General features: G+C 37.8%; 1 protein-coding gene and 3 long non-coding RNA genes across 5 annotated transcripts in view; all 4 read right to left on the bottom strand.

Annotated features, from left to right (window-relative positions):
• Positions 1-451, bottom strand: part of SALL1 (spalt like transcription factor 1) — a 17,726-nt gene extending 17,275 nt beyond the window's left edge. Inside the window, exon 1 of the mRNA XM_027646774.1 lies at positions 352-451. The gene's annotated coding sequence lies outside the window, so the exon portion shown is untranslated. The remainder of the gene's footprint in view (positions 1-351) is intronic.
• An 11,460-nt stretch (positions 452-11,911) lies between these two features.
• Positions 11,912-21,965, bottom strand: LOC113948838. The gene is made up of 5 exons (XR_003528250.1): positions 21,794-21,965; positions 20,363-20,481; positions 20,077-20,147; positions 18,528-18,666; positions 11,912-11,925 (listed from the first exon to the last, which is right to left on the bottom strand). It is a non-coding gene; the product is annotated as an uncharacterized LOC113948838 (long non-coding RNA).
• A 25,997-nt stretch (positions 21,966-47,962) lies between these two features.
• On the bottom strand, positions 47,963-108,293 carry LOC113948662. The gene is made up of 6 exons (XR_003528206.1): positions 108,115-108,293; positions 75,842-75,968; positions 49,584-49,718; positions 49,008-49,012; positions 48,835-48,900; positions 47,963-48,043 (listed from the first exon to the last, which is right to left on the bottom strand). It is a non-coding gene; the product is annotated as an uncharacterized LOC113948662 (long non-coding RNA).
• Positions 108,294-119,924: 11,631 nt separating this feature from the next.
• On the bottom strand, positions 119,925-137,855 carry LOC113948883. Of its 2 annotated transcripts, none has more exons than XR_003528268.1 (4): positions 137,699-137,855; positions 136,296-136,387; positions 127,283-127,369; positions 119,925-120,138 (listed from the first exon to the last, which is right to left on the bottom strand). It is a non-coding gene; the product is annotated as an uncharacterized LOC113948883 (long non-coding RNA). The 2 variants fall into 2 exon arrangements; XR_003528267.1 differs by having other exon boundaries at positions 137,737-137,747.
• Between the last annotated feature and the right edge of the window lie 6,324 nt (positions 137,856-144,179).

The following is a 144,179-nucleotide window of genomic DNA, read 5'->3' as shown; positions in this document are numbered from 1 at the left end:
GTGGTACTTCACATGACATTATTTTTCACTGAATATTTAAAGAGATGTTTCGGCAGAGATGGATACACTCAGCGCAGGCTGTCACCCTCCTTACCCTGAGACAGTGGGAAAGAAACCGAACCTGAACGTGCAGAAGTGCACACGTTACTCACTGCTAACCACACGTAGATGCACACAAAATACCCACGCGGATCTATTGCATATTTGTGTCTGTATTTCTAACTATATCAATCACTCCATTAGTTTCCTACGGTTTCTAAGCCAGACGCTCTCCCAAAATTATTCGCGTTTACAATTTCATTATACTTTTCCCGATTAAGGTTGAGACCAATTTCCCCAGATGCGCAGTACCTTTACTTCGTGGCTGGAAAAAGGCGGCCGTGGACCGGTAATTAAAGAGCAACAACAAGAAGAAAAAGAGCAGTTTAAAGAAAAAGAAATTAATTTGGAGAAATTAAGTTTTACAACTTTTTTTTTCGTTTCTCTTCTCCTCGCTAATGCTAAAGCGGCGCCTAGTATTTCATCCAGGACCGGTTGATTATTTATTGTTTGTTTTCCTCTCCTTCGCTGGGGGCCGGGAGGGGTGGGGAAAGGGTGGGGGCAGAGCAGCAGTGCCAGGACTAGAAAAAAATCGGTCTTTATTGTTGTTGATAGCAATACATCAATTAAACGTCATTGTCTCTAACAGAAGTTGTGAGAGTTCACAAGCGTAAATACTCTGATCTCGGGTTTTCCCTCTCGAAGCTCCAAATGACAGTGACATATTTTTCCCTCCCCGCCACACCTTGGAGATTTTTTCCCCCCTCGGATTATTCTTTTTAATGGAGGTGGGAGGCTTTCTAATGTGCTTCAATGCAAATCAGCCTGGCTGCAAGACACCCGTGGTGGGGATCGATCTCCAGTTCATTGAGATGAGCACTGAAGGGAGATGGTAAACAGGGGATAATTTGCAGTTCATTCTGCTGAGAGACGATTCCAATGAGATGCATCACACTAGACTGGATTATTGTTATTAAGGTTTGCGATCAGACACAACACCCGTAACACGGTGGGGTTAAAAGCTGCGCGATCCCCTCATACAGTTACAATACATCTTTAATAACGGTCTGGGGTGCGGGGGGGAAATCCAACTGATTAAATATTTTGTGCACATGCCCCCCGACCCCTCCCGCCCGAGCCGCTCGGGGCTGGCGGCAGCTCCGCGGCGGAGGCAGCCGAGGGTCGGGGCAGCCCAACCTGCGGCTCCGCGCCGGCCCCGCTGCCCCGCACGGCGGTACCGGCTGCGGGAAAGAGCCTCCCCGGTAACCGGGCCACTCGCACGGTCACCCTGCGAAAATACGCGCCTTCCAATTAGCAGGGCGCTTGGTCTTTATATTTTTTTCCTTCCTTCTCTTCCTCCTCGTTTTCTATGTTCTCTTTTTGCCTTTATTTTAGCTGAAAAAGCTACAGTGCACTGGAGTTGCAAACAGCGCTGCAGCTGACCTCGCAAGTTTGCCGTTTGTCAGCTAACACAGGTTACATATATTTTAGAAATGTGTGTAATTAGGGGCTTCCAGATGCTGCAGTCAGCTGGGAACTTGGCTTTATGCTCCGATGTATAATAAACTTTTGAGACAGTCCTGGGGCGCAGCTACCCCGGGGCAGCAAGCACCAGCTCTCCGGAATTGTTTTATTATCAATAGCCTGGATCATGCTATTCACTATGGGCATTTCAAGTCCTGTGACTGTGTGGGTTTAGGTATAACTACTTTTGTGGACATGCTGTCAGCTTCCCCCTTCCTTGCTCTCTCTTCTGCCTTTTTTTTTCTTCTTTTTTTTTTTCTTTTTTAATTCATTTCCTAATGGTAATTCTCCAGGGGGAAGGGAAAAAAAAAAGGGGAGGGGGCACCAGAATTGAATCCTTCTCCATTATTACTGACAACTAATAATTGATCATTGCTCACAAACACAAGCTTTTAGCCGCATAATTGAATCGTAAGCAATACGGGTTGAGCCAAAGGAAAAAGGGAAAAAAAAAAACAGGGAAAGAACCTCTCCCTCTCTCTCCCCTAAATCCCAGAGAATCTCAATGATGGGGACTCCTCCGCCCCCGAGATAAAAATGACTAATGCCATAACCAGTCAAGGTGGGATTATTTAATTCAATTCTTTCTTTACACATTTGCTGCCTTTTGTTTGACCTGATGGCCGGCAAATTTTTACACCTAGCTGTCCCTTTTGAGTTTATTGATGAAGGTGCTTCTGAAATGATTATCAAGAGATTTACAGCCATCACTACCCACCTACGGGAAAAGTAGTAAAATCAATCCCTCAATCAATCAGACCCCTCTGTGCATATCTTTTTAATCTGCTCTTTTAGCTGTTTTATTACAACACGAGCATTAAATATGTTTGTTTCAAATTTAACACGAATGCCTCCGAAGGACTCTGTCAATTTAGACATAAATCATGAAGTAAACAAGCTAGATGGAAAATTCTCTTACTCGAGTTAAAATCCAAGGAATAAAAAAATATCCCACATCAGTGTATAGGCAACTATTCTGTATCTGCAGCTCACAAGGCAGGAAAACAACATACAGAAAGATAAATATGTAGCACTGCAAAAGATTTCTGTGCACTTTTACATGACTAGAGAGTGCAAGTAGTTACAAATATTCTCACCCCCTGAAGCCTATCATTATTTCCTCTATTTGACATCTTTTTATATTAGAATGTATTATTTCCCATGTTAAAAAATAAGAATTTTTTTTAATTAAATACCATACACTTGAGAAAGTGTCTTGATTCTTGATTTCAACATTATTATTGCTCCCAAGGTATCACTCTATCCTTTATGTACCTTTTTTTTTTTAGGTTAAAAAATAAATTAGAGAGTATTTCAGATAGGCTGCTTAGGTCAGAAAACTTTCCCACTAATTTGTTACTCAGTGGTCATCAGGTATGGTCAGAATGAGTCTATTAGTTCTATAGAGAACCAAGAATTTTATTTGGTGCCACAGGGGAAGTTTTCTCTGCAAGCCACATGCCTCTGCATCCCAGTTTAATTTTTTTTTTTAATATCCTAGTGTATCACAGCCATATAAAGCCACCATGTGGCTCCACCAGAGAACCAGAAGTTTAGAAATGAAGTGACAGAGATTTCTCCAGCCCTAGATTAAAAAAAAACAAAAACAAAAACAAAAACCAAAACCTAAAAACTATTCTGGGCTGCAAAGACATCTTCCAAAGACATATTGTGATGTCTCTCATCACATAAATACCTCAGGATAGGACAAGGGAAAAAAAAAAGAAAGAGACACTGAAATATGTACATGTCAAAAGAAGAGTCATGAAAAAAATACATCTGATATCAGATGATGAGCTATAACTAGCTATATCAGTCAAGATTTCCTCTTGACATCTTACTTTAAGAAAAGTGCCTTTATGCAGTAGGAAAACTTCACTCAATTGCTGTGCATCCGGGTACCTATTTATGAGAGTCTTAGTGTTGTTTTTTAATAAAATACATAACTATGATTTCTTTGTCAAAGAACTGTTTAAAATAGTATAAAATATGGAGGTGGGAGCCATTAAAAAGCAAATGAAGGAATAGGACCGAGGGAGGTATTTTCCAGGATATTTGAGGAAAAATATGTGTTCTTAAAAAAGGTGTTCCCTCAGGATTTGCTTACCTTTGAATCAAAATTGCACAGGAGTTCTATAGTCTGTCAAAATACAAATAGAAGGCCAAAATTTCACATGACAATTTTCTCTGTAATAGAACCTACAGATGATTTTTTACAAGGTAGTCATCTAACAAAGTAAGAACTGTTGTTGGCACAAAAAGAATTTTGCTGTCAAATCAGATTTACAGAGTGTGCATTTTTATTTACATTTTAAGGTTTCATTTTAATCTGGAGAATACATAGCGATTAAAGAATAAACATGCTTCAAGCCTCAGGGGAAATGTTGCCTGCACAGTCCCAAATTTCTTGCCTAATGAAATGAACCTGACAAGCCCTCTCCTTTTCATGACATATTTTTGATTCGAATACAGTGGAAGTATTTGTAAGTACGTGCATTTTGTTTGCATAATATTGAGGTGCCCTGATTAATTCATGGTGTTTACAACGTGAAAATTGTCATGCTCTCTGCATCAACACACGGAGCTGGCCTGGCAGCCGCTACTTGCAATAAAGTAAATGCCTCATGAATAATGTTCTGCTTTCCATGCCTGAGCTAAGCAGAGTCCTCCCCACGCACCTTCTGCCCCCAGTTTGAGCCAGCCTGTTAAGAGAACTGGTCTGCAATGGCACTATGCAGCACGTACCTCTCTGAGTGCAAATATTGTTCCCTCACAGACTTGCACATGCACTGTCTGGTCCTGTGGGGAGCCCGTTTCCTCGTGGAGCAATCTGATCCCCCAGCCACACTTTTGCAGTTTTATTTTCTTCCCATTAGTGATCATATAATGTTCAGATGGCAACAATAGCCATTACCTACCTCAAAAGGTAACTCCAGGATTTTCTGATTTCTTAGAATAATTCCACAGTAGAAAAGAGAGGAAAGAGTTGAGCGCTGAGCTGCCAGCCAGCTCTACTGAACTATCAGCAGATACTACATCAGTGACCCAGAAAGAGCCTTGAAAACTGCTGCTTCATAAACTCAAGATCACACAGCTGCCACCTAGAAAATGAGCCTCACAGTTTCCTTTCCTCACGTAAGAGAAGCTCAAGTAACAGGATTCAAAGAACAATCCCCGAAAAGAGACTTAAAAGACCCTTCCTCGGAAATCCAGAAACCAGATTTGGGGTTAGAAAAATTGTTTCCATCCTTCACATGCTTTATATAGTAAACCTGGACTTTCATCTTGGCTTTACAAACTATCTCTTGAATCTCACCCTGAGTTACGTATTCTGTGTTTCGGTCCTTCTTCATGGAACTTCAAATTCCCTCTCACATAGAGCGTCCAGGGCTGCAGAACACATCTATTTGCATGTTGTAAGCAGCTTTCTGCAGACTAACTGGCTCTCCCCATGACTGTACACAATCATTAAGCTCATCTGAGCTTGTTCCTGGCCACTGACACCCTAGAGGTACTGCCTGAATAAGAATTTAAAGCTTGAGTAAGTTTTAGATAATACTAAAGGCATTTGGTGCAAAAATCCTATGTGCAAAGACAACGGTAGGCCCAGTTTGCAATGGTTCAGCAATTCAACCACCAGTAAGTCACATACATCCTGCAACAGGCAAAGCACATCAGGGAGAATCCTATTTGAGTGTAAGACAACATGCTACGTTTAGGAATAACTTCCATCAAAGTTTGTAAAACTCAAGGATACAGCATATATTCATTTCTGAAAACATGAGAAGCTACTTTTCTTGTCCTCAGAAGTTTGCAGTGTGAGTGCCCAATCCTAAACATGATTGGTGACATTCATCCTTGTGCAGGAAGCAGAGCATTGACAGCACACCACAAGCAGTGCTTCAGACTAGAACTGCACCTCAGCAAATCTGGAGGAGGGGATAACCGTGATGATGGAACATGTTTCTGACCACAGTTCATCACTGCCCCATACCTGGAAGTCACTGTCCCACCAGTGAGCTGAGGTAACTGCTACGGGGGGCTCTGCCAGTCTGTACTGCACCAGCATGAGGAGAAACGTTTGCACAACATCCTTGACAGCAAGGGATGGAAATCTCTTGCATGGGGCAACAAAGCGTGATGCAGTAACTTCTTAAACTGTTCCAGCTGTTTGCAAATAAAATATGCATCTAAGCCCCCAGTCTATACAAACTGATTTCTGAGAGGAGCTGTATTTGTGTGAGTGTGCCAGATCAGGCCCATTACTAACTTCAGGAGTGTAAACAACTGTTATATAAAGGAAAGATTTAGAGAAGGCATCAGTGACAATGACTGGCATGTAAATCCCATACCTCTTAGTAACAACTCTGTTTTTAACATGTTTAGTTGACAGTTCCATACCTTTGCACTCCCATACATTGTAAGGCTGGAAGTCACTTGTTCTGTCTCTTGAGTTTAGTCAACCTGGCTTCTTCTGCTGTTGAAGCAGCTTTCATTTTCATGCTGCACAAAAGCAGTGCTATAATACACAAGAATAATAGTTAAATGAAAACATAGAGCCAAATGCATTAGCAATGTACTGAATTAAGTGGAATTAAAGAAAGGATAAATATGGTTCATTCCTTTCTCCAGCTTCAGTACTGTCCTCTCCAACCCTGTACGTATAACATCACAACACAATAACATTGTGCTCACTCTGTTCAAGCAGGATCATTCACTTTCTCTTTATTTCACTCCTAGAATTTTCAAAAATCAGTTTCAGGCAGTGCTGCTCTCAAAGGGCTGCCAGACCTGCTGCCTCTTTGCCCCACTGCTGGCAGATGGCTCGAAAGTGGAACAAGCCCTGCCCGTGTGCAGCGATGGGTCACGCTCAGCAGAAGCAATTAGGTAAACTCAGTGCAAAGGTGAAAGAGAGGTGGCCGTGAGCCTAATGGGGGAGCCAGATTGGTACCCCTGCATTTGGGGCCAGCACTGGCACCAGCAGCCCCGTGGAGCACGCAGCTGCCCGGGGCTGCAGAATGTTCAGTAACACGTTCCTGTGCTATAGACTGTGCCCTGGGAGGGGCCTGCGTTTAATGTTTTGCCTAGAGCAACAAAATCCCATAACGGGTGCTGGTTGCCACATTCAGGGAAGCCTGCAGGGATTGCTTGCTGGTGACTGGGAAGCACTCACTGCTTCTCGAAGTAAAACAACTATGACACTTTCGGAGTACAGCTCCTTAAACCACCTGTTCAAATCTGCTAATCGTGGGTAATCTCGGCTCTTCAACGAGATTACTCAAAGACAATCAAAATACTAAATAATGAAAGACAAAACCAGTTACTGGTAATTTGCATCCCTTTTTTTCTGTGATATCACACTATCTTTTTTTGTAGCAATTGTAACCTATAGCACACTATGCACGGTTCTCAGAAATTAACTGTAGAATATGCTTTGATTTCTTATTATTCTGTTTCCTTCTTGTCATTCTCGTAAAATCAATTCAAGTGATAACTAGAATGTCTAGAAACAGCCAGAATTTAATCTGGAGGAATTACACACAAGTATATCAGTCCTGGAAGTGTATCTGCTCAAAGGAGCTATGGATCACTACAGAGAATACAAAGTTCTGTGCTTGAAGCTTTGGCATATATCTGCAAGATTATTCTAATTTCAGTGTAGAAGTCTGACACTGTGGAATACTGCTTGGAAATGTGCATATTATAAAACTAAAAAAAAAAAAAGAAACCTACAAAATTTGAACTTAATTGAAAATACTTTCATTTTATGGCAGACCATACTGTAGATGGTTACATTGCATTCAATAAATATTAGCCACAAACCCTACTCTAACTCCAGATTTTGCTAGGCCCTAAATTTTCGGAAAATCCAGGTGTCATCCCAAATTCTGTACCCTTTTAACTACCAATCTCAGAACCATTTAGGTAGGGAAGTCTTCAGTGGTGCAGCAACACAAGGCCAAAACTGCCTTGGAGGCACTTGGTCTCAGTGTGCCACAGGTCCCATTTTCCCATGGATCCCATAGTTTCAGGATATCCAGGAGGTTTGTATGTAAAGCTTGTAAAACCTTAGAAGAATACAAAGGATATTTTATAAAGCTTCCCTTAAAGGATTTTTTTCAAACCACGTGGATGTTACTGGATAGGGATTTAGTCTATCCAAATAAAACCAGTTGCACTTTTCAATACAAAAGCATAAATTTATCAAGGGGCTCAGCTGCAATGTGTTCGAGGTTCCTTGACATTGAAAGGTTGGATCAGATGATCTTTTGAACAGCCTGGGCTATTCTATCATTCCATAACAGGGCAACATGATTTTACATGGAGTTCCATTATTTGCATTCTTGATGCTTTATTATATCTTTCAAAATAAAATAAAATAATTTGGACTTTATTGTTGAAAGAATGAAATTGCTTGACTGACATATGATAGTGAAACAATTACATTAGAAGCTCTGGCTCTTTTATTTCTCCTTCACTCAGAAAAGAGCAAAAAAACACCTAAATTTGTTCTGAACAAAATTGCAATACTGCAGGCTAAAACTTTCTTTCTCAATCTAAAAACTTTCCTTCTCAATTTAAATTCATTTTAAATTGTTATGCTTTACAAACTTCCAAATGGGATTCTAATTGTTGACAGACATTTTACATTACATGTGTCTATCACTTTGATTTAATATGCATTTTCAATGAAATTTAAAAAAGGCCTCTAAGGTGGCAATTTAACAGCAAGACATGCTGTGAATTTTAGATATAAAAAAGGATTTTTTGTACATGTGAAAATGGCCCTCCAGAAAAAAAATAAAAAAAATCGGAGACTGTCTGTATGGCTGAATTATCAGAAGCTAAATATCTCCAAGAACATTACCTACTGTTTTAATCAATCACAGTCATCAGAGGCAAACCAGATTTTACATTTATGCAGCATTTCAGTGGTGCACTTCAAAAAGTGTTAACCACATAAGAAATAGAATGTATTTGGAAATCCTATGTCTGGTTTATTACATCCCATGACCTGATTTAATTTGCTTCTACAGAAAACTCACATTGAAATGTCTGTAAGTAATACGTACTTGTTGTCAACTTTGATAAGAGACATTTGAAAGGAATTCTCTGGAAAATAAGAGCAAAGCAACTTTTTCTGTGTCCCTAAAAGAGTGGAAACCAGACCTAGGAGAGCATACAAGCTGCAGCAGAGACCTCTTCTGTATCAAGTCTACTTTTGAAATCATCAGAACTGTAGTTAATGTATAAACCCTGAGCTACAGACATTGACAGCACAGTGGGAACAACTCTGCATCTTTAACTTGGAATTTGTAAAACAAAATATTAGCTGCTTTTAAATACTTGCATTTTCTTCATGACTTGAATACAAACATCTTGGCTTTGGCTTATTTTATATAAATAGCTTTAGATCATCTTGTTTTAGTGGTCCTACAGGGTGTCCCAAAACCTACACTTGATGGCAAGAATAAACATTCATTAAACTTCAAAGGCTGCCAAAAAGTCTAGTTATTTTGATTTAGGGGAATAATTTAAATTAATCCCTATGTTTGTGTAGAAAATATGCAATGTAATCCATTTCTCTGTGTCCAGCTTCAAGTCACACTGAAAAAAAAAAATATTGCTTTACTAATGTTTCCTGTTTTGAAAAACTGGAGAAAAAAAAATAAGATTTCATATATTTTTTAAGAATTCTGGCTTAGTGACATCGAGTAACAAATATTATAATACACAACTGTGTAGTTATACCTCCACATAACTGCTGTTAAACTAACACACACAATGGACTTCTGCAATGGGAGTAGTAAAACCAGATTTTATGTTTGTTTGTATATATATATATATATTTATATATATAAATAATCCTTTTTTAAGAAAAGAGTCAATTACTCTTTTTTTGAATGGCTTTCTGCCTTAGTACCCCAACTCAGCTGATGCTGCTGTGCTACAGAAAACTCACAGTCACCTTTCTAACACATCTTCCTTTTTTTGCTGAGCCCCTCTTCAAATTTAGGAGAAACTTTAGTAGAATGGTTTAAAATTATTTTTTACTTTAAAATGAATCCATTCTTCAACCAAAGAAGCATGTATAGCATACTGTGTCAGAGGCACACTGAGGAAAAAAATAAAAGGAGGGAGAAGCTCCGCTATTGTAAATCACTGTAATGCCACTGAGGCCAATTTAGACTCGCTGAGGTTGTGGCCTAATATTTGTGCTGAAATGTTGCAGCTATAGCTGTATCCCTGAGCTGTATAAATATTTGTTGAAAGCTGACTGTTAGGGTGCAAGGGGTGGATTGCTCATCAGCAAATAGTGAGGACCCTTGTCTCTTCACCTTTCTTAAGGAAACTTCCACTTTTGGGGGGGGGGGGGGTGGGAATTTTGCCTGAGTACATATATGATCCTTCTTACTCTGTGCCTGGATTATAGTGTGTGCAGTGAAATGGTAATTTTAATCTGGACTTTTGAACTTGCACCCGTCTGACTGTCCGGCGCTGATTCATGCCATGTACTGTATATGAATGACCAGCAATGTTTACAAAATGAATTAGCTTGACTCCAACTCTCCAGCCAGAAAGTAATCAAAGTGAAGAGCCAAGCTATTTCTGAAATTCCAGCTTCCCCAGCTAGAAACTGCATGCTCTGTCTTGCTAGTCAGAGTATTAATGTAAAATGTACATGTTCTGTACTGGAGGACAATTAATAACAGCAGTGATTCTGAGCAGTTGACAGACATTAACTATTCCACCCCCAAACTGCTCTTGTGTGGTGGGCAAATCTGGCTGCAGCATATGGTACAGACACAGAAAATATCTATCAGTAAGTGATTATTCTACAAGTTGCAGTGTGGTTCTTTTTGGTTCTTTCTTCTCCTCCTATATTAAATTCCAGTTAACGTTTTATTTCACTTCTTTCAAAGTCAATACATGTATTCACAGACATATATTCAGGAATCCTCTTATGCAAATATTTTTAGTAGGGCTATTCATAACTGGTATCCCTAAAGTCTTGGAAGTTCTGGTTTATTTTCTCATCAACCATCCTAATTTAAACATTCAGCAACAACAGAGCTACCTTCAAAATAGTCTCATCCTATAAAACCCATCAGCCTTTGCCAGATTTAACATAAAAAATTATTATGAAAGAAAACAATGTTATTTAAGCATTTTGTTTGGGATACTCTGAAACTCAAAACATATCACTGAAATTTCCCTCTGAAAATGAGCCTCCTAATCTGAAAAGCCCACTTCATATAAAGCTGGAGATGTCTCAGAGGCAAATTGTTTGCTCCTGTAGATGGTTAGAGCTCCACAGAGGGAGGATATGAAATAAGGCTCTGTTGATTTTACAGCAGAGCATCTGAACCACTTCCCCTGCCCTCATCAGTTAAAGCAAAATTAAAAGAAAAATAAACCTCAATTAGCATGTGAGCACTTAATTTGATGCAAATTGGCATCACTCCACTGGATATCTGACTTAAGCAGAGTTATAACAGGACTTACCACCAAGAAGATCTGGGCCAGGGTATTTTAATGGGTGGGTGGGTGAGAACCTGATTCTTCATCCTTATTCAGGCTGAAAACCACGAATGCACTACAGAGCTATAGATCAGTCGACAAATTGATCGTTTGCAGGGAGGGAGGCTAAAGTGCCTCAGTTATTCCAAAATTAGCAACTGCTAGTGTGGTGTATAGCTCAGGCCAAATGACAAGTGACCATGATGCTGCCCATCACCTCCCCATCTATATCATAGCTGCATCCAGCCCCTGCTGACTTTTATTTCCAGAATAAACTTGCAAATGCAGTAGAGGTAAAAATGAATAACATCTGAATAAAATAGCTTGGCAGGATATCCTTAACATTACCTAAAAATCAGAGGTTAATAAATAGTTAAATTTAGCTGTAGCTTCTCTTAAGTAGTTTGAACATAAGTCAATATTTTCGTCTTTTGTTGTCTCAGGGTTTCTACAGGAGCAGAGAGAATTTCATCAATGATGTTTCTACACTTTATAGCAGTATGCCTTTGTACTATTATCCATCTGTACCCTTATCTAACATGTTATCAGCTGTATGAAAATAACTATCAGTGCCGTCAGCCCACAGCAAGTATCAATAGGAAGAATGACAGTGGCTAGTTTGCACACTTGAAATGGTTTATTTGTTGCAATCCTGTGCACAAGATGTTTATCAGTAAGCACCAGACAGCCATGCAGAAGAAGGAGCCTTAATTCTGTCTGAGACAGCCTCTTATTGCTATTGATAGTTAGCATCAGTGTCCAGTCTGAGAAATGGAAGTGCTGCAGGCAACTTCAGTCAAGACACCCTATTGATCTACTGCTTCCTCTGCATCCCTGCAGCTAGAGAAGAAAAATAAAAAGGGGAGGAAAAGCTTGTTGTATAAGGGGCAATGCAGCAGTCTATGACTTGCCATCATTCAAAGGGGTGTGTATGTGCATGGATATTCCTGATATTCAGTACCTTAGACAACTGTAAATCACATGCACAGCCATGATAAATATAAATGTCAATGTGCTGGAAATGTCCTTTATATAAGAGGTGTCACTAGAACTACAGTTTTAGCATGAAACATTTTTGCCGCTTTTTATTTTTCATTGACTTATTGTGCCTCTGTTATATCCTGTCTAACACAATCAATCTAAAGCATAATATCTGAGAGTCCTATTCATAAATAATACATATTTGGGTCATTTTCATTTGTATTCTACAATGAAGATTTACAAGCCAGAAACAAAACAAGAAACAATGTGTGGAATGCTCTTATTCAGTGGATAAGAATATATTACTGTGATCAATTAATCTGCTTTTCTCTGCATTAGGTGGACATCTTTATGGTACATCCATAAGTGTTTATAACTTGGGAGAGACAGAATCAGCTCTAAGGCTCTAACATAAAATGCCTGTACTCAGAAAAGAGAAACTTTTCCAAAGTTTCTTGTTTGGTTGGAGGTTTTTTTGGTGGCTTGTTTTTTTTGTTTGTTTTTTTTTTTATATTGGAAATGTGTTAATTTTGGCCAATTCAACCACAGCAATAACCCATCTGTGAACACAGTATATTACTATGCCCTATATATTACCCCTCATGTTAAATGAAACAAAAAATTGACTGCAATAATTCTGGGGATTTCTATAGTGCCATTCATGCAAAGATAGTCACATTTTACTACAAACCACACAAATTCGTTCTACAGGAGGGAACACTGACACACAGAAATGTCCCAGCTCAGTTTTTTCAGGTGGAAGTTACTAGGCAAAATTAAGTAAAATAAAATCTGTGCACATAAATTACCGGAGCAACAAGAAAGGTGAAAGGAAGACTTCAGTTGGCATTAGTATAAGAAACTACATTTACTGGTGCAGACACCAGCAGGACTGGTATTCCCATGATGGGCCATGTCAGAGGGGCAGCAGTGATGGCCTAGATACTTATCACTTTTGCCTGCACAGAAGAAGCAAAAGTTAGGGCTTGGTGAGTTAAAATCAGCCAGAGCTACTTTAGGAAGGAAAATCAGAATATACAAGAACTTTGCAGGCAACATAAACTAGGGTGAATGGAGGGAGTGTGGACAAGGCTGGTCACTGTTTTCCTCAAGCCCCCAGAGATGAAGGCTGGGCGGTGCTCAGGGCTTTGGACTCTGGTCCTCAGAGTGGGGTTTTTGTATTAGCTTTTCAACTCTGGAAATTTGCTACAAGTGCATCTCAGATAAAAATTGAAATGAGTTTTGCAACTATGGCAAAAAAGCAATTTTACATTTCATAGGCCTTTTAAAACCCTTTTCAATAGAAAATAAAAATAACAGTAAGGGGGGAAAAAAGGCTACATTTCCATTCCCGATTTTATAGTTTGACGTTGCAGATGTTTCTGGGTCAGAGGTCAACATGTCTTTAGGTGTCAAAAGATGCAATAACCTGAGTCAAAAATGGCCCAGTCCCCAGAACTGCGACTGTGTGCCAGAATATCCCCACCTCAGAAGCTTACTGGCAGCAATGTGCTCCAGGTGTCTTACACTATGCAGACCTGGTAGTCATTTTAATATTTTCCATGCTCATGTAAATGGACTTGATGTGTGTTCATCAAATGTGGGAAAATCCCACAGAATTGTGTGCCATCTGTTTATAGGTAAAAGGTCTGCTTTGCTGACAATTTAGTGCAAAATCAGAACACAGAATGAAAGCAAGTACGTTTTTGTTCTGGTTTGGTTTTATAAATCTGAGGCTTAATGTCATATCAAAACCCTAACAAAGTTCAAAGGTTCATTCTGTTTGGAGAGCAGTATTGTCCTTCTCAGATGTATGGATATTACCTGAGCCCCGTGGAGCTCTTAAATCTGCACCACGTGGCTACAACTTGCAACCTAATGAAACCTTGAGCACACACAGGAGCCAGCAGGACATGGAGAGGGTGCAAGGGCCACAGCTTGGGCAGCTGGATGTCTGCACTGGTGCCCTGGACCAGAAGCTCCACGAAACACTAGCTGACAGCATTCCAACACTTATGGTTGGCCTCAAGTGAGGAACTCAAGCTGAAGCAAAAATGGAAAGGCTCATTTTGAAAAAGTATCACCTTATTTTATTTAGCACTCAATACTGCATTTGATTTTTTGTTAGAATTAAAGCCAGATTTAATTCAATTAATATGGTAGATCCCGATCAAAGTGTCTATCTTCATTATTTTGGTCTGTCTTAAACAAGACTGTTGGACAGAAGGCAGTTATGTCTGAGGTCCTGAAAGCAGCTCTGATATTAAAAGGAAGGCTATGATCACAGTGATTTTCAGTGTCAGTTGACAGACATTGACCAGTCATCAGAAGAGGAATTTGAGACCTTTCTTATCCTCCACTCCTTGTGGAACTTCCATTTCTACCCTTCCACAGAGAACTGATAACCAGACTTGGGAAATTTATACCTGAATATAAGTCAGATGTTGTTAGGAGATGATGTCAAAGACTGTTGCAAAAGAGTATCTTCATTACATCCACCATGGAGTGAGTCTTGGGTGAAAGAAGAGTTAATGCAGCTGGCAGAGGAGAAAAACATCAGAAGAAAATAAACTGATAAAGCTAATCAAATCCAGACAATCTAAAATCTCAAACTGGATTCAAGGTAAGCTAGAAGGATGCTACAGCATCAAAAGCTGTTAAGCCATCCAGTACAACCGGAGGAGAAGACAGAACAAAATCTCTGGAGATATGCTCTGGATGCTTAGCAAGGTAGGTCAGTGTTATCTCCACTCTATTGCTTTTCATGGGCTTAACCCTGCCCCTTATGGCCCAATATATTTTAACCTTGCCACCAGCATTGTACTGAGGTGTAAAAGTTGAGAAAGAGAGTCTGAAAGTGCCTATGGTCAGCTAATTGGGAAAACAATCAGTTCCCCACAGTATAATCTACCCCATTTGCCAAAAGAGACAAGTTTTATATGTTCAATCAGAGAAGTGCAACTCCTCCAGTAATGTGGCCAAGACATTTACTTTGAAAATTGAGGAATCTTATTTTCAAGGTCAGTCTGAGGTTTCCTGGGTTCAGACTAAAACACTTTGTAGGGCCAAAGAAATATTTACTGGGTTCTAGGGAGCAGGGAGTAGATGTGTAATTTGAACATATTTCAAGTCAGCCTGGGAGGTCTTTTTGTTTTTATGTATTTGTGTCTCCTCAGACAACCTTTTGTTTTTTTTTTTTCCTGAGAATTTGGAAGTGAGGAAAATGATGACGTTTTTTACCAGTACATTTCAGTTGGGTCATATCCTGCATTGAACCAGAGAAGCTGCATTATTCGCACCCTTTCTAAGATGTATTTCCAGTACATCATATGAAATTATATAGTCACATTTTGTCCAAGGGTTGCCATTCCTTGTGTTAAACTAGAAGGAGTTTCTGCATAAAGCAATTTGCTTTATGTGACCTTTGACAGTGGGAGTATTGGGAGAATGACACCTTGTAGGGCTAATTCCAGGTGGAGCTTCTTACACTTTGTAAATTAAGCAGCAGCATTTTGCAAATGAGCTCCATGATGAGTAGGTGATCAGAAGATGTGCTACTGTGTAGTGGAGATTAACATCCGAGCATAGGAACTATCACCTAGCCCAGCAATGGCAGTAAAAGGTTAAAAGAAATACTCAATATTATCAATCATATTAAAAAAAAAAAAAAAGAGAGAACTCCTTACAGCTGCCAAAGGAGCTTGGGAGAATTAATGTGTTGGTGTCAAAAAGACTGAGAACGACTGAAATAGGACTACAGTGATTGCCAGAATCTTACTTGCCTGGAGAGATAACATTGGACATTCAGTTTAACTAGGCAGGTGCCAAGAATCCTCTTGTGGATGCTATGGAATGGCTTTCAAATATAAGAATGTACAATGCCCTCCATCATCTGGTACTTTCTCTGGTTTCAGAATTGCTCATTAAGCCAGGGAAACCTCCAGTGAGGTGTGATGACATGAAAACAGGCAGGAGCTAAAGAATCAATGTTTTAAGTAAAACAGCAATTATAAAAAGATCTACAACTCCTTCCATGCAATCAGGTAAATTACCAGGAATGGCATAAAACACCTAAATTGGAGAAAGAGTGGAGGAAGGGGGAGTGGAGGGGAAAGAAGGTCCCTTGGGCGATACCCGATAGGATGCTTAGTCTGTGTGGAGGGCAAAAGGTTAAGTGAAAATGAGATGAAGGAATGATCAGATATAGTCAGATCAGAGACAGTTAAATAAAGGAAAGTGCTAACCTAAGATAAATGCGAAGAAACATGCTTGTGTGAGTGTATTGGTGTAGCTGTTCTTCAGCAGTTCAGGAACAGGAGAGGAGGAATTCCCAGTTCCCAATCCATATCAGTCCTAGTTGAAGCACTTTCCAGTAAAAAACCAAAAGGGATAAGGATACAGGTTTAAGATTCCTCTCTGCTACTCCAATAGTGTAAAAGGATATTAAAGGACCTCTAATTACGTTTTGCAGGTCCCTTTTTACTGCTGGTGTGATATGAAACATCCTTAGTGATGAGAAGGAGAGTCAGGCCTGTGCCATCTGTGATTTTGGACAGTGAGAAAGATGCTGTTTTAAAGGATCAAAACAGAAATACTGAGAATTACTTGAAAGCTCCAAACTTTGTTGGTTGGTTAATGATTTCATGGGTCAAAGAGCTCTCATTAGTAGGAGTTTCCATAACAACAAACAACATTTGGTTAAAGAGATGCATAACATAGCAAACAAATTCTTGGAACACAGTCTATATAAAACTTCATCAAATATTTTGGTAAATCTCTATTCTTAGCCGACTCAACAAAAAGGGCCTGGGATAACAGATAGCACCAGGAAGCTCAAGAAGTGTCTGTACTGATCATGTCTGGAAATGACCACAAATATTTTGTTCAAAACCCTTTGATGTCTTACAGCCTTTAAATGTTTCTAAAAACAGCCTTAAATTCCTAAACGCCAGATGAAAATTCCAATTCTTAGCCACATCATTTGGAGCTCAGTAGTTTTAACGTTTCCTCAGGAGCTTAATTAACATATACAATTACACCTGGGAATTAGGAAATTGGGGCTTTAGCTCATCTGCTGGGTGCTAATACCTGGGGAATACCCAAACAGGATTTCACTAAAATAAATTTTAGTGCTCTCAACAATTTGAGTGCTACAACTCTTTGGGGTGAGTTGTCGTGTGCTCTCCACAAAGTGTTTGGTTAGTCCCAGAATTCACCAAATCTAGCTGAACTACTGTTGAGCAATACCTCTCAAGGTAGCTGCGCTTGCAAACTGCAGATTGAGATGCAGAGTGAAATGCAGATCGAGCTCTGGGTGGGAGCCCGAGACAAGAGGCCGTGAACTGCCAGCCTTGGGGATAACAAAGGGACAGAGATGGGTGACGCCAGCCAGGTGAATGGACACTGAGAGACACAGCAGGAGCCGGGAATTGCCGACCTTTTGGATAACAAAGGAGATGAAGACGGGTGATGCCAGTGAGGTGGATGGACACGGGGAGGTGGGGCAGGAGCCGAAGACTCGGGAGGAAGAGCGAGACTTGCGCACGGGGAGAGTATGAGGGTATAGAAGGTATAAAAGCCCAGGAATCCCTTGGTTGAGGGTCCTCCTCGGAGGCACCGGCTCGGACTGTTTCTGTGTTACTGCGCCGTGAATAAATGGTTTTATGGAACTAGACATCTGAAACTGCAATGGGAAACCTGGAGTCGAACCGGTAAGGAAACCTGGTCCGACTGTGTGAGTGGGGTGCGTGGGGAGCCAAGCGGGACCCGTGGAGTCACGGGAGCCGCCGCGGTGAAGGGGCTTCATCCCAGGAGTACAAGTGTCTGGCCTCGGGAGCGTGGCTGCCAGAGTCTCATGAATGGTCAGACTGGGTAGTTTCCTTAACACTTCTTAATCGTCGGGACTAACACAGATCTCACATATATTTGTCAACCCTAAGCTACAATGAAAGAAGTCTGAGTCCGTGAATGAGGAGGTCTCAAATGAAAGATGTGGTTGAAGCATTTTGACCCTATTCAATCAAGGTCAATTCTCCTCTGAATTGTACCTGTTTCTTTGTCTAACATTTTAGATACCTTCCAAGTGTCTATCGACAGAGTTTATAAGTGGCATTGCACAATGAAGAAGAAAGAAAGCTGCTCACAAAACTCCCCCTCTCCCCCATGTGTTAAAAAGCAGAGTTCCTGAGGAAAAGACAAAAGAGTGTTTGGGACCCAGTTGTATGTGCCTATGGGAAAGGAGTGGTGAAAAGAGGCCAACAGCTCCTGGAAACGGGGAGGGGAGAGCACAAATCAGCTTTATGAGCCAGCAAATGATGGATGGCTAAATGCCAGCTGAGAGCAACACATAGAACGGGGTTTGCATTGTTGTGATTATTAAAGGTTATTTTACTTTTAATTTTTTGTGGTAGGTGTTCTTACTCCTTCCTTACAGAAACCCTTGATTTTCACTTGTTACATACTTAGATGCACTTGTCATACCCAAAAGGTGATTTCAGTTCTCGGATGCCAGGAAACTTCTCTGCTGATCAAAACACAGCTGCACAGGCTCACTGGATCTATTCATGGGTGCCACAAGACTAGGGGTATGTCTGTCTATACCTGTGAAAATAGATATAATTAATATAACAGATATGATACAAATATGCAAATCCAGAAGCTAAAAATGACTAATAGTAAGAATGTTTTCGTTTGCCAAACCATATCAAAATATCCAAATCATTAAAGCAGTACTCAGTCCACACTCGGATTACTGCTACTGCAGTGACATCAGAACCCTCTTAGTGTACTTTATTTTACATTGAGCTTGTTTTTTAATGAAAGATCTTAAGGAACAAAATTTTTAAAAAATACTTTAATTAGCTTTTTCCAGACTCTAACCTCTCTCATCTCACCTTTAAAAACCTCTTTCCTTCATTTCCCACAAGTTGCTTGGACATACGATGTCAGGTCATAGGACTACATGAATTGCTATTCATTGGACACTGATTTTAGGATTGGAACAATAAAGGAGCAATTTCTATCTATTTTATATAAAATTCCTTCAGTGTAAGAAAGGGAACAGAATATTTTCTTATAGATAACATTTTTATTAATTTCAGGAATGTATATCAACCCATTTAGTAACAAATAACAGAGAGGCAATATCTTCAGTATGCTTTATTATATTAATAGATTTTGTATTACAATTTTACCTTCTTCACTTTGACATTTATTTCTCCTTTAATGAGTTAAAATGCCTAGCCAAGAGCTCTTGGTTTTAAGTACGTTCTTACATCAGCATATTAACTGTCACATTCAGGCTAATAGGTTTAACTTATCTGTTCGAGATCTCTGTCAGAAAAAGACCCAAACCCTCCCATTTTAAAAAATTGATGTAAATGGAAACTTCCACTTTAGTGGCCCTGGAAGACAATAATGCTGCTTCATCATCATCCAAACATTCAGTTTTACGGTTTTGCTGCCAAATATCCCAAATATCCGTGATAAGTGTCTCTTCTTGTAATAAAAGATACTGAACAAAAAGCAGTTTAACTGAGATTTTGAAGTCTTGATTTGCAACAGTCCATTCTGAACCCTTCATTTTATTTCCTTTTGTATTGTGCAGGCAAACAATTGTAGCTTTCGTCATGAGCTCAAGCAGTACATTTTAGCAGACTGAGCTTAAGCACATGCAGATGGGTGTAACATCAAATTTTTTTAAAGGATATTATAAAGCCAACTGCAAGCAAATTAATGTAAAAATAAAGGACCATTTTTTTCATAATATGGGTAATTGCGAGTAAAGTTTCAATGGACCTCAGAATCTCAGAAACTGGGATAAAACAACTGCAGGTTTTGAATACTTTTAAATTCTGACTCTTAAATCACATTAGTATGAATCACATTATCAATGCAAGGGAAATCATCAATGGAAATGTACAGTTGATATGATCTATTTTTAAGAACAGTTTTAGAATCAGTTTCCTCATTAATTATGACCATGTTAACAAAAGGAGAGAAAAAAATTACCTGATATTTTACCAAGAGTCCTCTCCTTTTCCTCCCTCTTAATCCAAACCAATTCAGCAGGACTTGGGGTTCTGAAAAAACAGAATTTTGATAGATTTTCTGTATGTACCCTTATTTTTTTCTACTAGAAGGGTACATACAGTGGTTATCTGTGGATTTACTCTCTGCTCAATGGTGACTCATTGGCTGTTTCTACCTCTCTCAGTGACACAGGTCCAGAGCTCAGAGCTCACGGGAGCCTTGCTGGGTCAAAGGTACCTTTCAGTGTCAAAGAAACTGAACTCACTCCTGAACACAGGGTCCACCGAAGTGTTTCTTTATTCAAGATGCCTTTCAGTGGTTATGGTATTTCTGACTTCTTTCTTGTGAAACTGGGAGATAGTGGTCATTTGCTTCCCTGTTTGCCTGTATGAGAAAGCAAGAGAAAAAAATAAAAATCTGTTTAAGAGCAAATGCCGCATGAGATAATTCCATCTGCCTGCCTGATTTGACATTTTCAACTCAATTTCTCCGTTTCTCTGATGAATGATCCAGCTCTTCCCAGTAATAGGCACTGCTTAAGTGCTGGACATATGCTACAATAATAACAATTACAAATAATTACTCTAATGGGGTGAACGAATAACACCAATTAGTTGGTGTGATGATGTTTCCATGACAAACTCCAGCTTTATGGAGTTGTTCATTTTTAAGTCTAAAAGCTTTCTGATATCCTTTGTCAGGCAACAGTGTGACTTGACCACCTCAATTAATAAATCTGTCTTGCTAGATGCATATAGTCATGGACTGTGCTCCTACTTCAGTGAAAATTTCAATCAACACTTAGTGCAGAACTAAGTTTAGGCTTAACTGTAAACACTTAGTCATAATGAAGCAGATTTCCTGATGAATACTTATTAAATAATTTCATTTCCTATATCCTGAGGAAATGTAAAAATAGAAGTGTTGGTGTGCACATGTACTTTGTTACATATTGTCAAATCGAACTGGTTCAGGACAACACTTCAGCCTGTTGTTAACCTCATTAACCTCAGACATCAAATACAATGGACTTGCAGACATGTCTGAACTTAAGCTCAAGTATCATTCAGAATAGAAATGTTTTACTGAACTGAGAGTTAAACCGAGGCATGCTCTTGTTCAACAGCAGAGGACAGAGCTTCTTGCTGAAGTAATATTTATGTCTGTGCAAGAGACTAAAATATTTGATGTCATAATGCTACTCTGGATTTGAATATCTGTGAACCTAAGTCAATGTTTTCGGATTTAACTGTTCCTCCCAGCATTTTCAATATTACAGTAATATTGAGCAACATAAATTAATTGGTATGATTTTTAAAAGCTTTACACGGGTTTAACATTTAAAACATATCACAACAACAACCCTAGTAATTTTCAAGGTCTGCTAAGACCAACAGTTTAATCAACCAGCAAGTCTTTTGTTTGTTTTTTGTTTGGTTTTTTTTGCATTTTGTATGTGATTTTCTTCCTTTCTGCAACTCATTTTGCCTGTAGAGAGAAAGGAATTCAAGAATCATGCAGCAGACCATTAGTAAACTTGTCAGGGCTGCTGACACAAAATCCACAGGTCCACTGAAATAACAGGTATCAAGGAGTTTATGATGAGTCACATATATCTGCCATATTCTGTCAGGAGGGGTGGATGCTCTTCATCCACTCTGGCATAAAGACACATCAATATAAAATCTGGGCTTACCTCTCAATTTACTGCCACTCTTTCCACTCTGCAGCTGACCTCTGATAACTCTTTGCTCACAGAGAGAGGAAGTCGGTGGCAATAATGATCCAGAAGTCTTCCAGATCTCATGGGCAGTGTTTCCACAGTCAAAGACTCTGAGAGAGAGAGAAAGAGATCAGTGTTTTGTTAAATTAGGGACTTAGAACAGCAAAATGACCAGGGAAGTCACAGCCAAAGGGATGGCAACTGTTTTTGTAAAAGTCCTAACTGGGTCACCAGACATAATTACCGAGTGACCAGAAGTTCTTTCCTGGATGTTAATTTACCAAGCTGTTTCTCCATACACACTTCTTATAGCCCATGAATTGTTTTCCCAAAGAGCACTCTGATGAGCCATCAGCACTTGGTCGGAGTTGGAGGCCTGGCTGTATAAAAGCACTCTCACAGTGCTGTACAGTCCTTCCTGCTACCTCACATCTCTGGAACACACAGTTCAGTGCAGCTGCTCAGGCTCACAACTGTCTCACTTGCTCAGAGAGCTTCTTCACTGATGTTTGAGCAACAGTGATATCACTGCCAGAGTATGTCACTAACATCTTGGAAGCAGAGGAGGAAAGGAGACAGACTTGAAATGCCAAGATGAAATAAAAACATGAATATTCTTCTTTTGACAAAAGACTACAGGAGTTTAGAAACGAAGAGTGTCTTATAGGCCCACTGATTTGGTACCTCAGTGAGTTACACCAGTATATGTGGTGTCTTGGAGTATTAAAAATAGGAATCAAACTCCTAGTTAAGTAGTGATAATTAGGTCAGAGAACAGAATCCTGTAGGTACATCAGCAAGTCAAAATTTTACCCATTTTGTACACACTACACAAAATACTGGACTTTTAAGTTGGGGGGGTGTTGTTTTATTTTCAGGTTCAAGTATTCAAATAATTGACAAGTTCCTAAACCTGCTTGTAAAAATCCCCAAGTCATGTGCTAGTCAGATAAAAATCTGTAAAAAGGGAAGGGGGAAGGGTGGGGAAGGAAAGGTTTGTTGATAAGTTTGCTATACTATTTAAATGTTTTAACCACGGCCTGGAGCTCAAATCAACATTCATGTGAAGTTCCTATTTATTAGAGTATATGAAAAGTATTCAGCAAAACTATATCTTGTTTTTGAAGGAGATGTGCCCCAGTAAATAAAGTGTAAGTCTAGATCCATTTCTTAGAAATATGAAAAATGAGTGATAAACACTGTCAGAAACTATGCTTTGTCCCATTTCAAGTTTCTTGAGAACATGCTCCTGTTCAAAATAAGCAATAAAATAGCACAGGGGAAAATGGACGAGGGGAGAAACCACAAAGGCATTCATCACGCTGAATCTAGGCCCACATCGACTTGTCTAAATCTATATAAAGAAAAAGGCCTGCAAGTGACTCTGAAAGTGATGGGAACCCATGCTTCAAACACATGTCTTGAAAGAATGTCGGAAACCTCGTTCCTCTTTTGGCTGCGGTTACAGATGCTTTCTCTGGACTGCGGGCTCACCAGTTTCACTTGTCTGGAGTACTCAAAAATACATTTTCCCCTGGAAGACAGTCTGCATATGCTTACAATAAAACATGAACCAAATCAAATAACTTCCACTTCAGGATAAATACTTTGAAGTAAGTCTGTTAGAGACGCTCATAGTAAATTGCTATTAATTAGTTTTTCCAATCTACTTAGGTTGTACTAATGAACACAATCACTCCTAACATATTTATAAGCAGGATAAATCCTGCCTCTCTCTATATGCCCGTGAAAGGCTCAAGGTAAAATGGATATATTCTGCTGCAGGAACACAGGGGAGCCACTTTGGAACAGGTGGGTGATCCTGCTGGTTTTCTGTGTCTCTGAACTCCACCTGTGCTCACCACTGGACAGCTGCTCTGGTGCTGGGGCTGCAGGGGAGCAAAGTCTGTAGCTTTCTGGTCACAAAATATGTTAAATTACATAACATGGAAAGTCTCAGCTCTGCAAAGCCAATGAAACCACATTTTCCTATAAATGTGACTTCCTCTTTTTGCACATTACCCACTTGTAATGGCTTGTTGGAAACTACACGATAGTATCTCCAGAGATGGGAACTTCTCTTCTTGTGCTTGTGAACATAACCCAACACCGAGAGGTCCCCTGATGGGACATTTCAGGGCGTTAACTGGAAGGGCAGCAGCCATACCAATACCCCTCAGCACCCTCTTGCTAAGTCAAAATACAGAAGTATGAATTAGAATTTTGTCTATACCACAATTAAAAAACCCCCAAAACTGTTACCTTCAGCAATTTGAAGTCGGTTACTGGAAAATCCCTAGATACAGCAGAGCAAAGCTCCTGGCAATTTGCTTCACCAAGCCCTGAATAGTGCTGAAATGCAACTCAATTATTTTTTGAAATTATTTCCCCTACTTTTGTGTAATTTTCTTAACAGCTTTGAATACCTAAAGAAGTACTGCAACAGACCACAAGACACAGATCTGAGAAACCCGCATGCATTGCATAAAACATATGATTCCACAACTCATTAAGTCTAATTTATGGCATATGTAATTAAGCACCTTTGAATTGAACCTAGGTCTCTAGAGATAATAACACTTACAACTTATATAGGGCTTTTCATCTTCGAAGTGCTTTACAAACGTTAACTAATTAACAACATAATAAGACATGAAAGGCCAAAGTACTTACTCATAGTGCTACATAACCTCTGTATAATTCAGATTTTGATGTTTTTCAATGGAAGAACCAATCTGGAACCACAGCAAGGATTTACTAGTGGTTCCCTTCACAATCAGAACTCATGACTTTGTACACATCCTATCTCTGAATTCCGAGTTCTTCCCTTCTCTGCTATTTAATGCTGAGTCAGAAGAAACAGCTCCAGAATGCAAAGAAAAGTATGGAAAAGGATAGTTCACAGCAGCTTATGAGGGTGTTTGAGTTTTCAGGGCTTTGGAGATTGTAAATATTTTAGAGAAGACTGCTGTTTGACAGGGCCTAATGCAGGAAGGAGCTCCTGGAGAATTCACTGCACAAGATTTCTGGTACCACCTGAGTCCATGTCCTTCCCAAGGTAAATCTAATAATAATAATGGCACGAAGTCTCTAGAGGTTGGCTAAGAGATCAGGGAGAAAACCTTCAGCTCAAACACATTTTCCTGTAAAACCTACAATGTTATTTTGCTTAATTCCTGCTCTTCTGAAAAGTCTGCAGTATTTGACCAGTGCGTTTGTTAGTTTTTGAGGTTTTTTTCTATTGCTTGGTCTAATTTACACACAGGTCTCTTGAGACAGTGTATCTTGAGACAGCCTTATTATCTGAATGAATGTTTTCTTGGTGATAGCAGTGTTGCAGATGTTATATCAGGTTACTTGAATCCCTACTGAAACTCACTAATGCAGAAAGATGACGGATAAAATAAAAGGGGAGCAATTAATACTGATAGTTTTAGTGACCAGTCCTTCAGACATCAGCCTGTGCCAGTGATCATTTTCAGGAGCTCAGAATGCTGGCCATTGTCTGTGCACATGCTGTGTTTAAGGATCACCTGTTCACTGGTGAGAAAGATAATGGCTTATCGTGGCAGGATCTCTTGTCTCTCTCCAGACAATGCCTGACTCTGTCCCCTTGGGGATTCTGCTGTGGACCAAAAATTGAGAATTTGAAGACTTGTGAAAAAACATAGCAAGCATGTTAGACAGAACTATGTATATGTACCTGCCTAACTGCACACACAAAAGATAATCTCAGAAACAAACACAAATGACTCAGCATTAGAGCACCATCCGAAATTACAGAAAATGAGACATACCATGAACCAGAAATCAACATGGCTGTGGAATGAGCAGGCTTCTGTGCTTCCCCACAAATACATGGTCCAGAACAAATCCTGAAAGGTAACAACCTCACAGTAATAATGCCTACAAGAGATCCTATGATAAGCATAGGGTCTAATCAAAGGCATTAAGATTTTTAAATGCAAATGTAGACTAGAACTGTCAAAATGTTTTATCCCTAAAATGTGAATGCTAACCTTCCCATGCTTATTATATAGTGGTACATTTTAAATTGCCTGGAGCAGAGTTGAATAAAGCAAGTCAAATGGATATTTGAAAGAACTGCTCTTCACAATAGTTGTGTGTCTTTCAAATGTTGATCAATTGATTACCAAAATCAAAGAATACATTTCCCAAATGAGCTTCTGCAAAGCACTCAATAGCAGAAAACAGCATAAAGTTCCACAGAACAGCAGTCTTCTCTAAAATATTTACAAATACAATTTTCTACTGCTTTCTTGGTTTATAGCTTAGGTCTCCACAGATGTAGAATGAAGAATAAAACACTTCTGATAAATCAATAATTTGGTTCAGTTTCAGCATGACAAATTCAGAAAAACAAAGACAGAAAACAATTTGAAATTATCCAAAGGTTTAACTTAAATCTCATGGCAAATCACAGTCCCTCTAATACAACTGCTCAAATGACTTTTAAATCTTTAATAAACAAAATTATGGCAAAATATATAAAATACTCTCTAATTGCAAACCACATGTGAACATTCTTATTTCATAAGGCTCTTGATTTTTGCTTTCCTTAGAAATAAGACAGATCTATTTGCACTTGTCTGTCCCTTTGGAATTTCCTTTCCTCTCAACATTGCCTGTAAGAGGAGCAGTGTATGGTCCTTAGAAGGGTATGTAAAGGTGAAATGCTCAGCCTGCTTTTGAGCTTTTCTCAGGCAGTTACTCTTTGCTCAGCAGAGGCTTCTGCTGAGGTAACCACAGAGAGCACTCAGGGGTATTTTCCAGCTTCTCCCCACACTGGGACAGATCTTATTGAGAATGACTAAATATTAGCCATAACTACTAGTGTTCTGTCCATCTGCCACCTCCAGTGAGTTGGTTTCTGCTGCTGCCATGATGCTGTACTTGCATTGTTTTCCTTCCCTCTGTCAGTCATCTTTGGAGAACAAGTGCCCCCCAAATACACACGGTTTTCATCTAGTGACTTTAACCTGAAAAAACAGGAAGAAAAAAGGAAAACTAACTTCCAATCTGAAACAAACCCATCACTTATTTGAGCTTCCTTACATTTCATCTTCCTTCTAAAGGGAGGTTTTCTTGTACCACCTTTTGCAGTTGCCTCATCTACTGTGCTGTCCTTACCATGATAAAACCTGAGCTGGGGTGCAGATTCTTTACTATGCCCCCTCTATAGAGCAAAATTCAGAGTTGTTCATGAGTAACTAGGCTCTCAGCACCCTTGTCTTTACTCCTCCATCTCTGTAAAAGGCATTTGTCCCGAAGAACATAATGGGACTTTGACCCTGTCATGACAGGACTGCTGTCCTAGTCTGGAAATTTATAAGGGAAAAATCTGAAAGATCAAACCCATTCATTTTTACTTAAATGAAAGTTTTGTTCAGTAACAACTTAAAATATCAGTTTAAAAGCCTTACCTCCAGAGTTTCTGACATCTGATCTTGAGGTTCTGACTCTGCTAGGATGCAGCTTATTCTTTCCCATGAGCTGCTTCTTCATGAAGGAGAAAAACTCCAACCGTCCACATCACATTACACTCTCAGTAATTCTAGGAGTAACAGATTACAGTGATCTGTAGGATTTTTCTCTTTTCCACACTAATACCTTTCTGGAGCAAGCCCCTGTGCTGAAATCCTCTTGGGTAAACAGAGTGCACTCCAGGACTTACTGTATCCTAAGCAAGTGAACAAATATTTAGCCTTATGACACTTAGGTGGTTGACTCTCTACCTGTACCTTTCTTTCAACTCTCATCTGGAAAAGGAGAGTGGCTGAAGGAATCTGTAAGGAAAATTACGGAGAAAAGGACATAATTGGTGCCTGTCCAATGTTGACAGAGAAGCCAGAAACATGGGAGATTGACAGTTTATAGGGAAGAGGTATTTCTCTCTCCTTAAATTTTTGCAGATCATTTCAACTGAGCTGCATTTCACTGTAAACAACACAGGATTTGGTCCCTATTGCTCTGTGCAGTAGGGTAAAGAGGACTTTCAGCAATCACACAGACAACACAGGAAACTTCCCACCATTCTCTATGGCCTCAGTGTGCCAAGGGAGATGTTCCAATTTCTGTCTCTAACTGGTATTTGCTATTTTCTCGGACACTTAGCAGGAACACTCACTCTTTCAGCAGTAGCTGGGTGGAAGAACAACATTTTATTCTACTCTGTCTTTGTTTGCCAGTTAATGAAAGATTTTGGGTGGTAAAGAACAGAAAATTTTTCTTCCAGTGCTGTTATTCCCATACTGCACACGGACCTTTGGATCCTCCACCTCTATGTGTCATCCTTTAGTATCTCAGTCAACTCCTAAGCTCAGGAGGAAACAGCAGCAATTCTGCCTCTGGATCTTGTTTTTATGTAGGTCTGCTAATCACATGAATGTCCTTAGTCTTACAACAGGTGATTTAATGGTGTCATTAATCCCATTTTAAATCTAAAGAACTGAGGTACACAGTAATTGCTCAGACAGGAGGCTGGGCACCAAGCTCGGATTTCCTGTTAAAGTTTTCGATGTTCATTAATTTTCTGATACCTCAGTTTTTTCTTTTTGCTCTATAAAGTTATTTGCAGAACAGGTACAGAAGGTATCAGAGCCAAAAACAAGTCAATGAAAGCAATTAAAGTATTTAAATAGATAATGGGTTTTTTTCTTCCATATGACTATCACACAATATGGCAAGATGAGGTTCTTCCCTGCCAGCAGAAAGCTGTAACTCTGCAGAGTTACTGAAGTGCAAATATTGATTGGACAAGATGGAACATGTTACTGAGGCAATTGGTCAGGCTAAAGCAGTGATGGCAGCACATGGGATATTATGGATGGTTGGAGTAGCTGAGGATATCTGTCTTTCTGTCTATCTACCTGTTTTCCAAGATGTCTATCATCATTGAACTTCGCTACCAAGGACCAAGGGCAGCACTTAATCATCAATAGATAAATCCTGTTTAAGCCATTTATTGGGGACTGGATCAGATTTTCCTTACTTGTACCTTAGCTGCTCTTTTTTTTTTTTCCCTCCACACTTGTGAGACAGTAGCATTTTCTCACAGCCTGTTGTTTTGGGACTTGTGTCAGTAGCAACAGCACAGCTCTGTGTGTCTGCCAGGGCTTATTCAACTCAGCTCCTTTCCAGAAAAACAAAACAGCCAACTGATGAGAGATATAAAATTTCAAACCCAGTGCCTTTTCATAGTATCTGATGTACAATTTGGAAGCAGCAGAAGTGTGACCAGTTTATGCACCTGCTCCTTTACCTGTAGCCAGAAGTGTGTGAATCACAGCGGGAGTTTCCCAAGTAATACCTGCTGTAAACCCACAGCTTCCGTGGCTGCATTTTCTCTATAGTTAGTATTCATCAAAGAGACTGCAACAGTGCAGAGCTGTGTGTTTGCTGGCATTTTTCTTGTTCAAAGCTTTTGAGAACACTTTACTGAAGCATATAATGCTCCCTTGAAATTGGCCTCTAAACCACATTTTGAGAAGATGAAACACAGGCACTTGGCTGGGTGTTTTTGCCCTGTGCCATGGCTTGCTCAAGGCAAAAAAGCACCCCCGTCTCCCTTCCAAATCTCTCAGCTCAAGTCTCATCAGTCTAACGATCACGAGGTTTCTTTCTAACGTAACAGTTTTTCTCTCTCTTTATTTTTTCTTCTTAATTTTTACATCACTAGTTACGAGGTCGGGTACATAGATTTCCCCCTTTCACTCTAAGATTTAGGCTCTTACATGATTTTAAACTCTTGGAGAATTCATTTGTCATTATGGTCTTGCATTAAAGACACACTTTCTGGGGTAACTTTGGGAGTAATCATTGTGCCCTCTTGTTTTTATCTGAAGTGTTCCAAAAGGAGAGTTAGTCTAAATTAGGCGATGGAGTTTTTGCCTTGACATTTGGGAGGTCAAATTTTGCCTGTGACTGTCAACCTCTCAGAAGAGGAGATGGCATTTGGAGTAATCCAAAACTCCTGCAGAGTTACATTACTGTGGCAGCCAGACTGGAGTAAATCTAGGCTGAAGATCTATTGGTTCAATTACTGCTTGGGGTCAGGACATGCCATAAATTATTAGATATGCAAATGGAAAACTAGGTCTGTTGATGAAAGGAAGATGGATGGATTTCTTAAATACTCATAATCAGTGCAAGGACCAACTATATAAACTGATATATAGTTATTTGCTTGTAAAAGATTTCTGTTCTTAAATTTTACCTGTGTGCAGGTAAAAATAAATTATTTTTTTTTTATGTGCATGCCGTAATTTAAAAATAAGCTTCAGAAATCATTTGCTTCTGCAATGTCTCTTAATTTTTAGAAACAGTTTCAGAAAGAAGTTCAGGAGACGCTTGCTAATTGTCATTCTGTTCTCATTTACCATAGGGCAAATCTGCAACACTGCTCTACATTCTGCGAAGACACGCTGACAATGTATTTGGAGGGAGAGCCATTTCCTCTGCCTATGGAGGCAGGGTGTGCAAAGAATGGCACCAAACTAGCTCAGGTTTGTGTATCTGCTGCAGAGGGAATGAGCTGGCACACAGTAACATCACCTTATCACCACGTGAATTCTGTGGTGTTTCAAGAGGGTTTTCTTTGATAGAAAAATAAAACTCAATTAAGATATTCCTCTATCACACTTGGTTTTGCTGTTTAATACATTATTTATAGTTTTATTTCTCAGTGGCATTAAAGTTGGAAGAACTTGACCCCTACTTTAGTCATGTAGAAAGTCTGCTACATTTATAAAAACCTGTTGAATTTCTCTTGTGGGTTATCTCTTTTGGGAAAGTTTTTACTACACGTAAGACAAAATGATTATGAGTGTGAGAATAACGTGAGCTGTTCAACGCCACCTGCTGCTGCAAGGGGAAATGTATTCCCAGAGGCACCTTGGCTGAGCAGGAACAGATACAAAACTACTGGAAAATTTGTTCTGCTTGACAGTAAGTTTGCAGGAATAGATCACGACACGTGAGGGAATACCTTTCCCAAAACTGATACTGACTTTTTCCAAGCAGTTTGTGAAAGCCCCGGGAGTTTCTAAAGAATATACAGCATCCCTCCCCAGTTGGCTACATCTAAACAATTTTCATTTCTGTCACTCCGGAGAGAAAGTTTTTCAAAACTACTACAGGCTTTCTCAAAGCTCCTATTCATTGCCGAAATATAAATCTCTTGGCCACTGCCCTTGCTGTCGTTATTTTACTAAGAGTTGACATGGTGGGTGATAATAACTAGACAGTAAATTGACAGTTATTCAAGTATTCTCCAAGTTGAGATTAGAAATTAGTTCATATCACACAATTTACGTAACAGAAAAGAATATTAGGAAATACATTTTAGCTAGTTATAATATATACTACTTTGAGACAAACACATTCTTTGTATATGCAGGAAGAAAACCACCAGAAGGAATGGAAGGTAAGAACCTGCAGGTTAGGCATTGCAGCTCACCACGGGTACCTTTGGAAGTGGAGGAAGCCAGTGATGCCCTGTGGGTAAGAGCTGTGTGTGATGGTTGAGCTGCGAGCACCTGATTCCAGTGTGACACCAACATAACTTGGAAGCAACTCCTTACAGCCAACGAAACTGTACAGGGAGAATCACACAAATGAGAGCAAGCAATCAGATTTTAAATCTTTTCCTATGCAATTCTGAACATAATTTTAAGTTTGTGAGAAGGCTACAAAAAACAATATCCATAAGTCCAGTGTGGAAACACTAATAAGTGAAGAACTGAATAAACTCCATTTTTGTGTGACTTCTAGACAAAAACAAAGTGCAAATTCTGCTTAATGCTGTTCAAATCTTCAGTGCTTTAATGAGCATGGTCACTTGGTATTGACTTTTAGTCTGTTTCTGTAGACTGACAGGAAAGAACAACTCTAATTTTACAGAAACATTCCTTTAAACTTATAAGAAAAAAAGATGCTGTAGAAGTTTAGCAGCACATTTATATTCTTTAGTGTGCTTTATTTCTATACCCCAATTTCCCTCTTGTGACACTCATTTAATAAATATGAATTAGGTTTACTATATATAAATGCTGTTTTGCAACAAAATAAAGGTATATTTTTCAGTAGCTATAATAATCTCTGGAAAAAAGCTCTCCACTAAACCTTCTGGACCTGCATAAAAATGGGGTTTATTGTGATAAATATTTTTAAATTTTATCATGATTTTATTTCCATGAAATGGCACAACAGACCAATCCAACCAATTTTTGTCTCATTCATGCACAGAGATTGTTTTTGGACCGTGCTCAGTAAAGGGAATTTTTTACAACTAACTCAAAATACCTTTTACGATCTGCCCCCCTCCCCTCATTTTGCTTATAGCCAATGACAAACTAATTATAATATATTGGATGCACTGACTCTCCTTTCATTAGTTGTTTCATTACTGCCTTACCAGAAAATCTAGCTAAAACAATTTTTACAGCTGTAAAGAACAGAAGTGAATTCATATTTCTAGAACTTCAGCCAGAAGTAACTATCTTTTCAACAGCTGAATTTTCGTTAAAATTTACAAAAGACCTCTGCCTTCCCTGATTTATTGTTGCATTAGGTAAAACTACACAGAGTGTATAAAATACTGTGTTACTCCACTTGTAGTTTGATCTAACATGTTATCAGTGATTGCAAGTACATTTTATAACCCCAGCTACTGAATCGAAAAAAAGGTGATACAAGCATCAATCTCCAGGATAAAATCAGAGCACTTTCTACCACGGTTTGACCTTAGTGATGCCTTTGGATAGTCTTACTTGTCTAAGTCCTTGCAACAATTACCAAGGGACAGTTAGAAAATGCAGCCTTAACAGTGCAGACTGGAATTACCAACAGCATCAAAGACTTTAACCCTGGAGATTTCTGAACACAGGACGAATTTGAGGAAGCTCTGATGCCACTGCAGGAATGAAACAGAACAGGACTGCAGACACCAGGCAGTGATTTTATTTGTGCTACTGACTGTCTGCATCCCTGAGTGTCATTAGCAAATACAAAAAGCTATCAATAAAATCTTAGACCTCTAGATACAGTTAACTCCAGCTGTAGCCACCAAACCTTATTTATAGCATGAGGAAGCACAGTTAATTACAGGTCACAAAAATGTTAATTTCTGTCATAATACGAGTTATAGTCTAAAAATGAAAAAGCTTATTTTTGGACTGAAATGGTTTCTCCTAATAGAACTCTGTTAATTTGAAATCCCATCTCTGTCTGTAGGCTACAGAACAGGCAAAGAAAGGATAAATGTGCCTTATCAATCTATTTCATGGTTCCAAATATAATAATATTCAATTAAAATAATAAATCTGATCACTTTTTCACAAGGCAAAGTACTGAAAGTATATAAGAAATAGCGAAGATGATCATAAAAGACTATTCTGGGCAATGGCAGTTGTAGCTGCTTATTATTAACATTAAATACATTTTTAATTAATACAACAGATTTTGAAAATGTTTAATCCTTGTGACCTGGAAAGTGAATAAAAAAATCCACCTTATGAACAAGCCTAACTGCTTCCTCCAAGGAAAGAATCACCAATAATCTCAATGATTCTAAAGTACATTGGATATATATTAAGACAAACATTACGTGAAGGATGGAGTTAATTATACTGCATATAACCAGACACCGGTCACTCCACAAGTTGTAATTTATTTTCCCCTTATTTGCATTTAAACTTCAAAGGTATTTCAGGAAATGTAAAATAACATGATTTGAGCAGCTACAAAGATGATACGCATTTAACTTCAAAACTATGTTTCAAGCTCTTAAAAATAAATTACACACAATTTCAGGAAATAACACACCATTCTCATGCAACCTGTAATTGTTGCCTCAAAAAATGGTAAACTCATTTTTGGAGGGGAAATATCACAATTTAGGGCAACAGTATTCATCTGGTGGGGCTTCTAGAGATAAAAGGAAACTGGGGTAATTTGCATCAATATGCTAACCTAAGTTTATATGTAGAGTTTACTCGGTTAAAAAGGTCATATGACTGCAACTTCATATGGAAAATTAGCAGAGTGGTTCGAATTAATATCCAACTCCTACTGCAGAGCAGACAGTCTCTTCAGTAAAATGGGAAGGGCTTCAGACTTCTACAGTTTGTGTTTGTCACCACAACTTTCTTCTTTTCTATTTTTTTTCTTTTAAGGGGAAAACTTGTGAGTTTGAGTCCTTAGGATACGTTTACAATCCCTGTGTATATGAACATATCTAAAATTCCAGCATATAGGTCAGTACTGAGCTTTCTAAATACTTAACAAACATCTTTTTGTATCCCTTCATGTCAGATTTAATTGTCCATGGTGAAAGGAAACGCTAATCAGAATTCAAGAGAAGTACTCTAAGACGTGTATCTTTCCAACCTGAACTATCCTATGATCCTGGGAAAGCAAGGATAAGGGAAAAAGCAAGTTTTCATCTTATTTAAAACATCAAAACAAATTAAATACTTTAAAATTCTCATTATTAACTACTGTATGGTTTTTATACAACAGCTATATATAACAGTGAGGTGCAATGAGGCACTCTGAGGGAAAAGCTCACTTTACAAATACCTCATTCCTTTCAGAATCTGGCCCTGGAGGATGGTATTTGAGACAGTATTAAATAATACACTGCTTTTAGAAAATTATTTTACAACCTATCAAAAAGATGTGTTTTCTAGTCTCTGTTCCACGGTTCCCCCACATATTCCTGAGGTCTGTTCCTTCCACGCAGTTGACCCCCACAGGCGGTCGGGAACTCCTGTGGGGGCTGAGAGAAATCCAGCCTTGCTGTGCACTGGTTCACACAGCTTCTGAGCAGCACCACAACTTGTGTAACTGCAGCTGTAGTAGTTCACTACTCTGACACCGAGCTCAGGTGGACACCTTAGTGGAAAGGACCAAAGATCAGGACAAACAGCTGAGAGGTGCCCGCAGTTACTAAGCCCTTTGGTGGACAAACCACAGCAGTCACAGCCCTTAGTTCTTCATAAGCTGGTGCCTTCCCTGGGACTGCTTCCTCCTGGGAACCATTCCTGGGAACCATTCCTGGTTACATACAAGCTACGACTAAGTCCAAGCTGACCATGAGCACCTCTGTATGTCACCACTGCTCACAAGGAGGAAAGCCTGGGCCCACTGCAGCCAACAGAAGTTTTCCAATTGTTTTCATAGATGCTCTGACATCCCCAGAGGGAACAGTTCTGTGCATTCTGTGGATCTTCTCAGGTCCACATTTGATCTGCAAAACAGATCCCTTGCAACAGAGGTCTCTCTCCATTTGTTTTTGTGTGATCCTATCTAAATGATAATAATGCAATTCCAACTGATTATTATTTGCTAGAAAGTCCTTTATCTGTCATATGAAAAATATTAAAAGAAACCTTATTTTCATAGATGATGTATGTTTTCATCTAATACTGGAGATCTTTAAGAACACTTCTGCATCTTGGCACAAACTGCATTAGAATCTTCAAATAAAAAGCTTTATAAAAGTGTAAATTTACTCCAGAAAAATTACAGGGGCAGTAGATTTTGTTTAAAGTAGCCTTGCAAGTCTGAGGCTTACAGTATTGCATTTGCAGCAGTGGTGGTTGCATAGCCATGCTGGTTTGCACAGCTGGTTAGAGACAAATAGGAAGGCAAGGTCCTTGCCTGGCAGAGCTGACAACTTCAATCAGGCTGACAATCTAACAACAAGTGACAACGGTGGTCAGAGAGTGGGAAGGGCAACAGCAAACCAAGATTGGGGAAAAGTGATCTTGAGAAAGCACTGTTTTGAAGGGATCCAGATGAGCAATACCTTAAACTTGGTTTGTTTGCTTTTTAATTTTAGGAGTGCCAAATTTAGGGGTGACTGCCCAGATATCAGCAGGATGATGCAAAAAAACCAGGAATTTTGATTTGGAATGGAAAATGACAGAGCAGAAGGAGGACCTGAAGAGCATATGGTAGGAAATACATGGGGAGGAAGGACCTAGAACAGCAGCATTTTCTCCCACGTTTGGGTACATCTGTAAAATATCAAAACACCCTAAATAAAGTGCTGTTGGGAGTGACAGGGATGGTCAGGAATGGCAGCAGCACAAGTGCATACCTATCTTAATGAAGTCTCACATCATTTTTGCAACAACCCTTTAGAGAAATAATAGCACACCATTCTTAGGGAGCCAGTTTGGCACAGCTTCTGCTTATGTAGGAAACCATTCCTATGATTTCCTGCAGGTCTAGGAGTGAAATTATCTGCTGCAGTAAATTCACAAGTTTAGCATTCGTTGCTACTGTGACCAAAGGTTAATGTTTTGCTGCTTGACTGAATCAAAATCACCAGTTGCCTATTAGATATTTCTGTGGTCTTGCTCACACCTTTGATTTCAGCAGACTTTGAGTAATCTAATTCTCTGAATGTTAAATGAAAGCTATGCATGTAAGAGATTAAGTTTTGTTACTGCAGAACAAAGCAATTTCACAAATAGTTTTCTTTTGTAGCTGATTGGGTCACTGAGGGTGCCTCCAGCCAGCACAGGCAGCTTCTGGCTGCAAATGTGCTGAATGACCATCTACCCTGTGAAAATCAAGAAGGAGGGACTACAGCAGCCTGGAACAAATACCTGACATCAGGGCTACAGCTCCTTTTGGCACAGATGGCTGTGAACAGGGATCTCACAATGTGCAGTGCTGTGCAATAGCCATCCCTGACACAGATGAACACAGTAAGAACATTAAAGACTTTCAGGGAGAACAGAAAGGGTTTTGGATTACTATCTCATTTGAATCCACTTCCAAAAGCTACAGAAATTGAATAATATTTTTTTAAAGAAGATTTTCTAATCCTGGTGCTCAATAACATCCCACAAAACTTCATTTTAAACACTCCAGAAGACTTGAATGGAGGTATCTTTTATGCATTTGCCCAAAAACGAGAGTAAAAATCTGAAATTCTTTCAAACTGATATTCTATCATGTGCCTGTGCTCCTACTCAGAGTAACTAATTGCATAATTTAGCCATACAACTGACCTGAGCAACGTTATTCTGTTGAAAGTTCACCTTTCTGTCAAGTTGGCAGTGAGTTAATTTGAATAATTTGAACCTGTCCTTGCAAAGTTGTGCCTGAGCAGGGTCGTGGAAAGCAGCTGTGTGGGACAGGGGGTGGAAGTGTTAACCAGAGATGTTCCATTTGAGAGCGCAGGTCTGTGAGCTTCCCACTGAACTATAACTTACTATGCAAATGCCAAAATAAAAAGACCTAAACTTTTCTCCTGAAAATATGGTGAGGGTGTGTTAGTTCTAGAAGACAAAAAATGGGAGTCACTGAGGATGAGGAGGTGCAGTGCAAGTGCCAGAAAGCGAGCCTGAAAGGTAGAGGGAGCAGGCTATTTCTCTTTGTTATCGAGTGAAATGACTCCACAAATATGACAATAAATCACTGCAGGAATCAATCTGAGTGGAGGCAACTGCTCCATGCTGATAATGCATCAATCAATATTTAATGTTTACACTTTAATTAATCTGCACGTAGGAAGCATTCTTTCAGTGACAAAAAAGTGATGAGAAATAAAACACCTTTTATATCAAACAGCCACGAATGGCTGCCTATCTGTTAGGCTTTGATTGGGCCCTCAATTGATCATTGCAGCCTTTTTCGATTGCACCAGTGTGCAATGTCACATTTGGGTATAAAACAAAACACTGTCTCTCTGAAGGAAGGAGGGGGAGCTTCTGAATCTGCTTTTGAGTGATTACAACTTAATCAGAACAAAGAAATACTGATAGCCAAGTGAGTTCTTTGGAAAGACTGGACAGAAGCAAATAAACAAAAAGACTTTCAATATCTGCATCAGTGACACCTATCTGAACAGATTTTTACTGTGTACTACAATTATTGGTACCTGTTAAGGCTTTGCATAGAAAAAAAAATTCAGACGTTGGCAAAACTGCCTTCCCTTATCAGAGCTACCAGTGGAGACTGGGGATGGGTTCATTTTGTCACTGTTCTGAATGTCAGGGAAGTGCCAGGTGCTGTATGGACACAGAAGTCACAATTCCTGCCTCAGAGTGTTTTTCCTCAGTGCTCTGTTTAACCCTTGTAAACCCTAGTTTCTTCTTCTTTTTAAAGGGACTGATTCATTGTCCATTGACGTCAACTGAATGACTTCTATTGACTTCAGCAGGCATTGCTTAGTCCATAGATGAATGGTATTGAAAGGCAGAGTGATGAAAGACAAATGAAAAGACAGTGATACTAGACCAGTAATGTTCATTTATTCCTTTAAAAAAAGAAAACCACAGCAGTACATTCTCCATACATAACTAAAACTTTCCTATGCTTATTTCTAAAACAATTGTTTGAAATGTACAGACTTTTCACATAATAAATGCAATCTGTGCAGAAAACTTAGCTTTCTAGAACTTAGGTTGATTAAAATGTCAGAGATCTGAATCCACATATAAAATTGCCATAACCCTACAAAGGGTAGAAACCAGGGAAATTTTACTGTATTTTGTATGCCACGTTTGAATTATTTTGCAATGCTGTCGTGAAGTTAGGATCATGCAAAGGACCTATGCAAATGTCAAATCATTTTAAGCTTTTAAGTAGAACTGCCACTAATTAAAAACAATTACAATTTTGGTTTGTTTTCACTGAAGAACTTTTGTTGTTTTACTAGTCAACAAACAGAAGGATTGTACTTAGGATCCAGTGACAGTGTGTTGCCAAAATGCCTGCCCAGATTTGGAACTGCCTAGTTTAGGGTGCTCTGACTGCTGACTTAGCCAATACTTGAACAAAACCAGAAATAATATGGTATAAAGTCATATACTAGAACGGATTTGAAAATACAAATTTAGTTTTTGTTTCACTATAACTGGATGGTCTCCTTGTGTGATTCACAGAATATTTCTGGCTATTCCAAAAAAGGCACTCAGAAACACACTTCCAAGACTGCTGGCATTTTGGGACATCAGAAGCAGCAAAGTATCTAAAGCATGAATGATACCAGAAGACTTAACTTCTGATGTTTCCTTGTCATTCCAATTACTTTTTTTTCCCACCGAACTTTGTACACAGATAAACAAAACCCCAAAGATTTCATTAGTTTCATAAAAATGGAGACAATGCCTTCTCACCAAAATCCATAAACAGCTTTTCAGTAGGCTTTACTAACATACACACACACCTCCACACAGAATTGAGTCTGCAGTTTATCTTTTCCATAAAAACTTCTTCCCCTTTCTGTGCAAATCAAATGAACGAGTTAAAAAAAAAGGGCAAAGTCAAAAGAGAGGAATGTTGTATTGTAATGCATGATCAACTACAAATATTTATAGAAAAGATGAAAACACTACTGTGTGCAACATCAGGGTTGCCCTAGGACAGCTTTCATATGCACAGTTAATGTTTATGGAACACAACCAACTTACTCAATGTGAAATCTTCATTTTCCTCATACGCACCCAAAGTAAAGGTAAACTCACCAAAAAAAAAAGAAAAAAAAAAAGGAAAATTACTTGTTTGATAAAATCCTGAGGGGACAATGCAAAAGCACTTAATTTTGTTGGTTGGCAGGAAAATAGTTGCATTTTCTGATGATTTTATTCTCCAGTTATAAAGCACTTGCTGCACACAACTGGAGTAAAGGCCCAACCGGGAAAGCCAAATCCCAGCCCCTATGAACAACAGTTTCTCTGGAGCTCCGGAGAGCTGCATGGTTTGGTTTGCAGCAACAATCCTGACATTCAGGGAGATAGCTCATGTACTGTGGCTTTGAAGCCCCATTAGCTGAAACCTCTGAGGACACCAGTGCACAGGTTCTTTGCCATACCATCAAAGTGTTTCCAGTGCACAGGTTCTTTGCCATACCATCAAAGTGTTTCCTCTAGCAAAGGACACGTTTCCCAGCCCTGGGCCCTCCTATCAGGGCTACAGTGAGTTCCCAGGTATAATCACTGTCTCAAAGTGTCAAGCCCAAGCACTAGGGCATTCTCCCAGCATCACTTCTGGCTACAGCTGTTGGCATCTGTCCAAGTAGTTCCACCTTAGTTATACACATTAGGAGCACCCAGTGAGAGCTAAGCATACCGGTCCTTATTTAGCACCAGAGCTTAGGCTAGTTTTCCAACTCAGCTTGTCACAGCTGTCTGCTGCATAAAAAGAGTCTGAAATGTACTAAAAAACCCTGGAAGACTAATAATTCATTAAGCTGACAAATGAAAAGTAAGTCCTATCGATCAAGAGTAGAACTTCTTGGTTATAAAGGAAGCATATATTATTCTGACAGTATTTTCACAAGATAAGCTGAAGTTACAAAGACAACCAATTTGATTCAAATAACTGTCTCTCCTCAGAAACATGCATGATTGTAGTCATCAAGCACAAGTTGGGTGGGGTAGTATTACTACCCCCATTTTAAAAAATTTGGATTACTGCAAAATGTCAAGGAAACAGGACTGTATCACTACCAAAGTCTTTTCTGGCTGATAATCCTACAGAAAATGGTAAGCAAAGGACTGACTCTTGCACCACTGAATCACAACACCACTAAATGCCAGCAAGGAAAGATGTGCAACCACACACACACAAGATAATCTCTCTTCCATCACTAGCACTGAAAAGCTCAGGGCTTATTGCACAGCTAATGAGAACAAACACTTGCAGCTGGCCTTCCACCACCTGTAGAAGGTGAAAGTCGGCCAAAAACCCACAAGACTCTCCAGTTGTGATGAACGGGTGGAAACCAAAGTGTGGCTCAGATTCAAGCTCTAGACTGGTTACAGCAGTGTAATACTGTGCCAACAGACCCACTTAAAGAGTGGAGGGCCCAGAATGAGAAGCAGTCTCCAGTATTCTGTGATGGTAAAATATATTAGGGCAGGCATCAATTTACCTTGGTTAGTTATGTTTTTAGTTATGCTGTATTTTTGTGCTCAGGGGCCTAATTTATAATTCTAATAATAAAATGTATTATGAAGTATAAGCCAAGCACATGCAGATCCTAATTCTATTTCCTCTCAGAGGAAAGAGCTAAGCTGTTAAGCTCCAGGTTCTTTCAACATTTCCTATTTGTGACAAACACAAAAATCTGAAATCAGCAAGGTACCAATGCAAGGCTTTTACAAAGTTCAGATAGAGCAAGTTAAATGTATCTTTTTTTTTTCTCAAATCCCCAAATGATGTTTCTGGTCCCTCAGTGTCATAACTGTCACAGTGCCTGGTTCTGCAGATAAACAGAAGTTAAAGAGAAGCAAACCAATCCATTTTAGACATCCTCCCCACCTCAAGAAAATTACCATTCCAAAGCTTCCAGGGTAGCACTTCTACCTACATTCTTACAGGGAGAACAAAGATGTCAGCTGAGGGATTTTCCCAGTTCCTAAGGATGGGGACAACCCCAGTTCTCTTAAGAGAGTGGATCTTACTCTGATTGGTTGTAGAACCTAACAGCCCAGCTGTTAATGTTATATTTGCCCTTGTTTGTAGATGAAAATCAGGGGAGAATGTTCCATTATCTCCTTGCCTCTTGACTTGGGGACACAGCACCCTGTGCCAGGCCCAAGCAGATGGCTGGTCCCAGCTCTCTAAGTCTCCTCACTGGATGCACTTACTGGGACACATTTAGAACAGCAGGAAAACAGTTTGTATGTGTGTGAGACCAAGTTAATGTTAACAGAAAACTATGTTTAATGATTCAAATTGTCAGTAACTTATTTAAAAATATGATGTCAAAGAGCAAGACTAGCAACCATACCATTAGTAGATTTAACAGTACATAGTATTTATGCTATAAACAGAAGTTTTCATAATTAAAAAAAGCACTGCATTCATTTTCACTGTAGTTTCCACTGATTAATGTTGATATTGACAACACATTAATATTGCTCAATTTATTTAAACTGAATAAAGAATGAGGAAGTGTTAATAAGAATACAATTACCAAACATAATAATGGTCCTTAATCTTATGAAATTGTTCTTTACTCCCATGAGCAGTCAGTCTCACTAATGTCAGTGGCCCAAATTTTGCAGTCCTTAATCACATACTGTTACCTTCAGTAGTTGTTGTTCTCAATTTAGGATCAAAGCTCATAGTTTGCTGGGGCCACTCTTTCAAGGGAGGATTGGGCCCGGACTTTTAATAAGGGGTTTGGTGGCTTACAAAGAGGTGATTAAGATCTTCCTTTGAAAAAACAGAAAAAGTGGAGTTCTTCTTTTGGATTATAACAGCACAGATAGCCATAGCTTGTGGATTTCAGAGTATTAACTGCTAATCCACAAGTGAACTGAAAGGTTTTTGTTTGTTTGTTTTGCTATTACAGTATTTAAACTTGTCAACCTTCAGTTCTCAGTAAGTCATACTTAAGTTTCTTAGCAAAATATTTTATCACATCTCAGTGAGTATGCCCAAGATTTTGAGAGATCTCCTGGTTATATGCAAAACCCAGGGTAGTTTTTTTTGTTTGTTTGATTTGGTTTTATTTAACGAAAAACTTGCATTTATTCCTGAGAACTCAAACCATGAAGTTTTGGAAACTAAGCCACAGTATAAAAGTTTCTATTTTCCTTAAGTGACATTCAAGGATTGCTGTTTGTCAGTGACAAACAGAAAGTACTTAGTGTAATTATTATAGCACCTCAGTAAAAATCAGATTCTAGCCGTAGGTGATTGCAGCTATAAAGTTTCCAGAATAGGAACAATGAGCCCTATGAAACTAATGAAAAAAATCGCCAACTTCCTCACTCCAAAGTCTGATTTTTACAAGGACTCCATTTCTTCCTGGTTGCCAAAAATGAACAGTTTATTTGAATCTAGCTTAGGTCTCCAGGAAAATAATTTTAATGTAAAATTGAATAATGTTACACCAACGACAGGATAATTAAGTGGTCCCAAAACTGAGCAATATTTAGGTAGTGTGCCCCAATAATGAAAATAAAGAAATCATAGTCTAATAATAGCATAACTAAAGACGATAAATATCCAGACATATCCCATGCTGTATCACTGTACTGTAATCAAATCAATTAGAAATCTAATGATTACTTTGACACAAACAGGTATTTAATATGCTGAAAATGTACCAGATTTCCCCCCTCAAGCATTAGTAAAATCCCCAAGAAAATTAAAATCCAGGTCATAGCTAAATTCCTTTGAAACTGGGATTTAAATTAAAAAAAAAAAAAAAAAAGAGTTTAGTCACTGTAAGAATTCTTTGTGCTGTTACATTTTTATAAGGTTAAAGCTAAAAATAAGATCAGAATCCTTTTGGAGGTTACACTAAAAAATAGACCAGGTGTGTTCAGAAACCCATCACACAAATGCCTGTTAAACAGATGCCAACCAATAAATTAATTAAAGCTACTCTCCTTTTGAATCAGAAAAGAGGAAAAAGCTGTTAGGGACATTTATGGGGTGACATTCTCTTGACTGACAAGTTTTTCATGCTTGGCCTCTATTGTACAAGACTGATACTTTCAAACATTTTCCAAAAGGAAAATGAAATCACTGTCTGTAGGGAAGAGAATTTAGTAACCTGTTTCTAGGCAGTCAGATTGATGCTAGAGACAGATGGCTGTTTATCAGTCATGAGAAGTGAATAAGGAAAGAAGGTTTCAACACCGACCTGATGAAAATCCTTGCTAGTAACTCCTGCCATCACACTCAGAAAACCAGAACTTGCATGTGAAATATCTCACTCTCCTTTGCATGCTGTACTTCACTGTGACAATTAGCATCTGAGCTAATCAAGTGAAGAAGTACCTTGTGCTGACCTTAAATCCTGCCATACTTATAGGACTTGGAAAAATAAATAGAAAGAACTTTGAGGAACAATAAATTGTCCCGAAAGGCTTTGCGATTCCTCAGAACATAAAGCTTCTCCACCACTTTAAGGACAAACAACATTCATTTCTACATTTCTTCTTCTAATTATACAAATTTAATTTTTTTTTTTGGAAACCACACAATTGCTGGAAAAAAGAATTAGTGGATGTAAGGGGTTATTAAACATGGCATTCACCCACTGCTTTTACACAGAAAAGGCAGCTCTGAAAAAAACAAAGCTGATTAATGTGAAAGGCAGCTAACCTAAAAACTAAAACTTGAACTGAATGGTGTGTGCTAATCTTTCTCAAATACACTTATGAAAGCTAAATTTGCTGGTATTTGTCATTGCTATGCAGGTTAAGTGTTCATGTGAATGATATCTGCACGGTTCTGAGCAAACCAGTAAAACCCAAGGAATTTTGTCCTCTCTGGTAATTTTCTGAATCTCCTGTCCATCTACAGCTGCCTGAATAGAGAACACTTCACAATCCAGGGTCATTTGTGATAAACTTTGTTAGAAAGCCGCCATTCATTACTGGTAATTTCCTTAATCCTCAGGTTGCTCGTAAGGAAAAGATTGAAATTCTATGTTATAAATTTACTCTACTGCACCTACAAACAAAATAACTCAACATGTTAGCCACATTAATAAAATACTCACCAGATCAAACTCTTAATAGCCAGCCTCAGACTTGCCATTGTTTATTGCTGTTTGTTTGCCAGCCTATCTGGAGACATAGGGAAAATCTTAATAGCTCTGGCCACTCATTAGCAAAGTACCGTGGAGTCCTAATCCCATAAAGATATTAAACTATTTTTTCCTTACAATAGCAACAAGTGGAGGGAATTCTCTTTACTTATTAAGATGTAGTACATTCTTTGCATGTTGAGTTTCTTCTTATACTTTGAACTCTTATCCCCCATCATTCTGTTTCTGAGGCTGAGATCAAAGTAGATCTGCCTTACAGAGCTGCAGATGAGTGGCTGCCTTTCAGAGAATATTAATGCCCTCTTGAAGAGCAGGGCTGGAGAGGAGGTGCAGTCCCCTGGAGAGAGTGCCCTGAGCCCAGAAACATGGAACCAGCATCGCACCCGCGGGGACAGGGCACGGCCTCGCCGAGGGGGAGCTGCTCACCCCAGTTTAGCTGTGTGGACAACTCTCAAAGCAATACTGAGACCAAGTCCCTTTTGGAACTAGAGAGTCATGTTAATGTAGTTTCTGGTAGGCTGGCACAGACCAATTTGTTTTACAGCAGGAAAACATGTGACCAGTTTTGTGTTTTACGTTGCAAAATTTTCTGGTCTTTCTTGCTCAGACTTTTGACTACTCCAGATTTAGTTTTCACTTCTCACCACCTCACCTACTCAAGGGTTGGTGTTATTGATGAGCTTGTTGGCACCATGCAAGACAGTGTCCCACTCCAATCTTCCACTTCCAGCAGGGATCCTGCCATACAGGTTTTCTTTTTTGCTTTCAAATTTGCTTGCAAGCCTTTTAAAGGGGAATTACTTTAGACCTTGTTAAAGGTAAGAGTAAACATGCTAAGTACTAAGACATTCAGTGGGTATCATTATATGAAAAGAAGAAATGTTATATTCATTACAGAGGAAAATCTAGTAATAAAAAGTATTACCTGCATTTATAGCCCTTGTAACCTAATTTTTGTGACAAAGCAAAGAAGTAAAAACATTCCTTTCTGCCTTTCAGTGACCCCTATAAGAAACCCCCCATGGAGTCATTTAGGATAGTAATTTGAGTGAAAATATATGCAGCCTTTACTTTGCTTGCTCTTCTTAAATTAATAACCCTTACTAATAATTAATCTAAAAGTTTCTAAAGATATTTGCAAAAATGCCTTCAAATTAGTAAGCAATTAAAAGAAATAAAAACTTAAAAGACATTTTCCACAACATAAAAGAGTAACAGAACACGGACCTGCGTTGTTCAAATGTTAAAACTGTACATAAAATACTCCTTCAATATACACTGCCAGTAAAAACCAAGGCAAAGCAGGTCATTAAAATGTCATTGGGGCAGAGTGGAAAAAATGCTGTGTTTAAAAGTAAACATGTAGGCCTTTTATAATTATTTCCCCTTAAAGGTAACTGTTAAATAACCGAACAACAACAAGCGAACCAAACCAAACCAAAACTAAACCCCAAGCAAACAACTCTGCACCATCAGGATAAAGAGAAAAAGCCTAGTCTTAGTCTCATTCCTAAACTAATCTAAGGACTCTTTCTGAGTCTTTATGCAGCTGGATGGCAGCTTTGTTTGTGAAATGTCATTTTGCTTTCTCTAGTTTTTCTAAAACAAAACCAGAGTGATATGTTCATGCCATTGATACCAAATGTCACGTGTATGCTAAGGCTGAATAGGAACAAGAGGAACATTAGAGGAACACTGGGAGCTCCACGTTCTCAGGAGAACCCTTGGGAAGATGCTGAGGTGCCACACATAGCCTAGTGCTGACTTACAGACCCATATTCACTGTTGTGGTGATGTTATGTCCACTTGCAGGATCTTTGCACTGCTGTAAAGAGCTCAGGCTAGAAAATCCCACCCAAACCCTTGTCCTCACAGGAATTAAAACTGCCCATTGAGACTGGCAGAAGATTCCATTAGGATAAAGGAGATGCTGTGGTAGTCACTGGGGAGCTGGAAGGCACACTAGTGCCTTTGCTTGAATTAATTAGTTTTGCAGTCCAACACAAATGAACCAAGACAGGAAAAAGAAAACCAAAGTCTGTATCTTCAGATATGAATTATGTTGCAGTGCTGGAAATAAAAGGGTTGTATACTGGTGTCACTTTTCCTACTTCCAAACTTTTTAAGCCAGTAACAAAGACCAATATTCTTCTGACTCTTCAGTTATATTCCAGTTTTGTTCCCCTTCTACTGGAAAAAAGGTGCATCATGGCCCTGAATAAAAAAAATTCCATCTCATTAATTTTGTATTATTTTCAGCAACATGTCTGCATATGAACTCAGTTTACTATCTGCACTGAGCTGAATTCCTAAACTGTGTCTAAAAGGTGGCAATGCACTAGCAACAACTCTGTCCAGCAGGCACAATTCCACATTAGTTGGGCTAGTGTACATCTGAACACCACTGCTGATGTACACAGTTATCCCAGATTAACTTTAGTTTTACAAAAGTAGCTGGCTCATAAAAGACAGATAAATTTAATGATTTAAAAATAAAAAGGTTGTACCCTCAGGCGGCATCTGGGACTCCCACTGAAGTCCATGAAGGAATAGAAGTAACTTATTTTGCCCTCTAACATCTCTGTTCCCTAAAGCTAACAAACACCGCCACAGAAAGTACAGGTTGTCACATTTACAATCAGCAATTAAAACCAACATTCTTCTGGTTTCCATCTGATAAGAGCAGAGCTCAAAGTGGAGAGACAATGGAGAAACACATAATAGCACCAACAAATTCAACTTGTATTTAACTAGTCATTTTTCTTTAAATTTGCTTCTGCAATGCAAATATTTGTAAGTTGGGAAGAAAGCTTGTAATCATGTTTGAGAAATGCTATACTCACAAAACACAGATCATGGGAGAATATCAACCTTCCTTTTCTAGTTTCTAGTATTTTATGTATTATAATCAAATATATCAGGAGGAAACAGAGCAGTGGACCAAATTTTAGACTGGCATAAATTGACTCAGCAGAAAAACAAAGACTTATACCTTTAGACAGCTGTGATTCCATGACTTAACAACAGGTCTGTCATGACCAATAATTCCTCATTAGTATGATCACTAATTCTTAGTCATAGGCTTACAGTGGCAATGAAACCAGCAAAATCGTACTGTACATGGCTTTTTTTTGGATAGCTCTATGGTTTTCATTCTGTAATTAAAATGATGAACAATATTTAAACAGGATAAAAATAAGATGTTGGAAAGTTGGTTTCATGTAAAGCCTTCAAGTAAAAGGCCAAAATTTTTTTAAAACCCATTTTGAACCAACAGGATGACTTTAGACCAATTCAATACATTATATCATTTCATTGAACCATTTTGATCCAGTCATAGGAGCCTAAAGCCAGGCTGAATGCACCATGGAACCCATGGCTTGTGACCTATGGCTTTACTGAAGGCAGCACACTGTGACCCTGGAGGGGTGGTACTTAATTACAGTGGTAGGTTTGAACTCCATTTTTTTTCCTATTGTTTACAAGTATTCAGGATGATAATCCTATTTTAAAAAGATTTTCTAGTCTCACAGCACTTCTGGAATTTCTAATTTCCTTAAAGGTAAACAAAAATGTTATTTTTACCTGTATCCTTTATGCAGAATCAACTACTATCAATGGGAATTCCAGAGCTGGGAGAGAGGTCTCATTTTGAGTTCTTCAACCTAGATAAAAAAGAATGAAATAACTTTCTCAAAAAATACTAGCAGTTCATTGTGAGATGTCAAAAGCTCGTTCTTTTCTGATTTATTACATAACTGCTTTTATTGTCTTCCTGGCCACAGGCTAAAACCAGCAGCCAATTCTCCATTACCAAACTACCAAAAAAAATGCAGTTTGAAAGTACACATTTAATATTTTATACATTTTAAGATCTTAAAAAGACTTCTATCATAGATCTTCTGAAATCATGTGCCATATTCCAAGAAAATTCCTTAGAAAGATGCTTTTCATGAGCATTTGGCTTAGATTGCTCAGGAGTTTAAGGAAACTGGTCTTTACGCTCTACTTGCAGAGCACAGGCAACTTGCATTGAGTCCTCATTCCTCCAATACCTAATCTCTAGCTATCAAGCAGGAAGAACCTCCAGAAACACCACCTACATACATATTTTGATATTTAAGAGTACACGATAAACATAATATTAAATACCACCCACCATCCACAAATGGTCTTCCTTCAGGGTTCCAATCTCCTGTAATTTAGCCTGAGTATGAGTTAGAACAAGTCACAGGCATCAAACTACTTTGTTCTTGTCATTTCAGAGGGTTTTTTTAGAGAGCTAATCAGCAAAGTCTCTAAGATTCTTCTTCTGAAATTTCCATTTCCCAGAAGTCCTTATTCACATTCTCAGTTCTGATCAACTCTAAAGATTGTGGACCTGTTTTTTAAAAAAATTGATGGTTTGCCTTTTACTCCAATTGTTATTGCTACTCAAGCAAAGAATCACACCTACCTTGCCAGCAAATTTTTTTTCACCAGTCTTGCCCCCTGTGCTGAAGCAGAAGAAGGGCAGACATTCCTATGTCAAAAAAACAAGGAGGGGAAAAAAAATAACTAAGTATCAGCTGTTGGACCAGAGAGTGGACAGGGAAAGCAGCAGCAGCATGGGAAGGCAGTGCAAGCCACCTGTGCTCAGTAACCTTTTAGCCCAAGCACAGCCTGTCTGCCCCCAGCTGCACATGATCTGGCTGATTTTCCTCAATTACAGAAGGGGATAGATCAGGAATAGTTCAAATGAACTGGTCAGCCAGTTGCAAGTTTCTACCAAAGGATGGTGATAAAACATTTTCAATCAGAACAGCTGCTTCTAGATGTGATGTTTGGCATTGAGAAAAGACGACCCGAGCCAACCCAGGCTGCCTGCTGTATTTTAGAAAATGTGCATGATTACTTGGGCCAGAGGACATGGGGCATTATATCTCTACAATACAAGATATGAGTTGTTCATGGAAATATCTTTAACTAGCACAGATATACCTGGAAAACTGGGAGATTCACACCTTTACTTTCTCTTCTGTATTAACTCAGTCATTCTGTTACTCCATGCTGGAGTCAACAATCTTACAAAGCAGTCCTGGATCCTGCAAGTTGCTCAATACATTTAAATGCTGTGCTGAGATGCAAATCTGTAGATGCCTTCCACTTGTTTCTTGGCCTCAGATTTGGGGAGCGCTTTCTAAAAACCAGAAGGATCTGATTTACCTTCATTTATGTTGTCATTACAGCCCTGCAGTCTGAAATCAGTGTTTCAAGGCAATGGTTAGAAATCTAGCAGCATTTCTGTATGAGCTGTCATCACCATCTGTACCACCATTGATTTTTTCTTAACTGATCCAGCTGAAAAAGAAAGAAAAAAATTGTAAGATCAGTTTGAGTCCAATTCCCTGTGCCTGTGCAAACGCTTCTCTTGGAACAGGGCAGGAAAAGCAGCAGGGGCCAAAGCTGCTGCAGAAATGCAAGTGTAGCCACATTCCTTGATATTTGCGTAGACGGCCAGACTGACTTAGAATAAAACGTTTTTAGGTGGGTTCTAATCTTTTTTATAATCATCAATTTTTTCACAGTGCACACAGAACCCATCCACAGATCTGGTGTTTTTCCCGTGGATTTGTTCACACAATACTTTATGTTGGCAGCTCATTTCTGTCTTAGTCATGTTTTCATTTTTTTTTCTTTAGCAGATGTTTACAATTACTGCTTAAAATGTTTCCATTTTCTGTGATCATTGAATGTGAATGAGGTGACATTTTTAAAAATAATTGGAGCTTTTTCTGGCCAGAAACCATGTTGTTAGATTCAAATAGTCTTTGTCTTTTAAACTGTGGTAAAGGTCTTATATCTTTGTAATAACAGCATCTGCACTACTTTGCCTATTCCTTTTTTGCCAGAATCAAAGTGTTATTTGTCATTATCTGACTGTATCTTCTGTCTGGCAATCAGATGTTTATACATCTTCTTATTTAACCTTAAAGAAATGAGGTCTATTCTCCTGAATTTGTGTGGAAGGACTGCAGAACAAATGGTACTACAGCAGCCTGAGCTTCTGAAACGCAAAGGAAGTTTTCTCTGCTTTTCTTTCAGTTGGTTTTTTTCATTTGTTTTTATTGACTTCAATTTAGATCAAAGTTCTCACAAATAATTGCCATGTTTCCAACACCTGCAATTACGTTGCAAAGTTTGTAATGCTTTAGACCTTCTTCAGAAGCCCATTTCTGGGCATCTTACAGTTTTTTGAGAAAACTCAGCTGTTTCTTCTTTTTTCTTCTTTTGTTTTGAAAAATAAGATTTCAATTTGCAGAAAAAGTATAAGAATGTGCCATAAATTTGCTATAAAGGCTCAAACAAGAGTGCCACGTATTTTAAAAGATTGCCTTTTTTTTTTTTCAATGCAGTCTCGTGACTTTTGGAGTGCTGACTCACAATTTTTGCATGCTTGACATCAGCAATACCACAACTGAGAGAAAATCTTTGTGAAAGATTCCTTTCTAGTCCTCTTGAGACAAAGGGATCCTCCAGGAAAAGACACAGAGAAACAACTGTTTCTTATTCATTATAGTTCTCAGTTAAAAACAAGCTCAAACCCCAAAATTAAAGCAAACAATCTAAAATATCTGCCAAACCATTCCTGTTTCTTAGTTTCACCATAAAGACTGAAAAAAGGCATTAGCACATTTTTTTATTTTCTTTGGTAGGATTATAAAATCATATAATGTATGAAAGTGAAACTTCTAGTATAATTTAATATTTTTTAATAAACAGTTTCTTTTAACATTCCAGATTTCTCTCTCTTGTCAAGCAAGAAGTCTGGCATTAGGGACAGACAATGACTTTTCATTAGTGATCATATGTTATTTTTAATTATACAGTGTATTTTTTTAGCTTCCATAAAAAAATGTAATGATTTTATGATGATATTCCTTCTGCTTAATTAAAAGATGTTTTCCTTTACTAGAAAAAAAGTATTCTGAAACATGGAAAAATGGAACTCTTTTGCTCTTAAATGAAAATTTTTGCCCATGAGTTCATGTACTTTCATTGCAGTATGCTGGTTGATCATGACCTCAAGCTTCTACTTGTGAAGAATGATTACAAATATTCCTTAGTCCTAATAATATATAAGGTAATTAGTGGCTATCATTAACACTACTGATAGCAGTGGTAGAGGGAATATTACACTAAGAGTAAAAATTTGATTCTGGAACTGGCTGGCTTGGCAGCCAAAACTGGACTCCTTTATTGAGTAAAACTTCCCATTAATTTCAAATAGTTTTTTACAATAAGACTTGAGGATAAATTGCTTGTGGGCTTGATAAAAATGGTCAGTATCTGCCTGTATTAGAATAAGTATTTAGGCATAAACTCCTTCAGAGGCAAATCAGGTCAAAGGATGATTTACAAAACTGTCATTGTCATATGGCATTAATTTGATAGCTCATTTCAACCGACAGTTGGACTTGCTCTTTCTCTTGCATTCACCAGACTTTTTAATTAATTATGCAAAGCTGAAAGCAAACAGACAAAATTAGACTGAAAAGTAAAACTGTACTCCAGTAAAGGTACACATTATCCAGCCAAATTCACACTATAACTGAATCTAGATCTGTATTGTGCTATGAATTACTGAATTACATCATCAGAATCATCATTCATAGAGGGCTGCTCAGCACAGAATATGAAACCTCCAGCACCACAGATCACTCCTTTTTTCTACCCATTTGTTCTACATGGACATGAACAACAACATTATCACCACTGCTAAATACTTCTAATATTTCTAACACCATTACTACTACAGAAGTACTGTTATTTCATCACCATTACTTTTTCAGAAAAATGAAATCATAGACAATTTAAGCACTTTGGTCACAAATTTGGATCTCCTGAATACAGACTATAATATGTATTATTTGATCTGTGCTGCACCAGTCCTTTAGCTGATCACAAAACTCCTGCTGGTTCTCTAAACAAGAATAAGCATAACTAATTTAAGAATGCCAGAGCATCACTTCATAACTATTTCTTAATAATAGTATCCCATATTTATAGCAACTCTTTGTAACCCTGATTTACCCAGAAACTCTTTTTTTAATATTTTAAATTCAGCCTTTATAAATTATAGAATATTTTTATTTTATCTCAGTGGAGATATATTTAATAGAAAATATTCCTACATTTTTATGCTCCAATTTGGACAAGTAGAATTTGGACACCACAAGCTTCAAATATATTAATACTAAGTAAAGGGCTTCCCCTTCCCACACATGCACAGTGATGATGTGTTACTTGATCAGGATGGGGGAAAAAGAGTTGTCTAGAGCATTTCAGCACTCCTAATGTGGCTTAAGCTTGCCTATATGAGATCTTCTCTTTTGGGACTGCTTTCCCCCAGAATCAAAATTCTCAAGTCATCAGCCTTTCCTTTCTTCCTACCAGAAAGAAAAAAAACCAACAAAAACCGCCAAAAAGCACCCAAAACCCAAAAAACCAAATCAACCAACCAACCAACCAAAAAAAAAAAACCCAAAAAACCCCAACAAAACAAAACAAAAACTTTCAAGTCTTCAGCTCAGCTCAGTTTCTACTTAGGCTTAGTAATGCATCACTCAATTAATGTACAAAATCTCAAAGGGAGGAGCAATTATTTCTGTATATATATGACTTGGTTAAAAAATGCAAGGATTATCTACAAGTTTAGTACCATTTCTGGAAAGGACTCTATGCCTGAAATCAGAATAAACCTGGTATTAAAAATAAATTTGTAATATGAGTTCTTGGCTACACAGATGGTTGTAGATACAGGGTGGTATGGACTGAAAGGACTGTTTGTTGACTGTTTCTCTCTGACACAGTATATGAATCCCATTCTGAGGTGGTCTGCTGGTTGCCTGCAGTGCAGGAGAAAATACTGTTTCCCTTTTGATGTATAATTTGGCTTCTGTTTTTTGCTTTGCTTTCCTTAGAGCACTGACAACTGAACACGGCTGGAGCTGGTAGAGGATGTCAGACTGAGATGCTGTTGCTCTTACTCTACCAGAGTACCCAGCTGGGGTGCCTTCCTCATATCAAATCAAGTTTCAGATGTGAGGTCAACGAAGCATTTTCCCCAAATCAGATGGGTGCTAACCATTAGATGAGGGGTTTTTTTGAATTATCTAAAATAATTTGAGAATTTTGACACATACCCCCCCTCAACCTATATGTGAATGAATCCAAGAGCAAAATATTTAGGAAATGAGTTCTTATTTACCAAGATGAAGTTAAAAAGTTCTCTTTCTGTCCTCATAAAATTTGTCAAAGTTCTATAAGCAGAGTTATTTATAATATTATGATTTAAAGTAAAATCTGTGCAACATTCTAAAGAATGTAATATGGTCAATTATTGCATCATATTATCATAGCTGCCAAACTATAAGGATAATTTCAAAAAGTCCTGTAGTTATAATACCACATTTCTAAGCAAGTATCAACTGAATAAATGTCTGTGTAGCAGTGCACATATATATAATTATAAATATGAGTAACTCCATCACTCAGTGACTGAACACAGTGCACTTCAACTTGTTATTTACAGCTAACCTGTTTGGCCAGCATCTGTTTGGACAAAAGTCCCCAGTGTTGCTGAAAGATGTCCAAACTTGACCTATCTTTCATTGGAGAAAGCAACATCAAATTGATAGACTGACACAAATGTGACTGTTTAGACAAGTTGAAAAAGAGCAAAAACTGATGTCAATCTCTTGCACTAATTTAGATTTCCAGTTTCATTCATATGTTAATATATACACAAAAATTAGGATTACAGGGGCCACAGGAAGCCCTCTGGTCCAGACTCTACCACTTCTGAATGTTCCCTTCCAGTATTTTTCCAACAGTAATTCTGCAACAGCAAGTAATGTCCTTTTTTCACACAGGCAGCCCTTTGAACAAAATTCCCCATAACTGAAAAAAAAATTATACTACTATTGCTCAAAGAACCTGTAAAGGGTTTCTTATTGCTATGTTTTTTGAAGGGGTCTACAAAAACCACTGTGGTTGAAAATATATCCTGGCCTATAGTGTGGGAAAGTTTGTTTCTGGTCAGCTGGGCTGAAATGAGTGACAACATCTAAAATTACAGTCCCTGTTTCCTACTTGCTGCCTTTTGAGCATTATGATGAAATGACAAATTAGTGCAGCTCCTGAACTCACCCAAGTTGATGTCACCAGATTTTCATACAGGGGCAAGAGAAAATTCATCATGACTTCTTTTCCCCACATAAGATTACATGATGCTTCCCATTCAACACACACTTTAATTTACAACCATATCTCTTTTTCCATATAAAGTCATGAACAAAAGAAGTTGGAATTAATAGAGCTGAACATACTGGTGTGAGTCTAAATTTTGTTTTGTCTGTGTTGATTTTCTTAGCACAAATACAGCGATTAACAATAATGTTTTAGGAACTTGCCTTGGTGAGACTGGACAGCCAGCCTACCCATTTGGAGGCTGTTCTGGAAGAGACTTGACTAAATGTTTTAACAGACTAAGTTAAAATCCTCTTAAAATTGCTGAGGATATTTATCTGAGAAGACTTGATTTGGGCAGAGATTTTGCTTTCCCCATCGCAAGGCCACCAATCAGTACGAAATAAAACTGCATCTATAACTCCATCTGGATCTTTTCTGTTTAGCTAGAAAGGTGGCAAGTTTCCGTAGGAGGAACAGTGTCTGCAAGGCTCTGGCAGACAGTACTTCATGCAACTTTCATGACTGCATTTACTTTTAATTGATCCTGCAGTACTATGCCCCTTATGGAGTGTTTTAAATCAATGTCAACCATAAAGGGGCACTAAACTGTACAAGATCCTTTTTTGGTTGCAGTTACAGATAACTTATTTATGAGGACATGAATAACACTCTAAGTGTGTGAATGTAAATATGTCCAAAACTTTCAGAATTCTTTTATTTCATAGATTAGAGAACATCAGGTATCAAAGCATGGATTTTTTTTCTTTTTCCATCATGAAAGATTCAACGGGGCCCTTTGAATGTTTTCCCTCCCCTTATGTTTTTCTCCACCCCTTTATTAGCTGGATATGACATTGGAAGTTCTGTTATGCAATGAGAAAATCAAAGCAAGTAGAAGAGAGTCTTTCCCAAAATTTACAGTGTTCTGGCATTCACCCAGCACTTTCATGTTACTGAAACATGCCCTCAAGTAGCTCAGACACGTGTGATTCTCACCAGAATGGGCAGATCTTCTCAGCCCATATGTCCCAACATGGACATTACTAGGAGCTCCTGAAAGCAGTTGCTTCAGAAGAGCTATTCCTTAATAACTTCATTTAAAAATATTTTTAATCCACTTGCACTGTATAGTCAGAATAACAACTCAAGGAGTGACTGCACCACTCCATCAACCAGACAGATCCCTTTATTTTGGGGTACCCCTCTCAAACATCCTGAAGTACCTCCCACATGTCACCCTAAACAAGAGGTTTCTTCTTATTATAGAAAAGAGGAAGCAAATGGTCCAAAATACTGACCAAACCTGTCATGATTATTTTATTTGGGTATTTACACAACATTCATTTCTCCATAAAGGGAAGAGAACACATGGAGGAATTAGTGAAGTTATGCTATTTGGTTTCTAAGAACAAGAATCTTATACTGCTCAAGTATTGCTGACATAAAACTGATGAGTGCACTGTGCTGAAGTGAAGAATGAGAATGCCATTCAGTCTTTATAAACTACATTTTTCCTTTCAGATCCTTACAGAAATTAGGAGACAATGAGTCAGTATGGGAGGTATCTGAAATCTCATCAAAATCAATATGAAAGAAATTAAAGATGGTGAATTACCAATAAAAACTATTACTGCTCAAGAGTTATTCAAGGTAAAACATCACACTGAAATAGAAATTACAGGGATAAACAAAGACATCTCATCATCTTACTTAATTTTCCCTTTTATGGATTAGATTTTATATTTTTAGAAGTTTGGTGGATTTTTTTCCCAGTCAGAGCATAAGTTTTATGACTCATCTAGAATCAGAATTTTTATTCTGTAGAAAACTTCAGAATTCCACACATTAAGTATATGACATATTCCACTGGCATGGAGCAATTTTCCTCTGAGAGTGTAGCAGAGAATAAACAGCTCAGAACTAAAATATTCCTCAAACCTGAGTTTAACATGAATCTTATGGAAGATGTTGGACTGTACCTGCTCAGAATCCAAAGTCAACTGCAATGTCTTTAAAACCTCCATCCTGTAGTTGCCAGTGCAGCCCCATGTGCTTGGAGATTTTTCTACACCTGTTCTTTGAAGGGTAAACCCACTGAACAGGGAGCCTATGAAGGAAAGTCAGTATAACTGCAGTACTTGTCAGGCCATGCAAGGGATGATGCACAGGGGCCCTGCTGTGCTTTCAGCGGCAACAGAGCCAAAAAATCCTACTGTGTTTGCAAAAATAACTCGCTTATTTTTGAACCAGAGGTGGCTCTTTTACATCCTGACTTAAAATACAACACATCTTTATAACAGTTTGTTGTTGCTGGGCTTTTTTTTTTTTTTTTGATAACAGAGTTTTTGTAAACTATTCAGAAGAACGATACCAGGTCTGGCCCCAACCCAGCAAAGCACACGTTTAACCTTCTGCATGTCACTTATTTCTGAAATCAATGGGACTGCTTGCAGCCTGAGAGTAAATCATGTGCCTCAATGCTCCACCACAATAAGACCTTTACAGTTGTTTTCTTCTGTACAGATAATTCTAGGAACCCTCACAGAGCCTCAATGACTTTCACATATGATAAAGAATCTCTGCTATAGGTAGGAGGAAGCCTTGCTTAACGTATCTTTTTACAGCTTTATAGCCTTATGTCCCATTGCTTTGTCAACCTGATAGCAGAATTTAAACCTTGTTGGAGACATAGATTAGCTAGAATGCATGTACAAAAGGGGAGGTCTTTCCTGGCAAACAAAGGAGGATCAATAAAATAATTGTAGATGTGTAAATGATATGTGCCACAAATATAGATCTCATTTAGCTCTGATGCTGAAAAAAGTTTGGTTTAGTTTTTTCCTCTCAAGAGCAGAAGACTTGTATTTTTTCAAGACTGCCTTCAAAGAAACTCTTTGGAGACAATTAAGAGATCTGAACTATATCTCAGAGATCCAGAACTGCTGAAGGCTTGGAGCAAGGTGCAACCTGTTTGTATGAGGATGGGCAATTAACAGTTTGACTTGGAAAATGCAGATGTCCCAGATGACAGCAAACACCTTTGGAACACCAGGAGCTATACTACTAAAGTTGATAGTTTCACAAAATAATTATGCCTATTCTCTCTGGAAGAAAATTATTGAAATTTGGATAGGCTCAATTTTAAAAGCACAGAGTTGTAAGGAACTTTTGAACTAGATATAAAAATTAAATTGGCAATTTTTTTCCTAAGTACTTTTTGTGACTTGTCCAGGCACCATCTAATAAATGGCATCACTCTAGTAAGAAAAATTAACCCTCCTCTTCTGAATACCAATCCTCTTTTTTTTTTTAATGCAACAAAAAATAAAAATTCGTCTCACCTATTTGTTGCTGGCTGAAGGGCTCTCTCCTACAAACAGTCTCTGATGAAACCTATTATGAGCATTTAAGGTGAGAAACTACTGCCTTTACCACTCGCAGCTTTACCTCGGGATGCTGAAAAATAAAACTTAACATCCTCCCCTTCCCCCCCAAAAAACCCAAACCTATATAGACATACACTCACTTAAACATACAGCCAAACATCACAGAGCTTTGCAGGAAAGAAGTAGGAGTAGGTTTCTGCTGAGCACTGGCTGAACTTGTTGCCACAGTGTCACTTTTTTCAGTCGTACCTGCATCCACAGGTTGGCCCCTTCATGGCTCCTGCCAAGCTGTGTGTAACACTTGCCACAGGTGAAAGCCCTGAGTCCTCCTTACCTACAAGGTCATTACACAGGTGGGAAAATGGCAAATCTTTAACACTGCTGACCTTAGTTGGTTCACCTCAATCCTGTGGGCAGTGCTGCTGTGTCCTCAGCATGGTGTAAACACCCCTGTACCCCTGCAGCTGGGAAGCGTGTTACTGTGCTGCCAGGGTGAGGGAGAATTCAGGAGCAGAAAATTGCCTGGATATGCTGATGAAAATGAAGGCAGTGCTCAGGGTATTTTGCCTTGATGATATTTGATTTATCAGCTTCACTCTGCATCCTTTCTCGGGCAACAGCACTGAAGGTTTATCCACACTAACTCCTCCATCCACATAGCTTTTTTAAAGTGGAGAGAGATGCCTTGAATTCCCTATGAGAGGTAAAAAACTAATTCCTAGCACTCACACCTGCCTCTGAGTTCAGTGATGTATTTTAGCCCTGCACATCTGACATGCAGTAAAATATCAGCATCTTACAGTACCAGATACTAATTAAAAAAAGAAATGTGTTGGATGTCAGGCCTCAAGAAAGCAAACTTAACATTCTGACAGCAGCTGGAGAGTGATAGCCATAATCAAGCATTGTCCCTGCTTAGATCCGTGCCAAACAACCTCGCTTACTTCCAGCTAATTCTCCATCAGAGACGATCTTTCTTTACGATTCCAAAGAAACATGTTGTCAGTTCCCACCTGCTGGCATTGCTAGAAATAAAACCACAGTTGATCGGATGCAATAGGTCAGCAGAATAGTGCATTGAACTGTTGTTTGTGCTTCCAAGCTGTGTTACAGGGGATTCACTAACATTTATTAACCCTTTCTCAAATCATTGCTTTTGTTATGCTTTTATAAAGCAGGGAGGTTTCAAGGATGAAAACATATCCTTTTAGGAATTTCAAAGGAAGTAAAATTTGGGCTTGCTGCCAGGCTAAAAGTTCGATATCATTTGAAAAACAAAATATATTAGAGAAGAAAGAAAATGCAGATGTCAGTCTAGTGACACAGAGTAATCTATTTGCTCAGTGCTTGTATTTTCCTACCAATTTTGTATTTTTCAAAAAGGACAATAAAAGAATTGTGCTCACTGCTAATTAATGACAAGCTGGTAAAAGCATCTATCCATTGTTCCATTTATTTCTTCATTTCCAGCAGTTAACAGCCCTGTTCTGAAATGAATCAATGTCGTTTACACAATGCTGTCACCCCTATTGTTTCTTTATCATCCTTGCATTTTCATAAATCGGAGGTGTTAATCCCTTAATGGCTTCTCTCAGAGCTCTAAAATGTATGCAAAATGGTAATCCATCCCCTAAACAATTCACATTTAGGCAGGCACCCTCTTAAATATGTTTACTATTAAAACGAATCCTTTGTTTGGATCTAACCCTATCTGTTTGTTTTCTAAACACTGAATCATAGCAGGTATGCAGAGTCTCATTTTAAGTAGGGACTATCAAGTAACCCCATCCTTTTAGAAACCTGGTAATTTGTCTCTAGACATAAAAGACCTTTTTTTTTTAAGGAGTCATATTATGCACATATGAAATTGAGTACATGCCTGTCAGGTTTTGAAGGGAAAATCAAGGGCTTGGTGCAAAGATTATTAATTTAAGAGAAAGACAACCTGCCCTTAGTGGTCTTTGGTTTGGGCCCGAGTAAGCAGTGCTATATGCTCTCTCAGAGACTGGAAAGGAAAACCGTGACATTTATCCAGCCCAGTTTAAAAGCAGCAGACTGTCCTTGCTGATAGATTTAATACCTTGGTATTCAGGAGTGCAACAGAGTTTGTGGTTAAATCTTTGCATGATTGGGATAGTAAAGTTTGTGGGCTGCACCACGCTGTCTATGCAGAGATCTGCACAGGCACCTGGACAGCTGATCTGCTTACAGCCTTTTGTAGTTGGCATCAACTTAAACGTTCTTGCTCTCAAATACATTTTATAAGCTTTTAAAAGTAAATTCTACACAGCTTAATGGCTTCATCCATCTTAAACCATATTTTTTTTTCCCATTAGGTTTTAGAAAGGTCACTATCAACGCTAATACTTCACATGCACTTTCCTGAGCCTGATTCAAAGATATTTAAGAGTTTCGTTTCATTACTGTTACGTGTCTTTGGGTCAGCACCAAAATGAACTGCATCAAAACAACTTTCTAGGAATTATATGCAGACAACTATAGGATAATTTCCAGAATCAAAGTAGGACTCTCTTAAAATGAGACTTCAAACATATTCTGATCTGAGGAAGGTACAGTTTGATGAGATGTTATGCTGGCATAAGCATCAAGATGAAAACGAAAAAACCCAAACCCGTAAAACTGGAGTGTCTGACAAATAGCCAGATAAGTACTTCAGGGGGAAAAAAGAGTATCAGTGGTAACAGAAGCGGCAGTCTGAATAAAAAAAAAAACAACAACAAACCAATATTTAAAACGTTTGTGTATTTCTGTTTAATTCACTTTTGATTCAAGTTGCAGAATCTGTATTCCTTAGAAGTGACACTGAAGTTCTCCAACAATGTATAATTGTGTGATCTGTGCTGCTTAAAGGATGGATCCTTGGAGTACTGACACAGAGAGAGAAGATCAAGGCTTGGCAGTGACCGTAACATGCTGCTACACAGCAGGCAAACACTGGAGTCGAGCAGCTGCACCAAGGCGGGTTGTGCTGCCTTTTTCCTTTATGCTCTTGTTTTGACTTGTGTTAATCACCCATTGTTCTAGGTGGGAGAGCTAAATTAAAGGACAGGGCGATCGAATAGAGCTCCCATTCAATTAGAGGAAGCAGGTCACCGCAAATTCCACCACACAACGAGGTGATAAGGAGGAATTAGAAGTATACCTGGAGAGGTGCACCATTTAGAAAAAGGGACAACAGCCTAGCTTTAAGTAAGGCTAAATAAAAATGCATTGTAGTCTTCCCAAATGTTCAGCATCTATTTAGCATTGAACAATGGAAATCTCCGGAATCCTCCTTTTGCCATGACCTTTATAGCACAAATTTTCAGGGGTAGAAGTGTAGCCTAATGGGAAGAAGAAAAAAGATAAATGGGAACAAATGAAAAAAAAGAAATCACCTGGAACATTTTTTGTTCGTTGTTTTGGGATAATCTTCAGCATGTTCATGCCATACTGCCAAGCTAGTCTGCCATTTCATAAATACTATTAAGCATGGAGAGAAGTTTGACTCTGTAGAACTTTCAGCCTAACACATGGGATGCTGGGATCTTTCCCAATGAGGGATATCACTGAGAATCATTCCTTTGGCTGTGTTTAGGTGTATTTCCTATGAAATAAAAAACTGGCATGTTTCACAAATTTTATAAGAATGACCGTTCTCATAAAATTTCAAGCAAAATTTCCTTGGGCATGAAGGTTTTGAATAGACTTTGCTTGTGAACTTCAAAGCATCACATATGGTGATCTGCAGAGCACTTAAAGGTTTGTCAAGCATTCTTCATTGGTTTTCCCTGAACTCTGTGGGATCTGGGGATAGTAGCATGTGCTTGTCTTCTAGACAGGTGGGGCAGCACTTTGGTCCATAAATACTGAGTTACATGAGCTCCTGAATTTATTGGTTAGACCTTTTGTGTAATCCTACGTACTACAACTTCTGCACTCTGGTGACTTCTCTCAGGCTTTTTATTTGATGTGTGCACAAGAGATCTCTCTGTGTGTGTGGAGTGCACCTTCCCTGGCTAGAGGAACACAGATTGAAGAATAAAGGGTTGGTATCATACCTATGTAGGAGTTAATTTCTCTTGATGTGGTGATATCAAAGTGCATCTCTGGGACATTCACAAGATGTGATCAGCAGTTCTCCAGAGAGCTACGGTGTAGTTGGTCCGGGATGCAAATACACTGGAAGTGTCACTCTCCATCTACAGGAAATGACATTTGGGCATAAACTCATCCTCTTCCTGTGTCATAATGCAATATTTGAGGCTTTCAGGCTCCTGCACTGCCATGTCCTCTATTTGGGATATGCTGTCCTGGGGCAGATCACTGTGTCTGTGGTGCATGTGAGAAATGGTCATTTTTGATCAAAGCAAGTACTGACAAACTGCATGGGAACTAATGAAAGGAGAAAAAGAGACAGATCTGGAGATGGTGTCTACTGATTTCAACTGAAATTTTTTCAGTTTATAAAAATGGATAATATTGCTTTATCTGTGTTCCTTTTTTAGTCCGTTAAGCATAACCATCAAACATAATGTAAAAATTCAGGATTTCCTAGGACCTGACTTTAAATATGATGGAATTCTCTCTACAACAAAGCATTTAGCATTTCTCTGACTCTATTGGCTGTTCTAAGTCATAGATGGGAGGGAAAACAATTGAACATGCATTGTCATTTGCCAGAAAAGTCCTCAAGTATTCAGCAGTATATATTTTTCAAAGGTATCACCTGAAAAATTTATCCCATAATAAGCTTGAAATGTGAGGTCTGGCAAAGTATTCAGAGTCTGGATTTTTAAAACTTAATTCTATTGCAAATGTAACTACTCTGATTGTTTTGATTTAATCAAAACTGGCTGTTAAATCTCTAATTCTGAAGTCTTTTCAATCTTTGCTCAAAGTGACACATATGTACTCTGTGACTGTGCATTGTGAAGTTAACAACTTGTTATTTGGCCTATCAGTTGTTGAATATTCAGCCCCTTGTTGGAATTGTTCATAATGTAAAACTACTCCTGCCTTTATCATTTCTGTCTCTCATAGTTTTTCCAGAAAACAATTAAGAAAAATGCAGAGATGTTGTATTTTTAACTTCTGAGGTTGAAGGTTTCCAGACTCTCTTTGTAGTTAAAGGAGTAAAACAATAAGGAGGAGGAAGAATAAAGTATATATTTTGTCTTCTAGTGATAAACCAATGCAGAAATATACCTGTTTTTAAAGACTTAGTCAACAGTTTAATACAGAAATCAAATTGTCCGTGTACAATTTTAAGATAACCACCGCAGTTATAAATCACATTTTTATATGACTACATAATATTCTTTGAAGACTGGAAGATTAACAAAATCCTATATATTAATTTGATTTTTTTTTTAGCAGACATGGAAGTTCCTGGTGACTTTATACCTCAACATAATCATAAGAAATAATTTTAGTTGGTGAACACTGTTCAACCCATTGAGGAAAAAAAACCCCATTTACACAAGCCAACTAAGGCTTATATTTAAAAGAATCTTTAAGAAATTAACATTAAAATTTCATAATAAGCATTACAATTTTAAAGTAAGGCTATCAAATACAAAATTGGACCATTGTAATTAAGGTCATACTAACAGTTTTTCAGAAATGATTGCCAACCCTCACATATGTTACATCTAGCCATCTACATGCATTCTTAGTGGCCAGAGTGAATTGGGACTGTGTCAGCTGATTATTTCTGTAATCAAATGCCCCTTTGATTAAATGAAGCATCGCTTGAATATCATTGAATGGAATTAAACAGAGAGTATTTATTAATTTTTTTTCAAGCTACCATCGCTGTTGGGAACATTTAAAACAATTCTTGTTCATATTTGTATTTACTTTTATCATTGAGAGCAGCTGTCGTGCCTGGAGAAGTCAGTATTTTTATATCATTTCTGTAATGAAAATACTTGTGCTGTTTGACTAACAAATCCTTAACCTCTCACTAACGAATTAGCCACAGAATTTAGCCACTGTTTGTTCACACTAAGTTTTGTATCCTATGAAGCAAACTGGAAAAATAATATTCTTAGCCAAAGTATGCAGAATTTTATGCATCTGGTCTAAACCTTATTGAAATCAGAAGAGACTCCTACAAGCTTCAGTAGGCTTTGGATGAATCTCTAGGTGTACATTAGCTTCAGGGACACATTATTTTGATGTTATTTTTGTGATCTCTTGCTACCTATCCAACAGGCTTGTTTGCTCCATCAATGCACCTTCTGGTCTGGGCTGGTCTATGGCTTCAATGAAAGGATCATGTCTACTCTTATTTAGCTTTGATTAACATCATTAACCTATCATACACTGGAGCGACTCGCAGAGCAAATTGCTGAGCCAATTCCAGCAAGCCACATAAAGCAAAGAACAGCTTGGATTGTCAGATAAACATACCCAGAGGTGCAGTTAGGATGCTGAAGTTATTAGGTGAATGATAGGAAGCCAAAAAATCAGTGAGCCACTTGAGCAGAGAGTATAAACATAAATATCCAAAAGCATGCCACAGTGCATGCGTATTTTATGTTGATGTGCTAATACATTATCTGCTAAGGGTTTATTTAAACCATTTTTGTATTCTCTGCAATTCATTTATCTGCATAAAGAAGAGCCACTAACAGGACAGTGCCTTATGAACAAGCAACCCTGTATGTTTTCCACTGCTGTTTATAATTCTTCATGCTCATATCTACAATTCATGAGCAAATTGGCTCGTGAATGTTTCCATAAAGGTTGAACAAAGTATGGTGCTGTTAACACTCGCACTGTCATGCACAGAATCAAAATGTGCCCACTCTCATTCTATTCATCACAGCTCAAAGACATTTTGGCAATGATATTATCCAAATATTATTAAAACTTTGAACCCTGTCCCCATAAATTATAGCAAAACGGCTTCAGAGCCATTAGGCAAGGAGGATGTATGGGCTCCAGTTGCTTTGGAGTAATTATGTGCTTAAAAGGAAGCGTGGCTAAGCATTCTACCAGTAAAAAGAGAAAAGCTATGATCATTTGTTACTGCTTCAGTGCTGTACACAGTATTGCTCACACAGGTCAAGCCAACCTTACAGCAGGACAATTATCTGCCTAGAGAGACCAAACATCTGTTATTAAGTACGCAGAGGCACCACTGCAGCATGCTAGAAATCTTGTCCACTTCATTGGTTTGGCTTACGGTAATGTACTTCAAACACTTGGCTAACTCTGTACAACATCCCCCCTTTCTTATTGTTGCTGCAACAGTTCAGCTTTGAAATATGCAGTACCTTCACTCCCCCATTACTTCCTTTAATATGCACACAGCTGTTAAAGATGATGGTGTAACTTTAGATGAGTTGCTCTTTCTCTTTTCTTTTCTCCCCCCCCCCCCTTTCATTCTCTTCTTCCTTCAAAATGTGTTTTGAACATTCTTGTACATTACCCACTGAGAGTCACTGTGGAGATTTAAGAGTGGTGCAAAAGTGCAGGGACACAGTTTTTACAGTATAAAACAAATGTTGCTCGATTGCAAACATTCCCTAAGCCAAAGAGGCGAGGGATGCCTTTTCACACAATGGTTATGAAATAAGAGTTTAAAACAAACAACAGCACAAGGAACAGACACCACTTGCCTGCACTTACTGACAAGGCTGATTATTCACCTGAAGCAAGGAGATTTTGAACTGTACACAATTTACCCCACTTTTTAAAAAATCTGATGTTAACATACAACTGTTTTGCCCTCTCGGATAGAACCTGCAGATGTAACTGGCACATTGCTTTCACAGGGCATAGCAAGAAATGTAAAAGAGAGTAATGAATGGGTGGTAGAGATGTCAGGGTTAGAAATTAAATCTATCTTATCTGTCTTGGGTTTTTCTAAGCAGCCTATCACAATGTAATAATCAAAACTCTGGAGGAGATATTAGGTGGGAGAACTACAGAAATCAAAGATCCTGGAAATATTTTTTTCTACAGGCTTCGAGGAAAAATGTACTACTTCTGTATTTGCTCTAAGCACACTGTACTGTAGTAACAGGAACAGATACAACTGACAGATATATGCTGTCCTGAGATTCTATCAGCATAGACTTCTCTTTAAAGAAACCCAGATTGCCAAATGTTAAAAGTAAATGAGTATAATACTCTGGGATGGAAAACACGGGTCCACAGTGCTGCATGCATAGGTAAAAAGTAAAAAAAAAAAAAAAAAGATGAACAGGATCACAAGAGCTAAAAATAGTCCTGTGTCAAAGATGACATTATTGTGTAATCACCAGATTATTTTGCCCTCTAGGAGAAAGAAGACTCCCGAGGAAAAGGCATACCTCATCACTATGATGCGTAGCTCACTTCAGCCATTCCCATCTACATTATGTTCCCTTTTCAATATCTGTGCCTGGGAATAAAAGACCAGTGTGCCTCCTGTCTGGACTTTATATTCACTCATGCCTAGCCTTGAAGGAATTACAGAATCAGTTCAAAACATAACTATAAAAGAAAGATTTTAATTAGCTTTCTTTTAATTTCAAATTATTTCTAAAGCCAAGCTCACAAACTCCTTGGACACACTCTTCCTCTCATAGTTAGAACAGACACTGTATCTATAATAGATATGTTTGTCAAAGAAAGAATTTACCACTCAATTCGAGAGGAGGTATTTGGGGCAAATCTGAAAATGGGTGCGCTAACTAAGAGATTTGTTTCTTTGTCCTAAGATGACATTCTTGGAAAGAATTGCAATTCAATGTGCACCTTCTTGAATCCCATTGGCTCTTATCAGTTATAAGGCTTATAACATTTTCGGTAGGTTTGCACAATGGAAGAAACTGATGCTTTTGAATTGGCTCTCCCAGAGGGTATGCTTCAAAAAGTTAATGTAGCCTTTGTAGAATTTCTTTGTGTCAAGGAATACATTGCACAGGTATCCAGAACTGGGATAGTTTATCAATACATTCGATTTAACAGGGATATACTTCACAAATACCTGGGAACCATGAAAGTTATCAACTCAAAAGAAACCTGTAGCATTCAAGGGTACTCTGATTCAGTAAAAATAATTTTAATCATGCAGAGGGAAGAGGGGAACTCACACTCTGCAGTTCCAGCAGGTAAGACTTCCACCACAAAGACTGTTCTCCACCATGGAGAAATGACCACAACACAGCAGTCTCCCAACCTCCTGTGGGCTGAGCAGTGGGCACCAGTATTCACACTACTGATGCCTCACATGTTAGCTGCAAGTGTGTCACTTACAAGGTAAGAAACTACTCTGCATGAGTAAAGGTATCAAAAGAATTTCCTTGAGCTCGCTGGATAAAAGAAATTCTTTAAATGCAAAGGTAGATAGAAAAAAAAACATACAAAGAAAATTTCATAACTATTCAGCCCTGAGTGATGGGTGCTGCACACAGTGCATATTAGTTAATGCAATCCTGCAACTCCCTGCACTCCTATTTAACTATTGGCAATTATCACAACACTTCATAAAGCAGACAGCACATTAGCCCCTTGCACAGCTTTCTGTATAGCCCAGCAGCTCTACCCTGTTTGGATGTGCACATTTATAGAAGCAAAGAAGTATTTGTAAAATCTATAATAATAATATTTGATGGCTATTTAACTAGGGTTATTTGTTTATACAGTGATGAAAAACTGGAATCTGTAAAAACTTTTTCAAATATTGTCTAAGTTCAGAATACAAAGGAATAGTCCAGAGGAGGGAAAGAACAGATCCTCTGAGACGTGAGGCTTTGAAGAGCATGAACACAAGTGGTGTGGAAATGGTTAAACTTTAGAGAGGGCAAACATTCCCCATTAAGGAACGTGGTTAGGACATGAAAATGATCACATTTGAACTGTAACAAGCTATTAGTTTTTCTGTAAGTGTAAAGAGGAAAATCACAGGAGTGTGCACGTGTAAAAGACATTTACTGATGTGGTGGTAAAATTGTTGATATGTAAAACAGAGAGGTCTGGTTAAGCAGCAATATTTACTAGAAGAACGTCCCTTTTGACTAAAACCTAACAGTCTGTGATTGTTTCCAATTTCCAACTTCTGAGCCAGGATAATACTGCATGTGCTACTTCCACAGGCTTCACCAAGAGCTGTCTCTTCTGAAGTATGAGAGAAATCACTGACAGCATTTCAGGGTACAGCTCAGAGTTTATACAGCAATAGTTCATCACAGAACCTCCTCCTCTTGACTGCCTTACCCAATACCAACCTCAGCTCTTTACATGCTCCCAAATACCTCTGACAGGCTAGTGGAACTTGCCTTATTCCAACCCTTAATGTTTTTTTTTTTTAACTCCATTTCCATATTTCATTTAAATACTGATTGCCCAAGAGATATAGAGCTACTGAAATAGATTTCAAGCAAAGTTTTCTTTAACTGAACAAGTCTCCAGGAAAAGAGGAGAAACCAAATAAAAAAAAAAGCAGGTTAATAAGGAGAAGCGTGGGAATGAGCTTGTCAAAGAGGGTTTTTGATCTGTCTCACAAAATATTTGACTATGTGAGGAGACAAGTACAAGTAGATGAAATTTTCCATATAAGAAAACTCCTCCACAGTCTAGTTTCAAAACAAAGAAGTACACACATTAATGTCAACCACTCTGTGCCAACTGATTAATTTTTGTAATCTTGTTTTAGGTTTCCTCTTCAATTGTCAGTTGTAGTTTCTTAAGAAATCTGCATGCAGCTGCATTTTTAAGCACTCTCTCTACTCAAATGAACTAATCTCTTACATTGTACTTGTCAAAAAACCCCTTTCAATATTCTTTTCCTCCAGGAAAGCATAATTTACGGTAAAGTGCATTTTCTCAAGACCTTTCCTTATCAAGAGGACATATGTGAAACTGTGGGCATAACTTTGGACTGTCTTTTGCCTTCTTGATAACAAAACACTTTAGTCTCTGTTACTAAAGTACTTCTTTGTGGTAAAACCATCCTTCAACTGAAGAAAAATATTACTCCATGCAACAATGATTGCACTTCCAAACAGGTGAGAAGAACAGATATTTTTGCAAACTTATTTTGAAGCTTTCTTATGTTGATGTTACAAAGTAACTGCTTCCTGAGGGCAGCTGCCTGGTACTGCTCACAAGGTAGAGCTGGTTTCAGACCCCAATTTATAAACCAAGTGCCTCATATGACATAAAAAATACTCCGGTTATCAAGCCAGTTTCAAAGTTTCCATGAGAAATTTGAATATTCTTTTTTCCTGTGGTAGCTGCTTTCTCTCACTACTGGATTGTGGTGGAGCTGGAAAATAACCTAAACAGTTAACATGCAATGAAAATTCAGTAGCCTACAGGGAAAAATCTTTCAGTCCATTTTTGAGAAGACAAACATCCAACCAAAACATTAACAGTTTCAGTGAGCAATAATCACCCTGGTTAGCAATCTAAGCAGGAATTGTACAGACATGGTGATGAAGCTAAAATCGAATATTAGTATGGTCTTTCTAAGTTTAGTTGGTAGATTGATTCAGGAAAAGTGCCCTGTCTAGACAATCTCAGCTTTGTAAATAAAGGAAAGACCCCATTCCCTAACTGTTTATCCAGTCCTTTTATGTGTTCACCTGAAGACACAGACACACACATTCAAGTTCACTCCCAAGTTTTAAGAAAAGCAGTATATTCCTTTTAAAAAATATATTGGACATTTGGATTCAAAATTCTTGAGAGTTTTTGTTGGACCTTCCAGAAATTCTTGTAGTGTTTATATAAGAGTGCTTCTGACACTAAATTATTTGCAAATGTTCCTCTTTTGGGGGGGACTTGGAGCGAAATTATAATAAGTAAGAGCAGATTGACCTAGATTAAAAGATACAATTAGTCTGTCTGATTAGTAAACCTCAAAAGTACTACTTACACTAAGTTATTGTTTTTATGACAAAAGAAGACATTCTGGCAGAACAATAAGTCAGTACCATGGGGGAAAACCTTGCAATTTACTCCAAGCAGTTTAAAAAAAATCAGCTTATAGATATAGCAATTCAGTAGAACTGAAATATTACTATGTTAAAGGTAAGCCTGATGATACAAGTAAATACATTGTAACTGTATATACCTGATTCTTTTTCATATCAAAGCCATTTTTTTGCATGGTGATGTTTTAATCATATGCAAAATCCCACTGAATTGCAATAAGAGTAGGTTCTCACAAAAAATGGATCTTTTCCAGTAAGCACTCAGGCCCAAACCAACTTCACTTTACAGCTCCAGTGGGACCTATCTGAGTATGATTTGAAATGAAAATTAGGTCTCCATGTGTGTAAATATATACATATGTATATTTTCATTTACACAGATATAGAATTACAAACTGATTCCATTAAATATTCCTTGAAATATTTTTTATTTGCTAAATTTAATATTAATGACAAACAATGAATTAGTCACTACTTGTGGAGTGGGAGAAGGACAGAACTGAATCCATTTGCTGTCCTATAAACCACTATTTTTAATTAAATAAATACATTGAGAGTATTATACTCCAAAAGATGTTACTGTGATCTATACAGTTTCATTCCAGTACCTCAAAGAAAAGCATTGTGCTACCACCATTCCCATTTCTCCTTAAAGCCTGAAACATGTGCTTTTTATGTGAACCTGTCACATGGTTCAGCTGTGGTTGCACACAACAGTCAGTGGAGTGAATTGTGGTCATAAAGCATCACTGATGGGCAGCAAGGCATCCTCAGCAAGATTTCCTCCCAACATGGAAAACCTTCTGGTCACTGTAAGAAAAGCTGCTGCCCTAATGGACAAGTTTTCATCAACTAACTCAAAGCTGGCAGTTCCACCACCTGGTGCTTCTAAGTCTGCTGGTCCACATGCACACCAGTGTTACTGTTTTTACACCACTGGCTTCCCAAATTGCTTATAAAATACAGCTCACAACTAGGAGCCATGTCCAGTTTTCCCCCACAGCAGATCTCTTGAGTCCATCAAGAAAAAGCTGTTGTTTTTTTTTTTCCAGGGTACACAGAAGGAACTTTGAATAGAGACTATAATCTGATTTTGAAAGATTCAGGATAGCAGGATCCCCTGGACAGCTCTCTCCAGTGGGAAATGGCAATTTTGTTCCAATGTCTCTTCCACACAGAAAATCTGCTGATTTTCCCTCATTCTGGGAGGCAGAATGCTGCTGTTGAGTGCTAGGATGCTATAACTGTGACCATAGCCTAAGCAGTTTCAGGATGACAGTGAAATGTGCATTTTTAAGACTAAAGGGAGAAGGAAAAGCCTGATGTCGAGACAGGAAGCTGATGAGTCCTGTAATAGCTGACTCTGCTACAGACTGTCTTCGTGAGAACAGGAGATGAGCAAAAAGTGACCTGCAAGAGACAGGAAGAAGCCCTGGGAAAAGCTGGCTGAATATTTTGAGAGTCAAAGAGAAGATCTATGGAAAAACTTACTTTGGGCTAATATATTCATGCTTCCAGTCTAGGATTATTTGTGAGTAACATGTACGTTTGTATAGGTCAATGTTATTGCACATCTTCAGGTGTGTAGGTAGCTATGTGAGGAATTATTCCTGCTTTGTGTGTCCATCATCATACTTCATGTGGTTTTTTTCATTATAAAGTACATTTATTAATTTCCAGATTTATTAAGTGCACATATGGATTTTATGGCAAATGATCCAGGTGTTACAAAGAATTGAACCTGACTCAACATCATGACTGCAAAGGTAACTTCAATGAGTTTAAAATAAGTAATAATACACTAAATTGACAACAAGGAGCAGCAAAAGTTTTCATTGAGCATACAGAATGACTTTAAGGGAAATTAAGCATTCTGCCATCCCTGAGGGACTAGGGTAAAATCTTCAGCATCCCAAAAGTAAGACATTTTTACTTAGCAAACAGAGTAGATGAACAGTCTCCCAAGCTAGTATCTTAAAGGAAAGTGCTTGGCTGTCTTTCTGTCATTAAATGGGGAAAAGGAGCATGCAGTCAGGATGGAAGGAGAATGTAACTCATCAGTGAGGGGAAAGTGAGGTCTTTGCAGATGTACATCAACTGCTTTGAACTGCACTCTGTCTACTTTTCCTCAAATACAGCTGTTTTTCAAAATATTTTAATGACCACATATTAAAATACTAGATGATAGACAAAATAGATATGTTTAAGATCTTCAAATAACTGAAGATATCCTACAAGGCTTAGTGGGTATAGGTAAGGAGTTAAGGTTATCCTTGAGAACCAAACTCTGCTTCCTTGCATGCACACCTATCTACACACACATATACCCCTCTGCCCCCAAATTTCAAATTGACTATACATGGCTATTTTTTGTATTAATAAAGCTTATTATGTGAGAGTACTCTCATTAAACTACAAAAGCAAGCATGACAGAAAGCTGCAAGGAAAAAATATCACAGCACACAGGTATTTCTGCCTCTTTCTAATTTCTTGGCACTATCCACACTGTGATTGGACCCTGTGTTCATCCCTCCTGCACCTCCAAAGTAGCTACAAAACCCATCTGAAAACCAGGGTAATGGTCTTGTGGTTGGTTGAGCTACATTAAACCCACAGTCACAGAAGCAACTGAAGTACAAAATGTCCCTCTGGTACTTAAGTTTTAGAAGTTTGCTCTTTACTTTCTGCAGCTCCCTTCACTCTCAGGGAGGTTTCACAGGGCAGCTGAACTAAGATAATAGTTACCAGCCTCAGAAGAGTGGTCTCACTCTTGTTTCTCCCTCATCCCACCTAACCAGCCTCAGCTGAGCACTCAGTCAGACACTCTCAGTGAGATGGTTTAATTTTCTGCAAGCTATTAATTACTGTAAATGATCCACAGGGCAGAACTGACACCCTCAGACCAGAAATGGACTTAAATCCTAAGTCCCCAAATCCAGCTGTCTTGTTCAGCAAGCCTGGTGAGCCCAGGTAGTCATCTTTCCAGACTGCATCCAGCAATGAGTAGTGATCCACAGCCTTCTGAAAGATAAGTATTATTTATAAAGGTATTTAGGTGTTTCCTCTCACCTAAGGCCAGCCACTTCTGGCAGTGTGAGCAGGGCTGCTGCTTCTGATTCTTCCCAGATCACAGCTCTGCCTCAGGCAAATTCTCCTGAACCATAAAATCCCATCTCTCAAAAGATCACCCTTTGAAATCTACCATCTACTTTTTTTTCTTCCTGTATTTAAGGAGCATTTTTTGCCCTGGTTCAAATGGCTGAAGAGGAACCTTCAGAGTTGATAGAACTTTCCTAAATGATTCTTAATAGTGTGCCAAGAAGTTTCAACCAGGGTCCTCCTTCTCCTTCTACTTCCCCCTTCCAAATCCTCCATTAAGTGAAACCAATGTATTTTTACAGTAAACATACCACTAAACTTGTCCATATATAGACTGATTTGATTATTATTGCAGGGCAGCTCTGATTTTTCCAAAGCAACTTATCTTAGTCATCACTATACAACACAGAAAAAGTCATAAAATGAGAAAGTAAAAAAGAAACTCAAAACCTTCTCTTTAACATTCCTCATTGACAGCGTCTTCTTCATGTATTTCACTTTGTTCTAAGTGTTTCTCCAATGCTTTATTAACTTGTTATACTCTGCCTACCATTGAAAGTGAGCCAAACAGGGTGGCATGCTTAGGAGGGCACATTTTTTTGATGCAATAAAGGAAGTGAAGTATCTCCTATGAACTTAAACTGCAAAGCTTTGGGAGATAGGAGAGAAGCCTGGGAAAGAAGAATGAGAACATGCTGAAAACACAGAGTGAATATCCATACTGAAAAATTACTATAGAATATATAATTACAAGTACTTGGGAGCTCAGTGTTTTGTCCCATCCCCCTTAAAAGCTGCATTGTGACAGGAGCCAGCATCAACTCTGCCACCAGCAACAATGACAGTTATTATTACTTTTTATAATATATGAATTCTCCATTTGTTCCTGCAGCTAATATGTCTTTTAATCTGGTACCAGCACAGCATAGGTGATTTCTGTTTTCACTGGCAACAGCATATTCCCTGCTGAGAAAATATGACTCGTCATGGAAAAGGCTTAATCTTGAAATTCAGCTATTTTTTGTTTCTTGGTGGCCTCTAATTACAAGCTTGAGGCAGTGCACAATAATTATCAGTCTGCAATCATGAAAAGGAGCAAATGCCAGTCAGGCTATATGGTTGCTTTGTGCACACAACAACATGTAAAGAACTCTGCCATGTCAGTGGTGGGCTGGCAGTTGCTTCTTCAGTGTAATGGCAGTGATTCAGCTGGTAACTGGATGAAAAATTGAAGCAGGTTTCCCTGTTATGATTCTTTCATGCATCTCTGTCAATGACAGTTTACATTCTGGGATTGAGATAATTTGTTTCCTGTTTGCTCACAGCTTCAGGCTTTTCTTGTTTGCCACCGTGGATTTACAGCCCTCCCCCCACAGCAAACCACATCTAAGGGGTTGAGGGATTACAAGGCTTAATACTTTACAGCTCAGCACATGTAGCAGAAAGTTAGAACTACTGTAAAAGGAATGATGACTAGATATTCCTGTGAAATAGATTCATACATGTGTGCAGATATGCATGTCTACATAGAAAGAAGCCCACAGGGCAGTCCACATAGTGGTGAGATGCTAGACTAAAAGCTTTAGTAGCAGCCTGTCTTCTCATAAACTGAGGCAAAACCTCAGAAAGAAAAAAAATTATAAATTCAAATAACCTCCTTTATCTGTTTTTTTTCCCCTAACCCTACTTGGAAAATGATAGCAAAGTAAAATACACCCTTCAAAAGACTTCTAACAGTCCAATTTTTCTGTAGTTTGATGACAAAAGTTGTTTCTGTATTCATACAGTCATTAAACATAAATGAGGGCGTGATCTTAAATATTTTACCCACATGCTTCACTACCACCAATACATGTACCTCTCCATGTCTCCCAGAAGTAGGGAACTGCTATTAAGTACACTAACAAATGAGTAAGCACTGACAGGAATGGTAAGGCTGGCATTTAACCCTTGCTAAAATTAAGTGGAGTTGATTTCAACCTTTAAAAACGTGACCCTAAGTTCTCAGAATAAAACATGAGTGTAAAGCAGTGAGACTAAAACAAAATGGTGAGTGTGTGATTAAATGGAGACCTGAATAGAAGTTGCCCAATCTACCATCTTTCTTACTCAGCTATCCTTTTTCTTTATCTATGAAAGGAAGTATTGTTTGTCTTTATCACTCTTGTCATGGTCAGCAAAACTGGGTGAAACACACAGTTTATTTGGTAAATGCCACCTGCTTTTTGTTTTTCTATTCACTAGCTGCTCAGAAGCAGTTCAGCTTTTCCTTGAAAGAGTATTTGTATTCAGAGAATTATTCGTGGTTGCCAGCTTATTCACAAGCAGCTCATTACGAGTGCTCACTCTTTAAGTACTTTGTTAATTTTGATTAGATAAATGGCTATAGGGTATGTTTCTGTCCCTGACTGGATCTCTAAGTGTTCAGTTTCTTGATTAAGTACTCGTGTTTACAAATTTACAGCTCTGTTTCTAAGACTTTTCTTAAATACTTATTTAATATACACTATTTCAAACATTACTGCCATAAGAAAATAAGCTTTGTCACAGCAGTTCAAGCAACAGTCTCTGGTGACTGAAGCTTTGGAAGGGGCATTACTTGTTTGAGTGAGGACAACTGAGGTCACCCTATTTGAAAATGCAAACATGATGTGTTATACAGGTTAGCTGTAAGAAAACTAGTCCTTAGAGGACTCACAGTGTATTATATGAATCCCTCTGAAGTCACTAGAATATTTTAAAATATAATGGCATAGTCAGATCATTAGAAATGTTTCCAAATGTCAACCACAGAATCCAATGCACTGACCTGCCCTGGTTCCTTTGCATGGTTCAGTGTTCCACAACTGTTGTTAAACTGTGTTCATCAGTGGGTTTATTACTGCTGATGTCATCAGAATTGTGCAAAGAAGCTTTTCAGAGGTGGTCTTAAGCACCTAAAATGAGACAAAACACAGCCATATTAGCCCTTTTTTCCCATCAGATTCACTCGCATTTACTGTAGGTTGTGAGTGAATACGAATTGTAAGAATGAAGATGTGCCCTTCTGGGGAAATGCTATTAAATGGGATCTCAGGACCAAGTCCTGAATTAGGGTGGATTTGAAATATCATTTCCTTATGTCAGATGAAGTCAAGCAAAAGGGCCAAAAGGAGGTAAAGGACAACAGAGCCTACCAGAGGTGGGCCAGCAGAGGCAGCCAGGGAGTACAAGTGACATGAAAAAAGCAAACCTCCTTTGCAGCAACTGTGTTAAAGCCACTGTTCGAAATGACCACGAGTAGACCCTCCCGAAAAGAAAGGCAGGAAAAGGATAACCCACTTCTGCCAACTGAGTCAAGCCACAGTCTCCACGCAAAACTGACACTAAGTATTTTACTCTTTACAAATAGTCTTTATAATTGGGATTTTTAAATAATCCTTCTTAAAAGGGATTGCAGCTGTAATCAATTTGTGGAGGGCTGTTTTAATAAGAAGCTGCTCGAATAGGATTAACTATGAGACCCTAGACCTCTTTCCTCCAGTCCTTAAACTCCTATTTGAAACATTTAGATACCCCATAAATTATTTATTGGTCTTACAAGGTGTCATCAAGCTAAGAAAATGATGCTTGACAAGTTGAAAACCGTAACCATTTCCACCAATTTGTTAACAGCCTCTCCCACATGGCATGTAATGTCTCACTTCTGCCTTGTCTTACAGGAACAGTAGTTATATTCACCCATTGCACCAAAAGCACATGTGGAGAGCTGTCAGACCTTGTGCATTCTGTTTATTTCAGGAAATGTTCCAGAAAATAATTTATAGATAGCTTGAAAAGAGAATGTCAGAGTGGATTTCCTTTTTCTTGCAAGGTTCTTAAACAACAAGGGAACAGAAAAACCAGAGGTTTTCACCCTCTCTGTCTACAGCCTCAAAAAAACCCCCAGTTGACTCTTTGATTTCTGAACTGCACAGACAAATAGATATACAGGCATGCTAGAGAAAGGAATACAGGTAAAATCTATGGATTTTTCTTTTGCCAAGAAAAGAGGAATCCCTCCTTCACCTAAAGTACATCTCTCAACAGCCATATCAGTCAGCTAAGGTTGGCAGTAAGGCTACTGGAATTTTTCTTTGCAGGGCTTCTCCAGCAACACTGGTTAGGGAAGACTTCTAAAATGGTAGCAGGACAGGGAACGTATTTTTCTATAAGAGACCTATCTCAAGGATCACTTCAAGCATGCATTTAGCAAATATCTTAAGTCAGTCTTTATAATTCTGATTATTTGAGAAGGACAGAAACTCACTGCACCTGAAAATAGGTTTTTGCTCATCACTGCTTCTTGTGGGAATGTAACACAAGGTTTCATGCTTGCTTTCATCTGTAGGGTCTTAACAAACTGACTCCCATTCTGACAATGTTCAGTCATTAGTTACAGCAGTTTTGTGGGGATCTTAGGTCATAAGCACCTTGTTTAAATAGTTTGTTAGTTTTGTTTTGTTGGATTTTTAAAATTTATTTATGTATTTACTTTTTACAGCCAGCATGAGATTATAGATTTGATCCATGGTGCAACCAAGCTTTGTACCATGAAGCAGTCCGTGTCAATGTATCACATAAAGCAATTAAAAAACTGGTTAAACAAAGACTTCAAAGTGTGAAGCTCTAATTTATTACATGCTGTTTATTTACTGTATTATTCTACTAATACCAGATCAGTCAGCCTTTAACAGCAATAATAAAACTGCCCATGGGACCAAGGCTCGTGGGGGAGTGACCTGTAGTTTTGCAAGTGTACAGTTTCCACAGACAGAATATCTGAAACTAAATCCACTTAAAAGCACAAAACGGTGGAAACTACAGATGCACACAAGTAAGGTTTTGTCTGATCTACTTCCTGATATAATTTCAAGTTCACTGAACTTCTTTGATGTTTGGTCATTTTAAGAGACAGTGACTGCGAAAGCTTCTCTTCTGTTCAGTCATGGTGCACGGGACACAGAGGAGAGAAGAACTACTATATCTGAGTTTATCAGATATTTAAACATTGGGACAGGGTGTGGTCATTTAATAGAAAATCTCTCTTTGTCTTAAAAAGGGAGGAAACAGAATACAAAGTGAAAAAAATAGGAAAAAAAAATCTATTTTTACTTTCAAAAATATTTAAGCTGTTTGTTTCTGACTCTTTATAGACACCATGAGATTATGGTTTGATCCTTTGTACAAGCCATCTGTTTAGTATGAAGCAGTGTTAGTGTATCACATAAAGCAATTAGAGAAACTGGTTAAACAAAGACTTCAAAATGTGAAGTCTCTGGCAGTCCTGGCAAAAATATTTAAAATACAATACAGTACCTTTTCTACAAACTGCTCTATGAAATGGATAACTCCCAGCAGACTGGAACCATTTGCATTGAAAACACAAGCTTAGATTTAATGCAAGAAAGTTGTTGCTCTCTGCCATCTTATTTTTAGATGCTTGTATATGATTTTTAAGCCACTTGAGTACTTTAAAAATAAGTACTTCTGCTTCAAATGTACAAACTTGAACATGAGGACCTCAGAAAAAATATGAGGTGCAAATAGTGCTTTCCCATTTTCTTTTGGAAAACTTGATTTTGGTTCTTAAAGTGTACAAATAGTCAGCCATAAAGTTACTTCAAATAATAAAAGGAAAACACATCTATTAGAAAGCTGCAATTTACAGGTGATGAACATTCCATAACAAATGCCTGGATATGCAGAAACATTTGAATATGAGTTTTCCCTTGTTCTAGGTAATTTGCAGAGTTTTTATCATAGTACAGCTCTACTCATTCAACAAAAACATTCTGTGGTTTTAGGCGTACACACAGAAGCAAATGAGTGTAAAAGACACAGAAAGCAGGGGGGAAATGAAGAATTTCTTGAGCTGTTAATAGAAAGGAAGCACACTGGCCTAGAAACCCCTTTTTGTTTATAATTTCATAAACGGAGTCAGTAGCCTGAGACAAGCCTGTCACATCTTTGGCATAGAACAAGGGTCAGTGATGGATAACTGACCTCCTTTCTCACTTTTATCAACAAATGTCAAAAAAGGCAAACAACAGCAATGACATCCTGCCCAAACAGCCAAGAGTGTTTCATTTTCTTTGCACTTCTGTTTCCTCTGTGCCTTTAATCAGGGCCGGGGGATGTAATTGCTCTGTCTGGGCACAGCTTAGGGCATGCTGTGCAACTAACAATTAGTTTAGAGGCTGAGATCTATAAATTTTGAGAAAAGAGTAAGAGGATTTGGTGTGCTTGAGCTATCCTTTCTAATGAAGAAAAATATCACACCGGAAGGGACCCAGAGTGTTATCAAAGCAACTTAATATCATCTGGTAGTGATTTGTAGGCCCTCATAATCTATTGTGATCATGTTGAAGGGGGGAGGAAAAAGTCCACGTGTTCCACTATTTATGAGATTTCCCAAACGATGGCCGCCATCTGTGCAAACGCCGCTAATCGCAGCCACCGCCTTCATGGCAAATGGCTCCACGAGACTGTCCGAGGGAAGGGAAACACTGCAGGAATGTTGGCTATTTATTGTTTATAAAAATAAACCAACTGGACTAAGACATATGCGAGGAATTTATATCAAACAGCTGCAAAAGCAAGTTGCCTCAATAGGGAGGGTGCATCGATGATGCAATCGGACCACACTGAAAGGTTTTCCTATTAATCTTAGAATACACATGGTACACTTGAGATACTTTGTCCCCATCTACACCCAAACTCACCTTACATGGATATTCTTCAAGCAATTTTTGAAAACAGTTTATGTAGTCTGAAACTGTTTTATTATGTGAGTTTATGAACTAAATAAATATAAACAAAGTCTAAGAACAGTCTGTCCCCATAGAAGCTCACCTCTCTTAAACATTTCCTCGTTACTCTCTTAGCTAAACAAGCACAATGCAGATACTAATACTCAGTGTTTGTGAACCATGCAGACCAAGTTTCTAAGACTTGAAAATTTCTTGGTTTATGGTTAGCAGTCTAGTCCCACTAAAGTCCTTTCCTAACTTCTTAATGAAGAAGAACAAATCCATCACAAAAAGAAGCAACATTCACTGAGAACAAGGAGTCAAGAAGTAACCAAATAACACCAAAACGACAAACAGTGTCTCAGCAAACCCACTAAGTACAATATTTTAGTGTTGGGCCTGCATAACAGCATCAGACAAAGGGGAAAAGAGATCTGATCAGAGAAACAAGCTTCTTGCCTTTGCAAAGCTAGTTTACCAAACATGCTTGACACCTGACAGAATTTTACTTTTTTAACTGTTAATGGCCTGGTATACATACAGAAACCTCTGGGAAAATATCTTTTTAGCTCTCCAAGCTTGAAAACAGCTATCTTTGCTTTTCATTAAAACTGCATGCACTTTGAAACAACTGCCTTCAGGAAAACTCTCAAGCTGATTGACTCTAACATGAGAATTAATTCAGACTGCTTTAGTGTGTGGAAAAGGCTCCACAGAACAGTGTGTCAGAATTCGGCCTTTCCATAATACAAACTGGCAAGGATTGCTCTTTTGGGAATCCTGCTCAGCTGGAATTCAAGCACTTTGTTTGACAACTGATTTTCAAGGTGTGTGTCCTTTTCTTTTAAACAGACACATGATGCTTGAAAGCCAAGGTACAACGGTGCATATGTACATATATATGAATATGAAAAGGACAGTTCCTAAGAAATCATTTGCTATATCTTGTGAGTGTTACTTACCCATGCTGACACCAGAACTTTCTAGCTAGAAGGAAGGAAAAGTGTTTTGTTTGCTCAACTTGTTTAAAAAGAGTGATCATAAGAGCCACTAGTAGATACCAGTTGTGTTTTCTGACTTCTGGAAGACTCTAGGATTTGGGTCTTCCTATTTTTTAGGGTAAAAATTGTTGCACAGTATTTTAGCTCAGGCACATTAACAGTGAGGCACACACTTGAACTGGATGATTGTTAGCCAAAAAGCTACCCCTAAACTCAACACTTCACCCCAAAACAAAAGGCTTAAACCACTCGAAGCACAGCTTACGTGCTACAGGCATGCTGTGAACTGGTCACACCATCTCAGTGGATGATTTTCCCAAAGCCCAGACCCCAACACCTGCCCATGCACCACACCAAACTTGACACAAAGCTCCAAAATGCCCTTGCAGGCCTTCCCACTTTGCCTCTTCGCCAGCTCTCACACATAAATATTTTTAGGTTTTCTGTCCCTACCCAAACTCAAAAAGCATACACTTGGACAGTGGTTCAGGTCACAGTTCTCCTGCAGTCATAGCTAATCTATAAATCAGCATAAAGGCTGTTTAAAGTCATTAGTGAATACGACAATAAACTCACCCTTTTACAGTCATGAGATGGTTGAGAAACAAGTTAAAAGATATCTGTTGTCTTAATAATCACTGAAATGCAATCTTGGTGTAGCTCAAGATGTAATTACCTGACATTTTTCTCTGACAGTAAGGCATAGAAATTCTTGTATTTCCTTTTAGACTCTGACTGTTCATTTCTGTTCCTGTGCTGCAGTTAATCCTCTTTTCTGTGCTGAAATCTACAGAAGTGGCCTCACAAAAATCTGTAGTAGCACAGAAAAGGTAGGGTCTGTGACCCAGAAACCAAAGAACCTCCACAGTTGACCCCACTTCTAAAGAAAAAACAGATCCTAGAACTGCAACAGCAATAGACTTCATTTCCAATCAGATCCTAAACTGGTTTTAGTTAGAATACGTGTAAAGTCCTAAAGGTTACTTTAGTAAAACTGCTGTTTCAAAGCATGCTAAATCTACCTTCTCCAGAAACATAGTCTCAGAAATTAAGCTGGGGGCATTTAAAGATGTCTCTTAGAACTGTACTGAGACATTTCATATGAACATGTGAAACTATCAGTATTAAAACAAAGTGCCTGGAAGAATTTCCTTGTGTCGATTATTCTCTCTTTGCCAGTATCTGATCACCTATTTCAACGTACAAATATATTTTTAGGTTTATTACCAAACACGAGTGTTCCTAACACACTTAGGACTGGTATGCATGGAAACTCAGGAAGAAAGTACTGCAAATCAACTAAAGATCAACGTGCATAAGATAAACCATGTTTAGCCTATAGGGAGGAGCTCTTACACATCAACCCATGGTCTGACACTGTCTGCAGAAACAGCTCCAGCATCCTCCTCCTGTTAGTTCCTGCTGTCAGTGGAAGGTAACCAGCAGGATGGGTGTGAGCACACCTCAGCTCCATTTCCCAAAAGGACGTCTCCTGCACTGGTACACTTGTTCCCATCTCCTGCTGCAATTTATTTCATTCTGAGTTGCACCACTCTAACTGTTTATGAAGTCATACTATAAAGTTGGTTGTGAACTGATCTGGGTTCAAAAGCTTTTGTGAAACGCTGGCGGCAGATGTGAGATCAGCAATGGTCACCTAAATCAGTTGTGCTACATGAGAAATAGTCAAACTGCATATAAGGTTATCTCTTCCCTGGCAACTTTTGTCTATCTTATGTCACTAAATTCACAAAGAGGCCACAGAACCTGATGAGAAAAGAACTGAAGAGCTTGAGCCTCATCAGTGAACAGTCTTTCCAAGAGGAAACCTTACAATGGTATTGGTTTGCAAAAATGTATGTAGATGACCCACGTAAACTTAAGTCTCTAGTTTTCAATATAGAAACAAGAATAGATTGTGTCTTCCTGTACATGCATGCCAGGAAAGCATAGTCATGATGACTGAAATAATGTCTGGTTTTTGCTCCCACTCTCTCAAGCACAAAACAATCAGAAAATAAAATTCGCTAGCTGATTGCTTTTTAGGTTTCATTTAAAACATATCTTTATAACTCCAGTGTACTTCCTACTCCTACTTATTCCTGCATCATTAGTCATGCACAGCACTGTAAAATACCATGTTTGTCACTCTTCTGAAATGTAAAGGCATATGCTACCTGTGATACGTTGCTTCTGGATTGCTGAGTGATTCATAGTATGATGAAGTCTTACTATGATGGGAGGACAATGGGCCATTCAGAGTATGCAGTAAGTAAGGTTTTTCACAAGTTATTTATTAATCTTTCAACACATTACCACATTTTTCCTAATAAAACACACAGAGCTATCACCCAGGAGCTAGTGAAAATTGTGGTATTTTGCTCCTGTTCACAAAATCTGGGAGAAAGTACTGGTAGCCTAGAAATATATATTGCTTTTTACTGTATGTAGTGAGCAAAAAATGTTTCAGACTTTATCACAAAACTAGTAGAAACTGCTTTCTCACAAAACTAGTAGAAATGTTTCACTTCTGCAGAGCCTGTTTATTATTTGCAATCTGTCTAACATAAGGAGTCCCACATAGACTTTCCTCCTAATTAACAAGTATGTATGTCCAAGTCAATTGAGAAACAGGACTTAGAAAGCCTTAAAAATAACACATTATTTGCAGTGCTATCATTCCCACCATTTTGAACATGAAAAGATTAAGTTAACAAACACAGATACACAGTGGGGATCTTTTACTTCTCTGCACAAATGCACAATTTGAGAAATTACCTGTCCTGTAAGCTAACAAGAAAATCTCCTATCTTTATGACTATATTTTTTTGTGATCCTAGAGATCTTCTTTTCTCATCAGGTATCCAAGCACTTTCTGAGGAAGGTAAAGGTTCTAGTCAGGCTCTTAGAGGTTGAACAGGAACTGCAGTTTAAGCAGGGCAAAGGCAGAGCTAGAAGTTTACCTTCATTTCTATTCCACCTTCCTGTAAACTAGATGCAGTTCTTTATCTCTTCATATAAGTATTAAATATAGTATACTGTAAGTATACAATATACTACTTGCTAAAAGCATATGATTCACTTCTGAAAAGAATAGTTTTCAAGCCATGGAATCTGACTTGTTTCTTTTTTTAAATCTGGTATGTTAAAGGCTAAGCTGTTGTAAGGAAGTATGCTATACTTATTTGCACCAGCTAAACATCTGATTTGTCAGCATGCTGAGCAGAAAAAGTCTGCAGATAGGTGTCTTTCTGCTTCATAGTCACAAAATAAAAATCAATTGTCCCTGGTCAAAACCCCAGTAGTAACACAAGCCAATACTCCTCAAAGACTATGTAAGTACCACCAGTGTCATATGATGCAATTTAAGTGAAGCACTGATGGACAAGATCTACCTCTTGGGAGAAGAGGCCATGAGAAAGGAACTTATTTTTATAAATTAGAGCACATATTTTAACATTTCTAATAAGCTATATGGTAATTTCTTAGTTATATAATTCTAGGCTATATGACTAGTTAATAAAAACTGTCTATGGTGAAGAGTGACCTGGAATAGATGAGATAAAATTTATGACTGTTTTGTATCAAAGCCAGCTGAATCCCCTGGAAACTTGATGAGTAAACAGAAAGACTCAGTCTAAACATTAGACAGACTGAAATTTAGATGTCATGATAAAAACCCATTTCACCTGTAAAAATCCTCTAATAGATAACGAAGGTAATTTAAAGCACCCATCATCAACAGCTTTTGTTTTGATCCTTAATACATTCCCCTCCTACCTACAAACCTGAAACCTAAAAAATAACAAATTCAAGGATGGGGAGGAAAGGGGAACTGTTGCCACTGAAAATTAAATAAACAAAAAAGCATTTTAAGATTCTAGTCAATATTAAACAATACGACCACAATATATATCATCACATACAACGACCAGAGTAGAAACAGGGTGTTGCATCACCACCAAAAAGGGAGAGGAGAATCCTGCAGGGCTGAGCTTTACCTCAGGTGCTGCTGCATTCCCGGAGGAGGTGGCTGTCCAGGCAGCTGCTCGGGTGGTGTGGCTTCCTCAGAGTCCAAAATGGTCTGCAACATTTATCTCAAGAATGGTGAAGTGTGGGTAGAAACCAAAGCTACTTTACACTTCTGGGGATACTATTTTCTTCTGGTTTTCACACTCACTGTGGAAAGGATTGCTTCACAAAATTTCCTTACATTGATTTTCTAGTTGCTTTGCCTTTCCAAAGTTTTGTGGAGTAGTAAGGATTATGTAGGATCGAGTTTACAATAAACAAAACCTGAAAAAGCACTCTGTATGACTTTAGGAGGCAGAATATGAGCTGGTTTTTTAGATCATGCAGTCAAATAAAAAAATAGTAGATTAGCCTAATGGAGTGCCTTTTTGTTCATATTTTCTTATTCTTAAAAAATAAAACTATTTTTCAGGTTTCATAAAAGAAAGAATAAAAATCAAAGTAAAGAATGTTCTCAGCATTCTTGAAACAAGTGATTCTTCATATTACTACTTTTTATGGGAGTGACTGTCAATCATCAATCTTCAAAACTGTCATAAACACCCACACATGCTATTTCAAAGATACCTAACGTAGGATATATAATACCATATTTCAAACTGGATTCAAAGCTTTTCATCTATCTAATAGTTAAGAACGAGGAAAAACACAAACATCAAATGAAATGAAATGTATTTGTTGATGCTAACTGCAAATATTCATTTTATAAAAATTAAGTCTATTACATATCCATTTTAAAATTAATTTTTTATGTCTGAATGATGATAGTGATCCTGAAATGACTGCATCCATAGAGACTCACTGATTCCAGCAGGTGATCTGCCAGATAGGACCAAACCTAAAGTGCATCTTATGGCTTATGAATTTCCTAATCTCTAAAAGAAATCAATAATATGTCACAGATTTCATTCCATTGTGACCTGATCTCAGTTACTCATCAAGAATTTACAATCCATAGAAGCAGGGAGGGGAAATTCCACAAACTCCTAGTTGTAGAAGGTACTCCTCCTCCAAAACAACACAAATATTCATCACAGCTATACAGATTCTATTAGTAAAGATGCACGTGACAGATTTCCACCCTGTTTTCAAATTATTAGGAAAAGTAATCAGCAACAGTGTACTTGGAGCTGCATAAGGCAATGAATTATAGTTTGTTATTGCTGTAACTGAAGCAAGAGAAAAACACTGGGCAACCAAGGGACAGTTGTAAGCAGGTCTACACAATTCCATACAGGATGATTGCTTGGAAAGGATTGCAAAGGAAAATGGACGGAGTGAAGAGAAATTATTAGGACAGATAACTTTTAAGTACTCTGCTCCCTGATCATCTTTGATGTTCTATGGGACCAGGCAGCATTTCATCTAATCCAGAAAGTTTCCATATGACTGCAGTGACTGTACTGCTGATTGACAACCAAATGGACCAGAACTATCTATGCAAAGTTCATCAAACAGTCCAAGGACATGGTCACAGAGCAGTGAAAGTGGTCAGAGCTTCCCCAGAGGGACTGGTGACCTCTCACTGTGGTTTGTTCCAGCAGGCCAAGGACCTCACAGGACACAACCAAGTCCAAGCCTGAGGTGAGCAGTATATGGGTGCTAAATAAAAGGAATGACAGATTCAAACAATATTTAACCTAACATTGTCTTTTTTTCCACATCCCTTAGATGAAAAAAGTGTAACAATGCACGGGGAGCCTAGGCACACAGAAAAGGTGTGGAAGAACACTTGTGCTTGCCTCCCTGCTGGCTGGGGCAGGTGGCAGAGCCACACTGGCATCATGTGCATCCCTCTGCGTGGTTCCTCTGTCTGATCCAGCACATTAATGGAACTTCAGGCCCACTAAAAAATACTGGATATATTTCTCAGTCTCAACTCCAGCTTTCAAATGAGTGCATTATTTATTCATTAGTACTACATTCAAAGTGCTGTTTCCCTTGTTACTTGGTGAAATAATTGAAAGAACTGTGATATCACTCTAAATCCCAATTTACAGCTCTTGCAAGCCCCAGATGACTGTATCATAAAAATCTCCTTACCATCCCCCTCTCCACTCCTTTCTGCCTTGCATCTGATTGAGAGAAGAACTGCCACTGCAATGAGCTGACCTGATGGCCTGACCTTACCAGGGGAAACTATTACAATGATCAAGAGATTCCAAATAAGAGGGAGGACAGTCCTGGACTTAACACTTGGATCAGAGGATGAGGCTCTACATGTAAGGTGCACATGCAAGTACATTTCTTCTCTGGAGAAAGACTGGTTTGAGAACATGGGGCAGACTGGGCTGTCAGAAAGCCCACCATACATACAGTGCACATATGCAGAGAATTTTTTCACTTCCTTGTTTGCTTGCTTGTCTTATGGGAAACAAGATATTTACCTAAAAAATTTAGACCTGACTACCTCCTGAGTCTTGATTTTCATTTTTCTGGGGAGACACACCAAAATGTCACTGTGTAGCTGAGCTCCTCATGACTGTAACACACAGTTCAGCTCTCATAAGCTCCCGCTGGCCAAACTTGCTGTCTGTTCCTGTGCTGTTCTAAGAAATACATCAAAATGCAGGCAGTTTAAATAGTAGGTAGTTTTCAAATCTGATAACACTAGAACAAGCTTCGAATTTTATATTCAGGTCCTGGCCTTTTATAATGACGGAAGAATTCTAGCTTTGACTATCCAAAAAATTCAGCCTTAGGGTCCTAGTCCCTGCTATTTTTGACACATCATATTTTTAAAGAAAATCTTAAACCCAAATGCTTAATATAGCAGGCTAATAAGATTTCAAAAGTTTCATAATTTTAAAAATCCATGATTTTTAAGTCTATGATTTTTAATTCTGTGATTTTTAAACCCCATCTGGTGATCTCAGCATCCTGTCTGCTGCACACTGGCGATGCAGCAATTTGGCTGTCGAACCAACCATTCAGTCAGATGCAAGGGGAAGCTTTGCTTCAGACTGTCCTATTGTCAGCACTTGAGAGCTTCTTCTAGCTGCCTCTGCTGCACTTGGCCACGTGTTGTGAAAACCTTTCTTCATTTCTGGGTGGGTGGAGGTGTGAGGTGGTAATTTTTCAAAGGGTTGTAGCTGCTAAGCACCCATTTCCGACCAACTGCTGTAGTCACTTTGACTCCAAGGAGCCCTATGTGTCATCGAAGAGCAATACTTATAGGCAATATCATCTATCATGTCTCACCTCTCAATTCCCTAGGAGCTGCTGCTGACTATTAAGATATTCAAGATACTTTAGCACCAGGAAACACGAATTTGTACCTCCCCAAATATTCAAGCTCACAGGAATTGGCAGATATGCTTGACCCACATGGACATGTACGTCTGTAAGAGGGAATGTGTACACAGATGTGTACGTGGGAAAGAGGGAATGCAAATATGTGTGAGAGTGTGACAGCCAGCTAGGAGACGGCTCCTGCTGTTCCCCTCGCTGTTTAAACACACCCAGTTACCTTCAAATGGGCAGTAAAATACCAGCACTGGCTATTCAGGAGATGTAGACACGTAACTGTGACTTAAGAGGAGGATGTAGTGTGACAAAAGCAAATTTAGCCCTTACTATTCGAAAAGGTAGCTCAAAGAGGCTAAAGTAGGCAGAGCTAAATTAAACCAAGGTCAGAATGTAACCATTGCTAAGACAGATTTAGGCAGCAAACCCCAAATTGCTTGAGGACACAAAGACTGGTAGTTTATCTTGAAATCTAACATGCACTATCTGGCAACAGCATTGTTTCAATTATGAAACAATTCACATCTCAGCTGACACATGTAATGAAGCTTGCTACTTGCCTAGTACATAATTTAAGGTAAAAGAAAAGAGGGTATGTTTTATCATGGTCTTTCATATCTTTGTCTATTGTTCTGCAATCCATTTGCATACCTAAAGGAAAATGGCCTTTTTAATTTCTTTCCTCTCTCCTAATCATCTGAGGCCTATTTAGAAGTGTTCTGTATCCTGTAATCAGGCAATTTATACAGTGTGCACCCTTAGGCTACAGCCATTACAAACAAGCTGAAAAACTCCTTTACAATAAATGATTTAGCATGGGAAGACACTATTCATAATTAATTTTTTTCTGTTTGTGTTGGCAGATGGTCCCAGACATTGAAGCATGGCCTATTGCCCACACCTTTATTCCAAAGAGAAAAGGGCAGCCTTAGAAAAAAAGGAGAGATGTCTGTAAGACCGCTTCACTTTGGGAATAAACAAGCTCCCCAGCTTTTCATGAATTTGTGTATGTTAAAGACTGGATTCAAAGATCGTGGAAGTCAAAGGAAAATAAATACCATTAGCTTCTGACCAGGACCTGAATTAAAACCATAAGGAAAATATTGACTTGAAGAGCAATGTGACTGCTTTTTTTCATCATTTTCCATAAGCGTTATTCCTGAGGCAACTTTGTGAGGGTGGGTTTGAAAATTATCAGCTTTGCACTTCTGAAAGTTGGGTACTCACTGAGGCAGCAAATAAAAGAAAGTTCTGCTTTTAGTCACATTTTACAGCATGCATTTTCCTGCTTCCACAGAAGGACAGCTGATGACAACTTCATTCTCTATTTACTCATGCATTTGCTCACTGTTTACACGTTGCTTTTCAGTACTTTAAAACAACTTCTGATGCACTTCTGAGTTGCTGGCATCACTGCAAAACTCCCCTAGAATGAGATCCAGCCAAGCAGACTGTAATTTTAGTGGCCCATGCCAGCATTTTCTTGATGGTGATAGGACAGTCCTAACTACTACACAGCAATTCCTAACTTAAGAGTAAATAGAGCTTTTTCTGTCTCAGGGTACTCCGACCCTCCCTTTTGCTCAGTAAGAAAGCAGCAAGCTGCATTTCCATATGTGATCTCTAGAATGTGGTCTAATCAAGTCTCACTGAAGGCTGCAGTGTGTTTGGAGTGCTGCTACTGAAACTCAAAGTCACTGACTGGCTATTCATCTGTTTGGATTTACACACACACAAATGCAAAGTCCTTGGATGGGCTCGGAGGCATGGTACAGGGATTACAAAGTTTTATCTAAAAATGTAGTTAGCTTTTGCTGCATCTCATATTTGTGGGATCTAGTCATACCTTAACTTGCCAGGAAGACACATTTACCATAGACTCCTAGGGCCAACATCAGATAATCCAGCTCAGCTGGACTTTCTCCAAGCAGATATGGCATGACATGCTTTAAGCAGGGGCACTGCCACAGAGTGTTCATACACAGTTAGAGGCCATACTGAGAGGCTTTAGGAAGTTCTTGTTTTTGACTTCAGGTAATTTTCCTCTGAAAATGTAAGAATCAGCTGGTCCTAGCACTGACAAGGCATTATGTACTATGTTGCAGTTTCCAAAGGAAAAAAAAAATAGGAGCATTTAGTCTCCAAACATTTTCTTACCCACTGAGTCTAATCTTCAGCATTGTCTGACTTCAAAGTGCAGAGCCAGGCCTGAGAGCCAGGCCCAGGGGATCATCCCAGGGTAGTACAGCCACATAGAGTCACTTCCAAGCAACACGTGTGGGGGAATGGAAATGGGTACAGACTTTCCACTGTGGTAAATCTTACTGACCTCTGCTTTAATAGGGTTTTGGGGATCACTAGAGTTGCTTAATGTTGCTTTGGTATTCTCTTTTTCCCACTGTGCCAAAGTGTACTTTCATGACAGATGTTTTGAAATACCAACGGGAAAGCTGTTTTCACTCTAATTTCAACCTGGCTCAAACCATCAGTTTTACCACCACACCACATGGATTTCCATATGAAAGTCAAAGAGTTTCATCTTATTTGGAAAAAATAAAGCTTTTGAGTTTTCAAGTTTTGTCATTTATCATGTGTCCTAACTCTATCAGTACTATCTCAGCAGAGAACTGATGAAAAAGCTCTCTGAAAATCTCCAATTCTGAAGAAATAATCAACTGCTTTTAAAATTATATCGTTTTATCTGCAAAAAACATCTGGGTACTAGTAGAGAACTAGGAATCACTGGATATGCCACTGGCCCAAGGAAATGTACTTTCACAAAGCCAATCTGCTTCCTTCAGATGAATACATTGCTCTCGAACTGTTTCCTGCAGCTGATGCAATCCATACAAGTTTCTACTTCTCTATGAAATTTTTTCAATCCCTGTAATCATAGTAATAGACTGGTACTGATCTTCAGAATGAAAACAAGCCTATTTTATCAATATGACCAAATCTTGAGCCATTAAAATCATTGTTTTCTTCACTGTGTATTCAGTAGAGATGGCAGCCAAGGCACCTGTCTCTTTCCTTCCTTTCAGCCACAGAACAGGAGCTTTCTCTTCTCCCTGCCTCACCAACAGACACTTAAAATTCAAATTACAATTATACTAGACCATAAAAATATACAGGTAAGGCATGTGTTGTGAGCAAGCTACTTGACAGAACCTCTTTATTTGTTTGGATGACTTAATAAACTGCAGAAACTGAGGTCATCAAAACCTCTCAATCATGTTGCAGGCTGGTGCCAACAGCTGTAACAGCAACTGATGATGTAAAACATGCTAAACATGCCAAACCCAAGTTTCAAACAAGTCAGTCTGTAACAAGACTATTTTCTACTTGAACATTACACAGCAGTGTGCTCAGGTTTATTTATGCTGTTCTTAATGGGAATAACCAGAAACCCTGCTTCACTTTTTCAAGGCTGAATGCAAAGACTGTTTTGTCATGAAACAGCTTGAGATCTGTCTTGCTTTCAGATCCAACTAGATAGAACACAGATATTCAAATTGGATTTTAAAATTGAGTTTCATCTTTTGTAGGAAAAACAAATCTGTTCTTATAAAAAAGTAGTAATTATTACAAGACTGAGGTGAGAAAGAAAAAATTAATTTATAGCCTTCACCATTTTCTGCCTCTTACTTTACAACCCTAATCCAGTTAGTCAAGAATTCCGAAAAGAAACCATGAAGTGTACAAATAAAAAAAAAAAATAATCAAATTTGATTGATCAAATAAAATAAAAAGGCCTTGGGCAGGATTTCGGATTGTGAAAAACAATCTACAGGCAAAACATGCACAAATTGCTTTATAAGTAAACTGTGTTGCAGTATATTAGGGAAAGAAAGTAAATAGGAAAGAGCATAGAGGCAACTCTCCATGGTTTTCCTGGGACACCACTGTGGCAGAGCTGAAGGGTCAGATTCCAACATCTAACGCACAGCACGGATTGCCACACAAGTCTAAAAAATTCTGCTGACACTTGTAAATTGCCACATGTTTGGATTTCCAACAAGATCTCACAACAAGCTGTGTAACTGCAAGTCATTATTTCCTTTGGGGGAAAAAAGTGTCTCTAGTGATGTTAAAACTCATGGCAGGATGCACTGTAGTGTCAGGATAACTCACTGGGGAGCATTCCTGCCTCAAGGCCAGGAGGTTGGATATAAATTCTGTACCTGGCTAAGGGGCTAGGGGGAGTGGGACTAAAGTTTATCCAAAAACTGCTTAGAGTCACTGGTTGTGGACAATGCCACACTGACAAATCCTGAGAGCAAAGGTAGGCAGGAGCATTGCAAGTCTCCCATGGCTTATGCATTTCAGAACTCTCCTGTATGGAAAGTGCATCTGAAAGATGCTTATGCCAGCACTTGCCTTTTCAAAGGTACACACTGAGCTACAACAAGTTTTAGAGATTTTTCTGTCAGAGAGAGACCCATGCTAATTAGTTAGTCTGCATTCCTCAAAATCACCGATCAAAGAACTGCATCTAATATTTTCCCATAAATACATGGCTTATGTCTGTTGGGTTTTTCTGGAATATGGAATCAGAAGAAAATGACAAGCAGCACTGAGTCAGCTTGCTGATTGTCTGTGACGTTTCCAAACTGATTCAAATGATGCTTTGTGTGTTATGATGTTACACAAAAATATGATTCTTCCTATATGCAGAAAAAACAATAGAATATATTAATCTGGAATGGCTTAAAACTAAATATTAATGGCTTACCCAAAGCTCCACATCTTGCTTGTTTGCCTATGCTAGTGCTTTAAAAGCACATGGATTTGTGACATATTTTTGTTCTTGGCCTCCTGTTGATGTGTTGCTTTAATGGACTAAGGTTAGGAGGCAGCATACAAAACTGTTACCAAATTTTCACAAAGGGGAGAAGTTTAAGCACCAAATTCTGCCCTATGATAGGTAAGAAGAGGTTGAGTTATCTATATGAAGTGGTTTTAAGTTCCTCAGTAGAATGCAAATAAATATCTTATTATCATAAAATGATTCTCATCTCCATAATTCTGCTGAGAGACAGGAAAGCACTGCTGCTTTCCTGGGAAGCTCACAGTTACCAAAGTGTAACTGGGTGATCCTGGGTGATCCAGGGTGATCCAGGAATCAAACCAAGAGGAACTGAGTCACAGCCCAGTGCCCCATGGTCCAAGTTCTCCCAGCTCACACTGTCTGTGCTCACAACTGCCTGTAAGTGAGCACTGACTCCAAGCCTGGCCCCCACGACAGAGCCACCATGGACAGGTTCTGCACTTTGGCTGGATTCAGTTTTCACAAGGCAGCTGGCAACAGCCAGGAGCAGATGGTGTACCAAGATTCATGGAAAGAGAGTTAAAAAAGCCCCTAAATCACACAGAACTGGATGTCAAGGCAGGTCCTGAGCATCAAGACATTTGTGTTTTTCAAGGACACATCTGTATCAAAGCTGAAACTGAGATTCTGTTTCTGCCTTCTCAAATAATGTCCATACACAAGCCATCACAAACCAAACAATGAATATGGCATTGTTTTACAACATCCCCAAAACATCTTACTAAACTGAAGTGTCGTACCCTGACTTCTGACTTCAAATGAAAGCAGAAGAAACACTATGAAAGTAACATCATGATCCTCTAGATATATTCTCATTTCAACAGTATGCTTATTTCAGTCACATAGTATTGTTGAAGTTTATAAAAAAATTTGTCAAAAACAACAATCAAATCATTAGTGAAAAACAAGAAAAAATTAAATTAGTACTTTGCCTAGGAGTCATTCTCATAAAAATCTCAAAATTGACTTATACATTTATGCATAATATTTACACTTAATACAAAACTGAGTTGCACAAAGATTTGCACTAAAAGTAAAGGATTGACTTCATTTCTTAAAAGGGATATTTCATTTTATATACAAAAAAGTATGTGTGCAAACTTGTTAAGAACATAAATTAACTTCTTAGGCATAAATATGCCGAGTCAAACAGGAAAAAGTTGTGAAATCATTTTCTGTATAAATCTCTCAATTTCTGTTAAACCACCTGGATATTATAAATATACCAGCAAAGGACTTCAAACTGGGATCAGTTGGAGCTCCCCATTTGTTTTCATTAGACTGATGGCTCATTAATTTTTTTTATATATATGCTGCCAGGAGTCTACTGTAACTTAAGAAAAATGTACAATACATAATATACACCTTGAATATCTTCTGATAACTAACATATCTTACTGAAAAAACATATAAAACATATAAACATATAAATCATACCTGACTGAAAACTTACTTGCTAGATTTATAGAGGGTGGGATCCAAAATTACATGACCATCTAGGCTCAAAAGGCACATTTAGTGACATTTGAGAAGGGCTTAACTCAATTCCTGTGACAACCATTGGAGATACTAACTTACATCTCCATGCCCCTAAATCACAGAATCATGGAATCATAGCATGGTTTGTGTTGGAAGGAACCTAAAAGATCATCTCATTCCAACTCCCTGACATGGGCAGGGACACCTTCCACTAGACCAGGTTGCTCAGAGCTCCATCCAGCCTGGCCTTGGACACTTCCAGGGATGGGCATCCACACCTTCTCTACACAACCTGTGCCAGGGCCTCACCACCCTCACAGTAAAGAATTTTTTACTAATATCTAATATAAACCTACTCTCATTTTAAAGCCATTCCCCCTTGTTTTATCCATGCCCTTGGGAAAAGTCCCTCTCCAACTCTCTTGTAGCCCTTTCAGGTACTGGAAGGGCCTCTAAAGTCTCCCCAGAGCCTTCTCTTTTCCAAGTTGAAGCACCCCAACTCCCTCAGCCCGTCTTCACAGCAGGTGTTCCAGCCCTAGGACCATCTTTATGTCCCTCCTCTGGACTCAGTCTAAGAGGTCCACATCCTTCTCATGCTGGGGACCCCAGAGCTGGGCACAGCACTGCAGCTGTGGTCTCATGAGAGGAAGTGAAGAATCTCCTCCCTCACCCCGCTTTGGATGCAGCCCAGGATATGGTTGGCTTCCTGGGCTGCAAATGCAAACCTGGCTCCCTGTTTGCATTACAGAAAGAGATCAGAGCCTGAGTTTTAATTGAGCAACCTTGTAATGGGACATAATTTAACAGACCTATCTCGGTGCAAAAACGTCTCATATTATATGCTTTTGGCTGAATAGAAAACAGTCTTCCCTATGCATTTAAAGGTTTGACCTTTAAGTAGCTTGAAAGTAATCCAAAGTATTCCGAATGTATTGGACTTTGGAAGAGCAGTTAAGAGGTTCTGACTCAGAAAAGCCCATTTTTATCTTAATTTGAACCACGATATATATTTAAACTTAACCACTCATGAGTACAATGGTATCATCAATGGGGTTGAAAAAAGGAGGATTTTGGACTCTTAGTACTATGTAAGTGGTGTGGCCTGCTCTTTGCAGCTTGATGCACCATGGGTACTCTGATTTAGTGGTATTTCACACATATTTTTTCAGCAGATGGAAATAATGAGGAAAAAAAAGACAAAGGGCATAGTCAAAGATTTTATGAAGTACCCTTATGAAACTCCTGAAGAACACTTTGGAAAACAAAATGCACTCTTTTTGTTTCATAAAAGTGACAATGTGCTTTGCAATGTGGAAGATTTTTTAACACAGAATGGGAGGACATGGCAGACTGACAGTATTATGAAATAATCTGTTATATACATAAATTCCTCAGTTTTTATGAAGTCTGCAACAGTTTTGACTCACTGTCTTCAGTTATCCAGTTGTAGATGACAATACTCTAAAAAAAAAGTTAAATAAGATTTTTACAGCTGTTTCCTTATCCCCACAGGAACTAGTGACATGATTATACCACTGTTTGAATGGAGACTAATATAATTTAAGATAATTTTACTTTGAGGGTTTTTGTCTTGATCAGTTGAGAGGTGGAAAGAAAAGATGCTTTTTAACAGTATAGATTTTTACAGACACACAAACACACACAACCTACACAAGAACATATATAGCACAGATATTATTTTTCAAAACATACCAGACTTATAACCCTAGATCTCAGTCTTTCAGAAACTTACAGCGCTAATTATCATACATTTATGAATATGACATTTGAGTCAACGAAAGTAGTTTTGTCTTTTTTAGATAAGTAGGTGCATAACAGCATTTAAGGACTTACTAAAATTAATGGGGAAAACCCCAAACCTACTAGCACACCTATTCATAATTTACCTGATTGAAGTCAAAATACAGTGAGTCAGTCCCTTGCTTAGTGTAAAACAGCACACCTTACTGACATGAATGTAGCTAAGCTCACTCACACCTAATAGAGGTAAAGATAAATTCTGATCCTTGACACATTCCAGCAAGTTCCATCAGTCCAAATATGGAATCTCATTACATTGTGGTATTTGAAGATTTAACCATCTGGGGAAGGAATGTGAAAATACTGAATATTTTTTCTTGTCAGATGACTAGTTAAAAACACAGAAATAAGTTTGAAAAAAATTTTCACATAAGGAAGTTTAATTTGGGGAAACTAAGAAAAGGAAAAAAAAAGTAATTAGATATCCAAGGATTATTATCCAATGACACTAGAAATATATTTTATGATTATCTCCATTCCCTTCATCAAATAACATTTAAATACTCCAAACAAAAGTGAGGACTAAGGATGTTTCAACACCCCAAAATAGCTCAAGCTGTGGGGGTAATACAGTTTCTTGAGACAACAGAGCCCTTAGTTCAGCCTCTGCTGGACTCAGTGCATGGGCAGAAATTCAGACTTTTCTACCATAAGTTTGAACTACTGGGATGTGAGAATGGTTCCTTCTCTGCTCAGTGATACACAAGATCAACATGCAATGTGGAACATAGTCAAGATAAGAATTAGAGCACACATTGTCTCGTGGAAGGATGAGGGCACTCTTGGAAGGCAGGAAGACTGAGACATGCTTGAGCCAAGACATCTCATGGCATTTGTTTGGTAAGAGGACACAGTCCCCAGGTACTTCGGTGAACTTGGCCTTTTACTTCCTCAGCTTCCATTACAATGCACAAACTGAAACATTTTGAAATATCAAACCAGTTCATTTTGACATTTTCAAAATGCAGCATTTCAACTACTCAGGCTATTCATGAAATTGTTTCAGCTGCTCTGATACTTTCCTCAGAAATAAATGTCACCCTGATTCCCCCCGACTCCTTCGCTTTGCTTTTCAAACAGCTCAGCCACGGCCCTACTCACACTTGGTAAAATTTTTGTCCTGTTTTATTTCAAATGGGAATTTTAACTACAAGGCTTCCTGTGATCTGCAATGCAACAGACTGCTTAGTCAACACCAATTCTGCGAATGTTTAGGAGACCTTATGGTGTTTAGAATGAAACAGGATATGTAACATTCTGCTAATTGAATAAGACAGTTTTTATTACTAAGCAGCGTCTTTCCATTTCCCACTGTAGTCAAGATATTTACATACACCTAATGCTTCAATTTACAGGCTATAAACAGCCAAGTCATTGCAATGCAATTATTAATTGCTAGTGTATTTGCATGGAAATTATTCAGCAATTAATATTTTACAGGAAAGAGTAGCAGCTAATTTTGGCCTCACAAGACAATCTGTCCAATGACATATTTCTCAGACCTCAGAAACAACAGGCTTAAAAAAACAGGTTGGCATTGGTATAAGAAAAATAAAATCCACAATTTTCAATAATTCATTTGTATATGTTTAGATGTGTTCGATCTATTTAGGAGCCTAAGCTGGAGGTTTGAATCAACAGCAGAAAAGCGTGATGAAATTAAATGCCTGTATCATTCAGATTGACTAAATGAACAATACAAGTTTCAAGGAATCTCTATGATCTTTTACTCAGTGTGTTTTCATTTAGAGAACTGAGCAGAAAGGCCAGTGTTGTTCCATCTTACAGCAGGGAAATTGCTTTAAAATGTATATTTTGGGTTATTATTCTATTTTGACTGTGTTGAAGGTCCAATGATATCAAAATATATCTTACAAGCTTTACTGAAATCTTAGAACGTTATGTAAAAATATGGTAGACTCAATATAAATGATGACATGGGAGTGTATACATTCAGGCCATGTAACTAGGTGGAAAGACAAATTAAAACTAATCCTGGGTTAAAGGTTCTCCTGACTGTAAGGGGAAAGTTTCAGCCAAGCACAAATATGAGCACAGGCTTCCAGACACAGAGCTGACTATTTCTTCCTTTTGACAAATGTAAACATTATACCATGTACTAACTCAAGGAGGAGTTGGAGTCCCTGTATTTTGACTTATAAACAGAAATAGTATTCATAGCTCTTTAAATACATAACCTATGTAAAATCATGAAAATTTTAAACCAAAAGTTTTTTTTTTCCTAAGCAACAAACCAAATGCAGTTTATAATCAGCCTTATCAAAGTCACTATTATTAATCCTACACGGTGCAGTTATTTTGCTGATTCTACAATTAGTCATCATAGATATAATTTCCTTTGACATCTCAAAGAAAATAAATAAGTCAGAAGTTTTTTCACAGTGTTCGAAGTACTGGGTATTTCAAATCCTATACTAAAGTAACAGTAACAATTTCCCTGTTATCTGCCCAAGCCTGAGTGCTTCACAGGGATAAAAAAATTTGTATTTAATCACATTTACCTTGTTAGTAACTATGTATTTTTTTTTTTTTTACTTTTTTATGCTCAACCAAATCCTACAATCTAACCTGTAAGGAAATTCTGCAAATCCGAGTTGTTTCTGGAAGTCACTGCAGAATACACAAGAAAGGCTCAGAGCCAAGTTACAGTCAACCGGCTTGGAGGCGTGGCCAGTGACTGCGAATGGCGAGGAAGACATTTGTATGACTGAACTGGAAAGAAACTTTGGGATTCTCAATGTCAGCGTGATTACTCCAGAACTTCAGTGAGGCACACAGTCTTTGCTGTTTGTGGGATGGGAATCTGATATTGCCACTGGCATTTTCTCCAGAAATGTACACTACTGTAGTCCTCTGGTATCAATATTCAGAATATGCACTGTGACAATAAAATTCAGTTTGCTAACAAGTTTCGAAAGCCTGTTAGAGACTCTCTTCAAGTTTTTATCTTCAAAGAAAAGAGTAAGAAAGTTCAAACACTGCAAAGCAAGGAAACAAGTTATGTTTCAAACTACCTGCAAAAAAAAATTAAAGCTTGTTGTTTTTAAGCTTTTCTTGTCATCATTCATTAATTTATTTCCTCATGCAAATCCTCAAGAGAGCAAAACCCAAATCCTGCCAAAGTCACTACACAGAATATTATTTTAAATTTTGCGTGTGTTGCTCGAAGCCTTGTGCTCAGAGCTACAAGAATATGCCTAATCTCAGAGTCAAACATGGTGCAGCTCCCGACATTGACTGGTAACTGTTAGTAACATGAGCAAAAGACATTGCACGGCTGGTGCCAAAGCTTTGAACAAAATTACTTCCTTTAACACACCGCCACCTTAATTATGTGCTGGGGAACATAAAGCAGGTCAGACAATTTGTACTGGGACATCATAATTCCATCAGTATAATGCTGACATTGCTTAAGATTTATGAATGGAATGTCGTAATTATTTTTTTAGTAAACATATCAAGTTTCACTTATGGGGGGGCTGGAAGTACTAATTAGCTTTTGTTTTGGTTTGAATTTTTTTTTTTCTTGCAGTGTATCATGTAAGATGTGGGGAGCAGAGGTTGGAGGGGAAGGATCTGTGACAAAAACAAGTACACACACAATTTATGTATGGCCTGTAATTCAAGCAGATGTTCTTATATAAGGGCTGCAGGGATTAAAGCCTTTCTGCACATAATTCCATTTGCTAACTACCTTCTGTCTTCACAAACCTTCCAGCCTATGACGGAATTTTGTTAAGCCACATTTCTTAAAAGCAACAAGGAACAGTAGAGAAATAATCTTAAAAATTATGCTGTTAAGCACTAGGGTTTGGTAGCTTGACTGTCTTTAAACTCTAACCTGCTGTGTGATTCCACTGGGTGTTCCATTGGAATTATTATAACTGCACCAAATATAAATGACTTTGGCAGAGTTTTCTTTGGAAATCTATTCAAATCAGCACTTGACCATTGTTGGCACAATGGTACTGCAGAAAGAAATTATATTCATGCTAAATCTGAAGAATTCAGATTTAGGCTGAAGAATTCAGATTTAGAGGCTCCCCCTTTGGTGTCCATGCTCAAAGATTTGTCAAGATAAATAGAGATCTCAAACGAAAGAGAGACAGAGGTAAAACCCATAAGTGCTCAGCACTACAATACTATAATATGCCAATACCACAATATAATGTCAATATTGCAAGCTGGGGGCAGAACATTCCGAAATTACTGGTTTTAACACTTGCCTGACAGAATAAAAGAACTGGTTATAACACTGAAGAATTCTGAAACTTTCACTGAAAATTCTATTCATGTATCTAAAGAAAATAGTTGGCCAAATCCATTTTCTCAGACACATCAGTGTGATTCTGTCCTGACACTGCTGTAGTACCTCAACATTTACACCAAGGGATATCCAAGTATGTCTTCAGGAAAACCTTTATCTTGTGACCCCACTTGTAGTCAGATACTGGAATTTCTATGAAGGAAATATAATATATGAAGATGTTTTCTGTAGCAAGAAGTAACTGTTCAAGAATTCAGATCTCTATCGGTCTTCCTCCTCCTTCTCAAAAACCAGAAAAATACCACCAAGATAATCTTCCTAGAAAACTGTCACAATTTTTCTACCTCATTTCCTTCTTACAAGTATGGAAGGAGAACCAATCACGACCTAATTCTTTTTACACCCTGTCATGCCTCTACAAATGTAATGCTTGTAGTAATAGCACAAGCTATTAAATACTGTACTGTCTCTTAAATAATGCTCTTGAATTAAGCTCTCTCTATATGGAAAGAGGTAGAAAGGAAAGGGAACAGGATTCAGTTCTCAAAGAGGAGCTGGAACTGAATTTTCACTGTCCTATATGTCATATTGTTAACTAGCTTAATACATTAAAAAAAAAAAGTAGGAAAGATTAGTCAAAATTTATCTGTGGTATAGCTGGTATAAATTGTGTTTTTGTTGGACTTCATTAAAAAGCTAAATGCTGCCCCACCATCATCTGCAAATAACTTAAAAAGTTTTAAATATACAACTTCAAGGACATCTTTACCCACATCTACAGATAACGAACTGACACAATCTAGTTCAGGAATATTTTCTATAATTAACTTTTATAGTCTCTCTGCTTCATGAAAAGATTTCCGAACATTTTGCACAAACACTTTGGATCCTTAGCAGCATCCACCTGAGTGCACTTCAACCGTTCTCAAATTATCTTTGAAATAAAGAACATAAGTCAAGAACATGATCCTATACATGTAACAGCTAAACATAAACTCATTAAGGTTGTAAAAGACCTCTAAGATGATCGAGTCCAACTACTAATCCAGCACCACCATGTTCAACACTAAACTATATCCCAAGTGCCACATCCACATGTCTTTTGAGCACTGTAAAGTGGTAAGATAAATTTCTGATCTCAGAAAAAAGATAAACATTAAATCTTTGTCTAGGGATTTGCTTTCAAATATTCTCATATTAGAGTGCTTCCAAAGAAATCTGGATAGCATCCAAACAGTTTGGGATCACTTATTTTCTTTGAAAAGGCTTTTAATATGATGTTGATCATAGACACTCCCATCTTCTTGTGCTTCAAATATGTGACAGCAATGAAACCTCTTTTTTTTATGCCAGCAGCTGCAGCACCTGCTCTTGTGTTCACCTTTCATATTTCACTAGAGATCTGAGGCTTTGTATAACAGCTCATGGGCACATTAACTAATTGTAGTCTTCTTATTTATGCTTTCATCTTCAAGACACTGAGTATAAAATGGAGAATGGTATTGAATCCTATGTTTCAGGAGTATCAGGATGAGTACAGCGTGTACAGGAGGGCTTTTGTCACATATCATTCTGGAATGCCTTAGAAATTTTGCATATAAAGGATGAAAAAAAATCCCAATTATTCTAGAGACAAAAAAGACAAAGCATACTTATTGTCTCTGGGTTATATCATGACTAATATACTAATTCACTAATTTTTTTTTCAGCATTTCTGAAACAACGGATTCTTAAAAGTCGTGTTTAGTAAAAAAAAAAATTAACACAATCAGGGCACAACAGTGGAAACTTCTGAGAATAAGACAGACATTCAGAGATCACCACTCAGCTGTGACACCTCCTTCAGTGACACACTGATCAGCTGCACGTGGTGTCAAAGGAAAACCCTGGATAGGAACTTCTTTCATAATCTCAAAGGAGAAAACAATTCTTAGAGTAATTTAAAGATAAAAAAAATGTCATCTGAATATTTTTTATCTTATTTATATTTCTATTTTTGTTTCTAATCTTTGCATGCTTTTGCATCAGGTACTAAAAGAATTTTTTTTAGTGTGAAAGCTACAGTGAAAATGAGATTAAGGTGAAACTATGAGCCCATCTATTTTTGGTAATATAAGGCAGAAATTGCTTCCTTATTCACTTGCAGTCTGAAATCTGCACTGACTCCAGTGTACCTAGACAAAGCATTAGAAAATCTCATATGACATTTTTTGTAGTATTTTCAAAATTCTTTCATAATTATTTGGAAGTACTTGCTTAAAAAAATCCCTACACTTTCACTGATGTGGGGGAAACAGATTTCTTCCTTTTTATATCATAGACTAATACCCTCTTCACACTACTTTTAAACACTTCATTGGTGAAGAGTACATCACAAGAGATTAAAGCACAGGATAAAGACACAAACTGACATCTTGGAGGAGAGAACAGATGGTGACACGCCAACATTACTGGTAGGAACAACAAATTCAGAAGTGTAAGAGGAAGCAACAATACAAGGCACAGCAACAGCACCAAATGAAACTTTTCTTCTGTACAGCTTTAAAGACTATTACTTGCCTGGATCAAGGACTTGTGCCACCAGTGGTCTTGATAAGAAACATATGGATGCATTTTACAACGGTGTGAGGATGCGATTCTGGTATTATTAGATCAGTCGACAGCATTGCCCCCAGGCAGTGGGCATATTGTGAGCATAATGGTATTAATTCTACTTCATTTGCTACAGCTTAGTTGTTTCCTTCACATCAAAATCTGTATAATGAAAAGACAGAGGTCAGAAAGTTTTCCCGTGTACCGAAGTTCCACTGTAGCCATTTGGACGCATATTCCTAAATCACTCTGTCACAAAGGAGAAATTACTAAAAATCAACACAGAATTGTACTTTACCAGTTGCAAAGACTCAGTTGTGCCCCTTGGTGCTGATGCCACTCTGGGTTGTGGATATCTGTGCCACTGCAGGTTTGCACATGAATGGAAGGGTGAGTAGGAAGAATCCACTCACATATATGGAGTATGAAGGATTGGTTTGGTGACAAAATCAAATTTCATTCTAACAATCATATACATGAAAAACAGGTATTTCATCCACCTGTAGCTGTTATACAAAGGGATTCTGAGCTCTCTTCAAACTCTACCATTTTCAGCTACAGCTTTTTTTAACCTAAGGGATTTTTGGACTCAAAAAATCTATAATGCCTGCTGTGTACAGACTTTGCAAAGATTTCTAATGAGCGCAAACTCTTAAAACCCCTCTTCTTTTTTTAGATAAACATATTTGATCTTTCCAGTCATTATCATTTTAACTTGCAAAGTGACATTATGCCAAAAAGAAGGAATTCATAAATTAGTTCCAATTTAGAAAGTTTTCTTGTCATTGTATAAATGACAGATCTTTAAAAAGACGACTTAAAATGAAATGCAATAAAAAAAAATTTCACTTTTGTGGCAGGTTTTTCTTTTCTCTCTCTCCTTTTTTTTTTTTTTTAAGACTGTAAGAATAAAACAATGTGCTATCAAAAAAGAAATGAGTGGTACAAAAAATTACAAATGTACATGGACAGGAAACTCATTTAAATTCTCAGATTGTTTTAGGAAAGCTAAATTTAGTTGGGACAGTAAGAAAATAAAATGTAAGCAGAAAATGCTTTGAAAAGTTAAATTAAATTTTCAACAGAAATTGATAAAGCAGGATTCACATCCAGCTTCTTATTTCAAACCTTGCCGGTGGCTGCAGATATTGATGTTTGGGGCGCAAATCTGCTCAGCTGAATTCTGCAAGAAGGTTGCTAATTATACTACTGAACCAACAAGTTACCCATGCATTTTGGTTTTATTCTCTTTAAGAACTGCAAAGTTTAGATGCAGATTTGGGTTTTGCTTTCAAACATCTTTAATCTTCAGGAGAACTTGACTTGAATTCTTTGAACAGAGTGCATTCCTGTAATGAAAAAGATGCCAAGGTGAAAATAGAGTGGAAGATAATGGAAGACTTCCATCAGTGAAGGGGAGAAAATAAATCTAGGGTTATGTGTGAAGATTTTTACAATAGGAAAGTGTTCTAGTGAGGTACCATTCCAGGCAGTAACCACAGACAACTCGGGGGCTTCTGTGACCAAAATGATTCTGCAGTGGATTCACGACTCCAGCTTGCTCTCAGCTCAAAGTGGGGTTTCTCAGGGGTTCCATGTGCCTCCTCTGGGCTCGTGGATGGCAAACTCATCAAAACACTTATCAATGTGCTCAAATGGAGCCACTTTACCACCAGGTTATTAACCTCTAGGAAACAACTTCCTGACATCTTGTCTCCTGCCAAGCATCCAGAGTTACACACAACCCTTGAACTCCAAGATCTACCTGGCATGATAACACTTACTCCTATGTTTAGTAAGTACATGTTTGGTTATGTAATGCTGATATTTTCCTGCTCTGCTTTTTTATTTCTAGGTGTCTTTTCTGAAAGTTTAATAACTTCCAAACCTACAATTAAAATTAAGTTAATGGGGGCTCTGTTCAACATCTCAGGTTTGACTATTTCTTAGTGTGTTTCCATTAATATTTTTAGCTTAATTTTTAAGCAAAAGAATTTTAGATGGCAACTACCTACTTTTTCTCACTCATGAATTCATGGTACTGTCTTATGATTCCTACATCACCACACTCTGTGAAAGGCAAACAAATTAATTTTTGAGGCATTTTCACCTTTGGCAGCTCTGTAGAAGCTTCAGTTGAAAAGTAAGTCTTTAGGCAACTTAATTACATTTGTTACAAGTCAGTAGGTAGGAAAATACAATAAAATACTCTGTTCTTTGTATCACAAATAAGTACATAATTCATAGAAAAGTTTCTGTAAGGAGTCAGTGCTACTATCAGCTAAGAGAACACTACTTCACGTGCAGATCTACTGCCATGCTACTGGTCTTTTTAACAGAATCTAAATCTAAAAAAAGAATGGAGAGACAGTCAAGTACCAGCCACAGTGAAAAGTTGGGAAAGACAGCAAACACGTACTAGCCTCTAAAAGAATCTTAATAAAAACTTCAAAAACTGTGCATGAGATGGGACACCTCTAAGGAAATGTTAAGGTGACAAGTATCTCATGTTAGGGCAATAACATAAAACCACATATTATCTGTGGAGATGTTATTCTAGAATAAGCTCAACAAACAACCTAGAGTTAACCTGGTTTTAGAAGAGAGCAGTTTAGATTCTGAATGTGAATGGATCATGAGAAGAAAAAACACTATTACTCCTTTACATCTCCTATATTAACTAGAAAAGCAAGGTCAATCGAAAAAATTACAAAGAATTCCTTCCTTTACATAAGGAAATTCCTTTGACTATGTTGAAGCACACATTTCCCTGTACATTGGATGTACAGGGGAAGATCACCAGAACTGGACGGGAATACCATGACATTATGGGATCAATAATAATCAATTAAATTTTTTGAACTTTAACAGCTGCCAAAGTACAAAGAATTCACAGTCTTTCACAGGTTATAACTTCATTATTCCAAAGGAATACACTCAGAATATGTCTGGTTCCTCAAGCAACCAACTTTATTTCAAGGAGGAAATTTGATTCTGAGTCTACCTAGTACAATTTCAAGACAGTGAAACTGCAACTGATAGAAACTTCAACATGATTAGAATGATCTGTTATCCCCACATACAAACTTCTCTATTTTTCATTTTTACTTGTGTAGTATACCTCCTTTTACTACTCTAATGGCTACATTTAAGGCGGAAAGTGAAATGATTCTTAGGATAATGTTTTAGTGTCTGTTTCACAATGGTTTTTATTGAAGTTGTAAAGCACTTGCATGCACAGAGAAAAGAAGGTGCATTTTAGAAATAAAACTATTAAGTAACATTATCTTGCCATGGATCATTCCCACTGGGATAGAGGAACTATTTGAAAAGCATAACTGAATTAAATTAAAATATGATAAATTTTTATCTCTACGTTACCCTCATTTTCAGCATTGCATGTTGATCAAGAAACTAAAAAAATCATGACTGTTTATGTTTAGAAGCTTTTGCCTGATCATATGTTATACAATAACTTCATATTTTCTCTCTACTATGTATAGTAGGGAACAGATTGAATGTAACAGCCTCCTCCTAGAAATGAGGATGGACATGCATGTTTCCATATCTAATTACCAATATATGGCCCATCATAGCAATCAATATTACACGGCAGAGACAGATGAAGATATGCCTTTGTATATCATGGCAAAGAGAAATGGTCTCCACGTAACAGAATGAAACAACTTCTGACACAAAATCACAGGACTATGTATCCAAAGCAAAATTCACAGAAACAACGCCATGGTAGTTTTTCTGGGGGCCAAGCTCTAAGCACTTTATATATATTCTTTTTTGAAAGCAGACACTGACAGAGACCATGGAGATATGCCTATTAATTATCTTGAAAAGGTTGTTTGCCAATTCTTTCCAAAGAAGACAGAAGCTGTCTTCTTTAATGAATACATATCTTAACAATAAATACAATATAAATACAAACACAATATTATTAATAACAAATTAATAGTTAATTGAGAGTTAAATTAGTAAATATTTCTGAAATACAGGCCCCATATCCATTTTGCAGGTCACTGGATCCTATGTGTCATCTGCACACAGGAGATTAACAATGCCTTTTGAAGTATATTGGTTCTTCTATCACCCTTATGAGCACTGCCTCATATAGAAAAGTAATATTACAAACCAAGTACACAGTAGGGAAGCACCATTTCTGCTTTGCAGATGGCCAGCTGAGACATGAAGAAATTAAGTGATTTTTCCAATGTCAAACAAGAAACCTGCATCAGAATGGAGAAAATCTAGGCCTTCTGAGTCTTGGCTGATTTCCTGAACAATCAAACTATTCTTCCGTTCTGGCATGAATAAAACTCTGGTTGCAGATTGGATTGGTGAAAGCATCAGTTCATCATGGGATGAAAAACAAAAAAGAGAAGAACTATCCGACACAGTACAATATAATCTGTACAGCAGTTTTCTTCTCCAAAATTATACCCCAAAATCTCATCTGAAGTTAAATAACACAGTAATTAAAAAAAAAAAAAGGCAGAAGAAAAATTAAGTATCTTAGACAAAGAGAAAAAGATGTTTCAACTGAGGCATGAAAATAAATGTAGATAATAATTACCACTTATGCAATGCTTTTTATCTTCAAAATGCTGTATAAATATTACTTTAAAAATCTTCACAACACCTCACGAGGTGGGAAAATATTAAGCATAATGTAATAAGTTACACCCTCATATGATCTAAACCGATTTTCACTCTAAAAAACCAAGGGGAAAAAAAGGTTGAAAGGCTAAAAGAGTTTATTTAAAGCACCTGAGCTAGCCACGTTCTACAGAAAAAGTTACACTGCCATCTAAGAGGACTGTAGTTCTCACAGGCATACATGAGCCAGTTTTAATTAATCCAGTACAGACTCAGCAAAAGCACAGCAACCAGGGTTCAACAAAGCCTATCCCAGACTCCAGGCAGATCCTGCAGGATAGTTAGCCTGGATCACACTCAGTACCACGGGGTCACTCGCAGGATACAAGTTCCCTCATTAAAAGCTGACCTGAGTACCTTGTACAAAGGGCCGTCATGGGGCCAGAAGGGAGCACAGGCAGATCCAAAGCTGGACTGGGACTGTAGGGCTGGCTCCGAAGTTTTCTCCTTTAGCTCAAAGGCATCCAAGCAGGCACGCACAGAGAGGCTATTTCACACATCATGGAGCTGCAGTGGAGATGGAGCTTTTCCACCTGCAGAGCCTGCCAAAATAATGTAAAAGGGCAAAAGGGAAGGTGGTAAGTCTAATCAAAGACAATGTTTTGAGCTGAATAAAACACTTAACTGCATGGAAAATTCCATTAGGTTGATTAGATACTTGCCTTAGGGCCCTCTTAAAACACCTGTTAAAAAAAAAAAAAAAGATAGCTATTGCAACGCGGCTTAAAAATATTGGAAAAGCAGGAAATGGAGCTTATTAGAGTTCAAATTAGATCCAAGATTTATGTGAAGAACATTTGGCCTCTTTAAAAGGCCTGGTTAATCCCTAGATGGTTTTTATTGTTTCTATTATTATTATTTATTTATATAGTGCCATAGGTATACATGGCACTTTACAGACAAATAAAAAAAAAAAACACGGGTCCTCCCCCAGAGAGTTTACAACACCTGATCCGGCAAAGAGTTAAGTACATGAGTAACTTCATTTGCAGGACTAACCTCTCTTGGAACCAATGAGATTTTTCAAAAAATCAATTTATTGACATGATTATCTCTTCTAGGTCAGACCCTCTTGTCTCAGACATTCAATTTTAAGCTACAGGTGTAGAACCCAGTTCACAGGAATAACCACCTGAGTTGTGCTACCTTCTGCTCAGCAAATCTTACAGCAGGATTTTGTTGCACCTTATGTATGATAAAGATAAGCCAAAGCAATGAAGGGGGGAAGCTAAACAGTTTTTGTACCATTAAGTTTCCTTCAGTGAAAGTCTTTTACTAGTATTTGTAATATTTTCTCAATTGAGGCAGCAAAATTAGTGATTGGGAAACAGTTCCATGACATGGCTTAGTGCAAACCAGGGAACTGTGTGTTGTTTGTGTCCCTTCTTACTACACATGGTGTGACAGGGCTGGTTCCTCAGAGATGACTGGCCAGAGCTCTCCATCTGCACTCTGAAACTACTGAATTTCAACTTTACAGCACATATACTGTGCTTCAGGTATAAACCTGAAGTAATATTTTATGGAAGTGCTCTTTCTTATTTTACTTTGAAAAAGAAGCACTTCTGGTTCCCATCAAAGATCCCACAATACTGTTGTGTTTTGTTTGGAAGATGAGGGGATCCTATTCTCCCCCTTACTGTCCTGATACCCCTATTTCTGTGAATGGAAAATTGGAGCTACCTCAAGCCACTTCTCTTTTGGAGGCTAGTAATGACTACTCCAAATGTGCAACCCTATTTGCCTGCATATAAACTTTTAATAATGTTCATTAAACTTTATTACAATTGTTCGTGCAGCCAGATCAGGCTTACAAATTAAAAGCTCAATCCTGCAAAGACTTATGGAGCTCTATTCATGCAACCTAAAGGAAAAATTTCTCTTTCTATACTCACACACTTAAACTGAATTTGAAACGTAAATATGATGCTATTTATTTTCTTAGCCTCTGGTATTAAGGTTAAAAACATACAGTCAGGAAGAAATTATATGTTACTGGTGCATAAAAAAAGTAAACAACTCCCCAACCTTTTTGAAATTGCATCTTTTTAAAAATCATCATCATATGGGGAAAACCTTTATGTTGCAACAGACTTGGAGAAGTCAATGAAAAAATGAGCTGTGACTGTAGGCACATAATGATACACAAAAGTCCTGGCCAGAAGAGACACTGAAGTCTGTAGAAGTTCTGCAATAAACTTTACAGGCAAAAGGATCAAATCAAATCTACAGAGCCTGATATAAGAGTCCAGTGAAGCCAGTAAGAGTTTTCCCATTGATATGCTTTGAATCAGATGCAGTGACCAGCAGAACTGCAGGACTGCAGGTAAAGAAGCGGCCATAAAACCCAGGAAGAGTTTTTAAAGAAAAGAGAAATGAGTGTCATAAAGCCAAGGTCAAACTGCATCACCAAATACATGTGAAAAAATTATATCTCTTTTAGGTCTAATTACAGTATTTGTGATTATTTATCTGTCTTGAAACAAAAGGTAAATTAATCCATTTATTTTAAAAAGCATGTTTTCATTACATTGAGTAATTTCCTTTGAAAAAGAAAAATATTTCCTAAGCCCACTAGCAGTTAAACCTGGTTTTTTTTTGTTTATATCTGAGATGAGGCTGCATATCATTATTCATGCATAATCTAAATCCAAATGACTCCTTGTTTACTATTTGTTTTGTATATTTTCTTATGTAAGCCAGAATGGCATGGAAGAAATATGCTGTATTGTCTTTTATTACATATCTTTGGAATGTGCCATACATCATCTTTAACTCTGAGTGACATTCAAAATAGCCTGAGGAAAACAAATAAATACACATATAAAAAAGGACAAATACACTGATAGGAAAATCACATAAGTACAGGCTTGCATATAGGTACATTAAGCACATGTAATATAAACAATGAAAATCATAACCTGACCCCAAATTTTTGAGTAAGCATTAAAAAATTACTTAAAGTTTATCAGGCTTGGGTGATCAGCAAAGTCAGGGTAGTGACAGAGTCACGGCTTGTTCTCTGACAGCAACTAGATGACAGAACCTCAGACCTTCCATTTCGATCTCTGCCTGTAGGAAGACCCCATCACAATTAGTTTCCTCTTCTCTAAATACTAGCACCCTCCAGTGTGCACACCCAGTAACATACACCCCATCCTTGCTCAGCGAGATCCTCCTGCAACGGCTGGGACCCTCCGAGCCCGGACACCGATCGTGGAGGAGCAGAGGTTTTCACAGACACCCAGGACTGCACCCTGTCAGACTGCAGGGTTCAAGGAATGATGGAACTCTATAAAGACGTGGCAGTTCTGATAGTCAGAATAATTCAGATGAGAAATATTGTGAAAATTTTGAGACTTGCCTGCGGATCCACCCTTTCCTACCCCACCAGGTTTCCTATCCTTGCCCTCATTTCCTCCACCTGCAATTTCTCTTACACATTTTCAACCAGTTTTACCAGACCACCTTGAATCAATATAACCTACTTGATTCTTTTCCTTTTGACTTTGTCATACTTTTTCACCATGGTGAGTCACACAGCCTGCAGCCTTTCATCACGTGTGGGCAGGCAGCTCCCCTGAATTCCTTACTGTCAGCTGTGAGGAAAAAAGGACAAAAGTGTTTTCCCCCCCACAGGTATAAAACATTGTAGGTGAATTTGGAATATAGTAAGATTCAAAAGGTTATGTCCCATGCAACCAATTAACATGTATTCCTGAACCTCTTATTACAACATAGTTCTGCTATTTGTTTTTGTTTTTGATTTTCACTATGGAATGACAGGAAAAATATTAATTTTCAGAATGCTAGACTATTTCTCCTCCAGTAGTTAATAATACTGTTTCTTTTTCTTTTAGCTTTAGTCATAATTGCTTTCCTCTCTCAACAGTTAGATTGTTTCTATTTATTTTTACTGTGTTTTTTCTTTTTAATATTTGTAGTTGTCATTGATTGCTGCCTACATGTAACAGTATATTTTTGTGGCCTTTTTAACAAGTTAAATTTCACATGGTCTATTTTTCCAAACTGTAATTCTGCAAAAGTAGGTCTCATATTCATGTACAGGAAAGATGAAATGGATATAATAACTCTAGAGGTAGTGGCTGGGTTGTAAAGTTTGACCTTATGAAAGAAGTAATGTGATGACCGTTGGAAACTAGGCTGTTGGAGGTCCATGGTATTTTAGAGCCTGTTACAGTGTCCCTCTGAATCCTGCTCAGAGATATAAAAGCTGTCTAACTTACAATTAAAATTAAAGCCTATTCCTACTAAACTATCCAGAGAGTCAGATTCTAAGGGCAGTTGTGACTTAACAAAACTCAGGTCACAGTCATCTTTGTGGAAGAGATCTACATACCGCTTTTCCATTTCAGAATTTCTCTTTCAATCTGAAGTTTAACAAGAAATAAAAGATTTTATAGAAAATTTGTTTACAATTAAGAGAACATACTTGTCATCTAAATGTGTGATTTACATCACTATAGGTTTTGCCAGTGGCATCTTCCCATGTGCTAAAACTAGTCATATCTTCCAGTGAGTACTGCAGAATTTCAAAGGCATACATGTGCCCAAATTCTGCAAAGGAGCCACCTAACATCTTTCCCAATGCTGACAAATCTCATATGATTTTTTTTAACTGATAGATTAGCTTCAATACACAGAGTCTTAAGTAATACAGCTGCTTTGAAATCTGTACCTTTGGTATGTCATGTACTTCATCAGGAACAATGATGCAAGGTGTTTACCACACTTTATAGCCAAACTTGGCCCTAGAGGTGAATCTGAGTGTTACACAGGTGTCTCTCAAGGCAAATCAGCTATATATAAATCAGGAAAATCACGCAAAAAATATAAGAAGAAAACATCCCCAAGGAGCTTACTAATAGGTCTTTGCAAGCTGTCTTCTGTTTTCAGTTCCAAATGGCAGGAATGTTCAACTGAAAAATGTACCTCTTTTCAATTAAGGCACTCTTCTGTGCTCCTTTTCCAGTGGTTTAACTTCACTGCAGCAGAGACAGGTTGGATGAGAGCAGTGAGAGGTGACATCACATCTGTCTGACTCCACAAGGTTACAAACCAGCACACTAAGTACAGCTGAATGGTCAAAAAATAAGCAGAACTATGCTTTTCCAACATCAATCACAAGCATTCCAGCCCTTGGAAAATTCTCCTTTAAAGTAAGAGTAACTAATTTCATATTCTTGGTTTTTGTACATGTTAATACCTTTTATAGGTCCTTAGAATGAAAAGTTCTTTTAACCTTTTAAGTTTTAATGTGTCATATGGCTTTAATAAATAGCTTGTAAGGTTGTTTTTTTCACCTATTTTTCTCCTATTCACACCATACATACTTCTACATATTTACATCTATTATAAATGCTGTGCCTACTGTGTCCATAAATTATAAAGGATTGTCCATATTAAAGGTCTTCTACTATGTTTTATTTAATTTCACTGATTAATACTTTCATTCACTGACCACGTACTGACCATGACTTTGAACCAACTTTTTTATAATTTTATTTTTTATGTGTAAAAACATGGGTTTTGTTTGTATGCATCACATTTAGAACTGAGAAACAAGACTCTGGAAAAATATCTCTCATCCTTGACATGGTCACCAATTTCCTGTCTGATCTTGACTGTATAAAAAATCTCAAGCTAAAACTTTGTCCTCAGGGTTTCTCAGTATTTGATTCTGAGATGACATATGAAGGACTGAAGCTGCCCTTCAGGGACCCTTAGTGCAATGATGTTACAGTGGCAGAGTGGCTTGTCTCCTTCCAGTCCAGAGAAACTGCAGAAGAAATTTATCCACAGTACATTAAAGAGCCACTGAGGATGGCTAAGAAGCATATTTTCTAGTGTTTGGGTTAAGGAGTGAGCTGGACAAGAGCCAGGATTAAAAGAACTGCAATAACTCTAAATTGTAGGTCTCAACTCATTGTCCACAGCTTTGGCTTAGTCTAAAAACCACCCTGAATTTTGGCAAAACCTAGGTTCTGCCTCTTCAGTTAAATCTCATTAACAATTTCAGTGACCTGATTCTCTCAGAAACATCACCAAAGCAACATGCACAAGGAAGGAAATGTGATGTGAGGAAAGATAAAGGACTTTTGACAGATGAGCTTCGCCATCAAGCATATGCAAATAATAAAGGGCACTTTTAAGACTTGCGTGACCCAGACTGATGAAAGTTGGTGAGTAAACCTCACTGGTATCTCTGAGGGAGGAAGCTGTAAGAAACCCCATGTTTGAGAAGATTTGTGTTACTGGGTTGAATATTTTGAAAGTAGACTGAAAAACTTGTCAAAGTCACAATTTCCAGCACTAAGAAAGAACTAAAGAACTGGACCTGCTCCTTAAAATTGTTTTCCTACTTCATTTATTTTCCCTCCAAAGGCCTGGGCTTCAGTTCCACTCTCTAGATAAACCAGATCAAGAACAGATGGGGTAATGTGTAATTGCAACATCAGGGTGTGCAAACCTGTAGATTTCCTGAAGAGAACCAAGCAAGCAACCACGCTCAGCGGTAAAACTCAAAGCATCTTCTGATCGGGCACTCTGGTTCTCTGCAAGCCCCACTGAGGCTGCAGCATCAGAGGGGACAGATTTAAATTTAACATTTACTGATTGATACTAAGTAATTTTTCTATTGCAAGATTGCCAAGTCCTCCAGCCCATACTTTTCATTACACTTGTTGCTAAAAAGAGAAAACTGCACCAGGTCTTTGGCTGATATAAACAGGAAGAGCATGCATGTCTCCAGGGAAGAACTAGAAACTGAAATGATGGAGTAATTAGTTCAGAATATTGTGATGGTTCATAAAGAATTCTTACAAATTAAATGACCCGCAAATGATCTTACCTTTTTAAATTTTTTTTTACAATTTTAACAAATTTCATTTTCTCCCATTCCTTCTAGGCTCCTTTCCTGGTTCTTAGAATTCCAGTGGATTGTACCATAAGGGAAAAACTCCAGTACCTTTTCAATGATGTAGTAATACATCTTGGTATACTTAATGATGATAAGAAGAAAGGATGAAACTGAAGCATTAGTCAATCTAAGTCTCAAATTGTAGTTTCTATAGCTAATTTTCACAGTTCCACACCCAAGAATGTAGAGAATAGGATTCTTTCAAGAGTACTCTAACATCTATTTGTGTAAAATTACTGACACAGTATTTCTGTGACAGACCTCTAGGAAAACATGAACAGATTTTTCATTATTTTTCATTTCTAATGGGCAAATTGAATAAGACAGAAAAAAACACTTTTTCCAAGAGTCATAGATTAAACTGGATCAAGAACAAGGGCTCTTGAATCTGTTATCTCTTTTAGCTCAGATTGTTAAACCTTTTTTCTGAAACCACTCAGAGCTGTTCAGGTGTTGGGATCTGCTTATTCTGCTCTTCTGCAGCGCTGCTATTTCTATGCAAAGTGGTAGAATTTAAATGTATGACTGTCACCACTGCTATCCATATATTGATCTTTGAAGTAATTTTTAATATCAAGATAACTGAAGATAATGGTCATAAAAGTCAGTAATACCACATAAAGTTACCCCTCCTTGAGAAAAGACCTGCTCCACTAACAGACACTGACAGACTCAATGGCACAGTTTTGTTAAGGAGCCCTCTCAGCGTTAGCGTGCAAATGCCACCAAGAAATAAGAATTCTTTAATTCAGACCTTCTTCTGCTTTACTGGTCCCATTAATGCTCACTCAGTGTTCTCAGAAGCAATTGCTCAGGGAGCTGACTGAGCATGATGGGAGGGAGAGGGGGCACATCATGGTCCTGTGGCACTCAGGGGACAGCCCCTGTGTTGGATCCACACTGAGCCCTTCCAGGGCCAAAACCTGTTTCAGAGGTTCATTACTTCTCCAAAGCAAAGATACACTAGATGGATCGGGGGCTAGACAGAAAACACATTTTTTTATGAGTCTGGTGGTTGCTGCTGCCCAGACTGCTCCTGTGTAATTGGGAGGATAATCTTAGCCAAATGAGGAAGATATTTGCATTTTGCAAATGACTGGCAATAGTCTAAACAAGAGATTAAGATGACTATAATTTCTTTGCTCCTTCACTAGAAACGACTGTGTTTATATTTACCAGAAATCTTCTATGTTAGCCTGTATTTCCAAGTGAAGCTGTTCTACCATATGGATCAGATGTTTTAGTTCCCCCTCCAAAAAATAATTTATGATGGAATATTTCTTTTACTATTTCTACGTAATGACGAGGAGACTGATAACTGTGAGGTTTTATCTGTATAAAGGAAAAATGTCAGTACTTGTTTGCTGCAAAAGATCTGAAATTTGAGCTGGTAACCTCAGTCTGATGGTACATATACTCTGGAGCTTCATAAGGTAAAAATCTCCTCAATATGCAAAACTATGAGGTTTTCACCTGAACTACTGTTGTCCTGCTGTTCACAAGCTATAAATTAATAGACATTCACAAAGACTGTTTTTAAACCAAATACATCATTACTTAAGATAACTGACATTAACATAATGAGAAAAAAATCCCAATTTGACAACAGAACTAACAGACATGAAGGAACAGAGATATGACAGGCAAAATGGAACTTGTGTCTATTTGTAACACACAAAACCCCACCATCTTCCTATCAATATGGTGATTAAGCTTTATCAGTCATACAATTGCTGTCCTTACTTGGTTTTTTGTGTTGTCAAAAGTTTTCAAATGCAAAAATGTAAAAGTCACAATAATTAAAGTAAATGCTGAAAGTTCATATCTGTGAAATTAAAATAAAAAAAATATGAAAAGGGAAAAAGAAAGAGAGGGAGGGAGGAAGGGAGGAAGGAAGGAAGGGAGGAAGGAAGGAAGAAAGGAAGTTTAAAACCTGGATGTTTAGACAGCCCTGCAAGCCCCCTTGTGACCTTACTCTGATATTTAACAAAACATTAATCTTCTTGCCAGCAATTATAAAGAATACAGTGATGTAGCTGGGGCTCAGTGAGTGAGTAATAGTAATTCCATTGTTCTCTTTTATTTATGCCTTGGCTGTACCAGGCAGATGAGGTAAGTTGGGGCTTTTTATATGTTATTATTCTGAACTGGCAATACATAAAGGCTGATTACACAAATATCTGTCTGTTTCTGAAGCACTGTTTCACACCTCCTTCCAGCTCATGATCAAAGCGTTTCAACATTTTATTATGAAATCATGAATTCCTCCTTAGTTTGCATATGAATTATAGCCTTTAAAAAAAAAAAAAACCCACACTGGTGTACAACAGTGACAGTGCCTTTTGAACCAAGGAACAAAACAAGGTGTTACACATTACTTCTGGAAAGCACTGACTTGCTGATTAATTCTGTTTGCTGGAGCACAGTCCAACCTCCTTAGTGAATACATAAGCCTTGAGACCAAAGAAAATTTTTTTCTCTGAACAGGCCAGTGATTTTTTTTTCACTTGTAAGGAAAAAAAAAAAAAAAAAGCAGAGACCTATTTAGAAGTTGAGAAAATGCTGTCATGGAACTGTAATTAAAACAAAACTAAAGGAACTTCCATCTACTTTTCTGACATGCAGTAGCTATACTAAAAATTGAAAATAATTGTTCAGTTAGTTACGTCCCACTGTACAAATCTTGCATTCTGAAAGTTTCTAAGTGTGTTCCACATATGTATATAAATCACACTGAAAGGATGGCCAAGGAGGTGGTGAAGCAGAGCTCCCTAAGCTCTAAAAAGGTGTCCTGCACCTACTTCTTAGGAGAACTGTTATATGGTATCTTTTATGACTCACACTTATTGCATTTTAAGGATCAAAAACCTCACGATGTTCAATCTTTCTACGTCAGAAAGAGGAGGGATCAAGGTATCCACACCATTTTTTACCTTCTAAGAAACTTGCTTTTCAAAGTCTCAGAATTGTGAATAAAGGATAAGGCTTCCACTGGCTGTTACAAGAACAGCATCCAATTGTTGATGCTTGTACTGAGATGCATGTTCCTGTATAACAAATATATATGTAATTGAATGCTAACAGTTGTTCTTTTACATACACCATGAACATACCATGTTTTCCTCACAGTAGTCTGAAAAAAATTTAATATTTCTATTAAATATATTTATATTCTAAGGATTTTTCAAGTTTGCTTTATATAATGCAAATATGAACTGTGAACAAACTTATGAATAGAAATAACATTTTATTAGGGCTCACTGTCAGTGATTTGCAACTATTAATTTTGCTGAAAGTCATGTCATTTGTGTCACTTCAGTCAAATCAGGATTTGGTCCATAATTATTGACCTCTTTTATATGTAATGACAACTTCTCCCTCTGTTCACTTCTCTGTATTGGCAGAGACAGATTTAACTCATCTTTATCAATCTGATAATGTCACCAAATCAAAATTTAAGGTGAAAGGGTAAAGAGAAATTGCTTCTATGTTTCATTACCTGCCAAAAGAATGATCTAAACTCTGATTGCTGCACTTCCACACAGCTGTAGAGAGAAAGATCATGCAGCCAAGGCAACAGCCTAGCTGAGAACACTTGGTTTGTTAAAAGATTTTTCAGATCATTAGTAGGTGGCTGAAGTAATTAAACTTAATACAGCATTTGTTTTCTGAACAGCTAAAGGCTTAGCTTGCTACCCTGAGTAATATTTTCTTCTTGGAGTAAACCCATGGAGGTTATCCAAAAGCAGATTCAATTCCATGGCATCTAATGTGACCTGGCTCTGTATCACTGGTGGGACTGCAGGGGCTGTGAACACTCATACATTGTCATTATATCAACCACGTATTTCTTTTGCCAACCAACTCAATAAATTTGAAACATTTTGTAAAACTAGCTACCATTTGAGATGTTCTCTGTGAAATAACTCTGAATATGCATCTTTGACCTTATAATAATTTCTTAAGTACAGTCTAAACTGGGTGGGTTTGGATTCTGCACATTAACATAACTGCATTTTTTATCCTAGCATATTTTAAAGCAGAACAGAACAGCATTGCAGTGTGTGAGATTAACACTTATGCTTTTATCGGTGCAATTACATTTTTACAGAAATTAATGAATTAATACATAAAACCTACTTGTGTAGACTTAATAAAAGTGCCAGACCAAAGAAGAAGAGATCCCTGTCTGAATGTCAAACTTCAGAAAATAATCCATCTGGTTCTATTCACAGACAGACAGGCCACATCTCAGAGTACCTTGCAAAATCAATGCTCTCCATGCATGAGACACAAACTCACAAAGGCAAGAATTCAGAGTTGAGCCTTAAGCCCTGTTCATAATTTGTTTCATTGTTCCAGCACATATGAGATATGTAAGACCCCCAGCAGCTTTGAGGCTCCTGTTCTGTTCCTGCACAATAGGGGTGAGTTAAGGATTGCATTGTATCCATATCCCCTCAGTTCTGGTGCCTTTGTAAGCTTTAAAGAAGATATTTAATGTTATATGAATGAGGTTTTATGATAATGCTGAAAAAACAAAATAATATTTGGGAAAAGTAATAAAATCCTCTCTCAAACTAAGATACATTAAAATTGGCTCAGTATATCATGCAACTCATTATGTGGGATTACACCATTCCTCTGAGCTATGAATTTACATAGTACTGGAAACCATAAGAGATAAGAAAAGGCAGTTGTAGCCAATTCTGTAAGAAAGATATTTTTAATTTGAGAAAATATACTTTTGTAGGGCGGATACTTATATGCGCAACCTACTAAATGTCTACTTCAAAAATTAATTTTATGGAACAAAATTTATCAAAGCTAACATTATACAATTTTTTACACTATTATCTTAATAATTATTTTGTAGTCTCATGAATCCCAGACTTTACCAGAAAGGTATTGCACTAGCTAGACTTAAATGGATTACAATTACAATTACTTTTAGAAACACCACTGTATCACCTGCACAGAACCCATTACCATGGAGTATTTAAATAATATTAAATCCATACAGAAAAAAAATATCATAACTAGATGGGGTTTCAAAACAAGTTAAATTCAAAAGGCTTAGAAATCCTCATTCTTTACCTCTTTTGTACTTAACAGTCTGTGAATGTATAGAACATGAGAACCATCCTGTAAAATTTGTAAAAACAATACTTCCAATATTATAAATACAGAATCAAGCTGTAGGTTGGATAAAAATTTGGAATGCATGTTGAGGTGCTCAAAATGAAAATGGCTACCCAGGAACACAATGGTATTGTATTATGCTGATTTAATTAACATATTATACCACTTGTCATGTTGCTGGCCCATGTAGCTTTGTATTCTCTGCCCAGAAATATCTGATGGTTTTGCAGGTTAAGTAGAGATAAGATTGTTCACAGTTCTAGAGCTCTAGGTCAAGACGACTTCCATGTCACCCGAAACTGGAACATGTAGAGTATTTTAGTTAAGAAAGAGAAAAGAGCCACAATCTCAGCACAACTGGTGGAAATCCTAGAGCCCAAGTTATTCTCATTTCAGGTTTCTGAATTATCAAGGTGTGGTAGTTTGGTCTAGGCCTTCCTTGGTGACCAGTTTGTAACTGGTACTGTAATGAGCTCTTATTACCCAGAAGCAAAGTTGCAAGTAGTAATGGATTAAGAAAAATATTGAAGAAACATAAGGTGGAACAATGTGTTCTTCTGGGAGTAAAACAACCTTCAGCTTCCTCAGGATAGGTAGATGCCACTCTGTAAGGGCTCTAGCTGCATTAAGTTGGCTGAACTTCTAAGGAAAGCAGTTGTACTTTTCTTTTGAATACTCCTTCTGCCAGAATCTTGAGGGTACCCTTCTAATTTGGGAAAGTGGACAGGGAAAAACAAAGGAGGAAGATATAAACACTGGCTGATTAGCACGCATGCATCTTATCTTTAAATTTTCTGAGAAATGCTGCTGTTTCATTTCCTCTTGTCTCGCCAGCTGTACAGTTACTAAACTTCTGCTAAAGTGAATGAGGAAAAAAATGTTATTTTTGGGGTCTAACTTGGCATTCAACACTTGAGACTTCTGTTGTGTGAGGTAAGCTTAGCTTGCCTCACACTTGTTGCTGCCATATGGAATTTAGAGGAACCTCTGACTCTGGTTTCTTCTCTCTTTCATATTCTGATCCTACTATTTCCACTATCAACTGCATTTAATGCACATTTCCAAACTGTGCTCACTGTTGCAGCAGTACATCTAGGTCAACTTCAAATCAATCACTGTAACAGTCTCCCTGACAAACTTGCAACACCTTCACTTTCTAAAATGGAAGCTTATGAGAATCAAGTAGCTCACGTGATTTTCTATTTTTTCCCCAAATTTTCTCATTACTCTGATGTTTGTTAAATTTCTTGAATTCACTAATGTATTTTACATAGATGCTCAGTTTACACAGCCATTTTGCAATACAACTGAAAGATATGACCATTACTATGATTACAGAAGCATTTGATGACTGTCACTTTAAGCTGTTATGGTATGACCAATTCATAATCTCAACAAGGATGTACAAAACTAAAAGGTAAAAAGCTCTCTCTTGGCAATCACCTCAGAGGTATGTAGAAAATCAAATACACACACACATACTCAAGAATTTTTTTCACTAGGAATCTGAGGTTCTGTTCTTAGGCATACTTGGATCATCATTCACAGAACCCACAATTAAAGCATTTTTTTCCCACATCCCCATAGTTTGAAAAAAATTGCATTGTCCAAGCACAGCTGGTCACTCCCCCTTTTCCCCAGTGGGCTTCATCCCTTTCACTCAACCTATGAGAGATCTGGAACCCATTCTTAAAGTAATTTTAAACTACTTTTCTCACCTTCTGGATAATTTTGAAAGAAAAAAATGAGTAGCAGCTGAGTTACTCTACATTAGCCTAACCAGGCTCTGGGATTATGTCTCTCAAAACTTTTAACAAATTAACAAGCAAGCTCTGTTCAGATAAATAAGCACTTAAAATTGGGTACCATACTGATGGTGGTAGAAGGCACTGTATTAAGCCCTGTTCATGAAACTCTAGGCTAGACCAAGATCTACAAAGGTACTGAGGTGTCTAATTCCTGTCTGGTTCAATGAGATTCTCAAGTCCTGCAGTCTGCACCTTAGAAGTATTTGCATGAAGGAAATGAGATGAAACTTGGGCTCCCATGAAACTTCATACTATCTTTGGTACAGAAATGGTCTGACAAACACACAGAAAGAGTTACCTGGCTGACAGAGGCAGGGAGGTGAGCACTGACTATGCAGCTCCTAAGTCAGACACATGTTGCACTGCTGAGAGGAACAACTGCTAAACACTTATAAAAGCTAGACTCTAAATGCACACAGCAAATGGTAATGGGATTAAGCCATATACGATTTTTAAAGATATCTTTTGTCTCTGTAGCATCTGTTCTCATTATGAACTCATTTTCTTATCTATGCTTGGGTCCATTTCTTAAATCTGAATACAGGACAAATATTTCCACTGGCTTAATGGGAGAATTGAGTCTGAAAATAATAATTTCAATATGGTTAATTCATCAGGAATATAAAAAATACATTTGCACAATTTTAGCACTTCTCTTTCAATGTAAATTTACATTACTTTGTAAATTATGCTTATATTTATCTATATATTCCAGCATCTTTAACAAATTAACAATAAGGAGTATCAGTGAAAAGCAAGTTATAACCACTTGAAATAAATTAAGAATCTATTTATATCTGATACACATTCTTCCCAGTCATGATGGGACTGATGTAAGACCATCACTTCAGTCAGATATGCCTGTCTCTCAGACATTTCCTTGCTCTCTCTTGCCAAAGTCTATTGTTAACTGTTCATGAAAGGTCTTCCTAGAGACTGATATGTTGCACGGGGTCCTTAGCATGTCTCTTTATTCATGCTGAGATCATATCTCCTCATTTTCTAGCTCTTCTCCTCCAGGTTCTGTGCTGCAGTCCCTTCCTTTTTGAAGTTTCTATTTTCATAGATGACCATTATTTTCTTATATTTAATTCCTCCTAAGTGCTGTAATTTCCCAAATGTTTTTAATTCCATAAGCTGTTTCCTGTGATCTTCTCCAGACTACTTCTCAGCATGGTTTTCAGCTTTCTCTGGGGCTATATTTTTTTTTATCCACCTCTTCCTCTCCTCTCTCTTCCCTCAGCATACAACAGCACTGGCCTCCTTCAGCCATAGCTCATTTGTCTGTTTAGCATCTGTTTGTCATTCATGCCCCTTGATGTTAGAACACTCATCTTTTTCATATTCTCATCTATAGCTCACTGTGAATACTTGCACAATGCTTTAGAGTCACCATAGAGCATTTAGTTCTATTTCTTCTAATAGGATATTTGCCTTCTTATCTTCAATGGTCTCCTTTTTCCATGGGATTTTTTAATATTGTCACCACTATTTTAAATTTACTGTTTCCTGCAACTGATCTTTAATTAGAAAGCTGCAATGGGACAGTGTATTTGCAGAAGCCTCACTTGTCCAACCTCCAGATATAAGAATCTGCTCCCAAATGCAGAGTTTTTCAAAATACAGGTCTTCCATTACTTTTATTACAGGTGAGGGAGCCCACTGAAAATGCCCTGATTCATCCCAATACTCAGAATTCATAAACACCACAATTGAACTGGTATAACTTAATGAAAAAAAATGCCCTTTGTAGAATTTACTTTGGGTACAACCATTGCTAAAATTGGTATGTAGTGGGCATGCTCTTCTAAGCTTTCTCTCTTCTCTTTCTCTATGCAGCTGTGAATCAATACAAGCTGAACAGGGTAAAATTTTTACACAGTGTTCTATCCTGAGGCTAAATGAGTTTTTTCCATTGCCCTGAAATTATTATAATCAGTATATATTCTTGAAAAAAACTTGAAGGCCATAATCATATATCAAGGCCCAGTTGTGACATGCAAATATACCCATTTTTTATATAACATAAGAAAGCTTGCAAGCTATACATCTGAGCAATACAGTGAATACAAAACAGATGAGGAAAGCCCAAGGTAACAGTGAGATGATAATGGCTGGTGTAATAAGCAGTGCTACTGCACCTCAACTGCTTGGCTATGATTAAACTAATTTAATAACTGCTACCATACTAAGAAAAGGCATAAATAGCAGAATGGTGGTTTATTGTCTACTCTCTTCTGTAATTTACTCAGTACCAAAGTATTTATTAGAAACATATTTATTGTGTACTCACTTTTGGATGTGCCATATGTTCCTCTACTTATGATGTAATAATTTGTTTTGGTTTTTGCCTTTTTTTTTTCTTTTTTTAAGTACTGTATAAAAAGACTAAAGCTGAAACTGGAAAAAGTCAGTAGATATCAGTGTTGAAAGTGAGATCCATTTCATAGGAAGACATTCATGCCTCTAACGAGAAGTTTGCTCTAATGAAATGAAGGAGATCAAAGATGATAAAAAGCAAAGCTATGTAATGAAACAGTGATTTAAGAAGCCTGGGACATTCATTTTATTTTCGTTGTAAGATAGGTTACTTGCCTTACTGTTTGGTATTGTTTATTCTGGTGTCTGTACATGGTTTTGATTATATTAATTAGATTATTGGCCAAATTCTACTGTTGTAAATCAAAATTGCTCTTCTGACTCCAGTGAATGACAGTGACTTATACCAGCTGATGATCTACCCTTCAATGCCTTACAAATGCAGGATAAAGACTTTGCAAACCTTATACAAAGTTTGTTTGTTTGTGAAAATGCTACAATTTATTGCAGTTTTGCAAATGGATAGAATTTCTTGCTGTAAATACTTTAATTGCTATTATAAAATGAATTGAAATTTAATTAAAGATGAAAAAAAGCACAGTGGAAATTTTTAAAAGGACAAAACCAGCGAGAAGCACTCCCAGATTTGAATGTCATTTTAACAGTAATCGGAACCAACATCTGAAATGTGTTACATAATTTTAAACATATACTAAAAATTATTTTCTTCCAGCTTAGAGCAAGTGCAGACTCAAGAGCTGTTCCAAAGCTTTTAGTTATTTTCCCCCTCAATCCCTAGACATAAACAAACAAGAATGCTAATTAAAAATGCTACTTCAGGCAATAATTTTGTCAAAGTAGTTAAAGAGGGTTAGACTCAATCATCAGAAGGTAGGGTAACTTCTAGAGAAAGCATTCGTCATGAAAACACAGTGCATTTATTCAAGCAATTCTCCAACAGTTTGGATCCAGTGCCATGGACATTACTGAAAAATATAACTTTTGCTCTTAATGAGACAATCAAATATGTGTTTGCTTCTTTTAATGTATATAATGAACATGATACTGTTCCAAAATGCATTTATTACGCTAAATAACTGGGCAGGTTTTATCAGAGATTGTTGTACTCCTAATTCCTTAAATTTTCCTTGTTTCTCAGAGGGTGTTACCACTGGCACCATGTGTTTTTTCTCCACCATGGCTGCAGTTTTACTGGGGCTTATGAAGTGTTCAGTACAAAAGGGAAAAGGTAAACCTGATTTCTAAAAGGGTGTCAGACTAGTTTGTGCAGGCACAGGTAAAATGTGGGTTCTTTGAAACAAGGAATGTAAACTCAACAGTTTTACCTGGAAAGCGTTTTCAAATGTGTCCGAAATGGCAAGAACTTGAATGCCTCTTGAATGAAAGAAAGCTCCATTGAAGATGGAACACCCTCTCGTGCCAACACACTGAGACTATTGAGCACTCCATGAAAATCAGTAAAATCCCTGGGGAAGCTGGCCACTCTATTCCAATGGCACTCACTGGTCCTCCCTAAGGTAACAACCTCCAAAGTAGAGCCTACGTGTCCCAGTCAGTAACATGCTGAGGATTTCTAGGGACAGTGCAGCTCAACATGCAAGTTCAAATGAATTTATGCCTTTCTTTTTAAGACATCATGTCCTCATGTTTTTCCAAGAATAGATGTATAACTTTAGTCTTTTGGGCACTGATCCATTTTACACATTTCCTGATCTGCCCTTTTGTTACTGGAAAACTTATTCTGGGATGAAAACTCAAGTTTGTGTAAGAAATAAAATCAATTCAATTGAACATAGATGATGGTTGGACAAACTGTGTATACTGTCTTATACTCAAATGTTGACATTTATAAATATTATTTAGAAGCATCCAAACAAACTCCTTCTAGAGAACCAAATTTCTAATCGGTATATTTATGTAACACTTGCATTGAACTTAGAACAGCCTGCACTCTGTATAATGTTTCAAATAGGAGTGCTAAAATGGTGCATTTCTTTCCCATTGAACAAAGATTTTATGTTTCTGGCAATGGCTTTGTAAGATAATGTACTTGTTAGCCAAAAAAACCACTCAGAAAATAACCCTAATCCAACTTTGATGTACAAATGTAACAACACAGCTCTTTAGGAATGGATATAACCCATCTTATTTTTACATATTATATTCTTTTTTTCCTAATGTCAAAGATGCTTATCTAAGTGAAGGGTTTCTCCATGGATTACATTTCCCTATTTTTTTTCTAGGATACCCTCAAGATGAATGAACTTTATCTTTTCAGGAAGTTAAATTTTTTATTTAAAATGTGAGATCTTGTTGAGTCCCAGGGTTAAGTGCATGGTTTCAAAGCTGATATGCTTTCAACATATGGCTCTCTTATTTCTAGCTATATTTAACATTCTTTTATCTTGAAACATTTTACTCAATTTCTCAAACATTCTTTTATCTTGAAACATTTTACTCAATTTCTCAGAAATGCCATTTGTTTAAAAAAAATTTTTTTTTTTGAGAATCAGGTCTCCAGCAGGACTATCTCTTTCCTCTATTTATTTGCAGGACACAATCCTGGCAACAATTTAACTCCAGGAAAGTTGGAGAAATTCCACCTGGACTAAGTGTCCCACAATCAAACTGGTTGTGTGTTCCAGAAGATGGTTCCCTATCAGATGACAGCTGAGAGTATGTTGCATTTCTCCTTGTATGAAGGGAAATATAATCAGTTATGTAGGAATTTTACATAGGTGAATGGGCCTAAATTATTCTGCTTTGTGCTTGGCCTTGCCCTCAGAGTGCTTTACACTGCCAGTCTTTACTGGTCAGACGGGGACTCCTACTGAATCTGTCAACAGTGCACTACATTCTAGACCATACACATTTCATTAATAAACCACTCCCAGACATTCCCCTGTTAAATATTTCAGTTGAGGGATCAGGACCTATGAGATACAAAATCTAAATCAATAGAAAGTACTTCAGTGTTTCATAGTTACTCAGAAGAGAAACGCTAAAACATCTTTTTGGGAACCATGCTACTTCCAATATCATCAGGAAAGAACCATGGATAAAGAGGAAGCATTTTGAAGCTACAATAATGCAAACATGAACAAAGCTGATTTTGTGATAAGCAGCACCATTTCATTAATGAAAGTGTTCTGTTAAGCAATCGGGATAAGGTTCCTCCCCTAAGAAAAAGGAATACTTCTCGCACTACCTTGCACTAGGTACATATTAATGGTATTACACAGCAAGATAGGGCTGTTAAAATTATAAGAAATAAACAACTCTTGAAGATACTTACAACTAGGATACTCTTTAAAAAGCAGAATTGAGTGCCACATCTTTCTTATCCCCTGAGTCTCACATTCCACCAGTTCTGTCCTTATACCTGCACAAGAGTAAAAGGGAATGGTTTAAGGTTTTAATGAAAAAGCAGGTATCCAATCTGACCTTAGCAGTCACATGGATGTGGCAATATCCTCCCCACTTGCAGATTCTGGGTGAACAGTCTAACCACCTTCTAGATATGTTCTGTATCAATTTCCTCAACTTCTCCTATTAACTTTTTAATATAGAGTTTCTACAATTATGCAGAGATAACTTAGAATTATTGCAGAAATATTTCTACAATATTGTAGAAATATTTACGGCAGCCAAATGTGTTTTAACATAAGAGGGGATAATGCCAACATTGTGCATTCTATTACAGAGGCAACTCTCTTAGACCAATCACCGTAATCTGGATGCAATTATATTTTTTCCAGGAACCTAAAAGCATTGTATGAACCTTTGTGTTTTAAATGAGATGATATTTTCTGACAGAAGACATTTTTTTCTCAAACGTTTCTTAATATTGCACTACAAAACATAGATTTGTTGCAAGAAAAGGCAGCTAAAACAAATTATCTGTTAAATTGCACTGCACAGCCCCTGCCTTCCTGTAATGTTCCACTGGATTTAATAGAAATAATCTACTGGAGAACCACTACTCAGCATGAATAATTGTGAGACTCTGTCTGCCATATATATCTATCATGATCATCTAAGATATCTATATTCCACTATAGCCTTCTTACACAGTATTCAAACTGTGGAAAACAGCTCAAAACCTTACATCAGCTCCAGATTAACAGCTAAGATTGATTTTCTGGTACCTCTAGGCCTACTGCATTCAAGTACCTTAGAAAATGATAATAATAACTTTTAAAATTACAAATATAAGTCTAACAAAGGCTACAAGGGCATAAAGAACAATAATGACAAACTACTGTGACGACAGCTCAAAAGGGATATAATTTATCTGTGAGATTTAAGTATGTGCTGCTAATACTTTTATTAAATGGTAAACCTATACGCTGGAGATTTGGAATCATGACATATATTGGAATTTACATTAAGGAGAGATGGCTACTCATAACATCACTATTTATAAATTATGTCTCTTTTTATGTAATGTATACTCCATCAGAATTATTTAAAAGAGTGCTGATATTGAGAAATGAGTATTGATTAAAAGACAAAAACAGTCCCCAAGAAAATTAAGCATTGAAATCAGACAAAAACATTAAATAAAAGAATGAGCAGTACCCGTAACTTGGAGTACCACTTCCTAAGAAACACATACAGTAGCAAAATCTATTTTGATTGCATATGGGGACTTTGCCTGGATTATGCCCAGGCACATGACAAACCACTACCAAGTCCCCTGTTGGGAGTAAAGGACAAAAAGGGCTTTTACTTGGCTTGTTGCCACTTTTCTCAGGAACAATAAGTCAGTCACTAGTCACAAAACAAGAGTCCTCTGCATCAAGCCAGCCATCCCCCAGGGAGGCTCTGGCTGGCAGCAGTTCCAGGCAGCTCCATCTTCCCAGTGCCCAGTGCTGGGGGCTGCCAGCCCCTCTCCTTGGCACCAACTAAACGGGACTCCCCAGTCGACCCCTCTTTTTACAACTCTTCCTCGTTGCTCTGGCTCACATTCCTTTCAGAAGTTATTGCATAGCAAAGAGGGGCTGTTTAATACTCCAAGTCATGAAATATTCTCTTGATTATGGAGTAGTCATATTTTATACTTCCAAATAGTATAAACTTTCATTGCCTCTGGCAAGAGCAATATGTACAAGCCTATTGCATCATGAGTAGGCACAGAGTAATCAATGGTTAACTGACTAAATAAAGGACCAAAACTATCACTGGGGCCCCAGCAAGGATCATGATAAAGGATCTGGAAGACTTCTAATTCCTTAAAACCTAGAAGGCTTAGAGGTCCTATGAAAAGCAAGTTTCATAGTTTTTGTAAGCACTCAACTAGTGCTTTTTTAACTAATCTTTCTCAACTAATAAGTTTTTAGGCATCTTTACAGACAAGTGAAGGATTTAAACAATTCGGTGTCTCTTGCCATCATAATACCATACATACTTAGCCTCCCTGCACCTTCTGAATTCTTAATTTGATGACACTATTGCTCAAAATGACATTTTATTTCCCCAAGAATCACACAAAGGTTGAGCTAATGCCTAATAAGGAGGGTTCATTAGGACATGATTCAGTATTTTGTATGCTTGTGCTGGAACCTGTTCTTCCATTTTCCAGTGCAAATCTAAATACTTTTTACATTGGAATAGAGAATCTTATTTGTGGTTTGGTGTTCTAGATGAATACTCTTCCATTAATTTTTTGTAAGTTTTTCAACTAATCCCAGCACAACCATATTTGCTTTTCTTAGAGCACAGTATTGGTTTTAGATCTTTCAAGATTTGTAGGAGTTCTCCAACAAATTTAGTAACATCATCTTGGCAGAAGATAAAAAGAAAACCAAAAATTATTATACAACTTCTGGATACATAGGAAATAACATATCAAGCCCATAAAAATTCAAATGTTTATACTTTACCTATTTTTATAATAATATAGTACATTTTTCTACATTTTTTATTACCACTGCACAATGAGAAAACAGATGAATTGTACTACCTATACTTGCCCTTAGGATTATGACTGAAATGTTTATAAATAGTTAATTCACATTTTTAAAAGTGCCTTGAAGATGCAATGCACCATGGACTAGCCAGTAGAATGAACACTGGTTTATATTTGTAATCCTACCTAGAACATCTTTTCATTGGTTTCAGGTCAGAAAAGATGCTACATGCAGTATTTTCACAACTACAAAAAAAAGATAATAAAAAAGCCGTGGGTTGAATTTCTCTGCTGTAGTTAATAACATACACAACAATATTAGTAATGTTAACTCCTTTAAACAACTTTGATCCCGCCATTGTGTTTCTTGCTTCAAAGCATCAACAACAATTTCAACATCAATAATAAAATGTAAAAAAAAAGTTAAGGATAAAACCAGACATCCCAGGTACTAAGTCTTTAATGGAAAGAAGGATAAAGAACCAAAGAAAAGACCCCTCCCCCCCCATTACACAAACATCTCTGCCTGGTAAATTGTTTTTCACATAAATTCATTCTTTGGAAATGAATCAGTTCCAGGTCTTATGAAGAAATATTAATGCAACATATCTTAAATATGTGCATTTCATTGTTTTTGTAATAACATGTCCTGGCTCTGAAAACAACACTGTGCCCAAAAAAATACGAGCAATTTTTTAGGGTTACTTTTTGAGAACTTCCTTTTGTCAGTTTCTCTGAATTTTTTTTCTTTAAATGGTGTCCAACTCCCAAGGCAACCTTAATAAAGTCAATGAAATTATACAGGTGGAAAGGACAAAAATGCGGCCTCTGGATTTCAAATAGTGACAACGTTGGTCTCACCATTAAGCCTGACACAAGAACCTTTTAATTTAAATGTAATCTCCGAAAGACCAAATTACCAGCAACATGTTCTCATTAATTCCTGTAAGGGATGCTCAAGCTTTGACCCCTTATTGTTCTCCTTATCGAGAAGAGGCTGAGTCATAGTATTAATAAGCCATCACTCATTTAAGTGGTCATTCACTGCTGGGCGGGGAAAAGATAGGCTCATCCTTTTGAAGTGGGAATGGGTAAGCAAGGCTGCTGTAATAGGCTGTGATTATTTTCACTATGAATGCTCTCCCAGCTTTCAAAAATTAAAAGGAGCACTCATTTTCCTGCTTGAGTATTTCTCACACTGGCAAAAAAATGAACACTTTGAAATGTAAATGATTTAATCTTTGCAAACCCCTGCTTCAGAGGGAGGTACAGCTTCATTTACAAAATGAAGACATTTTAGGAAATGATTATCATTGTAAAATTGAGGTCAGCAGGGAGTCTGAGTTCAAACTCTTAGAATATCAGCAGTGTAACAAGTTTGATCTTCCTTACTGCATTGCTTGCATTTGCTTCTCTGGGTTCCAGCAGAGAGCCATTGTCAGTTGGAACTTGTTCCCACTCGTTTCCCTTGGTTAAATAAAATAGTTATGCTTATTATTTAGAGTTAGTCAGTCCAATAAAATTCAGGACAAGGCTAAAAATAAAAAAGGGAAGTTGAAACTTATTTTGATTGATGTATACACACTATGTGCATATTCAACTTAGAACATTTAAAGGTTGACAGCGCTGAAGACAATTTTTTTTTTTTTAATGCTTAGTTCAGGCAATAGCACTGGGTAGAGTTACTATACTGTCCTACCAAGGTTTGGGAAGGAGACCACCCATAATGGTGAGAGAATATTTCGTTTAAAATTTAAACATTAAGTCCTTAATCTCTCTTCTGTGACTTCCAAACAGAATGACAATTATTGTTGGTGGCAGTATAGGGTTTTATGGTATCAGTCAGGCTTATTATGAATGGGTGGAGACGATAAATTTGTATAACAAAGTCCAAATGATAACAGCTGCCATATGACAACAGGCATTATGGAGAGCTTCCCTGCCCTGATGGGTATTTCAGCTGAAAATGATGGAAATCTATCAGAAACAAGGATGAATCTGTGTGAAACAGAACACACAAGTGAGGAGTTACAGTATGTTATTGGTGATATTATCATATAAGCTCATCATCATTTAATCAGCGTCATATAATAATTTTCAGTGGAGTTGCTTATCTCTCCACCATTCCTGAAGAGTAATTTCTGTCTCCCAGCCTGATACACTGAAAACTATATCTTAAAATTAAAATGTCAATATGAAGTTTCACTAAAAGCCCCTTCAACAGGGTAAATGAAACTCTTTATTACTGTGTGCAAGAAATACACCCTCATATCTACAACATACAAGAGAAAAACACCACATTAGGCAAAACTCAGTATCTGTCCAACATCTTGTAAAAGGGTAGGCAAGAATGAAGGGCTGCTTGTATTCAAGTTGATGTGATACAGTTTGAAGTAAGGCTAAAAGCTGGGTAGCCAAACCTGCAGGATGCTTACCCAAGCCAACCTTATGGAGGTTTATCTTTACTAATGATGAAAAGCAAAATATTGACAGCGTTTTTTAATATTCCTCAAAAGGAGAAGAAAAAAATGTTTTTAGAAACAAAATCGCACAATTTTTCAAAACGTTCAAAATGCTGAAAAACACGTTATAACATCTGAGAAAAGATAAAAGAGAAAGTCTAAACAACATCCATCACATAGCCAGTCTCATTGCTTACTGCTTTTTCTGGTTTGAGCAGGTGTTTTGTTTGTGTGCACTGGAGTGTGAGGCAGCTGTTCTCTCCGAGGTATGAAGGGCTCCATTATAAGCCCCACTCCGCTCCCCTTCCAAGGCAAGTCTGCAAGCTGGGCAGTTGCCACAGTGGGGGAAAGCTCCACACCCTTGCCTTTGGGCGGGACTTCTTTTTCTTTGTGGCACTATATACCTGACAAGTCCTGCAGGTGCAAAAAGGAGTGTGACCAGCAACAAACGTGAGCAGAAGTCATGCAGAGTAAACTGAGGTTTCAACGCACGTGGTCAAGTGTGTCTTGCTGACTCCTGGAAACTTTATATGAGTTTTGGATGGCACTGGCCTGAAAGACAGCTGTTTAGCAGAAGACTGAGTTTCGGTCAATATTACTCTTTTAACTATTTAAAGGTGGATATAAAGTTTTGGACTTGATGCTTGTAACAGAAGCCAGACTGCGAGAGGGTCTAAGGCTGAACGAACTTAAAGTTTAGAATATATATATTTTGATGAACTGATACTGTAACAGATAACTAAAAGCTACAACAGATTGTGAACTCCCTGGGGCAAAGACTACTCATTCATTTGTACAAAAACATCAACATCAACACACTGCATGTTGGGTAATAAGTAAGATATTCCTCAGCCTTCTCCCATCTCACACCCTTCAGGAGAGGGGTCAGAGTACAGGAGGGAGCAGGATTCAATGGAACCAACCTTCACTGAGCTACAACCGAAATCCACGAAATTCACATTGATTCTGAGATCTGAATTTTTATTAACTCTGTCCTATTGCAAACAATGCTTAACATTGTGGCTCCCAGTCATTTTTCTCAGTTGAGAAAGTTCAGATCAAAGGTAGGAGCATGAACACTGGAAGCCCCTTTAAACTCAGGGCAGTAGGTACCAATGGTACTGTTGGATTATGCTTCTTTAGCTCCACATTCTGGGTAAACAATGCAATATTTTACACGACATTTTTGGAGAAGTTGAAATCAAGTCTGTATGACAACTTCAGAAATTATGAAATAGGAAGCTTAGCTACTCACCTAGAACTCTTTAGGAATGATCTGCTTTGAACTTCTTAACAAATACTGTGCTTTTTCATTAACTCATTGCCTCTGAAGTTCCCACGAACTTCTCCCAAGTAATTTTCTTAATATTCTCTTCAGTGACAGATATTTTAGACCTTAAATTTATTTTTCATGTTAGCCTAATAATCAAGAGGGCTGATGTAATCCACTGAGGGAACATATATTCTAGTTTTCATTCATGCTTTAGAGTATTGTCACAGTTCAGCACAAAGGAATAATCTGATTGTTTCTCATAAAGCAAGAACAAATCATGATTGAAGGATTTCTTCTATTTAAAGCTATGCTTTGCAAAGCCTATTGAACTTGTTAGAAGAGTCATCTCCGATGGGTACACTAACTACACAAAGCTGCTGCACAGTTGCCATTCAAGGGCTAATTTAGTACCAAAAGGCCAATATTGCCGACTTGCAGATTACAAATATCACGAGATATTTATTTATTTATATTTAAATCAGGATAAAGGATGAAGAGAACTTTCAGTAGATCCACTTACAGTTAAAACGAGTGCAAGTTTGAATTACTTCTTTATGATCTGGTACAGCTGGGATTTGAAAGAGTTGCCGCCAGAATGATGCAAGGCATTTGCCTTCGACAAAGTAATGCAAAATTTGTGCAAGGGGGTGAAAGAGCATTAGGTTATATCACCTTGTAGGTCAGCTGAAAAATACGATATGTATTCTGATTATGAGAAAACAGAGTGAAAGGCAGAAAACAGGTGCTGAGGGACTGAGTTTGCGGGTGCCGTGGGGCCGATGGCAGCGCCGAGCCCGGGCTGCCCCCACCGTCCCCCTGGGCCCGGCTCTGAGACCAGCAGGGACTGCTCTCATGGGTTTGACCTCCGGGCAAAGATAACTCTTTCATACCCCCTGTTCCACTTTTCCACTTTGTATCCAAGTCCTCTGCTGTAAAATGTAAAACCAGCACATAGAGCATACTGCTTTGGAGGTCTGCCACTTGCATTCAGGCAACCATTTGTACTTTTGCAGGCGTAATCAATCTCCTGTTGCTATCAGCAGGGAGTGGGGCTTTGCCGCTTTATGGCTTAAAAGTAGTTTTGTGCAAATTCTACTTCCCTCCCCCCTCCCTTTAGCTCCACTACTCACAGGATTTCCAGGGACATGGGCTAGAGCTGAGAAAAGAAGCTTGTTTGATTTAAGCACAGAGGGGTTTTTTGTGTGTGTGTTTATATTTTCTCTGCATCTATTAAGGGGTGAGGGGGAGAGACTTCATTTATATGTTAATATTAGCCGGCACCCTGACTAAACTGACAGAACTATTTCATGGGAAGCTGACAAATTTTGTCAGCTAGGCTATCTTTCCACATCTCAATAGTGGCAATAATCTTGATTAGCAAAACAATTGGGGGCCAAAGAAGTCCTGCTGCTCCAAAGACCCTCTTCTCAGGTTACAGTTTGCTAATGTGATGAATCCAGAGAGTCCTTCAAGCTTGAAAAAATTCCCCAAAGCAGCTGAATTTAGGCAAATGAAGGGAACCATTTTGGAGGTTGGACAAAAGGGGTTAATTTGATCGACCATGTCTCCATAGTCTTATAACAATCATTTACTTAACAAGCATATAGAGAGTCATTCCATGGAAACTGGTGGAGTTAACAGAGGAAGTTCGAATAGAATATCTGTTTATCCCAGATGTGTGGGAATTTTAGCCAAAAAACAACACCACATAATTGCTGCCTGTGGTATTGATTCCTACACAGAAACAAGAGCAGAACTAAAGGGCTCTGAGCACGTTATGAAGGCCTCGGCTACGAAGCAGTACAAGCTTCCATTTTTATTAGCTTGTTGCATTGCTAATAAAACAATTAGAAATTAACTCTTTCAGGGAAACTAAATGAACTAAAAAGGTTTGTGCAGTCCTATTTTCAGCATGATTTAAGGTACCTATTTCTGTTTGCAAAAATAAGCTTTTTGCAATATTTTTACACATACTGATACATCTTTATGCCATTTATTGCATTATCACATAATGAGCCATGACATGAATTATATTTATGCAGCTCAAACTGGCTGTGTTTATTCTAGTGCAATTATGCTGCATTTGCTTTAAAAACAGAACCAAATAGTTACTAGAATTGTAAGTACATGGAAGTTTGCTTGGTCCAGGTCAGCATAAATATATAATCACAATATAACACAGCCATCTTGCTTTTGTGCCCTCTCTCCCACTTATTTATGCATGTAATTAATTTATAAATCTGTCAAAAGTTGATCTAAAATAGCTATTAATCATGAGAGAGTTTCTGTTTAAGTCCCTGTTTGATGGTTGATGCAATTTGCAGACTTGCATTGAAAAGTTTACAATAAAAAGTATTAAATAAAACTTCATCTAAAGTAGCACATAAAACTTAATCTCTTTTCACACAGTTGTTCGCCTCCCCCATCTCTGACATTTTTGGAGTAATTTTTTATTGTGTTACTGAAATAAAAATTACTATTTATATCATATTTTGTAAGACAAAGGGATTTGACCCAGTATGTACACACTGGTGAATATTAGTTTAAATGTACATTTTTGCTAGACATCAAATACAGGGTTCTTAAAAAATGCTGATCTGTCTTCAATGAGTTTCAGAACCAAACTTATGCACTATGCAAATATGAAAGAGTGACCACTTACCACGAAAAATGAGAGGAGGAGGAACTCTGGCATTGTTACTTCTTCTTTTGCACATCAGTGGTGCTATACAGACCACTTAGCAGGAATCCACCCTTTAAAAGATGTCAGTTATGATTAGGAAAATTTTGATAAAGTCATCAAACTCTGTTTACACTTCAAACTATTTTCTTGATAACTTAGAATCTATGATGAAAGTCTCCAACTGCATTAACTTTAATGTGAGCAAGGAATTTTTTTTTCAATTTCTCTCAAATTTCTGATAGGACGTGAATGGGAACATGTTTTTAAGATTGATTACTTCAAGATAAATACAATGACAGGAAAATGTATCCAAACAGATTTGTCCATATTCTTTCACAGTGACAACAGTCAGGAAAAAGAGTATGCAAAATTTCCACCCATAAAGATCCCCCAACACTTACACTATCACAGATTAATGCTTATTTATATTTAATGTCTAAGATGGATATCTGAACCATGGCATCAGAAGTTCCTCACTCTCCTTCAAGTCAGTAGAGAGCCTTTAAAGATTAGATAATACAGATTACTCAGAAAAACTCTAATGGCAGGAGAAATTTTGCCTGAGCTAAAAGGTTTACCAATAACATGACACACTTGCAGCCAATGAAGCAGACTCACAGGAGTGTGTGACACCCTCTATTTCTTTGAAAACTCTGCACACAGTCTCTATTTTTTTTCAGCATTCTGTGCTTCCAGATGTTCAAAACTGCATTAATTTTTCTAGGAAGCTGAGGCTCTCCGTTTTATACCATCTGTCACACGCTATTGTAGTGAAAAAGAAAAGGAAAACACACTATATGACTAACATCACTGTTACATGCTCATTAAGGATCTCATATTTTTATCATATTGATCTCTACCTCTACATAAATATCCATCTTATAACCCCTTTATTTAAGGCTGCTTTTAACAATGGCACACATTGCAGTGACAGTACCAGCAGAGAAGCTGTGTAGTCCTCATGCCATGAGGCTGATAAAGAACTCAATCTACCAATGATAAGTAAGAATTTTTTTTAACTTTCATTTGTTCAACCTTTCAGAACAGCAGACAGCATCTGAAACTGAAGTGAACCCAAAAAAAGTTTTCTTATGGCATCACGCTTGGTTTGTTTGCTTTTAGGTACAAACTTTCAAACAACTCCTCAGTCTGGAATCTTTTGTACAACTTGAGTGGATCAAACGTGTGATCCTGCCTGTGCACAGTTTAGGACTCTAGCAATGACTCTGAGGGAGGCTTGGAAGCTCTCACTGGCAGAAGGACTTCCATCCCTACAGCCAGCGGCACAGACAGTCCAAGGAAAGGTAAAGTGCTCTGGATTTTGTGACCAGGCTGAAGTGCCCTCTCTGAGGAACCCTGGAGGAGGCAAAGGTGGAGACAACCTGGAGATAGCACAGTGCCTTTGGGTTCATTTCCTCACCAATTCCTTGTGATATAGGATATTTCCTTACAAATGTTTGATGATATTTACACAGTGATTTCAGACAATGACTGGCCATGGCTCATTTCAAACCATAATTGTTCAAGTGACAGTACAGATTCTCTGCTTGAATCATTGCTGTTGAGAGAGACAGAAGTATTCCCATTAAGGCTTTGTTTAGGTAGAATATCCAAAGCTTCTGGCTGTAAAAAGGTAGACCTAATAGGTACTAATACTGCTCTGAACTAATATTTCCCCCTTCTGATGTGATTCCAAAAAGATCATAAGTGAAGAAGAAACTGCCAATAAACATGCTTTGCACAATTTTAAGGAAAATAGCTTTGGTCTGATTCCAGTTATCGTCAGCAGGATGAACACAGAGGGTAACATTTAGTTATAGATTAATAATCCAAGTACAAATAGTTCTGAACAAATAAGAAAAACATAAACCCACAATATTAAGCAAACCACAGGACAAAGATCACTCTAAATTCTCAGAGCTATATTATTTTTAAGTGGGGAAACAAGCCATACAGAAGTCATTGAACTCTGTGATGTCAATACCAAGGTGAAACAGCTCAAATGATACATTGAACAAAGAGTTATGAAATGTAGAATCCAAGTAAAGCAGATGGAGTTTACATGAGTAACAGTGAACTTACTGAACCAGAAAATGGACATTTGTTCAAAAGTTCTCAAACTCCTTTGAGAGAGAATATAATGCCAAGTTACAGATCAAATAGTCAAGAAGGTTATGTTAGTAATATGCAATATGTTAGTGCCACTGAAATCAATTTGAATTACATAATCCTCTGCTTGCAAGACTTTACCTAAAACAAGTAACTGACTGTTCACTTGTCTATGAGTAAATGAAGAAAACAAGAGACAGAAGGATTTCTTTCACCAGGAAAACAGTAACATGTTTCTCTGGAGAGGTGAATGTTGAACTATTGCACAAATTGCAACTCACCTTACACAGTCTGGTTTTGCACTGTGTTTTTCAACTGCTCATCCTGTAGCTCATGCATCATTACCACTGAAGAATTAGTCTAAGAAAGTTAAATGTTGTACAGGCCACAACTAACACGTAAAATCTGCTCCCCCACTCTTTACTGAAGAACTAGAGATAAATATGTGTTGAGAGTCGAATTTTTCCATGAATTTTCCATTAATACTTGGACAATAATTCTGTTACATCACTGGACTAGGGCATAAACAATTTTCTGTCACCCATTGACAACAGCAGAACAGTCATTGTAATAGAACCATTTTGTCAGAAAAGGTTGTTAGATATCACACAATGAATGCTATCAAATTAGCTATTATCTGTCCACCCCAGGCAATCCTCAGACAGTGTTTCTCCTCTGAAAATTAAGATACAGTATTGTGTATCTCGGGTCACTGGCACATGAAAGCATTCCCATTATATCAGGGTTTATTTATAAATAATGTTTCCTGCAAACTTACCTGTTCTTACTCCAACATGGATCTGTTCAAAATAATCCTTACTGCAGATCAGAAAACCCCCCCACATGTTATGATTGATACACTTATATAATAAAACCAAATAATTTTGCTGCTCTGAATTTATACACAGATACTGTGTATAAACTGTTACAGTTTACTTCAGATCTTTCCTCAGATGTTACCTAATAATATTTTATGTAGGTGAAGTGTCACAGAAATGGCTATACCCCTAGTGAAATATAAACTCTGGACTTGCACAATTGTGCATCCTCTTTAACAAAAGCAACTTAGTCACATTTCCAGCTGCCTTTATGAATATATTCTTTTTTGCTTTATAAATACATTGAAAATAAAAAATATTCCACATAATTAAATTTTTGGTTCTGCTGCATAAGTTAACATTTATGATAATACCTCATAGAGAATGAGAAAAAAAGATAAGTTTTCATGCTTTGAGTCAACATAATTTATACCTGAAGATTTCCTCTACAGTCTGAGGTTTGGTAACACTTGTGTCATAACTGAAGCTTTCCCATGTCCTGTCAGCTGCAATTCCCTCTCTTATTGCTCAGTGTGTATTTTGCCAAATTTGTAATACCGGGTAACACATAAAGTAGCTTTCTTTTATATTCTAAACAGATGATTTCTTAAAATATTTTATGAGATATGAATCAAACTTTGATCTTCAAGGTGAATCATTCATTAATCATAAACAAAACTGATTAAATCAGGGACACATCAGCACATATTGTAAAAATAAAAGCTTGCACAAGCCTTTTATTTAATATTAACTTCATTATGTTTTTATGTGAATTCTGGGAAGTTGGTTATCCCAGCTTAAAGTTAATATTTCCTTAGGAAAAAAAAATGAATCATGTGATTATTCTTCATGTAGTTAGATGGCTTTATAGATGTTAATGGTTAAACTACTTCACAAATGACATTAAAATAGAGAGGAATGCAGAGAGCTTTTATTGATTCTGTTGTGTCTTTAAATTACTCTGCATATAATACAGACTAAAAAAAGTTTATAATAGGAAGAATGAAGCAAATACATTCAGAGGAGCACATGCTGCTTTATGGAACTACACATGATAGAGAAGAAAAAGAGACACCATATTTGCTGTCCTCTCAGGACAATCTGTGGGCCAGTCTAGCTCCTGCTTGTGATTTAAAGCAATTCGATAAAGAACTCATCTTTCTTTTCTATTGTTTATTTTATTTTTACTAAATTGACCAATCCGTTGAAACAATGTGTAAGCTGCAACTGTTCAAGAGAGAGGAAAAGGAGTCATACCTTTGATAGTTATCACCTTTTTCACTAATTGCTGGTTGGGGTTTTTTTGTGGGGGGTAAAGGGAGAAAAAAAAAGAATTCATCAGTATGACAAATGGTAAAGTGAGAGTTTGTATTCTGAGAATGGTACCTATAGACAGTACCTATCTCCCTCATACCTCTTTTAGATTCACTTTGAATTTAATAAACCTCAAGTTATCACATTTGGAGGATTTCCCTGCCACCACAACAAACAGGTCTAGCAAAGGCTATTGCAGCTTTGGGAGGAGTTACTTCATCTATCTGAAAAAGCAACAGCTGAAATCCGAATACATGAGCAGGAAAACTTCAACTGACAGAAGCCAGAATCCACCTCCAGGAACGCACAAAGTAGCAAACTTGTCATTTGGATAGCAGTGTTTTTCCCTTTCTTTATTTTCTGAAGGTGACATAGTTTAAAAGTTTGGAAGGCGCATACAGAAAACTGAACAGCATAATCTAAACACCTGTATCTCTGCAAGCACCTACTCTGCCAGGAAACATGGACAGAGATGGTTACTAAGGAAATATAGTTCATTGATTTTTTTCTTTTTTTCTCCCCCCCAAGAATACACACAATGTTATACACACAACACATACAACGTTAGGTCCTCACCTGCTATCAACAGGCCATGCATGCAATAAAAAGCCATGAGTAGTGTCTAACTCTGACAGAGACACTGCATCTGTAAGATCCACAGAGGCTGCAGGAAATGCTGTAAGGCTCAGGAGACACAAAACAGTTTTAGGAAGCACCCCGAGACACCCAGCATCACAGACTCCTGATCCAGGAAACCACACTCCAGGTTTAGAGTGAAAGGGATAAAGAACGGAATAAATGGGAAAAACTTCAGGAGGATAAAGAAGAAAAGCCAGTGTAACCAGAAAACTGCTCACTGCTTTATGATCCAGGTATTAATACACGAAGTTTCTTGCAAAGGTTAGTTACACTGTAAGGATACCTCCAGCAGTCACAAGGTCTTCACCAGTAAGATGGCTCCTAGATTCAACAAAACCAGGGAGACTATTCAGTTTTACAAGCTGGAATGCATGTTTGAAGGAAACATCATGGGCAATCGTACAGGAAACAGCACAGCTGAAAATCCAAACCAAGAAAGAAATCTGCAACCATGGAAAAGTTTGGTTCCAGGTAAACACAAAACAGGTAAGACAAACATGCCCTTACTGTCAAGGGTCTTTAAGTATGAAATGGAGTGGAAAATAAACAAAGAATGAAATCGAAAAAAACAAATCAAACCAAAACCCCTCGATAGACAGTGTTACTTTGTGCCACGAAATTAATGTCCAAGTTTTCTACAACTTATCCAAAGAACTGACATAGGTCCTGGAGGGCTGCTCCAGTGTCTTCCCCCATCTCATCCCTTCAACCTCCATCCGTTAATAATGATCTACGTAATCCACGTGTCATGTGATATAGTCATCAAAAAGTGATGTACCTGCACATAACACATACAAAACAATATGAGAAGTTATTTTTAAAAAGAAGAGAGAACCTTAAACATTATTAAGTAGCAAATCTGTGAAATCAAAGCATTTTCCTCCTTTTTTTATAATAGCCTTTCATTCTTTTTATGATTTGTCTTTGAGAGCTCTTAAGCTCTTCCTGTGGATGACAGTTGATATTGTTCTTCCATCCTGCTGCAGACAGCATAAGGGAGGGAGGGAAAAGAAAAAAAACCCTATTGTACAGCTTTTCGTCTCTGAAACATGATTTTTATAATTAATATATACAACTGAGAAGAGAAAGGTACGTTATAATGAAGTGCAATTAAGAGGTGTTTGTTCCTGTCCCACACATAAGATGACTATAATTTCCATGGCTGTTTAGAAGTCAACCATTATCATTACATTTCACACATCTTTTCTACTTTTTTTTTGCACTCTGATTTTGTTTATTTTCAATTAAAAAATCCAAATAAACATGCATACAGAAAATCTGATATTTAAGTAACATCATCTTTTAATTATATTATGCAGTGATCATTAAACCTAATGCTTATGCTAACCTTTTTGGATTTAATTTCATGGGCATGAATGGATCTGTCAATTTTGCATTAGATTTAAATTCATGCAAGGGAGAACAGAATGTGCATTTACCCAGTCTATATTGCATGTAACCACTGATGTATTATTAGAGGAGTAATTTAAGTGTATTCTTTTGGAATTGTTGTTTTTAAATTCCCCAAATCCATATCACAGCATAGTTTTCTACTTTGAATTTTGTGTTAATATTATCTGTGGTGACAACCCCTCTAATCTCACATACACCCACACAAAGAGGCAATCACTGTCTGGGAGACCTTAGAAAGTAAAGATACTAAAGGGACAAACCGTGAAGAACAAGGTGTATTCTGACTGATGTGATGCTGACAGTTTCATTAGCCTTAAATGGAGATCCCCTGAGAGGGTTCCTTCACATTTGTGTCCTGGCTGAAGTTGGGACTAGTTTAGCTGAAGCCACAGTAGATCAAAGCTGGGAGTCCTTGCTCCCCTAACCCAGCAAACAGCCCCACAGTGACTAGGGAAGATCAGAATTAAAGGTGAATCTGTGTTTTGAGCCGAACTGCCATTAATGCCATGGGGGATCTAAACAAATGCTATAATTCCAGTTTAAATTTGTAAAACCTGTATAAACTGAGCCCAGAAGGAGCTACCAAGGACCAGTTGCTGACAAAGGGATGCAGACAGACAAACTGAAAATTATGGCCTAATTAAAGCCCATTGAAACATATGGAAAGATTAACACTGAGTACAGTGGGCTTCTGCATGGAAACAATTTACCTCAGTAGGAAGTTGATGTTACCATATCTTCAGATGAGAAAAGCATATTTCTGTTTAGGTACTTCTACTGCTGAAAATATTCTTTGACATTAAATTACTTGATACTTTTCCTAGCTTTACTCATGTGCTGTTATTTCTGCAGGAAATTTAGAAAGACATACTTTTAACTCTATGTGCACTTGTGCCATTTAAGCTAAATAACTCGATTGTTCATACAAAGAGTATGAACTCATCTACCAGAGTAAATATTTTCTTTCAATTGTTTTTGTATGTTTTTGTTTCTACAGAATACTTCCTAAGAAAAATAGTTCAGTTCTAGTTGTAGCAGACTACTTCCAATCTATGTAAGACATCATTGCAGTTGCTACTGCTGTTATTTGCTTTTGTTCATGGTTATAATTCTAAAAACATCTAAAGATATAAATTTAATTAAGATTTCCATATTGGAAAATTATGTATTGTCCTTTTACCACTTTAGTTTACCGGATTATCTTCATGTCTGTGCTATGTCCCTCTCAAAATACACTGTTCCAACAAGCAATCAGCCTTATTTGATTGACACAGAATTGATATAAACTATGAGATGGACTCCTATACATTAAATTCTACAGAAAACTTTATCCACATTATTGTTCATTTGCTGTCTATATTAAGTGCATTGATTTATAGCTGATATTTTGTGACTTTAATACTACTTTCTCCAAATTTAATTTATATGGATGGAAAGGCTTTTCAACTAGTCTGAAATATTTTTTGAAACTATGCAATAGAATACACCATCAGGTTGATATATTATTTTGCATTGTTTCCCCTTTATCTTCTGTTTTATATTAGAAACAGTCATAAAAATTTGTACTGTA

Source organism: Corapipo altera, unplaced genomic scaffold (assembly GCF_003945725.1).
Source record: "Corapipo altera isolate COAL_440 unplaced genomic scaffold, ASM394572v1 62, whole genome shotgun sequence".
Classification (NCBI taxonomy): domain Eukaryota; kingdom Metazoa; phylum Chordata; class Aves; order Passeriformes; family Pipridae; genus Corapipo; species Corapipo altera.
The sequence above is the reverse complement of the archived record's forward strand: the minus strand, read 5'-3'. Positions and strand labels throughout refer to the sequence as shown.